This window comes from Manduca sexta, chromosome 26, assembly GCF_014839805.1.
Source record: "Manduca sexta isolate Smith_Timp_Sample1 chromosome 26, JHU_Msex_v1.0, whole genome shotgun sequence".
Taxonomy (NCBI): Eukaryota; Metazoa; Arthropoda; class Insecta; order Lepidoptera; family Sphingidae; genus Manduca; species Manduca sexta.
In genome coordinates this window covers 8,011,220-8,155,398 of record NC_051140.1, presented here as the reverse complement: position 1 = coordinate 8,155,398, position 144,179 = coordinate 8,011,220, and the positions used below count along the sequence as shown (strand labels likewise).

Below are 144,179 nucleotides of genomic sequence, written 5' to 3'. Positions count from 1 at the left end.
GAAAAGTTGGTGGTATAACAGGAATTTATTATAGCGGCGATAGCCTAGTTGGTTTTGGAACGGACTGCCGAGACGAATGTCCGCAGGTTCAAATACCAAGGCCCCGGGCTTTTCTAAAAAATAAATATGTGTGTATTCTTTGTGAATTATCGCTTGCTTTAACGGTGAAGGAAAACATCGTGAGGATACCTGCATACGTGAGACATTTTCTATAGGAATTTTCGAGTGTGTGTGAAGTCTACCAATCCGTACTGGGCCAGCGTGGTTGACTAAGGCCTAATCCCTCTCAGTAGTAGAGAAGGCCCGTGCCCAACAGTGGGACAGTATATCCGGACGGAATACGCACGGCAAAAAGTATATTCACCAGTAGCGCCTCTGCTTACGGATAAAAGGCGTTAGTGTGTGTGTGATTCTTATTGTTAACTAGCTGACCCGACAGACGTTGTCCCGTCTTAACTATGAATTTGCAGCGCGCATTCTGTCAATCGCAGACAGTTATTTTAAACAATTGACAGTTATATAATATCAATACGATCGTTAAGTTTTCTTAAATTATCTAATTTCCCACGCATCATTTTTTTGAATTTTTTGTTTCATAAAAACCTTCCCCTGACAATAACAAACACAAAAAGAAAATAGTGAAATCGACCCAGCCGTTCACGCGTGATCGCGTGACCAAGGGAAATAGGGATTCATTTATATATATATATATATATATATATATATAGACCTAATCTTCCACGCGTAGGCTTGAATCGTAAATAAATATTCGAATTTTAAACTTCAAATCGCATTATTTCAAACGCCGTCACCAATAAGAGTTGAGACCCGTCAACTTTGAAAATCAGTTTAAGGGTTGAGACTTGGATCCGTCAAGTTTATTTCGAACTTGTTTACAAGTGGCTGGGATTTAAGGTGCCTTGACGCGCCCCTTGTTTTGTAAAACTTTCACCTTCTAAGGTAGAAGCGAATGGCGATTTATTCTCTGACATGGCAATGAGGTCAGACTTTATGGTAATTACAACGAAAACATAATTTCAAATGAGAAGTTGTGATTCTCTATGGCTTTATCATTCTCATATTGCATTATTATAATAAGACAATTCAATAAATTTTACAGAAAATATTTACTAATCAATATGCATATAATATGCATGTTTATATATATAAACTTACCGATAGCCTAGCTGAAAGTGGAACGGACTACCACGAATGTCCACAGGTTCGAAACTCAAGGGCACGCATCTTTAACTTTTGTAACGCTATGTGAGTATTTTTCGTAAACCATCGCTTGCTTTAACGATAAAGGAAAATATCATGAGGCAACCTACATACCTCAGAAGTTCTCTATGGGAATTTTGAGGGTTTATGATTCTGCCAATGCGCATTAGGCTAGCGTGGTGGACTAAGGCCTAATCCTACAGCCTGTGCCCAGAAGTGGGACAATATATAACACAGAGCTGACGTTATAACAATATACATTATGTTTTGAAATATTCTTATTCCAGAATAAGTTGCATACGCATAAGCGAACAAAAGACTTGAGCAAATTGATTATTTTTGATAAAATTCAAACCATCTCTGAGTCTTAATTTCTGTTATCCGCATCAGCTTCACGTTAACAAACTTATTTATCCTTCAGCTAAAGTTTAAAGTTGCTTTCATAATTCTCCAACAGATTTTGTTTACGACGTAGCTGTTCGCTTAATGCTTTTAGCTACCATCACCTTCCTATATAAAGGGTTGAATTCCACGAGGGTGCAATTATGGGTACGCAGTATGTACCATTATAAATTGTTTTTTAGTTTTTAGTTATTTTTGAAGGTGGTTTAATTTTTTTTTTTGCTTTTGTGTGTTAGTATAAATCAGTATACGTTGACGACATTATTTTAAGAGTTTTCTGTATATCTCCGAAGTCAAGGGTAAGAATAATAAAATGTCTATGGCACCGCACGGGAAGCGCCAGCTTTCAAATAAAAATAATCATTACAATCGGTTCACCCAGTCACAAGACCCGAGGTAACAAACATGAAAAAAAATACAGTCGAATTAAGAACTTCCTCCTTTTTTTGAAGTCGGTTAAAACTACCCAACGAATTTCGAGGAAATCCAGGATGGGGATAATTTGAGACCTTAGTCATAGAGTACGTTTAATCCCGAGAAAATAAATAACGGGACTTTTATCTTGGAAAGCTCTTTCACTCGGGCGAAGTCGCGAGCAAAAGCCAGTAATTTCATAAAAGGAACCCGTAAAAGCTTAAAGCTACAAAACTCAAATATGTTAGAAGAGCATAAACTACCGTGTATTTAGTTTTGCAGTACATTCAGTACGACCGCAAACAAGCTTTTTTGAACATTCAATTACAGCGGGAGATACAAAATGAATTGGCAAAAAATACAAGTCCTGAGCTTTCAACAACTAGACGTCACACAGGGTAGTGTAGTGATGGATGAAATGAACAAAACATCTCTTTGACATTGTACGTGTTTTTTATCTTTATGTGGAATTAGCGACCCGTACCGGCTTCGTCTGGGTTGCGGAACATCATTATCATTATTATCAGCCACAAGATGGTAAACATAGATCTTCCCCAAAGATTTCCAGTTCAACCTATTGATAACAGAACATATGCTTACATTATTTTGTGTTGGATAAAAATCAGCTTATGTGTTTCCAAGGCCTCAAACTGTCTTCATACCAAATTTAAACGACATCCGTTCGGTAGTTTTGAAATTATCGTGTTCAGATAGACAGACTCAGTGGAAGGCTTAGTTTTGTAATTGTAAGGGATGATAGACACATTTTGCTGTGAGGCATATCTATGGATCTAGGATACGCTTCACTCATTCTTAAGCCAGGTTTAAGTTAGCAAGACAACTTGCAGAAGACGCCACTCCTAAGTAATTTTTACCATGTTATTGAACACGGCAACATGGTTTTTGCAAATGTCTAAGCTTGCAGGACTTGCATATTATGTATAGAACTATTGTAAATGCATCTGAAAATTTAGTCTAAACTTAGTATTTCCATTTGTAAGGTTTTGAAAGAAAATAAAATACAGTTGTTAATAAATTATTATATTCAGTTTATAAGCCCTAACACTCTGATCGTTATTCATATAGATTTATTAATTGAGCTATCAACGTTTAATACTCTGGCTGTACAGCCAACATAAAATATAACGGTCAGAGTGATGTCAGTTACAAGTTGATATTAAAAAAAAAAAGTAAAAAATAAAAAGAATGGCGAGAGGGATTCTGCCGTCTGAACGCGAGAAGGAATGGTCGTTATGTTGAAATAGTTTATCAAGTTCGTTTCTAAGCCAGATTGGCAATTTATGTTAAATATATAAGTACAATATAATTAAACACTGATTAATAGTGCTGGTGTAGTTTCATTATTTGGAACGGTTGAATTGTTTCTTACACATTATGAAACATTATTGGCTTTATTATGATATTACAGTTGAAAATGACGACTTTAAGAAACTTTATTAATGGAGAATTCTTGTGTATATTTAGGTTTCCTCATGACAATCACAAATCATAATATGTCATAAATTTTTTTTATCAAAATAATTATTCATAACTATAATATATATAATAGAGAAAATGGATTTACCCATATTATCTCAACATGTTTAATATTCGCGCCGCGTGGACTAAAACAGTACCAAGAATTACTATTTATCTTAGTCAAAAGTGTTTACTCCGATTTGGGCCGTTTTCATTACATGCTAATGTACTGTTTGTTTATTAAACAGCGGGGGTTAATTAGTTCCACATTTTGTATACCCCTTCCCGTTTATTTGATTTTGTTTCAATTAGGGATGGATGGGGAATAATAAATCAGAATTTCAGATATAGGTGAAGTAAAATCGCCACTAAATAAAGAAAATGTTGTGGATTTTGCTGCTTTAAATTGCCTTGGTATGTTTGGCATTTATTTCTTGGTTTGACAATTTTTTTCTGTTATTAGTACCTAAAACCATAGAGATGTTTAACACATCTCTATGGTTTGTTTTTATTGTTTGGTTCTATGGGTCCATAAAATCCCATTCCTGCCGGCTTTCCTTTATGTAGAATTAATAGAATCAGATTATCATTAAAACGATTTTATGCATATTAGTACCTACATGGTGTGTTCGCCACTACTGTCTTTGTGGGGTTTGGGGATGTCCTGAAAATAAGGGCTATATAGTTTTGTGACGCTTTACAATTGTCGCCATAATGGTCACTAATTCAAAACTCCGTGCTGATATTGAGAAGAAAACCCAATATCACGTTGGCCGACCCGGGATTTGAACTCGAAACTTTAGAGTCGAGCTCAATACAACGCCACTGACGCATTCGTGACATAAAATATACATAATATAAATTCAAAACGTGACCTTTTATATTGTCTTGTATCATTATATATGGTAATATTCCATTTATTTTAAAAATAACAGAAAATACGCACTCAATTGTTGCCGAAATAATTTTACGTACCGCAGAGCGTGATGCCTTCGTAATATAATCATATTCAACGCTCCCAAATATTGCAGAACAAAAAAAGTAAACATTTTAGGCTGTATACACAATATCAAATGTCGAAACAAAATCACACATACTGTGTTGTCATTTATATGACGCAAAATAACCCGGTCTTTACCCAAGATGTGTCTATAGCCTACCACGACCAAAAATGAATAAGAACTAAAAAAAAATTTGCGAATAGTATTGGATATGGCTGAGGCTGGTTACGGGCTATAGCCAGCATTAAGGTTATAGCTTAAGGTCCATTTTTCATACATTTTGTTTCACCTTTAATCTGGGTAACTAAACAAGTATTGACAAGTAAAGAATTTAAATTCACGTCTAGTTAGTGATTAGTTCTCGCAGTTGAAAGAAAAACGTAAAAATAATTAATATGCATGGATATTTCGGCCTTTAAAATTTAATACGACGAAATTTGTGTTTTATAATGCAGTGTTGAGTGTTGACCAGGAGCTTTGTCGCCGCCCTAACTCTGACAGCAGCGAATAACGTGTAGAGCGTTTATTAGTGATTTCCCAAAGGTTCTACTCACACGCGGCTGTCGGTGTTTTATTGTATATAAAGCCTTTTGCGTCCACTATATTGTAAGCAAGTTGCTCCTTGGTAAATTCGTTACTATAAGATTACGTAGTTGCTTATGAATACTGTTGAGATGCGGTGGTTTATAGAACTATTTGGGCGCAGTTATTATTTTTTTCATAAGAATAATACATGTCGCACCCTTAGAACTATGGTGAACTAATTCAAAAAAGACGATTTGTGGGAAACGAATAAAAAGATTTGAAAATAATATAATTGGACGGTCGTCGAAAGTGGGAATTTATGTTTCTATTCTATAATTTTGTGTTTTTCTCGCCGTAGGATTATAGAGCATGCTTTGGATGGTCGTTTTTTGACAAAATCAGAAAATATATGAATATTTAGTTACGTCACTCTAGTTCTAAGGATGCGATATATGAAATATGCCTTCGTTACATATCTGCTTACCCCACTAGTGATAGGTGTGGTGTTTAATTCTTAACTATACAGCCTAATAAAAGCCTTCGCATTCCCTTATCGCCTAACAATTCTGTACACGAAATGAATTAATTCGGCACGAAGAAATTTTGTTAAATTGTCACCTCCGTGGGAATTTTGAGATATTTATATAAAACGTGATCGGAATGCGTTTGTGTTGTGAAACGGAGCGAAACGGCCAATTATTTTAATTAATTATAATAATAAAGGTAAATTATTTGCGCGAATTTATAATATTATAATACATTTATTTATAAACATTTTGATCTTGAATTCTGGTATAATTTGAAATATGAGTACTGGAATATAATTATATGTGGAAATTATTATTGAAGATATTATCGTGATCAAACTTTAAAGTTTGCTGCAAATGTTTTATCATGGAAAATCATATTACAACTCTAACAACTATAATTAATTAATAATCAACGATATGTGATTATTATTCGTAGCGCTAACCTAATACCGTGTAAATAATTATGTAAACTGAGTTACGTTAACAGGTGTACTACGCAGTCGCTAACTAAATCTATGCAATTATTTTTCACACTTTCCAAACTCTAATTAACGCGAAACTCCTCTTTGTGTATACTATGTAAACTATCTAATTATAAGCATTCATAGCTTGCGAGTAGCAGTGAACTGTGAAATACGAAGGCACAATGTGGGCGAGACGCGGAAGTGCTGCCGAGATATCTCACTGGCTCACCTGGCTTGTTGTCGGAGTGGGCCAGAAAGTAAGCGGGTAATGTACATTCTATCTGAAAATTTACAATCGTTAGTATAATTATATCAGCCCTGTATTACTACAGAATAGTTATAATCAGATAATTATAGCAACCCTGTATAATACTGCCCCACTGCTGGGCACGGACTTCCTCTACTACTGAGAGGGATTAGGCCTTAGTCCACCACACTGGCCTAATGCGGATTGTTAGACTTTATACATCCTCAAAATTCCTATATAGAACATTTAATGTATGCAGGTTTCCTCGAGATATATTCATCTACCGTTTAAGCAGACGATTATTCACAAAGAATACACGCATCATATTAGAATATTCAAAGGTGTGCTCCCTTGGGATTTGAACCTGCGGACATTAGTCTTGGTAGTCCGTTCCAAAGCCAACTAGGCTGTCGCTGCTGTAATCAGTAGTATGCAGTAAATACTATAGACCGAACCAACGTTGTATTAAGTCGTTTCTCTCTCCATTATATATGGGCCCTGTAAATCGCATCTGTAAATCTCCATTATATACGGAGCCACGTCTTTTTCATAATTCTACTAATTATGAATAAAGTAGTGTCATTAAATATTATTAATTACGTATCAAATAAAAATTCACATTAGCAAAGTAGGTCAATTACTTATCAAAGAATATTGTTCTATATAATAAAAGAAACCTTATTAATGGAGGCTTCATCATGTGAGATGATATTGAAAGCTAGTCAACAACTTTAAACAATAGAAGACTATTGATTTCTGTTCGATCGTTGTTCTGGACATCTCATGATTGAGCTGAATATATTATTCTTAATTTATCAATTGGGACTGCTTGTGGGCATTAGACACAAAATCATGATGTTTCTTTACGACTAGCTGTTGTTCATATCGTCGTCAGTGTGAACTTAAATTTGTCTCCGCCTATCTCATGACCTTGTCGATACACCTTCCCGTAACACAGACCACGCACGTTACATGTCGCCGGTCTGTACCGTGGGACCATCAGTAATTAGATTTTCAATTACAACTAGCTTAAGCCTGAACGAACATTTTACCTAACACATAAATATTTAAAAAAAAAATAACTTTCCATTATTTGTTTCTATCGACAGTTTTTTGTTTATTTTAAATATATTGTATGTACAGAAACGGAAAATTTAAGATTTTATTGTATTCGTAAAGACTTATAGATATGGATAGATAGCTCCCTTATTCATTAAATATTTCGATTATATTTTTTTTATTATTATTTTTTGGTTTCTTGAATTTATTATTTTATGTTTAAGAGTTACAGTGCAGTGGCATGTGATTTTATTGAGCTTATCGTAGGCCATAATCATAAGCGATCGGTTTGTTCTATTACGAAAAAATTACATAATTTGTACTCGCTAGTTTCATGGCCCTCCACACTCCGCGAAGAGAGCAAGTCATAATATCATTCTATTCATCAGCATCACGTCCGCGCCGCGTTTCTGTGGATTTTATTAATTTAGTTTCCAACCCGCACTGTGTTTGTTGAACCACTTACTCAGATCAACGCTGCAACTCTATCTTTCAATAGCTTATACGGAAACTTTGAACAGAGGCCAATCAATTGATGTTAAGTTTCTGGGTGTTTATTTAGATGGCATTCAATTCGGCATACAATAATGTTGTCAATATAATTCGTCCGTACCATCAACCCGCGACTTGGTATAGGCCTTCTATCTATTCTGCCGCTGCTTATAAGCATTATTTATTCATAATGTATATAATAAATGTAGAAGAGAAAACGTTGTACCCTTTTTTAAGAACATTGCGCTCACGGAGGAGTGTGGATTTGGCATGATTAAATCAATATAGACGAGTCCAATAAAATAAACTTTATATATAATCAATTCCACGGTCGAATTTCTACCGCTGGGCAATTAATAGCGCACTGATCATTTATATATGTATTATAATTAATTCATTGATGATAATTCATTGTGCTTGGACATCTTATGTCATAAATTATCGCTACAATTGAGGCGAAATATAGGTGTACTTGTAGTCATGACTTCTCATAATCTATCTTGTATTATTGCAATAATAGACATTGAACAAAGTAACGTGTGTCCATTTTTGGGATTTAGACACATTCCGTAGGTACAAATATTTATCCAAATCTGACAACCAAATCTTATTATTGTAATGTCTGCCGCCCTATTTTGTCTACGAGGAGGAGGCCGTCTTTTTGCAATTACGGCAGTTTTGATGAAGGACAGCTTTAATAGCCTTACAGGTAAATCGAAGGTTTTTTCATACTATTTTTAATTAGGTAAGAATTACATTAACGCTGTTTATTTGATCTTATGATAAGAAACATAAAAAAGTTTGCGCTTGACAACTTATTTACAATTGTTTGTGAACAGATTCAGAGTTCCACAACATAGATTTGTACTGTAAGACAATCACAAAAGTGGGCCAATTATGTATTATTTAATTAGACATAACAAATTTACATTCGTAATTTCTATTTGCTAAATTTAAATATACTTTTATCACATATATAAGTGATAGAATGGCAAATTATGAACTACTAGCCGATGCTCGTGGTTTCGCATGCGTGAAAAACCTTCCCCGCTACAAAAACCTTGAATATCGTTGTTGTAGGTGGAGAACTAAATAACTCGAATTTTGGCCATTTTGGACTTTCATCACTTTTGTGTTGCTCGAAACATGGCGCATATTTTGGCCTAACAAGCATTTCATTATCTTATCCCGTTTCGAAATTATAGCTTTTTTATGTTAAATGTGGAGAAATAAATATATTCAAATAATATAAGTATATTTTGTTGTAGAAAAAGTAAATAATTAAATAATCAAATTAATAAACTGCGACTTACAATCTGTTTACAACTTTACCATATGGTTTCTAGTGTGGCAAAACTAAATAACTATACGAGTTATTTAGTTTATTTCAGCAAACTTTCAAAACATTGTCGTGGAAGAATTAAATAAGAAGTTTTTATTTTTTTATATATTTTCTTCAGGTCAGAGTTTTTCTTGTTAATGCATAATATAATAGATAATAATACCCAAGATATATAAAAATACCGACATCAAAATTATTTATAGTTTTTTAGTAATGCTTAAAAATAACGAAAAAAATAGTTAATCGCGTTTATCTCGAAACTAGACATTTTCAGTTATTTAGTTCTCCACCTACAGCGACGATATAATATTTAACGACGCTAACGCCATCTGTTTACAAATCAGATAAAAAAATCCTTTATTTCGTATATGAGTGAAGTTAATCCAAGACATGATCTACCCGTTTGTCTCATTTCATTCAAATATGTTGCGTTGTTACGGCGTTTAGTTCTAACAAACATACAAAACATAAGATAATATATAAACACCGCCTAACCACGTGTGGCGTCAAAATTTTGCGGTTCGATGCACCTCAACAAAATTTGGACAACAAAATGTCCAATGTTCATAATACTAGCGGGAATTTCAAACATACATATGATATTTATAACGAGTTAACACGCGACTTTGTCCATTAAAAAATCCCAGTTGGATGTGAAGTTTTAGAATGTACTTTGTAAGTTACTTCCCTTGCGTATTACAAGGGCTGCGGATCGACCTCTGTCTCGGGGGAACACTTCTCTTTTTCTGAATAAAAGAAACCAATATTAGGCAACCCTTGCTCGTTCAGTGAAAGTCAGGTTAGTTTATTAGAACTTGGGCCTTATTCTTACTCTGTAAACGCGTAGGTGCGGCTGTGACATGTTATCATCATGAAATTTCCGTGGAATGGTATTCTGTATGCCCATTTCTATTCTCTTAAACATGACTTAGTGTGTTACGAACTTGTTACGCACTTTCAAAATAACGTGTGGCATAGAGAATAAGGCCCCTTGTTTGGGTTTAGTAACAAGCAAACTGAAAAAATAACAATAATTTAAAAATCACGGACGTCATTCTAGTTAATTATAAATAGTTGTAATTTATATACGAATTATATTTAAATATCAAATACATAATATGACTAAACGATTATCATGCAATAATGATTCAAATATTATTTTATATATATCAGTTACTTACTAAAAACCATAACGTATTCTTATATGGGTCATATTACGATTTCCGATTCTACATGAATTCATTAACATTATAATTACAACTACATTAACATTATTGTTACCTAGTTAATTATTTCGTATAGCTGTAATTGTTTTTACGTGGTATTTAAACCTGTTATCAAATAAAGAATAAGCCCTTAATCAACATTTATAGAAACATCAATTTAAAAAACGAACAAATAGTGTCACACATGTAACTTGTATTTTAAACTAGTTATCAAATAAAAATCAGCCCTTAATCAACATTAGGAACATCAATTTAAAACTCGACAACTAGCAAGTCTCTAATAAATCACAAAAAGTAATAAAATAAACGATCAACCTGGAAATCAATAGCTCAGTAGTTTTCTCTTGCAAAAACACCATACTAAAAGTCGGTTTAATATATCAAAAACAAAAACACCCGACTATGGCGGCTGGTTGGCGTCACCAAGGCCATTTGCGCTCTCGCCATTTTCAATTTTCATATATCATATGGTTGTATAATTCAGGAGTAAATAATGTGATTTTGAGTCAGTTTGCGAGAGCTTTCGCAAAGAGGTTGCTATCGAGGGCTTAGAGCAGGCGGGGAAAGACGGTTGTATTGTCATCGCGCTTATGCGGAACTACGGTTGAGAAACGATATCGGGCTTTGGATTAGATTTACTTTTGTATTGTTTGTTTTGACCATATTAACTTGAATTTCTAAACCTTACTTAATTCGCCATCACCTTTTTATTTAAATGCGTGGATAAATTATCCACGCATTTTGTCCAATATATTTCCGTAAGTGATAATAGATAAGTTTATAGTCATATTTATTTTCTATCAATTACGACTGTAATGTTAAAAGAATTTTATTGACTTGGCATATTTAAAATCTTATGGAACTTTACTCGGTAAGAAAATGTAAAAAAGTGACGATAAAAAACTTAATTACAGGCATTATAATATTATTAAAACTGTAGTTAAATAAGTTAAGAATATTAGACTGGTGTGTAATTGTTAACTCGGATAACAAGAACAAAAACGTACAAAAGACATTCAACTATAGGTTATGTAAGAACTTTGCGCACAAACTACTGCACATGTAATTTATTATTACACATAAAGTTTACTTGTCGAGTATCTAAAGGGAGAGGAAGTTAATTGCTGTTAGGAAGTTAATTACCATTTCGTAGAAGTCTATTGTCAACTATTAAATAAAATAGTTATCTTCTCCTACGTTTGAGAAATAATGAGATCGTGTGAGTAGATGCACTGGCACCCGCCCTGTGGAATGGAGGCGTTTGGAGAATTCCACCACGGTATCCCCTGTCTGTCGTAAGAGGCGACTAATAGGGGCCAAGGCGGGGTCGTTGGCGGGCGACTGGGTGCCGTCCGCCCTTAGTGTACGTTGTGCACATCTCGCACATTGTGATGACCCCCGGGATGGACGGCAGCGTGGAAAGTAGGCTTCATGCTGCCATTGACGCCGAAAGCGTCCTTCGGTTGCGCGGGGGTTTCAAAGAAAATTATTCGAACGATTCTTGTATGATATATTAATCGCATGTTCTTGCATTAGTTCTCGTCTGCGTCTTAAGATTATAGCTTAAGGTCCATTTTTCATACATTTTGTTTCACCTTTAATCTGGGTAACTAAACAAGTATTGACAAGTAAAGAATTTAAATTCACGTCTAGTTAGTGATTAGTTCTCGCAGTTGAAAGAAAAACGTAAAAATAATTAATATGCATGGATATTTCGGTCTTTAAAATTTCGTCGTATTAAATTACTCACATATATAGAATCGTTTGTTATAATAAGCGCGGTGTTTTCAGCGCATCGATGTCAAAGATTTAATATTGAAGCAAGACCTGGCGCGATCTCGCTGCTTCCACTGAATTATTCATTTCACCTGGCTTCTGGGTGATTTTTAAACTATATTTACAATTTGTCTTAGCGCGTTTGCAGTTTGAATAATTTAGTTGGGCAACTTGATCTAGCTAGAAGCTATACGGTATTCGAGATAATGCCGCCGGTTTCATTTTCAATTGATTTAGCTGAGAGCAGAATTTAAATGAAATAAAATTAAGTAGCCTTACTTTAAATAAATGTAATATTATTTCGATCTTTATGTAGAACTAAGTTATATCTTGCTTCAAGGACTATTTAATTAGGTGATTTCGTAATGGTTACGATCACTATCAGAAATCTTAGGTTTCCTAAGATAGGTGAAAACTAAAAGGGACTACAATAATCAGTTTTATTCCCAATACTCATTCATTTTCTTGTAGATAGGCACTACAACCACCAAATCTCAGATTTGACTTATAACTTGTAAATGAACTGCCACGTGATCAATTTATTGGTTTTGCGGGAAAGCTTCTGGAGTTATTTTATTTTTGGCGAAGTATTTTATTCTTGCTGTATTATTTTATCCTCTGATATCATTAAATAGTTTTATGGAATTATATCAGATATTTGTTAAACCTAAGGTAAATCGTCTTATCGTCTTACAAGTTATTTTTTAATTTGTATTGTATGTAACATACCATTCGGAAATACCATTCTAGTCTAGTTTGCAATTGTTTAGTATAAACAGAAATATACATTAAAATGACAGATACAAATAGCTCAAGATCTCGTAAAGTTGTTGGAAGCGTCCGTGTGTCGTGCCAGACGTTTGAAAAATATTCAACTAAAGAAGTTTATGTAAAACACGTGTTGAGATGTGTTGCGTCTCAAGAACACCTTTATTTATATGCAAGTGTGATAGTTCTGCCGGCCTAGCATGCGCATCACGAGATATCTCGAGAACGAGAGTAGACAAATTGTCGATGTCGATAAATATCTCGTTTTCTCTAACATGCGCACCACGATCGACAAATTCCTCGTTGAAGACATAAGTTTACTCGTGAAGACAAACCGATGTTGCCCAATGAAATATATATTCTAAACATTTTATTTTCTAATATAGCTACAATGGTTTTAGTTCATTCAATTATTATAGATCTATGATCCAATTAGGTTTTTTTGACGTTTTATGTGACAGTTTATGTCATAACAAAGAGCATAATGTAAAATAAAAAACGTAAATAAGTAAACAAATTCAAAATTAATAATAATATTGTACAATATAATAAGGATTCTAACACAAAATAACAGCTCCGCCCTATTTTGGAGTACGAAGTAACAAGACACAAATTAAATAAAATCTAATAAGACAATTATTTGTACGAGTATATGGTGCCCAAGCCGGACTTTACCTCGGGTGACTACGCCCCGCCGTGAGAACGATGTACCATAATGCCTAATGGAATCAGTAGTCCAATCGGGAAGGAGATGGCTGTGGGTTTGGGCCTCACAAAATACCCAATTGATGTAAGTATAGTGAAACAATAACCTTATTAGCAAAACACCAATGTTGTAAGTTGAACTTTGCAGCCACAAAGCTCAAGTTTGTTCTTATTCGATGGTAATTGATGTTTTTTAGTATTAGTGTTTATTAAAATATGAAGTAAGTACTTATATATTTTCTTTTTGTTTTAGTTAGTTAGTTAGTTTCTTTTTGTTTAGTAGTCCAATCGGGAAGGAGATGGCTGTGGGTTTGGGCCTCACAAAATACCCAATTGATGTAAGTATAGTGAAACAATAACCTTATTAGCAAAACACCAATGTTGTAAGTTGAACTTTGCAGCCACAAAGCTCAAGTTTGTTCTTATTCGATGGTAATTGATGTTTTTTAGTATTAGTGTTTATTAAAATATGAAGTAAGTACTTATATATTTTCTTTTTGTTTTAGTTCCGTGAATCAAGTGCCTCTACATTCATTGGAATGTCCCCAGCCCAGCAGTCAACACCATGTTGAAGAGCTTACCAAATACTACTCCCAAAAAGTTTTTAGTTGCTCGGTTTGAACTTAATACTTTAATGAAAATATGTATTTTTATAACCAGTTTTTTTTAAGAAAAACTACATTTTTTAAATACTTAATATCATGTATATATATTTCGTTAGGTATCTTTATTTATACACTAGATAAAACATCTGTATGTTAGGAAATTTGGTTCTGTTCTGTTGTGTTCTTGTTCTGTTGGTTTAGGAAATTAATAATATAAGTAAACTGCAGCAATTACTTGAGAGTGCAATTTCTGTTTCTTGTAAGTGTTCATAGTATTTCATTACAGTAATTGTAGGAAATTTGTTGTATAACAAGTTATTATGAAATATTCTATTGTTGCCTAAATTTGTGTAGAAGATTTTGTTGTAATAATGAAAACTATCTTGATATTTAAAATGTGAATATAATAAAATATACATTATTTACATAGGAAAATATCTATTTATTATAATTGAGGTCATCCTGCTTGTGAGACACTTGCAGGTACTGATAATTGTACAGGTTCTTCTCACATATGATGGTCATTTATAATAGTTTCCTCCATTGGAACACTGTAACATAAAATACTGCATTACCTACAGTTACTTAACAATAGTAATATAATGTGAAGTTGTACCAGTGGTAAAATAATATAGTCAAACAACTATTTGAAACAGTGTATAACCATATATCCATTATTGTTAAGTCCATCAGTATACAATCAGTGTAAATGAAGTTTTTAATAAAGAAATAAAGCAAGATATTGTTTGTTCATATTGTTAAGTTGCATAGTAATAGTATCTTCTCCGATACCTGGCATTCACATTAAGAGTTTTGCTGTTTGAATCCATAATGTGACATTTTTGGTAACATATAGGTACTAGTTTTGCAAAACATTATGGTAAAACAAGTTACTCATTTGTATTTGTAGTATTAAAATAAACAAAATTAAAACTGCAATTAATCTGATTAAATAGCTCTTATTACCTCATTAGTTGGCACACTAATTTCATTTTTATGAAAGGTAACACGCTATGTATTAATTGTGAAGATATTTCTCAAAGTACATTCATTTTTATTTCTATTAACTCTAATAATTAATTAATAGTACATTACCAGTTGAACCTTGGTGTCGCAGGCATCCTTCCTCATTTTTTGATGTTGTGCACTTTGTGGCTCATTAGGAGGTAATATTTTTATATGGGTACAATCTAAGAGCCCTAACATACCTTGCACGTAAAATTCACGAGTCTCACCTAAAAAAAATAAATATGATTCCATTATCTATAGATCAAAATACTTCAATTGATATTAAACTCAGCTAATTATGTAATTAAGTATGTAATAAATATATTCAATTACCTTTAAACGGACGGCTATGCCTTTGGCTTGAGACTCCAAATCGGGAGCAAACTTTTCTTTAATATACAATGCCATTCGTTTTGTAGCAAAGGGATATCATAAATCAATTAAGTATAATATGTCTTCTTTCCACTTTACACGCCTCTCGTTTGTTGTATATCGATATTATTTTACTATAGTAAGATACCACCATCGCGTTTTAACGAATAAATTAAATTGATAATTTTCTCGGTTTATCTCTTCGTACAATATCATAGAAGACAAATATCTCGTTTACATGTGTCAAAAAACGATAAAATTATTTGCTCATGTTAGGGTTTGTAGACAAAAATACCACAGATTAATAAAACATTAATTTTTCTCTACTTTTCTCGTGACAAGTCGAGAAAATGAGCGCGCATGTTAGTGTCGGTAGACATATAGCGATAAACGACAAAATCACGAGAAAAAGTGTCGACAAAATTTTGTCGTCGTGTGCATGCTAGGCCGGCTGGTTCTCAAGGAGTCTTTTCTGTTATTAAATGTCTCTTCGGAGTTGTATCGTTATGATGAAGTTTGATAGAATTGAACTGATATCGATAATAATTTGTTTTAAAATGATTTTACTGGAGTAAGGCACAATAATTTATAAAGCTGGGAGATCATTATTTCCGTTACACTAATTAAGTCTAAAATACCCATGTGTTCAGGATTCTAATACGACTATTCGTCGTTAAAGAAGATTTTATTATTATTATATTCTGATTATAATTTAACTGACATAAATTTCACAAATAGACAGCTTTCTAAAGACCAGAGACTTGCATCTTATACTCGAAGGCACGGGAGTTGAGATAGTAGTCTAAATGTTAGTAGTACTTTAAATACTGATCGGTAATGTATTGGAAAATATCTAAAACGCTGACAAGGATTTTCACGTGTCGAATAGTGTGAATAATACATATGTTTAAAACATTGATACACCGTACCTTTAAGATGTAAACTGTTGATGCTTTTGGAAGCCACTACAAAAGGAGCATTATAACCAAGAGAATAGCGACCTTGGTCTATGTTGTGAGAATATTCCATAAATTTTGTATGAAATTGATGGTTAATTCAAGAATTCGTTTTACAGTCTAAAGTTTACGTACTTGCTCAGTTCTGAACCTAGCAAAGTGATATAATGATAAATTTTCAAAAGTTTTACGTTTCTTCAATAACATATGTATTGATCACATAAAGTCCTAAGAAAACCAAGCTAGCAAGCCAACCCATGACCATTCGCTAGTGTAGAAAAGATTGGCTTTATTTAACGACTGACTTCTTCAGGGAGAACTGCATTCGAATTCAATGAATAACTGATAAGTTGCTATACGTAAATAAGTGTACGAGCATGTTGCTATTCAATATTTCTGCAACTGTGGAGTGTATTCTTTACCGGCCATATTGGATGCTGGTTTTATGGTATCGAGATAAAGATATTGCTGGTTTAAATTTTGTAAAATAGGAAGCAATTGGAGATAGGAGACTGGAGAGCTCGAGGAATAAAATTGCAGAGGAAATTCCTTATTTTAACGACTTCAAAAACGAATATATTCTAGATCATTCGGGTATTTGTATCGTCATAAAATCGTCTCATCAATTCGGTGGACAACATATGGATTCTTAACACGTTAGTTTACCAGTAAAAAAAAATGGATAAGTGCTGAAGTGAGTTTGTTGAGGCTGTTTTATATTACATTGTACCCCTTTTCAATATAATCGTAAAAAGAAGAACAAGAAACAAATTGTTAGCTACACTTAAGATCCTAATCTCATTGAAGCAGAGACCTTTTCACCTGTTCACTAAATTATAAATAATTCCAATTTACACCGAATTTATTACGAATGCTACACATCCCACGTGATAAACAGTGAAATCAGAACAGATTGCCGTAAGCGGTTGTGATTTTAATTATGCATAATATTCCTGTCGTGAGATCTCCTTGCGTTGAACAAAGCTCTAACGCTTGAAAATTTAACGGAACTCTAATAAAGAGATTGCGATTGTACACCCAAGAAATCGGCGACAAGTCATAAACGTAAAAAATATTGTTATCGCTCTGTATATACTTGTTAAAGATTAAATTGCAAGATTCTTGGTCTCAATTAATATTTCATTAAAATTTAAATATAGATTTGCAGTTATCGTCTATGGTTTTGAAATGAATGTTTGTCTAAAGCTCATAATAAAACACGTGTTTTAATTACTCGTATTGTAATTGAGACGATTGACTAGTCTTTCTCGATCAGGACAAAATTTACGCTTTATTTTGACCACATATTTTTCTACTAATAACAACCTTATTACAAACGATAAAATACATTAAGGTATTAGCAAAATTCCAGGACGTGTTTAAACAGAAACAAAAGAAGATTTATAGCCCCGAACCCCGCAGTGGCCTTCTCCGGTGCTTACACGACGGCCCCGGGGGATCCTGTGTTACAATAGCTTGCCATGAGAATCGATGTGAAAACAAAACTTAGGCATGTTCCAACAATAAAATAACTGGCGCTGAGATCACAGTTAGATAAGATGTATTAATAATTTTTAAGTCCTTCATACTTTCACTATTCTACATTCTTTTAAGACTAGCGATTCTTCTGATATTTTACGGTATTTAAGAACAAAGTTGACCGCTTACGCGTTTACAATTGTTACTATAACAAATAAAATTTGAATAATCTATTTTAATGACAAATTCTCAAAGGGCTTGACTAGCATGATACTCAAGCATAACGGGTAAACTGTATTCAGTTTTACTTTTCTTCGCGCTTGCCATTGGTCAATGACATAACCAGAACCTAAAATCTCTAATTCATATAACATTAAAGTCATTTTTCGCACGTGATGGTTATTCCGGACACCTAAACTATTCGCATGTCTAATTTCTTGTATAAATTAATGATATTATAAAATTTCAGTATGCTACGACCGTCTAAATAACGCATTTTTCGTGGCGTCAATTGCAAAATGTGCCATAGTAGTTATCTTTGAGTACAGCCCGTCGTCGTGTCGTTAGCATTACTGTTACACTTTTAGTGAAACAAAGCTGTACGAATACCTGTCTCATCATTTCCAATTGTATACATTACAATGAAGATACGATACGATAATTGGGTACATTAAAAGTCTTATTTTGTTCTAAATAAATGTTTGGCTTTCTTTTTGAATCTTTGTACTGAATAACGCGATTTGCAAATCGATTGACTGATGTTAAATGCTACGATTGCTCATTGCTATGTTAGCAATACCATCACTTGTACTATAAGCTCTGAGTGAAATGGAGCTGTGTATGTCGTGTGAAGACGGTAGATGTTAAGTCTCATACTGGACAGAGACACAGTCTACAATGTCTTTATACCGGAACACAATAATGCTTTCCCAAAGCGCTTCGAGGTGGAGATAGACAATGAGAAACTTAGACAGTGTCATACATTACAGAAAATAAATATAGTTATATATTTCGGGAATAAGTGGTGATAGCCTAGTTGGGTATGGAACGGACTGTCGAGACGAATAACCGCAGGTTCAAATCCTATGGGCACACACTTTTGACTTTTCAACAATTATGTTGTATTCTTTGTGAATTAACGCACGCCTCAACGGTTATGGAAAACATCGTGAGGAAATCTGCATATCTGAGAAGTTCTCTATAGGGATTTTGAGGGTGTGTGAAGTCTACCGATTCACACTAGGCCAGCGCGGTGGACTAATACCTAATCCCTCTCAGTAGTAGAGGAGACCCGTGCCCAACAGTGAGTCAATACATAATACAGGTCAGATATTTTTATTATATTATTATTTTATGAATAAGCGATATGGCGCAAAACATTCGCTAATAACAAAAGGTCAATAATGAAATACGATCACGTAGGTGCGGCGTCGCAAACTATTCGCGATGAATCTCGTCCGCGGCTTGTTGGCGCGTGCCGAATGCACAAATAACCGCCTGACGCAAACAACTTTTGCCGTTTAACTTTATAATGGGATGTTCGGACTGGTGCTCTAGGCCTGTTTGATGTATCGGTGCTAATTGAAACGAATGTCGTCTAAATTTCTATTCTCGTGTTAATGGTTTAGATGCGATTCAGGTTTTGTTATTATTTGGGCATTTCGTATTTGTATAAACGAAGTCAGCGTACTTATCGCGCAAGCAACTTGACAACGTCTACGCTACGCTTTAGTTATTTTACAGATTGTTTTAGTATATGTATGTGGATGTGGTTAGAAAAAATATAATATGTATACAAATAAAAAATCTATATTATACTGTATTCTGTCAACGTTTAAATACATTTGTGTATAGGAAATAAACAAAAAAAAAAAACAAATTTAATTAATCACATTTACTTACCACGAAGTATAATAATCCTCAAGAATTTCTATACGAATTATGAATATGTATCTAATATCGTTTTTCATTCTATAATCAAACATATAGCTTTCGTACTGTATTGACAGGTGGACATGACAAGGGTCCCTCTTTACCATTTACCTGAGGATTTATAAATACCGTTCAGGAGTGAAACTGTTGACATGTTCCTATAATATTCTGATTTACCGCCAGTGTTATGTTCCAGTTTGAAAATCGTGGCAGTCAGTGTACTTAGTAGGCATTTTGAGAACATAAATATTTTTATGTTTTTATATCTTCTTTTTGACAGCCTGGATGGCGTAGTTGTATTATGTGCGGTAAAACACCGCTTTGAAGTCCCTGGTTAGAATCCTGGATCGGGCAAAGTGAAATTCAGTTTTTTCAAGTCGATATCAGTCCGGAGTCTGGAATTTATGCCCGTCATGGCGATAAGCTCGCAGTAGACTAAAAGCGGGTGTCCTAGTTGCAACTCTGCCGATCCCTTCGGGCATAAAAGCGTAGGTACTAAGTGTTTGTTTTATTTTATTTTTAGTTAAATTCTGAGAATATTGTACTTTATTCTTTATGTTAAATGAAATAAAGCTCTAAATTCGTTTAAATTATCGATGCAATTAGAATGTTCTACTGAACTCGATTGCCATTCCCTCACTGAAAACGTTCTCTGCATCAATGTACAATCCCCTAATTGTCCGTTAGAAATCAGAAACACGAGGGAGTTGGCAGGACAACGTAAATCAGTGGGAATTTAAACTCTGCTGCTAGTCTGCATCGGTACCTCGGAGGCTGCTCTGAGCAACACAGACTCGAATCGGGACGAGATGTGGAAGTTTACCACCCATTTAAATATTTAAAAAAATAAACGAATAAATATATGGTATGTATCATATATTGTATCGGATTAATATATTTGGATACGATAGAAATTACCATATTGTTCTATTTAGATAATGTTAATGATTAATGGATTTTTAGTTCATACATAAAGCTGAAGTGTTTGCTCTTTTGTTTAAACGCGTTAATCTTAGGAATTACTAAACCGATTTTGAAAAATCACAAATCGGAAGCTACAGTACTCTTGAGTGCTACAGGGTTTTGTTATAGTAACTTTTGTCTCGGAACAACTTATTCACGCGGGTGGAGCCGCGAGCCAAAGCTGTATCATATAAAATGACGCGCAAGATATGGAAGATAAATATAAAGATACCGAACATCAATCTTTGTTTGACCTTGGACGTACCGTAAATACAGCGTGATTTTCACTAGAACCACAGCTAAAACTTTACGCGCAAATTCAATCGCACACGCTGGCTGACTGATGACAACTAATTCATTTTAAGAGCTAGTTGTAGTTCACCAATTTGGTAGCTCAGTGGCTAATTTGCTACAGGTGGCCACTCACTCGATCACGCTGCGAGCTGGTTCACGTGCAATTTACTCCCAGTTAGTCAATAGTCATACCAAAGGCCCGGTTTGAAAAGACTCAATGCGACCGCGTTCTTGCGATGCAATGAAATATTAAGAAATGATTTTTCTGAAATGTGAGGAAAGGATCTTTTTACATATAGAAATTACAAAATAACAGTCTATCAAAATAATTATATTTTCAATGTATCAATATCTTCCTTAAAATTATACATTTTTCACTATATAGGACTTCATAGTTTATATAATTTACGTAATTTAAGTTTTTTTTTAATAAGCATGCTATATTCACTTCTAGAAGAGCAACAACAACTGTGTAATCTATTTTTTTCCTATATTTGAATATAGTTGTTAATTGTTATGTATAGTAAGTAATGAATTAATAAAAAACATATATATATATTGTTAGGATAAAAATATTGTTGTCAGGGTATTTATGATACTTTTTACTATAAAAATACAGTGTTTAATAGAACGAGGCAGTTGGTCATTGATAGTAGTATCGGTCCGTTGGTTTGTGTTATATAGTGATAATATATCGGTATAATTAAATAAGAATCGCTTATGTTTTTAACGATTATATACCTTTAGTTAACCTTTCAATTGTTGATTTTTATAACAGAAATGCTTACAGAAATAATTAATCATCCCACAACCGATACTTTAATGTACTTATTCGATAAATTAATAGATTCCTTCGATGGCAAAGGGTCCATATAATCCGATTCCTGCCGGCTTCCCTTGTGTATTTGATGTTAATTAATCATTAGAACCATTTGCAGTCCCCATTTATGCATATTATTACTACTTATAAGTCGTGTCGGGTTCCTTTTTGGAAAATTTCACCCTTCGTCACAGGATTCCTCAGATATAAAATACGTGTAGCTCTGTAAAACCGGTGCACGTAACAAATTGTACGGCTTCTGTTCCGTCGATGCCATTAGCACGAGTTTCGGCAACTAGTTACCGTCCTACTAACGTGGAAAAAGTTTTAGCGGTTCATGGTATGTGGTCGATCGTACCCTGGCGACCGGGCTTGGAAAATTTCACGAACACTCGCTAACTGTTGAGGACGTTTAATGGTTCACACTTTTATTTTTTGCCGCTTTGTGGCTTTTTGTATCTGTGGGGTTTTTGGGGCTTAGATTTTTACGTTACTTTTAACGCTTATTTATTTTTGAGGTTGAAACCGGTGTAGTTTGTGGTGAGGAAGCTATCTGTTGAATTACTATTCAATTTTTATATGTGCGATGGAAATGTAGTTATGATGTTTTCAGTCTTATTCTAGGAAGTAAGAATGTATTTACATAACTTAGATAGAACAAAAAAAAATTATACATTTTAATTTACCATTTCGTAGTTTCAGCTATACAAAAGTCATTTCATTAATCCATAATGCGTTGTTTAATGCTTAGTACAGCCACGTGCTATCAGCAAGTTTGTCGATCCGGCGCCGGAATCATGCCAAATACCGTCTATTTAAGGACCTCTGGTACGTGTTAAGAATTAGTTGGGCCTGAGGGTAGGAAGAACGCTTGGAACTCGACGCTTCCGGCCAAACAATGGCGGGGGATAACCTCGCGATATTGCGAATTGATAGGTCAATTGTTTATTATGAAAGCCATTTTTTATATATATTTTGACTTTTGCCTTACAGTTGTTTTGAATATGAAGTCGGTTAAAAAGACAATGCTGATGGATCATGAAATAACAATTTAATGAGTAACATATGTGTTGAATGTATATTTTGCTTTTGATTACTTTTTGTGTATTCTCGGTTATGTAATATTAGTTTACGTTATGTTCGAATTTAATTTGCACTGGCGTTAACCTAGCGCAGGACGTTTATTTAAGACTAGATTTTTGCTTTCGGCACCGCCCACGTGAAAAAGTTTTCCGGGATTTTTATTCCGGTAAAGCGGAACTTTTATCCCTTTCTATATTCTCTCGGGATAAAAGATAGTTTATAGCACTCGGGAGTAATCCTATTAGTGATAAAAAGTCCAAATCGGTTCAGTAGTTCTTAAGATTAGTGCGTTCATACAAAAAATAAAGAAATGCTTCAGCTTAATATAGTGGTATAGATTATATTATAGAATATAGTATTTATTTCCACAAATAAGATTTTTTCCGAGGTAAAACTGTTATATTTATCAGGGATAAAAAAGAGGTTATATGCCGGGGTCTCAAACTATTTCTATACCAAATTTTATTGAAATCCTTTGATAGTTTTTAGGAATTTCACGTTCAAACAGACAGACGCGGCGGGGATGGTTTTATTATATATAAGTATATAGACATGAAAAAACTGATATTTTATATGTATAGTGTACACGGGGTCATTGTGAAGTTGCGTTACTAAATGAAAGCACATACCTATCTTCTTGAAAATAACACTTTACAATAATTTACTTGATCCGTAGATGTAAAATAAAAAAGTGTAAGTTTCGAATAAAATAAATATGTATAAAAGCCATTATCATTACAAACACCCTAATGCCACTAACACTATTATATTTTGTCGCAGCAGCTACAGTACACTTTTAGCCAGAAATATACATACACGCCATATTCACTCTAAACTACAAAATGATTTGAAAAACAGAATAACAAAATTGGGAATTTGGTAAAAATATTTGTTATTCATGAATGATTTTTGGTACAATGTTAGCATAAGTAAAGACTAGTATGTGGTTCCATTTAATAACGCAAAGTCAAAGTGACTTTATATAGATGGAATTCAGCAATTCCGCCTTTAAGCTTCAAATAAGTTGACAAAATGATCGAAATGTTACCCTTTCATTCCAAAGAGGTTACTTTAATGGCGATTGGTATTCTTAAACGCGCTCGCAATATTGCCTATGGGTATTTAAGTTCAATAATCCCCGAAGTTAAAGGGATAGTCCACGATTTCGAAGGTAACAAAGAGGTCCACAGTCCGTCAGCCTGCCTCCGCTTTATCAAAACGAGCGGCAGGACCAACTTTCCGCATAATTACTGGAGTTCATTTAAATATTTTCCTACTTTCAACTTGTACAAACGTTAATTCGGTTTGTTTGTACTATAGGTAAATTATATCGAATAGACTTTAAGAGTGATTTACGTTTGGCAGTGTTTTTTATTTTTATGGTTCCTCGGTGCAATATCTTGAATATAAGTCTATCAATGATTATTTTGAGATATTGTTATATCCACGTGGCAGCAGTTCACATCACTAACGTTTAAAGTAGTGTACGAATATCAAAATAGATTGCATAATTTATTTTGAAATAAACGTGAAATTTTCGAACCATAAAAGTGTACTGAAAATCAAACAATGTACCCGTTTTTGCACACGTTTCACCCAAGTTGCAAAATATCAATCCACGTTTGATTTGCAACCATAGCTTTTTATTACTAAGCGTAAGGTATATATAATTTATCTGGTACCATTTTTCGCGTCCCGCACTCATCAATCTCTTAATCGCAGATTTACTAAGTTTTTCCTCAATAATATTTCTCTTTTAATGTTTTCCTCAATTGAATATTTTCAGTATTGTTATTTATGGAATAACGTGTACATTGAAATGTTTTCCAGGAAATGTCTATGGAATTGATCTGGATAGTACCTAGCATGTAGAGATTTTGGCAGGATTTATTTTTGCTTGTGTTCGGGTACGTTTATTCATGGAAAAAATAATTGAAGCTCGTGTTAAAATTTTGCGTCGTTGAATCCAGGCACAATTTAGTAGATAGTTCCATAGAAAGCGATATACAAGTACTAATAAGTATAGCATTAATATGGATAAAGAACGGAGCCCTTGTTAGTTAGTTTCCCTCTAGACCTGCGGCGATTTCAATCAAGAATTTTGAAATATAGTAAAACCTGTTTAAGACGTTTTCAAAGGAACCCAAAAACTGTATCCAGAAAACGTAACGAAAAGAGAAAAAAAGTAATATGTACTCATTTTGTATAGGCATTAAACTATACATGTATGAAATATAATACATGAAAGAAAAACACAATACTACCGAACAATCTATATTCAAAGTAATTGAAAAATCCGTTTTATTACCCACGTCATTGTAGCAATACCCGTCACTAATAATTTGAATAACTTCAACTTTATAATTGTGATTTGTTGCTGCCGTCTTTGGAGCGAATTACTCGCCCTTAACGACTGTTGACGGTTTGATATTATCATTCAGAAATACGAGAAAAGTTTTTCACAAGGACTGTTAATGTCTCTTAAAAGTGTTACGAGTCGCTTAAGTGTTTGGAACTTGTTAGTGCGTTTAATTAATGTTTTAAATCGTGCTGCAAACGATTCATTCTTTTTAAACTGCATTAGAATGTGCGAGATATAAAACCTCTCTTGAGGAACAAGTTATATAAATAATTACATTCATAATACGCTGTTAATTATGTTTTAAAAAAAGTGACGATAGCCTAGTTGGGTGTGGAACGGATTGTCGAGACGAATCTGCAGGTGCAAATCCCAAGGGCAAACATCTCTGATTTTTCTATTGTGTGTATTCTTTGTGAATTATCGCTTGCTTTAACGGCGAAGAAAAACATCGCGAAGAAATCTGCATACGTGAGTTCTTTATAGGAATTTTGAGACTGTGTAAAGTCTACCAATCCGCACTAGGCCAGCGTAGTGGACTAATGTCTAATCCTTCTCAGTAGTAGATGAGGCCCGTGCCCAGCAGTGAAACAGTATTTAATACAGGGCTGATATTATTTTTTCTTATTATGTTATGTTTAATTTTATAATCATATTAAAGAATGAATGAAATTCAATTATTTTATTCTATTCTTTTTTTACATTTAATAATCATTTTTTACATTTAGTAATCGTAACACAAATTCTATACGCTCCACATAATATTTTGGTAGGAACAATTTTAAACTAACCAGCTTGGTTCATAATATTATGCATTAATAAATCATATAGTGAAATTCCGTCACAATGCATTACCTTTAGCGAAAATATACCCCTACCGCCTTAATTTATGCATTCAAAGATATAATTATATAAAATAAGAAATATATTTTAATATTATATAATATAAGATATTAATATATAACATAAAAGTTCGCAGTACGCCAGTATCATCAGGTCTAAGTTCCACTAAGATACAAGATACATTCAACATAGTGTAATAAATTCAACATTTTAAATACTGAGGGCTGTTTCACAACTTCTGAGTATTTACTCGGTAGCTACTCGTCACATAAATGTAGTAGCCGACTAAATATAAAAGCCACTCTCTAATATATGACCCAAATAAATGTCAATAAAATAAGTACTTTCTACAAATATAATAAATTTATATAAACTTTTGAAATATGGCCTGTAACACATAACAAGTATAACTTGAAAAGGAACTAATCTTCATTAAAGATTGTAACATACAAGTTCTACTTTTCAAATACTTTAATCTCATTCGTTTGTACCACCAAATGGTTTCTCAACTTTAGCCGCTAACTCGATATTTATTTTGCGAGGATGTATGAACTTTATTGAGAAATGATAACAAAATAAAATTGTACGTTTTGCAGAACTCGTTGGCGCTTTGGAAAGTCAATAATTTATAAACTTGCACTACGCGTACATGTAAGAAACTACGTAGTTAATCATTAATACTGAGTATACTTGAGTAAACTATATTTAGTTTATCCATGGATATAGTTACTCTCAACAAACGTTCAGGAGAATTAGCATTTCGTTCTGTGAATTTGAAGCCTCATTAAAAATGTATATAGATTGTTCGGAAGAAAAAATCGAACTTAGCATTTCAAACTTTATATCCTTATAGACTTGCCCCCTTATTCATAGACATTTTTTATCTAACGACCGAGTAAGGCTGTGATAACAAGTCTGTTTCTCAGTGCTGACGGCATGGCAGTCTTCGTAGTGCGTAGACGTAGGGCCGTTGTGATTGGTTAATATTGAAATACAACAATAATAAACAATCACAACGGCCCTATGTCTATTTCTCAGTGCCGTTGGGCACTGAGAAACAGACTTGTTATCACAGCTTTACTCCGTCCTTAGATAAAAAACGTTTATGAATAAGGGGGTCAGTATATAAATATAATAGTTTGTAATTGTAAGAACGCATAAAGCACACAAAGGATTTGAATCTTTGGCAATAGTAGATAAACTATGGATGTAGCTTTAACATAATGGGGATTCGGAAAATGTGACCAAAAGCTACCAATGAATGTCAGTTATTGATTGTTATAACTTACACAAACTAACATTAATAAAAGTTATCATAATACCAGTTCAGTATTATATCCTGTCCACTGTTGACGCCGGGCCTCCTATACTGAGAGGGTTTAGGCCTTAGTTCCCTATGCTGACCTAGTGCACGTGGGCTGACTTCACATACCCCCGAAATTATTATGGAGATTTCTCAGATCTGTAGATTTCCTTTCAATGTTTTCCTTCGCCTTTAAAGCAAACGATAAATGATAAACAAGTAACATAGAAAAGTCAGAGCTGTGTGTGTTGGGTTTTGAACATATAGGGACATTGTCTCACCTGATAGATCCTTTCTCAACTAGGGTGTCATGCACTCTAATCTATCTAGGTTCTGGTGTAATACAATTTACATCTACCAACCACAATTATTTTATTAATCGAAAACAAACCTGCACAATGGATAAAGTCAACAAACAATTAGTTCTGTAGTAGCGTGAAGTATTTGTTCTATGATTAGTTTATTTTGGAAGATTGTCTACAATTGAATGCGAAAACAAGGAAGCGATGTTGAAAACTGATTTGATCTCCCCCGGGCTGTTGTCAAACACAATTTCCGGGAATCACCGGTAGTTTGACAAAACTTCCACTAAATGATTACATCCCCGTTTTTATCCTTTTCAGGGGTAGACAATAGACATATATGTTACATACATATTTCGACAGGTACGTCATGTGAGATGTCTTATGTATTAAGTGCGGGCCTATTGCCGTCTACCGGGCATAATCAGGAATTCAGGATTATACGGAAATAAAACAATATATGTCTGATCTGGGGCCACAACCAGAGACTATACGAGTAGTACAGTAGAAGCGACGCATTAAAACTACGTCAGTGTCTCACTAAATGATTTTATAGAACGAATGTGTCGAAGGAAATGAAATTTTAACTTGTTTCATTCGGGTATTGAAGTTTCGATGCAGTTTGGTGAAACTTGGTAAATCAAAAATATTTTAATTGCGAATTATAATGTGTTTTAGTGTGAGTGAAATAATTTGAATTATTAATGCGAAGGTTCTTATTTGATGTATTTAAGACCCCGAGAACAAGTTGTGTGTATAGAGTCGAAAATACCGTATTTCAACTTTAATTTTATTTAGATTTCGGCATTTTTAAGAAACGCTCATTTCCTGAGTCTATGGATAGCAGTGCATCATCTTTGTTTCGTCTTGAGTTATTATAAATGTAGGGGAAAGTGGGAGGAAACCGGATAGGGGGTAAAAGTGGATAGTGGCTATTTTCATAGTAGGCATATTACTGTCGCGTTCGAACCTTCGACCGACACTCATAAACGCTCGCTTAGTGTGGTTACAAATGGTGGCTAGGAAAGACTCTCATCGCGCCCGTTTATACGTCAAAAACGATAATACAGGTAAGTGATCTATTATTTTCTAATGTTTGACATATTTTTATTGGTTTTGGTTATAAGTAAATACAATGTTGTATTTTTTTATAATATCATGGATATTTAGTCCATAAAAACTATATGAAGTGTTTTCCTAAGTAAAAAAAAAAAAGTGTTGGTGAATATTATTTCAATTATGGTACATGTGGGGTGAAGTCGGACGGGGTTGTATCGGATATCCGGTTTCACCCCAGTGATCGAAGTTTCGATTTATGTTTTGAGTATTTAGTTTAATTATATACCTAGTCTTGCCATAAATATTGTAATAAAGAAAAAAGAAAATTGTTAACTGCAAATAACATTTATTACTTTTACAGTGTGTCAGTTTAATACATAAATATAAAACAATTAAAAATATAAAAAGCTTATTCGAAGTGGTCTCCATTGGCTGCAATACAGTCCTTTAAACGATGAGGCCAGTTATCAATAGAAGCACGCACTCTTTCCATGGGAAAATTCTTCACTGCCAATCGTATAGATTGTTTTAGGGACTCCAAATTATCATGGCGTTTAGAGCAAGCTGTACTCTCTAAAACTGACCACAAATCATAATCCAGCGGATTAAGATCGGGACTAGACGACGGCCAGTCTTCAGCTCTGATGAAGTCCGAAACGTTCGATTCCAACCAAGACTGCGTGGACCGAGCTTTATGACCCGGCGCCGAGTCTTGCTGGAAGGACCATACTTGGTTATTGAACATGGTGATGTTAAGGGGCTTAACTACCTTCTCAAGAATGGTATCTTGATACACTTGTGCCGATGTTTTGATACCTTTTTCACAAAAATATGGCTCAGTCACTCCTTCATAGCTAACACCCCACCAAACCATCACTGAAGTCGGATAATGTCCACGTTGCACTCTGTCGACTAATTGGGAAGCTTCCTTAGAGCTTTGAGCATAAATACGGTCATTTTGTTTGTTAAAATGTTGCTCAATTGTAAAAATTTTCTCATCCGTAAACAAAATTTTTCTGTGACCTCCCTTTGCGTACCGCTTCAGTAGTTGTTTCGATTTTACCACCCTATTCTTCTTTAAATTATCAGTTAAGAAATGGCCAGTGCGTCTCTTATAGGCTGCAAGTCCTAAGTCATCTTTTAAAATACGCGACATGGTTCTAGGTGCTATCTTCATTTCCCGAGATAAAATCTTTTGCTTTCGGACAGGATTTCTTCGAATTCTTTCCCTTACTGCTTTGACCACCTTTTTCGTACGAACACTACGTGGACGGCCAGATCTTTTTCTGTCACAAACAGAGGAGGTCTCATTGTACCTATTAATAGCCCGGTACACAAACATTTTACTAATACCAAGTGTATGGAGAGTTTTAAAAATTGCATTTGGCTCCATACCTACTTTGTGTAATGCTATCACAGCGATTCGGTTCTCTTTATCACCCCACACCATTTTAATATCGCAAAATATTTTACAATGTATTGGCGCCAAAATGAGAAAACACAATGAACAATCGTATAAAAATGACAGATTCGAAATTCAAATGTAATATTTTTTTATAATTAAGTGTAACAGTATTTATGGCCAGACTAAGTATTTTTAGTGTTTTGTACCTATTAATCTTTTCACATTTTTTGACAGTTCCTAAATATGTCACGGACCTACGTCAAAAAAGCAAATAGGCTGACATGCTTTTGGCAATGAATTCCGTTTTAGAAGACAGAATGGATATCTTTTGGCAGCGCTTGTTTATTATGTACCCAAAACTTTGAAAATTTTCCAGATTTGATTTTTTTGCGGTCTTGTAATTACAAAACCGCATTAAAAAAATCAAATTAAGAAAATTTATAGACAAAGTATTCCGAAAGTGTCCTAGTAAAAGTTCTGATGTCAAACGTATAAGCTACAAGTTGGTAAAAAAACGCCAAAGAAGAAAAAAAAGGTTGAAAAGAAAGGTAAAGACTAGGGTTATTGGTAAAAAACCAAATAAAGAAAATAGTCAAGAGGATACAAAAATTTTAATTTCTTAGGAAAAATACAGACAAGCCTCGTCCACTGATGTATGGTACCTACGTGGCACGGCATGCCTGAAGTAGAGTGTGGAGTGCCTCATGAAGGTTGTATTGGATCTTCTGCACCAGAGATATTATTTTTATATGCAAATATGGGGAATAATTAATATATTTTGGTATTTTGTAGTATACATATTCACCTCGTTGATAAAATATGCGTATCCGGTATTATCCATAGGTATGGGGTGAATCCGGAAATATGTTTTTTTGTTAAAACCAGTCTTACTTCTTATAATTATAATTGATCGCTGATATTTTTGCGCTCAAGGTATGTATTATGTATGTACTACGATAAGTGATGCTGATTTTTTAAATATATAATGTTTTAACTATCATTTTTTTGTTCTTTTCTTAACTATCCGGTGTCGCCCTACTTTCCCCTATATAGCGGCGTTGATTTATTACCACCAGGTGACCCATCTGAACGTTAGTCCTTTTACATTATCTATAAAAAAATAAATATCTTTAACATCGGTCCATTATTAACTGTTTTTAAAATTATTCTCTCAATAGCTCTTTTAATAACATTTCTGAAAAATAAACTTTGTATGATGCCTACTTAAAATTTTACACTTAACAAGAATAACAAAAAGCCGCTCAGTCCGTTCGTTCGCCGGTTCAATTTGTTTTAATAGCCAATAATCCGGAAACCGCAACTTATCTGATTATTTTAATTTAAACCGGCCCGGGTTAAAATCGGCGATATGAATTTATTATATACTTATTTGGAAATTATTCAGATTAAGTACAATGCTTTCAAACAAAATGTGATGTGTTTTTATAAGCAGTCCTTTGGGAGCTTGAAGATATCCCAAGCCGAATAAGGTTTACGAGGTGAATAGTCTAGTGATCCGTTCCAACAAATCGCATGAGAGTATACGCCATGCTTATAATAATAATAATAATAATATCAGCCCTGTATTATATACTTGCCCACTGCTGAGCACGGGCCTCCTCTACTACTGAGAGGGATTAGGCCTTAGTCCACCACGCTGGCCTAGTGCGGATTGGTAGACTTCACACACCTTCGAAATTTCTATAGAGAACTTCTCAGATGTGCAGGTTTCCTCACAATGTTTTCCTTCACCGTTATAGCGAACGATAAATTCACAAAGAATACACACATGATTTTTTTATAAAAGTCAGAGGTGTGTGCCCTTGGGATTTGAACCTGCGGACATTCGTCTCGTTATTATATAACTATTTTTTTATATTTATGGAATAGTTATTAGTCTGTAAGCCCTCCAACAAGTAATTAAATAAAAAAATAAATACTATAATGTATCCATATATGTCAAATGTGAGTAATAATCTCGGAACATGGCAGTTGTCAGATACGTAACGGTCGATATTGTTTTATTGTGCATCATTCGCGAGTTTGTAACAGCCCTACGTCGGAAATATTACGAATATAATTTACTTTCAGTCCAATGTAATATAAATAAGGACCGGATTACGATGAAATCTGGATTGTACCAGATTTTACATTTGTGTAGATAGAATATGTATTGATTTAACAGGTTACTTTTGAACTCGGAAGAGTAAACAGTGGAGCTTTTATTGTGGGAACTTTTCCACACACAGTCGCTAGCTACGTTAAGTAAATAAATAAAAAAGGAATGACGGAAAACGGCCCACGAATCTCAAAATAATCGGTGCAAATACATAAAAAATACAAACACAAGAATTAAAAACCTTTTTTGGAAAAAGGCTATTAAAACTGATGCCAATAATAAAGCAAACATTTCTATACCCCAACAAGCTACATCGATCACTCTAATTAATTTACGAAGTACTTTCAACTAGCCCAGTTCCCGTGTGCCTAAATATTTGTTCGCAATTAAAATGATTTCATTCAGCGCACGGTTTCCAATATTGTGAAACAGATAAACAGCGCGGCCTTTAATGGTCGACCGTTTATCGTATTAATGTGTTGACATTGTTCCAAAATATGTACACTGTTTTATTGCCGTGTGTTTGCTTAAGGGTGGATATTCAGGTGACTGAGCAGGCTTACACGAGCTGTTACATAGGGCAGATTTTTCAATTTTAATATAAAAGAGCGGCGTTAGTTGGTTGTGGAATGGTCTGCCGACTCGTATGTCCCGTGGTTCAAGACCCATAGGCACACATCTCTAACTCTTTTATAAAATTACATGTGTATTCTTGGTGAATTATTGCTTGCGTTAACGGTGAAGGAAAACATCGTAAGGAATACCTGAGAGAGTGTGTGAAGACGCAGTAGGCCGGCGTAGCGAAGTAAGAGTTAATCCTTCTTAGTAGTAGTGGAGAACTGTGCCCAGCAGTGGGACAGTATATAATACAGAGCTGACATTATTATATAAAAGTGATTATTAGAATAAAGTATAATAAGAACATTTTAAAAATGACTTTTGTGTGAATAAAGTTGTTCAATTGTCTCCTTTATATATTTCTTCGGGTTATCATTTATATGCGAGATTACTTTCATTTGACAATATAATAATGAGTTCTTAAAGAACTTGCTTGATCTAGGATTACTTTTTCTCATATGATAGCTTATAAGACTCCTTTACGTTAAGTGCCGACTAAGCCCTAACGTTCACGTTTGTTTAAAATCTTTGTCTAGCTTTTTTTATTGCTTTGAATGACGAGTCGAGCTTGCCGTTGGCCTGATTGTAAGTGATACGACAACCAATAAACAGTAGAAATACAATCCAACATCTTAAATTACCAAGTATTGTTTGGTATTCCACTGCGCTCGTCATCCTGAGACATGAGATGTTAAGTCTTATTATTTCCAGTACTTACACTGGCTACAATGTTTTTCAGACCAGAACACTACAGTGACTACACACTGCTGCTTGGCGGCGGAAATACACATTGCGGTTGTACCTACCTACGCAGACTCTCACATATGAGAGGCCTATCTCCAATAAACTATCTTCTTAACCCTAAGAATACTGCCACTCGACTTTCACAAAACATTGTCAATCGGGTGATAGTATTCAGTAACATAGTATTTAATTCCTATGCATTACGAACAGATAGTGATACCCTAATTCAAAAACCTTGCGTTGCAATTCGCATGACCCCATTTACTATAACGCCCGACATACAATATTGTAACACGCAAAAAAAATCGCAATTTTAGCCAGACTCGTAACATACGATTATTAAAAAAATATCCCTTGATTAAAGCAATAAAATCCGTTCGCAGCATCAGTGGTGAGCTTTATGATGTAATAATGATATTTATCTGCCATCGGAACGTATTCCCACTTTACAGTGTAAATTACTTTTACGCAAATGACTTTATATTTTAGTTTTATGCGTTACTTTGCGTGTGATTCTAAAATTAAAATCGGATGGATTTGTCATAAAAGTTGGGCATAGTTTATAAATAGTCCTCTTAATACGTACTCGGGAATATCACATGTAAAAAATCTAGTTGGTAAGCTAAACAATGCGCAAGCAAAATGTTTGCAAATCGCGACCCCTTTTATATTGTGATTATTTAAGCTAATTAGAAGACCCATATAACAATTAAAAAAGTACGATTTTGCCTTTAATGCCATTCATATGAAATGTGTTTTACAAAAAATAGATGAAGAACTGAAAGAAAATTAGTGCACCTTCGAAAGAGCTTACTTTTATTCCATCATATGAAATGTTTATTAATTGCATCTACAATTATCATGTTATGACAAAGAGATTGTTTACACATGTTTTTAATAAAACTTTTTCCCTGTAGTTTTATATGGCAAAGGAATATGCCAGGTGAGAAGGGAAGGCAAAGATTAATAGGGTGCTGTCATAATCAGATCCTTGCCTTTTATACCGTTAGCAAAGATGAGTAATGGTTTTTTTCTATTATTTGTTTCTAGAGGTCGGTGAGATGATATCGAAATGAAGTCCTGGATCGCGTAAATTTGAAGTCAGTTTATTCAGATCAAAATTTGTTGTCATACAAAGTATTGATTTAGTTAATAATTCACAAATATTTACATCTTTTTACTCACCAAACCTATGCGGCGATAGCCTAGTTGGGTGTGGAACGGACTGCCAAGATTGCCCGCAGGCTCAAATCCCAAGGGCACACACCTCTGACTTTTCTAAAATCATGTGTGAATTCTTTGTGAATTATCGTTCGCTTTAACGGTGAAGGAAAACATCGTGAGGAAACCTGCACATCTGAGAAGTTCTTTATAAGAATTTCGAAGGTGTGTGAAGTCTACCAATCCGCACTAGGCCAGCGTGGTGGACTAAGACCTAATTCCTCTCATTAGTAGAGGAGGCCCGTGCCCAGCAGTGGGACAGTATATAATACAGGGCTGATATTATTACTCACCAAAAGTAATTTCATTTACAAATAATACTTCGTTAATGTTTTGACTAAAGATTTTAAAGTTCATAAGACTGAAATATTTGGATCATGGATGATATGAGTAACATAAATACTGAAGTTATTCTATAATAGTACGATACAGGCATTAAACTAAGAAAGCTATGGAATATTATGAAATTATACGGGACCCTCAAAATTGTTATCTCTCAGCCCTTACTGCGACAATAATATGTCATGGCATCAATCTTACATTCAGAACGAACCATCAAATTCCCATCAGATGAACATTTTCTACCTCTCTGTCCTTTGCGACATACGACCCATAAAAAGGTGTTACTTTTTAAATATTTAATGTATTAGGGATTTTATTAATGCTTTCCCGAAAATAGTCGTAATTGGGTATTTGACATAGTAAAGAAATAAATAAATTTGGTATTGAACATTATATAATTTATGGTGTTAATTAAGAATATTTGACTTAAATTACAAATAAAAATTATTTAATATTTTATTTTCCTAAATAAAAATAAGAGTTTTTGAATCTGTGCATCATTTACAAGAAACGTCTCAAGCGAGCAAGACTAGAGCACGTGACGTCACGATGTATTATATGTAATGTCTTGTCTATTGGTCTTGTAATTCCGAAAAAGATTTTGGCGCGTTTCGCAGGTTTCATTAATATTTATTTGATTATTTCGTGTCCAAAGTGCACTTCACCGAAAAACAAACATGGAAATTGGTTTTATTCAAGCGGACAGTGCAAATTTGCCAAAAATTGTGTCTTTTATGATCGCAAATTTCTTTGCCTCAAACTCGGACTTTTGTTCTGCAGAATTGAGGAACGTGAAAACTTCATTGTAAGTACAAAACTATCCTTTTCTGATATTTTGTTCAATTCACAATAGATTACAGTTTGATTTATGTACTTAGCCTTATTTTGTTTTGCTATAAAATAACCTTCGTGTCATGTATATGATAGTTACATGTTTACTTTGTAGACTATAAATACAAATAATACATTTATTACGTTACCAATAAAATCATAACTTATAAGAATCTTACTCTGGTTAGGTACCTGTTATTTGTGTAAAATCTTTTCAACGAAAAGTTTCTCGTATTGTGGCTATCTGTGATGCTTTATTTCTATTTTTACAGATCATCAAGACAGTTGTATGATGATGATGCTAATTCATATGCTAACTCAAATCCTAAAACATCAAGCTGATTACAAAGTGCCCGACATTCTTCAGTTCTCAATGCATTATTAGAGCATCAAGCATAAGAAAGGAAGTGACTGTGAAACGTTTTTAGCCAAAATTAATGGTGTTTTTACACAAGAAAATATAAATTTTGTGGAAAGTCTGACTCGAGCACAACACGAAATTCAAGCATGGCATGAGTTAAGGTATTATTTATTTATAGGTATTTGATTGCATTTTAAATGTGATGTTGCCTTTTTAAATGTGATTTGATACTGTAAGTATTGAACTAATAAGATATTTAAAATCAATGTTCTAGAGCAAAATACCCAACTTGGGGTCTGTGGACATATCTAGAGTTGGCTGATTTCAATGTTAAAGCTATATGAAGTTTCAGGTTGTGCTTAAGAGAAGCATTTTATTGTGATTTAAGGTCTGTGGTGATCATCTTTGCTCATTTAGTGGTCCACAGCTAAGAAAGTTTGGAAAATGCTGTCTTAGATCAATATATATTGGAATTATATGTTTCCATGTGAGATGCAATCTCAAAATGTAAATTAGTCTTGTAGCTTTACTAGTCTTTGATGTTTGTGTTCACATTCATATGTGTTGGGCACCCATTCTACAGGGCATCCTAGTGGGGATATAAATGTATATGTGGCCACCAGATAGTCACTAGTTTAACATTTAAAAAAAAATGAATTTTCTTTTCAGGAATAAAAGCATCAAAAGCATTTGATGTTTCACGATGCAAAATAAATGTTGGATCCTTGGTTGCCTTAATAATGGGAGCTAAAGTACCAGATACTCCAACCATGAAAAGAGGAAAATCATTGGAAGAAGTAGTAAGAAAGGAGTTGGAAAAAAATATGACAAGATTGCAGAATGTGGTTTTATTATTAGCCAAAAATTCCCAATGGTAGCTGCATCGCCAGATGGTATTTTAGAGGGTGACACAGTTATTGAAATTAAATGTCCAACAAGCCAAAAAAGTTTTATATACTATATATGTAACAACACAATCACAGAAAAGTTTGCAGTCTAAGTTCTTTTGCAAATGTATGTGAGTAATTTAACAAAAGGTTTATTTTGTGTGGCAGATTGGGAATTTGAAAAAAATAATAAAGTCCATGTAATACCAATAGAGTATGATGAGATCAAAGTAAATGATATTTTATCTAAAGTTGTAAAGTTTTTGAAGAATAATGTTTACAATCTATTGTAATAACTTATTTTTATAACTTAATATAGGAAAATAAAACATTATATTCTAAATTTTGTTTTTATTCATCAAATGTTTTTAATTAAGGAGCCTAGTAAATTAATTAAGGCACGTGCAATAACAATGCAATCGTCCAAAAACTTAATTAAATTTGTATTGACAACTGAATGCGGTTTTAACATTAATAATAATAATAATTTTTTATTGTAAATAACCGAATTTGTTTACAATTTCAAAGATTACAAATTACAAACTTATTATAAAAAACATTGAGAACTCCCTTAGACGTCGGATGACTCTTTCAATGTGTATCAGTAAACTTGCTATCTCCTTAGTTTTTGGAGCTTCAACTTTGGTTTAATTAGACTTAACTGATACACTTGGCGGTCTCACTAAACTGCATCCCTTTTGTAATAACAGTTGCTCAATATGCTTGAATCCTCTATCAGCTAGTATAATCGCACCAGGTTCCCAATGATCTAAAAGTTGCAATTTTCAACCAAACATACATCGCTAATCCTGCCACCATAACCAGGAGAAATGTAGTTAATAATACCATCAGGTGTGCTACTTATAAGGTATTTTATTGTATTGGCCTTTTATAATCTTGAATAATAAACGAATCTCACGTATTGTTTATATTAAGAGTATTACATCATGACGTCACGCCCCTTATTTGTCACGTGACTTAGCGTTTTAGTGGGAAACACAAAATGTAATTATTAAAACTGTCTTTTAGCTATTAAAATGGCTCTAAATATAAAAAAAACAATTGTCAAGCGTATCTTTAGTGACTCTAGAACATTTTAAAGTACTTTACGAAAATTTGTCAAATACCCAATTAACCGCTATAATTTGAAAGTACGGTTTTAACATTTTCTAAAAATTTCTTAAAGAAAAATCTCGATAGGCCTTAAGGTAAAATTACGCCAACAATACATCAAAAACAACATTTTTCGGGTGTTTCCTTGAAATATTCTACGAAAAAGCCATGCCTACAAAAACACAGATTCTCCACGCAAGATAAAAGAGCGATTTTAACAGGAACGCCTGGTTATATTTTAGCGAAATAAAGTCCCACTTAAGCCCAAATATTGCCCCGGGATCGTCGGAGGCTTTCCCGCCAAATTTGTTCGCGGCTTGAGGAGGAAAATTAAGTTTTCTTTAATATTAAAGATAGTGCCACGTAAATAAGCAGGAATATATGTTTAGCATTATCTAATTTAATGATCTATGTACTGAGTGTCTGAGAACTAAACCATAAAGGCATGCTTTCATTTCTATTAAGGAACAATTATTTAGAACTCCTCACACTAACAATGTGGTTTATATTAGTTATATTGTAATAAAAAAAAAATAGAAACACATAAAAGAAGACATAGTGTTATTTCTGTTAGAAAACAAATTTATGATAGAGGTTTTAATATTTGTAATGGCCTCTGTGTTCGGTTACATTTATAAAGGAAAAGTGATCTTGACGCTATCAGTAGAATCGGTATTTTATTGTTCTCTCTGTGGAAATGTAACGAACGTATTGATTTTATTTCACTAATAAAACTCATAGAAATCTTTCTACATATTCATTTATTTGAAACCGTAACTAAATAAGTTCCTCCACCAGGTAGTCAGGATTATTTCACTATACCACATTCTACTGCTGGGTACTGGTCTCATCCTCTACATAGAGGATTTTATAGGGTGGATACCACGTTAGCTTAGTTCGGGTTGACGGACTTACATATCTTCGAAATCCTAGCTCAGAATTTAGAAGTTTTTTTAAAATAGGCAAAGATGATTAAACAATGAACAACAGCAAATGAATCGCGACGGTTACACCCGCATAATTTATAAACAAAGTATTCTCGGAACCGTAAATAAGAAAATAAAAGCGCGTAAGAACAATGAGAGGAAACTGTTTTCTGTTAGAAACAAAGAAACACGAAACGAAGATTAATCCCAATGGACAAAGGGAACAATCACACACGCTATACTTAAATGGCCTTCGAAAAATTTGGATCGGGAATTGTTAGAAGTATTTATCCTTTTACTTTACTAATATACTGTGTTGTCGGAAAAGAGGTTGAATGTTAATATAAAAAACTTATTTGTCGTTTAGAGCAACTTTATAATTGTCTTCTGATAATTATTTAATTTAGAACATCATGGAAATTGATTGCCTAGATTGTTGTGTGACATTATCTGAATGCAGTATGGACTTTTGTTTATTAGTGAAGGAGAACTCATTATCAAACATAGTATATTAAGAATAACCTGGAATATTAGTGAATCTTTGCAAAAATCATATAACCGCCACGGAAAGGATGGAAAACTAAATTTTGTAAGAAGTAATCCGTGCTCTCTAATTGTTTTTAAACTTTAATAATTTAATAAAGCAGTGTGCTATTACTGTCCTCGGTATAAGAATCATATATCCTTTAGCTTAGTGTCTGCATTTAATTCTAAGCTAACGAGTGACATTCGAAAAAATATAGGTTTTATTTGTGAGACATTAAGGTTCAAAATTATTTAGCCGATGTGCAATTGTTAGTTTGTATTTGGTAACCACGAGACAGGACCGGATTTTAAAAAACATTATATTCAATGAAAATCGACGATTTTTAATTTTATTCCGAATACATTTTTAAAAATAATGAATTTTTTCATAAAAATTAGTACCTAAAAACTTATTTCGCCCACCCGAATTTCCATTTCAGGTATAATCATTCTTCGTTTCGCTAATATTACTATTTCGTCATTTAACAAAAATATCATTTATGATTTTAAGATGGGTCCGACCCAAAATACAAAAATTTGTTCATTCGGACCAAAATTCCTGGACTCCTGGATTCATGCCTGAACAGTCCACAGGTCCAGGGAGACTGTGGCGACACGTACAAATTAGGGGACAATGGTCAATTAAGATAGTTCCGCTGGACACGTGGACCTCAATTGTCACGGAATTATCCGCCACCAGCGTACGGCGACTTAACTAGTTTTAAAACAATTACTTGTTCTACGTACCATTGCGCTTAAAGTTAGCGCTTAGTTTTTCTGTAACGTGAGTGGGGTAGAAGTAGAGTTCATTAGGAACGGGATCTTATTTTTGCGTTTTTAAGAGTAGGTAGAGGAAGTAAGCGATCTTCTCGGATACAAAAGCAATGTCATTTTGGGTCCTTATCGACTACAGAAAGTAATAGGAGGTTAATTTTTAGAGTAGGTAAGAAGAAGTAAAAGATCAAGTTCTCGGATGGGTTAGTTGTCAATGTCAATTACAGAAATGATGTCATTTTGGATTCCTTGTCGATTTATAAAAGTAATGGATTTGAGGCGAAGAGTTTCAAGTTTTCGTCAATTCTGATTTTGTTCAATTCCTGATTTACTAAGTTTCGTGATTGTACTGACTAGTAACGATTAAAATGGCATCAGCAGTTTATTTTTAATTTTTTAAGGAAATCTTACAAACTAATAACAAATTAACAAAGAGATTTTCATCAATAAGTTGTTGAAGGCTTTCACCTATAAAAATGTGTGATGAAATGTGACTAAAAGTAAAATGGACTTCTACACGAGCAATGTTGCATGCATTAAGCAAATTAAATAATAAATACAAAAAAAAACCCAGCATTTTTTTACTGTGGTCAAAAAAATCTTATATTGTCAAGACGCCGGCGATAGGGATTCGTCATCATATCATTACTATTTTCACCTATTTTTTTGTCACCATTCTAAGCTCCGCACTAATCTAAAACAGTTTAGCAATTCGTACGAATTAAAGCTTCACTCCGCATCCCATATGCCTGAAACTGCGAGCGTAAATTTCAATTGTCGACATCAATGGTTGAATCAGGCCAGCCGATGAGTGGGACTCCGATTGTGCGATACGTCCTACATTTACTGAGTAGTTTAGTTTACTAGTTGATCGCAAAGCTGATACAGAGAATTGTAATGAATAAGTGAATATGAAATTCATTTAAACTTTAGCTTGAATTGCACTAGTACTGCCTCGGTAGTTGATTTACCGTACGACTGCAGTGCTGAGGTCTCGCGTTCGATCCCCGGCTGGGCAGTGATACTGGATTTTACTATTCAGTATTAACCCCGAGTCTAGAATTTGGGCCCGATATAACGACAGGGTCAAAGTAAAGCTATCGCTACATTGGGCAGGATCATGGGGCGGAATACACACGACGGTGCACTTGTTTCGTGTCTGCTTACTACATTGGGGATGGAAGTATATAATACGAGTACAGTATACAGGGCTGATACTATTATTATTATTACTTAGTAATAGGCGATACCCATTATAAAGCCGCAATTGCTAGAATACACAAAGATTCCAATAACAACGATTGTATTTACCAAATACAGCAATGGTGTTGTAATTGTGTAGCTCCGTGGATACAGCGCCGATCACGCACAATTTACCTACACCCGACCTGCAATTAGCTCGTTACGATGCTGATTGCGGTGGTCACAGATGCGGTTGGGACATCTGTTCCGGCAGGCGTTACTTGTATTATAACTAGCTTTTGGTGGCGGCTTTGTCCGCGTGAAAGAGAATTCCGGGATAAAACGTCCCGATATTTATTTCCCGGGATATTAGCCTATCCTTCCCAGGGTCTCAAATTATCTTCTTACCAAATTTCATCGAAATTCGTTGGGTAGTTTTTGAGTTTATCGCCTTTAGACAGGTAGACAGACGCGGCAGGGGACTTTGTTTTTTAATATTTTTTAGAAATTTTTAACAGCATTAATACCGTTATACATGATTTTAGCGTAACTATAACTGTTAACGCAGCGCACGTAATTGAAGCTGTCAAAAAGAATCCTCATTTTTGCAACATTTTCCATTGCTTTCTTTATTGATCCGCTCTTATTGGTTATTGCGTGACGTTATATAGCTTGTAGCTTTTCTCGATAAATGCACTATCCAACACTAAAAGAAACTGTCAATTCTAACTAGTAGTTCCTGATATTACCGCATTCAAACAAACAAACTCTTCAGCTTTATATAATAGTATAGATAGTAATAGATAGATATCTATATGCGTTTTGTGTCAATTTTACATTATCTTGGGTACTGGACTTGAATAATTATTGTTTTTCGTTAATATGGTAGAACTTTGTTTATGGAACGGTGCATGGTGGTGGAGAGTTTGTAAACCGGAGTTTTACACGGGCGGAGCTGCAGGAAGAAGGCTAGTAGTTTAATATAAACAAAATAATATTAATATGGTGTTTCATGTTACCTATTTGACAAGTCTGCAAAGAAAAGCCAATACCTAGGACTCGTATTATTAGGAACCTTCTCCACAAATGCATTATTCCCTTTGTTATGCGATAGTCTAGGCTTATCTGATCCAACTCATCGAAATTCCAATGCGGAACTGATTTTCGGTGATTTTCTATTGGCAAAACTCGAGAAAAGTCGAAATTCACGGTATATATATATTATTTGGGCCTCTGGAAAACTGGCTCGTGATTTAAAACGTTGTTTTTTTTTAATTGTTATTTTTTTTGGGAGAGTATTGCCATCAGTTGAGCGGATTACAGTTCTCGTCATTCAACTTAAATAAAAAAAAGAACGTCGCGTGGGCTCGTTCTTGCTAAAGAAAATTGTGTCTTATAACGTGATCTAAAATTTAGAATCCATATAATTATTTATAAAAATAACTGATTTAAAAAAAAAATCTTTACTGCATAAATAAAATATGCATACAAAAAATCGTCGCAATTCTGCAATACTCCAATAACTTCTGTAGCAAACTTTTAACAATTGAAAGGATCGGCTTACGCTGCCCAAGATGCTTTGCTATTGATCAAGCAAGTTGACCGAGATGCCACCGGAATATTACATTAATGGCTACAACTGCCCCGAGGACAGTATGGCGAGGCGTGACACTAGCCTAGATCGTTTCAGATACGGTAAAGTTTACTTGAGAAACATTTATTAAAAATATACTTTACTTTTATTAAAATCGATTTACGAAGATTGAATTTAAAACAGAGCTATTTGTCAATACTAATAGCTATATTTTATATTTAATCTTCGTAAAATAAATACTCAAATTAAGAATAATGCATTAGATTTTATTGTGCTAGCATTATAATTTTCGGCTGATGTAGTCAGTAGACAGTGATGTAGAATATACAATTAAATATTATACATAGTATAATTTCTGAAGCTGCTGGTTGAACACTTTACAGGGCAAATATTGGAGAGGTTTGCTAGTGATTATCGGTAACAAAATGCTTAGGTACCTTATTTGATTACGAGTAATCATCGCTCCACTAATTAAGACACAAATAATCCTATCTGTTGCTATGACTACTGCGTAATTGCGAATTTCTACGCAATAAATTATATCTGGGAAGTTTTCCCTATCAATACATTTTCTAGAAAAGATTTAATTGAAGTAATTGTTTAGATTGTTGTTGTTTATGTTAGGTATAGTTCTTATAGCGCTGCTTTTGCAATTTAGGCTACAATACCTTTTTCTCGCGGGAAAAAACGCGTTATCGCTGTCACCACTTTGGGGCTGAGTGGAACGATTATGTTATTTTCACCTGTCTTACGGCCCAATGTCGACATTTGGAAGTATAGTTTCATCTGAGCGAACTAACCTACACCGAAAACAAAAAAATTATAAGTTATAAATATAATATTCTTTAATAGTTTTTATTTACTTTCCACGATGGAGGGCATCTAAGGCCCTTTTCCTGGACTAGAATCTAAATGGACTTATTCGGGAAAACGTAGTGTATAATATTAATTGACCTAAAGACTAGGGTGAACATTTTCATCCAAAAACGGTTCATGAATTTACTTATAAAAAATTAAAGGGTCTTTATAATCTTAATTATAATAAAACGAGGAGCGGGAAGGAATCGTGAAATAGCAATGCAGCATGCGAATCTTCTTTGTTCTTCAGCTGCTACACGGCTAATGAGCTGCTGGATCAATAATATTAAAATATGGTACCATCGTGAAAGCGTCCTGTTCTTATAAAAGAGGCATCATGTAAACCATCGTAGTAATCTTAAAGCAATCAGTGTAAATATATTACTAAAAAATATTGGCTCCACGAATTGAGAGATTATGTTTTTAAATTCGGTACATGAAGCTACAATTTCTCTTAAACACATTATGCAAGGATAACGTTAAGAAGCAGCTTACGAAGCAGACAGCGCCCTCTTAGTGATCTTGCGTCTTAGTGCTTTGCAATTATTGGAGAAAAATTTCCTTTGTACTCGTAGCTTGTGTTAAATATGACAGAATCTGAACACAAAACAAAACACTGAAAAGGCGATTTTTGCTATTCTTTTTTTATTTTTAAACGTAACGTTTTATTTTGTGAATTAAACAATGCATTTCAACCTGCACATACAATTTTTTAATGTCTCCTTAATGTAAACTAGTCTGCACCCGCATTCAACTTAATCATTAACATACAGAGGCTTCGTGGTACTTAGGGGCCACTAGCGGCGCCACTGTTTATTTACTTACGACTTAATAACTTTGTATAGAGCATCAGAAACATCGATGTATTAGATGTAGAGGATATTGTTGCGGATGTAAAATAAAAGTCTAGTTTCTACTGTTTGTTGAAAGTCTTTGGTGGATATTGATTCGTATAATTTGGGTGTAGAAAATTGTGCTAATTAGTTTGTAAATTTTGGATTAAACTAAACGAGATCCAGAATTTAAGTTACCTCTTACCTACTGAACATATAGTAATATTATGAAATTTGGCACTTACCTTTACCAAACAAAAATCCCATGCATACATAAACGTATTGCCCTATCAGTACACCAAAACACCCCATACAAACGTTTATCACATAAAAGACAATCGCTAAAAAAGCATACAGAGCCTATGGCACTTTGAGTAAAAGGTTTCTGCGATAGCGTAATAACAGTTTCTCGGATCCATACATTTTTCAACGGCATTATGCGCGCACACGGCGGCGTCGGTAATGAAGGGGTCGGTTGAGGCGAGTGACGTCACAGCCAGCGCACCGCGCGTGACCAAATGAAGGTGTTACGAATTAGGAAAATGTTCATTTGCTTCCGTTTTTGTTTAGTTTTTTGGTGTACGCTCGATTGGGGCTAATGAGTTTTCTGTTTCTGTTTACTCTAGAAGTTAATAGTTATGACCTAATAATTATTTTTTAGTTACATAGTACCAAGTTTATGTCGTGTGGCACAGGTCTTATTTGCAGGTTTTAGAACTATCTGTGTAAGTATAGATATCTTAAAAAAGAATTAAAATATATTGTGACTAATATAAACAACGAATAGCTTTTATTTAGTAAATTGCACAAAAATCCCAAGTTTGTGGGACAGCGACCCGACGCTGTATACCAAACGTAATAATTAAAATAGATAAGACAGTATGATCGTATTTATCCTGAACACTTCGTGCCAGATAAAAACCCTTAAAAACGTTTTAATTAAAAAAGAAACAAACAAAACAACATAGTTTCAACGAGGATCGAAAGTTAAGCTCGAAATCTTTTTGAAGAACTGAAGGTTCCTTCTCACAGACATTTAATTATTTTGAAATGGTTATTTTTTGTGGTTTTTTAATAAATTCCGTACAGAAAATTTATCTGCAAACAAGTTGTATATCATTTTAATCCTCATAACAAATGCGAAAGTTTGTCAAAATGTTTGGATGATTGTTAGAAGTAAACACAGAAACAATTGAACCGATTTGGATGAAAATCGATCGGCACACATAAACCACGACCTGCATTAACACATAGGCTACTTTACATCCCAGTAACTGGTATGGCAATATATCACTGCAATATCAAGTGATGTATGCTTGTCTGGAACAAATTGTAAAGATTATTTTTATAATCATATTTAACAGTGAAGTAAAACATTGTGAGAATTCTGCCTGAAAATTGCAAAGAAGTCTAAATCGTCTTATTAGTAGACGAGGTCCAACAATGAGATAGTATATAATGGTTGGTGTTATAGTCATATGAGTTCGGGGTTTCACTTATGAACGCGACGGTACCTTTTATTATATGCATGTGTTATTATATGCGCTCGGGGTTTCACTTATCGATGCGACGGTACCTTTTATTATATGCATGTGTTATTATATGAGCTCGGGGTTGTACTTATCGACGCGACGGTACCTTTTATTATATGCATGTGTTATTCTATGAGCTCGGGGTTGTACTTATCGACGCGACGGTACCTTTTATTATATGCATGTGTTATTCTATGAGCTCGGGGTTTCACTTATCGACGCGACGGTACCTTTTATTATATGCATGTGTTATTATATGAGCTCGGGGTTTCACTTATCGACGCGACGGTACCTTTTATTATATGCATGTGTTATTCTATGAGCTCGGGGTTTCACTTATCGACGCGACGGTACCTTTTATTATATGCATGTGTTATTATATGAGCTCGGGGTTTCACTTATCGATGCGACGGTACCTTAAAAAGTTCAGATAAAGGGTGTTTAATTAACGTTTCATCCCGCAAAAAAATCACAATATCTCGTTTCAGATAACGATGCTATTTCTGTTAATGAATATCTCTGTAATTGCCGACGCTCTAACAAGGGTCGTCGTAAATAAATTTCATTGAGCAATACAATACCTGTTATTAAAATATATAAAGTTATTATGGGTGAGTTAGAATATGTTTATGTAAGTGTTATGACGTCACGTGCTTTGTGGGAAGATGTTTTTATATCAACTTCCACCTACAATAAGGTAAAGGATTTTAAATTATTTTGAACGTAATCTTTGAAATTGAAATATACAATTTACGCAAAAATATTGAATATTTAAATAGTTATAATAATATTTTATATTCTGAATGTCACCTACATACACATCTTTAAAATGAGTAGGCAGAGGTGCAACCCCGCACTTATTTCGCCGTGTGTATTCTGCCCCATGACGTGATAGGGACCGAGCCTATCACCATATGGGGAACAAATGCAGGACACCGGGCTAATACTGGCCAGAAAAATCGAATATTACTTTATCCGACCTAGGACTCGAACTCAGGAGCTTAGAGTGGTGTCGTACTACGCACATAATACAACTAAGCCACCGAGACAGTCCAGAGTCCAGACTGTTAAATATTATAATATTTAGCAAATTTAGACAAAGTGATTATTGGAGCAGAATTAATCAAATAATCTACCGTTTTCTGGTTTAACCATTCATTATAAACGGTTATGAAATGCGGTTATTAATATACCTACTTATACTGTACTAAAATATATGGACAGGAGCAAAGTAAATAGTTTATCTGCCAAATGGATAGTTTACATAAAGGAAAAATGTGTTTTTTTATTTCTTACGAATAAGGTTACTTGGTTGCATTCACTTTATTTTATTTGCTCCTGTCGATATTATAAGGCGTACAATAACATACAGCTATCGAGGAATAACATCAAATAACAGACATGATGAGTGTATATAATATGTACTATCTTAATAAGCCTAGGTAACATAGAACACGAGTATAATATTATTAATACCTTAATCTATGTGATCCATGTTACACGTTAGGTCTTGGCAAAAACCTTTGTGTTACTACTACAAAAGAACCTTTTTAGCAAAAAAAGAATATGTCTGACCCATTCTTATGGAATTGATAATGTGGATAAACATATTATTATAACATAATACTGTAGCCTGTTTTTCAGGTTCAATGTTGTAATCTAGGTCGAAAATAAGAAAGTGATTTTTATTCTTAAAGTATAAAATAGATATTTATGTATAGTTTTATGATGAGTAGGTATATCTAACACGAGTTCAATTAGAAAAAATAACTTGCAAATTAAAGAGTTGATCTACCTTTATTGCGAAGACAAATAAATCCAATAATCCATAATGTACTCTAGAGTTCTGATTTGTAATTTATTTGTGGAAGCGATATAAAAATAATAATAATACCAGCCCTGTATTATGTACTGCCCACTGCTGAGCATGGGCCTCGTATATACATGCGAGAGGATTTCGGCCTTAGTCTACCACATAATTCTGATAAATATCCATAAAGCATTAATACAATGCATATAATCTTTGCAATAGGCAATTTTTTCCGAGCTATATTTCTTTCCGCGTGTTTCTTATAATTAAGCAAAAGAGGTGGGAGTGGAAATCCTACCAGCAGGTCAATGTAGGTTTATCGCAACTGCTATATCTAGCCGGCCATACTACCTGCAGAGCACGTGAAACTAGACTCCAAAGTGGAAGATACCAATAAACTCAAGGCAAAAGGGCAAAATACCAATAACATTATACCACATTCAACTGATTGGGTAGTATAAAGTAACGCCCCGAAACTTAGCTAGGGACATTAAAATAAATGCCAGTTGAATTTCTTCTAACTGGACGTAACGGTCAGGGCGCGATAAAGGCCGTTTTATCACGAATCGAGATTAATTTGGAATCAACTGGGGTGGGTACCGGGCCCATTACGTAAACACTGTCGTTTTACGAATAAACCTTCAGTTACACAGATACGAACGAGTAAGCTACTGTTTTTTTTTAAGGCTGATCCTGCAGTCAACACTGAGAGGAACCTGCGAACGGTATACTGCTTCCTCCCGGCTTAACGACTGTAGGGAGCCAAGGGAAGTGAGGAGGGGAAAAGGAGAGAGGACTAGGGAAGGAAAGGAAGGAGCTACTGTTGGTAGGTCTATCATATGTGAGAGTCCGCCTGGGTAGGTACCACCGCAATGTCTATTTCTGCTGTTAAGAAGACTGCTTCTTATATCAGTGTGTAGTCACTGTTGTGTTCCGGTTTGCAGGACATTGTAGTCAGTGTAACTAATGGACATAATGAGACTTAACATCTCATGTCTCAGGATGGCGTGCGCAGTGGATTACCAAACAATACTTTGTAATTCAAGGTGTTGGAGCGTGGTTCTACTGTTTATGGACGGTCATATAGCTTATCATCAGGCGAACGGCAAGTTAATAAGTTTTTAGTTTTGTTGTTAAAGGGCTAATCAATTGTGAAAACTTACTTGAGCCATGTAATTTTCATTATTTTATGTTATTTTCTGTTGTTCATTATTGTTTGTATTAACCTTAAAAACCTTTAAATAAATATATAAATTGCAGAAGAACCTTACAACTTCATATTTTTTCTCATTAAGACATTTTCTTGTCATTTTCTACAAATCTCATTTTACGATGCATTTTATTTTTTCATTCGCTTTCCTTACATTACGGTATAAACGCGGTTGCATAACTCGCGCCGGCAGTCGGATCGCCAAATGCCTGTAAGTGTCGAATTTATTTTATTCCGTTCATTACTTCCGTTTCGGAATTATTGAAATTGCCAAGATTTGGGTTTTAATCGGGTTCGTGTTTGCGATCGGGTACCTACTATTTATTTAACACGGTTAATTTGTTTTTTGACGAGATTATAGGAATACGATATGTAGAAATACGCAGAAGTTTATATTTATCTTTGTGGGATAGGACATTTATAATCTAACAATCGTAAAAGGTTTTTAATATCAGCCTAATTTATTTTCAATATCCTACGCCAAGAAGGTGATTAAAATTGTACGTTATATAGCGGATATTTATTACTATTCTATCACGAGCTCAAGGAATAAATTAAAAAGTAAAACCATACTATTAAAATCCAAAATTTTACTCCCTGACAACCAATATAAGTTTCATTATAAAAATAAATTAAGTTTGATTATTCCACGAAACAGGCGAATATTTCGCAAACATTATTAAAAATAAGTTCATTAGACTCAAAATTAATGAACAAGATTTCCGACAAGCCGTCGTGACTCGTGGCAAGGTCTTTAATAACCGTGAGAGTACTCAAATCCATCATTCCTCGGTTGATATTTATTAAATTTCCCTTTTGATATTATTCCGTACCATCCATTCTTAATTTATCTAGTCATTGTTAAATTAATATTTGTTGGTCCTTTGTATAATTATTGTATTGTTTAAATGTTTATTTACGTAGCTGATAAACATAAAATATGATGAAATATATTATACCGTCGTATTCAAATGTGTCTTATCTGGGATCAGAAACAATTTTTTTTTTCTGCCTACGACGTGCTATTGATTTTTTATAATAGTACTTATTTCAATGGTTTCAAAGCTGATATTCATTTCAATGAAATTATGTTAGAAATAAAACTATTTAACGGATTTTATCGAGGCTATTTGTGTTATTATTTTCTCCCGACGTTTTGAAGACTTTGCAGCCTTCGTGGTCACGGGTCAGATGTTGCTATTGCAACTTATATTTACTTATTAAGAGAAAATACAATGTTTTTAAAGAAATTAAAATAAGTAGCACATTGAAAAGCACTTAATACTCTCGAACTGAAAGTACAATATTAAGGAAACACACGGCAACGTGTTTTTACAGCGAACACGTGTTTAAACAATTAATATATTTTAAGTTATCAAAATAGAACCATAATCAACTGTAGTTCTTTATTGAGCAGATAACAATAACTAAAAAGACGGACAAAATAAACACAACCAAACAAAACCTTAACTAAAAGGAATGAATAGTAATATTACTGTGCTGTAACATATGATGAATATTGAAATAATACACGTACAGATAAAGAGTTGTAACCACAAAATATAAAAAAAGGAATTTTGAATTTGAATTTCGAAGATGTTTGAAGCGCAGAATGTGGATATTGTTCCTAGTTAGTTTCTTAACATTTCTATGCGCAGGTGCTAGTTGTTCGGCACGACATAATATCCAACCGTATTCTCCCTCAACAATACTGCACATTCAATATCGTAAATAGAAATTCCATAGAAATCTTCTCAATAACAACATTTATATATTAAAACCGGGTTTATCCGTCCGTCCAGACGCTCCCATGAGATTATCCGGATACAACCGGCCTGGCTTTTTCATCGGACACGAGGTAAGGTTTTTTGTTGTTTTTGCTTTACTAATGGCTTGTATTTATATCATTAATAGTTAGTTAGATTTCGCTTTACAAGGCGTTAGTTTGCTGAAATTTATCGGCAGGTTTTTTGTTTCGAAGCAACGGGTTCATGCAATAATACTACTGTCATAAAAAGAAGTATTTTTTTTTAAGTTAAAATATAAATATTTGTAACTGGCTTTTTTGCTCGCGGCTTCACACGCGTGAAAAAGTTTTTCTGGGTAAAGTTTTCCGGAATAAAAGTCAGTCAGAGAAACATCTGGCTGCCCTACAATAGAACGCTACATAGATCTAGTGCCTCTACAAAATGAGTAGAAACTCGACTTTATGAGCTATTACTAGGAATATTCAGACACTGTCCACCTCTATCGACGTTATAATATCAATAGTTATAGAAACTAGATAATTATTACTTATACTTGATCTTGATGAGAGGTAATATAAAATACGAGTTTTTTTATTGCTGCTTGAATGACGAGATGATATTGCCATTCGCCTGATGGTAAGTGATTCGACCGCCCATAAACAGTAAAACCAGCATCCAACACCTTGAATTTCAAAATATTGTTTGATAAGTTACTGCGTCGCCATCCTGAGACATGAGATGTTAAGTCTCATTATGTCCGGTTACATATTGTCTACTGAAATAATAGACCGTAATGATATACTCATAAGGGATGTTTTACTGCGTTACAAAATCCTCAATAAACACTTATTACTATGCATTTGGAAAAAATAAGAAATTAGATATTTATTGCGAAGAGAAAACAATAGTCCCCATTCGCAAAGGACTGTTCAGTGAAAATTTATGAGACCAACATAAGCTATCACTGGTTTTTCGGCAAATCTCGGATGAGGGTACGTTTCAATATATACTTAAGTGAATTGAATACGAGGAAGTGCGTTGTAATATAAATATTTTACTCGAAACGTAAGCCGTCGACCGAATTCTTAACATTCTACACGCTAGGCAATGGCTTCTACACGCGGCTTCGTTTGCGTTAGTTTTCCTTGAAATAAAAGTCATAAAAGAAGCCTTTATTTGATCTCAATCCTTCCAACGTTTGTGCTATGTTAATGAACCTCTAAATATTATTTTTTATAGCAAAGGAGGTAGACCTACCTGATCTCTGATCTCTGATGGTGGCTGATCGTGATCACCGCTGTCCATAAACAGGAATAAACGATTTAAGATTCATGTAGTCGGTGGCGCGGTGGTAGGCAGAAAGACGCTCCGAGGTCCTGTGTTCGAATCCTGGGCCGAACACAGTGACATTGAGCTTTTCTGCTCAATATCATTCTGGAGTCTGAAATATGTGCCCAATATGACAATAGCCTCGCCCCGTATTACATCATGAGACGGAACATACACTACGGAAAATGGTTGCGCACGTTGCACCTCTGCCTATCTACTCCTTTCAGGATAAAAACGTCACATATGTTTCATTTGTGTAAGATTCCTTTGATTAGAAAATAATTAAAGTCCAAGAAAACAAAGTTTGAATAACAAACGCTATGCTATCAGTATCAATACATTTCCAGTACGTTATAATACCCTTTTGGGCCGATTCGCAAACGAGCCAGTGACGGTGGGCCGATCGCGCGGGACTCATTTGGGCCGGATTAAGAATTAATTCGCCGGGGGGCCCTGTTGGATGCGCGATTAATTTTCTCCCGAGAGGCGTCGCGGTTTCGCTTCACTAGCTACAGGTGTGGATTTGGTAGGGGTTTAAGCGTGATTTTTAGTGACGATATATTTTTTGGAAAGAAACTGACAGGAATTTGTGTTGATTCGAATTTGTTTTAGGCGTCTGTTGGTTAAAAAAATAGATATCATTATTGAGTACTAATAGTTTTTAAAATGATAAAGAATGTTAAACACCAACCCTTTAACTTAAAATTGTTTTGCAAGTGTGTTTTATACTCATTCAACATTTTTATATCATTGATAAAGGCTGGAAAAAAAAGACTAACTACGTAATCTTTGCAATAAAAACGGTATTTTTTTTAAAATTTTGTTTAATTTTTAATGCAATACGTGGTTACAAACAGAGAGCGTCGTTAAATGAAACATTGTTCTAGAATAAATACCAAAATATGACATACCTGAGATGCGACCAAAAAAAAAGTTTTTATGCAATAGGTGGTAAACAGAGAGCGTCGTTAATCCAAACTTGGTTCTAAGAAAAAGACCACAATATGACACCTGACATGCGACTAAATCAGGCCCAGCACACAGACGTACCGGATTAGGTAGTTCAATTCAATCGAATGGAATTTTAATTAAATTACCACGTACCAAAAGCGAGGTTTAATTTTCTTCTAAAAAGGGACGGAGATAATTTGTGACGGATTTCGGTTTTAAATTACATCCCGATGTATAATCCAGACGAATTAAAACGCAGTGAGCACACGCCATACGGATACGGTAGTAATTGCTTCGAGATTCAACGGTTATTCTGTTTATTTTAATTTCATATTGAAAATAACAGTACTCACAAACTAGAATATAATCTTTATAAATAAATTATTCCGATTTTCAATACATTGCTATACATGATTACAAAGTAATAGGTCAAATTCGAAACACAATGAAAAGTATTTATTTTCACTTAAACATTATAGTATTATAATACTAGCTTTGTAATATAATATAGCATCGAATACTAATAATTTTGCACTCTCTGTTCCTTCACTCGCATAATCTGTGACGTCCTACCGCAATCCGACAAGACCGGAGAGAGATTAGGCGCGGGACCAACGACTTTACGTGCTTTCCGAGACACGAGGGTATCACACCGCCAATTTCCTGATTCCGAAATGCGACTGAGTAATTAAGATGGAAAAACCCATTCACAATTATTATTGAACCTAGGACCTCAGCGCGGTAGTCGTATTCCTGCCGTGAACGCGGTAAAACAACGATAACTAGGCAGACATTTACGTTATATGTTTAAAGCACCTGGGTCCTTATTCTCTACTAGCCGACCCGACAGAGACGTTGTCCTGTCTTAACTATGTATGCACGCGTGTATTCTGTCGATCGCTGACAGTTATGTAAAATTAATATTGCCGTTAAGTTTTCTAATCTTTTGTTTTTTTTTCCTTTCACTAGATCTTTCTCCTGACTATAACAAATACAAAAAAAAAACAGTGAAATCGGTCCAGCCGTCCACGCGTGATGGCGACCAAGGGAAAATGGGGATTCATTTATATATAGGTATATATAGATTTAACACGTTATTTTAACATTTCGTAACAAGCACGTAACGCAGCGTGTCACGTTTAAAACAAAACAAATGGCATACAGAATACTATTCCATGCTAATTATGAAAATAACATAACAAGGCCGTGTTACGCGTTTACAGTGTCATCCAGAATGAGCCCCTAGTAATATTTAAATCATGAATCGTTTTTTACAATTTACCCTTGTACGCAATTGTACGGTAATGAGAAAGTTTGGGTATTAAATCAGTGGCGATGTAGCGTATTATTTAGGTAGGTAGCTCATTAACCAGCGGAGTTTCCCTTTCAGCCCGACCTACCTTTCCTGCTGTAATTATTTGCACCAACTTACGCTTTCCAAGTAAGCCTCTTAGTCTAGTATGGAGTTAGTGGTTCTGGATATGACTATATATATAATAATAATATCAGCCCTGTATTTTATACTTGCCCACTGCTGAGCACGGGTCTCCTCTACTGCTGAGAGGGATTAGGCCTTAGTCTACCACGCTGGCCTAGTGCGGATTGGTAGACTTCACACACCTTCGAAATTCCTATAGAGAACTTCTCAGATGTGCGGGTTTCCTTACGATGTTTTCCTTCACCGTTAATGCGAACGATAAATTCACAAAGAATAAACACATTTTTTTTCGTTCCACAACCAATTAGGCTATCGTCGCTTCTAATTAATGCTATATTATCTATATAGACTAATTCTATATTTGATCATAAAAACTGAAGGATTGATGTGTCTCAGAACACCTTGTTAGCAATAGAATAAGTATCATTTTGTTGTACGGCTTCTATCTCTTTGGTAGTGTATGCAAATATGAAGTCAAAGTATAGCGTTGTAAATATCATAATAAGTATTCAGTCCTACAAAACTGTGCTCATTGCTATTTACGAAAAAACCTCTAAAAACGTTGCCGATTATGTTGAGTTATGAAATCTCGTTTTGAATACTGACCTAAATACAAATAATAGAATAATACGGTAAAATATAGAAGTATTAATTAATTAATTATATGTCAATGTCTGAGATATTGTTTTGATATAAGGTGCGTTCGATTAGTTTCGGACGGTTTTTTCTATGTGTTGCGACGAGTCTCGAAAATATTTTTTTTTCTCATAAAATATTTAGCTGTGCCGGCATTTTATACATGAAACTGGTTATTATCAAGACACCTCTAGTAAATGTATATCCATCCTCCTTCATTTTCGCCGGTAAACAATCTAACTGCGTTAACTCGAAGCTTAAAGTAAATCTTGCTTGACTTATCCTTTTCTGCTGGCTTGATATTATCTTTGGAACGACGCGCAAACATGTCCATAGTTAAATGAGTTACCTGCATTTGACACGGAAACTTCTCAACTATAAAATAACGGCATATTGAAGTTAGAGAAGTATTCTTAGAATATCGTGACTGTGAATGAAGTACTTCGACGGTCCCTACGTAAAGTATGTAATCTGCAAAATTGCATTTTGCAGATTCGATACTATACGTAGGGATCGTCGACTTGTAAATTAGTTAATGACGTTTGATCACTGCGATAAAGTTTGCTGGTAGGATAGGTAGGATATATTTTATATCCGCTCAGATAGCGACCTCCGTACACAAGAAAACTCGCCATAGTGGCCTAGGTAAATGTCGCGTTTCGGGATCAGCCTATCTATGTCTGTGTATGTCCAACAAGCTCGTACAATTGTGTCGACTGCCGAGGGGTAATCATCTCTCGTCAGTCGATATTCTATTGGAACCCATTTCACTTACCATCAGGTGCAGTTTATTTCTTTCTAAGATGTGACGTGTATCGCTGCACTAATTTAACATGTATAACCTTAACCACTTTTATTATGTATTGCATACACCATTTATGACAATAAACCTTTTTTTTTATTTCTTTCTTTTATATGTAAAAACTTTAGGTTAAGAACATGTACAGTCAGTCAAAAGAATAGCTGAACGAATTCGAAATCGCTTTTATACTTTTGTGTATTATAAACAATCGTATCTGCTTTAGTAAAATAAACTTCAAAAGGTTGAATTTATTTTAGATAAAGAAAACAATTATTTCGATTGAAGTCATAATGTAGAAAGAAGCGTTTGGAAGTTTTGAAATTGTGTTTTTGTGGCTGGCTGTACATTAAACATTGATTGAAGAATTCATACTCTTAAGGTAGTGTAATCATAATGTAATGTAAGCAATGACACGAGTATACGTTAAAACGGTATTAAACATAAAACCTCATTGCACTAGATGCGGCGAAGCTGCACTGCATTAGAATATTTAATAGTTATTAAATAAATAGTCATTCGACCGGGAAAAACTGGTTAGATGCAAATCCAACTATAAATTGCGGAGGCGTCGACGGATTTGAGGCATTAATTTGTGGTAAATCGAGTGGAAAATGGAAATTTTGTGCAGCCCGCGGCCTGGCAGACACCAATATAAATTTGCATGCTGAGACCTAACGCCTGCTCGTATATGCAAACATGCACTGTACGCCACCACGATAAAGTTCAAGATTACGTCCTTACTAAGCTGATCTGCAAACAGCCGGTTTTTCGTATGTGAGACGTGTTAAGAATATTTAGGTTGTTTTTAATGAACGTTAATGATTTTATTCCTGTTAATTGGAATGTGTAGCTACGAGAAATTATTTAAGAAAATTGGGTTAGAAGGTTACGAGGTCCTACATGCGCTGACAGCTTTGAGGAAACGGAATTCTGAAATTAGGAGTTATTTGGGCATCGGAACATCGTCACGTGCAGTACAGCCTAAGTTGAGTATTGAACAGTTTGCCGAGACAAATGTCCATACTCCATAGTTTGAAAAGCCAGGACACACATCACTGACTTTTTGAAGTTACGTGTGCATTGTTTATCTTATATCGTTAACATTAACAGTAAAGGAAATCATTGTAAGGAAGCGTAACCTGAGAGATTTTTTGTAATAATTTCGAAAGTAAGTCTCCCAACCTGTAGGTACTAAGACAACGTGGTGGACTAAAGCCAAAACCCTCTTAGTAGTGGGGGAGGCCCGTGATTAGCAATGGTCAGTGTATGATACAGAACATGTATATATTATTAAACCATCTTAACCTCAGTTTTCTGTGAAAACTACTGCTCTGGTCTTGCTGCCTCGATTATGCTGCAAATAGGTCTACAACATAGTTCTACAAGTTTCCATTAAGGAGCTTACTAAGGTTTTAAGCCATAGAAGGGTTTTAAGACTTGTGAGATAATACGGATACATGCGGATAAAGCTGTAGGAAACTATTATCTATCCCTATATGTATGTATCGTCTAAATTTTAATCATCCGTGTCTAATGCTTTATTTTGGTTTATTATCAAACCGTGATCCCCGAGGCGTCGCGAAGGCTACGAAACAACGGAATTACCATACAGTGATTATCGATGATCAAAGTTCACAGTCGGCTTCCCCTAGTGACGTGTTGGTAATAAGTTGCGACAACCAAGGCCGATGGAGGCGCGGGGAGAATTTCATTATTAACTAGAGTTGAGATTATTACAATCGAAACTCTTTAGCGTAGTGTCGAGTTTTTTACCAATAGCAGTAGATGACTAAACCTTCTTAGTCTATTAAAGCGTATATGCACTTTGAACCCGGGATCTTAGATTAAATTTTTAAGTCGGGCGACATTTTGTGTTGAGGGCTAATGTAAAGCGGGCGGCGGTCGGAAATACCCCCAAATTATATTAATGAAATGCGAAAAAAGTATTAACGGTCTGACAATTAAACCACATCAAATACAGATAATTGAAAAGGAACGCAATATGTTTACATTTACTCTTCTATGAATATATTTTAGCAAAACATAATTTTTGTCTTTATGAGTGATTTTCGATTGAATAACTCGGCCACGTCATTTCACATTGCATGCCAATTCCTCATCCACTATCAGTTTGTCATATCCATTAATTACATTAACCCCTTTTTATTATACATGCACTATAAGTGCATTTGCGTGTTTCCACTATTACTCATTCCCTTGATCACGCAACTTCCTCAAATAATTTCCGTATTCGCCTTTATTATTAGGGTGCGTCGAATTTGCATTCCGTGACCGGTAGCAATTTATCGACCTTTCAGGGCGGGATCTGTTAAACTAAGCGGAGAAATTGGCTGTTAAATTGAATCCTAATTTATTTGGGCTTAAGTCGCAATGAAACTCGGAAAATAATTCTTTTTTTTGTATTTACATCGGCTTTTAGGTTTATTACTGCGAGTGGTATTCCTATGTAGCAGTGTGTGTGTTATGCACACGAATTATGTGTATATGTGGAATTGTACTATGAATTTTGTTTCATATTCTTCAAAGGTATATAAGTAAAACGTTTAATAAACCAGAAGGCAATAAGGTCTTATTAAACGTTTACATAATATAAATATTTGTATAGAATTTATATTGTTACCCTTATATCAATAGATTTGTTTCCTTAACATATGGTTTCAGAGCATTATTACTATCGTCCTTGTATATTTGTGTTCAGTATGGGAATTTGTGTCCTCATAAGTCGTTAAAGTCAAATGAAACAAAACCTTCACGCATTATCATTTTATTAAATCGGATGTGATAGCTAGGCTGTCATCTATTTACCCCAATTTAACGTTTAATTGACAATAATAATAAACGTATAAATTATCTTACAAGTAAGGGTACAAAAATAAAATGTGAAAAATTATTATCTACATACAAATTTCGGATACAATATTAATGCTAAACGAAATAACTACTTAATCGGACAATTGTAATATGGTATTTACAAATGAGGGAATGAGAATATTCTCACAAATAATTTATCTAATCTGTTAAAGCAACTTCTGATGTTTGTGCGTAAATCGGAGTTAATATTAAAATCAGTAGCATACGCTCGTAACACTGGTATGATCAATTTGAATCTGACTTTGCACTACTTTAATAAATTGTATTTGGTATTAATTTGGTCAAGAAGATTCACTAAAATCAACTTTAATCTAAAAATTTATGAATTCAGAAAATGTAATGTAGAAGTTCAACTCTATGACCACATTAATAAAGTAATTTATTTTTTATAAATTATTTATATTTTTTAAAAATTAGCTTGTGGATTGCATATTATAGTTCAGATGATGCAGAAAAAATATAAAAGGTAGATATTGTTGGCCGCTTCGTTCGCCAAAGTCTTTCCCACTAAAAGTCCCTAACCACTGCAGTGAATCATACAGCCACATAAATGACGCCTTCTGTTTAAAAAAATACAGTAAGTATATCTCTTGAGAGAAAATAATAAGTATAAAAAGTAACATTAGTGTTAATCCAGGACGTCTTTTATCCATGTGGGTAATTTCATCAAAATTCGTTTAGCTGTTTCTGAGTTTATTTCTAACAAAGATTTAAACATTCTCACAAACTTTGCCGTTTATAATATTAGTAAGACTACGAATTAAGTAAGATAGTAAGAAGTGGAATACGTTGTATGTAAACAAGAATGGTAGGTGCAATTTTAACACAACAAATATTGACTATTGCTGTGAGCAAAATTTTTAAGTTGTTCATAAATTACAAAAATCATATTTATCGATATTTGATTTTTAATTATGTGTAACTAATTATGCATTCATAAACACGACAGTATCGATGATAAGTGTCGCAGGGCTTGCTTTAAAACAAGTAACATTTTCTGAAGAGAGTTCTGGGTTCATTTTTTTCTGATATGAGCCTGGCAAATACATATTTTATACAACTTAACAAATGTCATGTATAAACATATTGTATGTAGGCAGAAATTATTAAGAAGCTGATGCATAAAATATTAATAATTCACGAACTGGCAGGTAAGTTATTGAAAAACCTATTTTTCATTTAACATAGTTTACTGAATGGTTCGTCAAAATTAAAAAAAAATATCTATAAACGTATTGAATAAGTGTTACATTAGAGTATAAACTAATTTTAAACATTGACCACATTCTAATAAGTAATTCTATGGATGTTTCCAGCGTAGGTATGGATGTTAAAAGAAATGAAAATATTTTCACATGTATGCAATTTATTACTAATAATTATTAAATTACCATTTTTTAACCAAATTCACATAAAAATACATTATAAATTCGTATGAATAAGCAATAAAATTTTCCATATTAATGATTTCATTATACTTAATTTTAAGTAAATTTCTAGTATAAAGTTACATTAGAGAATTTCCGTAGATTTTAATATTACAACTACGTATTCTTCTATCTACAACAATGTTGTCTATTTTCTATAGATTAAAAAGTCTGTCCCTAATTTAAAGTAAGCCACACACTTTTAAATGGAGACTGTATTTTACAAAATATGACACTTTTTTAAACAATTTCAACGGAATATAAGTAATGTCTGTGTTATTTAAATTACAACATATAAAAATGTATATTTATTGATTCAAGTTTGATTTCGATTCGTGTTTATGTTTTGCAAGAAACGGTTTATATAAGATATGTAAATAACGTTATATTTATTTAATTATTGTAATGAAGAGATACAAATTATTTTATCGTTTTTTGTCTATACAATAATAATTACACAAGCAGATGTTTAAATAGTTAATAATGTTATAAAATACTAGCTTTTGCTCGCGGCTCCGCCCGCGTTATAAAGTTTTTCAGGCTAAAGTTTTCCGTTATAAAAATAGTAGTTTCCAGGGAGCCTATGTTCTTCCCAGGGTCTCAAACTGTCTCCATACCAAATTTCATCTTAATACGTTAGGTAGTTTTTGAGTTTAACACGTTAAGGCAGACAGATGCAGCGGGGGACTTTTGTTATATTATTTAGAACTTTTTAAGTGAAACAATCCCGTCATACATCATTGTTGCATAACTTTAACCGTTTACGCAGCGCAGGCAACGGAAGCTCTCAAAACTCATAATTTTCCCCGTTTTTGCAACATGTTTCATTACTGCTCCGCTCCTATTGGTCATAGCATGATGATATATAGCCTATATATAGCACTCCAGGAACAAAGGGCTATCCAACGCAAAAAGAATTTTTCAGTTCAAACCGGTAGTTCCTGAGATTAGCCATTACTGCTCCGTTCCTATTGGTCATAGCGTGATGATATATATCTTATAGCGGTCCACAAATAAAGGGCTATCCAACACAAAACGAATTTTTCAGTTCAAACCGGTAGTTCCTGAGATTAGCCATTACTGCTCCGCTCCTATTGGTCATAGCGTGATGATATATAACTTTGAGCACTCCACAAACAAAGGACTATTCAACACAAAAATATTTTTTCAGTTTGAATCAGTAGTTCCTGAGATTAGCCATTACTGCTCCGCTCCTATTGAATATAGCGTGATGATATATAGCCTATAGCTCTCCACGAACAAAGGGCTATCCAACGCAAAAATAATTTTTCAGTTTGGACCCGGTAGTTCCTGAGATTAGCCATTACTGCCCCGCTCCTATTGGGTATAGCGTGATGATATATAGCCTATAGCACTCCACGAACAAAGGGCTATCCAACGCAAAAGAATTTTTCAGTTTGGACCGGTAGTTCCTGAGATTAGCCATTACTGCCCCGCTCCTATTGGGTATAGCGTGATGATATATAGCCTATAGCACTCCACGAATAAAGGGCTATCCAACGCAAAAAGAATTTTTCAGTTTGGACCGGTAGTTCCTGAGATTAGCGCGTTCAAACAAACAAACAAACAAACAAACAAACAAACAAACAAACTCTTCAGCTTTATATAATAGTATAGATTTAAATAACTACTCGAATAATGCGGTAATTTATTAACGTTATTGTTTTTAATTCCTTAAGAAAATGAATCGTAAAAACATTTTGACAGCAGTCAAAAATACAAAATTGATAATTATTAACTGGAAACAAAGCAACGTCACTTATTCTTGTAAGACTAAATCATACATGTTCTCTAGCAAATTCATATCAATAACGTTATTTTACAAGTTTTTCTAATTAACTAGGTATATTTAAACACGCTATCAGTCTGGTTCGAACAACATTAACGTATTACTACACAAACATATCTATTATAGTGTCTATATACATTTTATAGTGTAATATTAATTGTAGATGCGCATGATTGGCGAGAGTTATTTATCGAAATCTTATTTATTTTATAGCTTCAAATTTTCAAATTTTGTTTATGATCACGTAAAAAACGATCCAATATGAATTGTTTAAGAATGTCTTTCAACACGTCTTAAGGCGTGCGATATATCTTATTTCATTAAATATACAGCTACGCATAATATTTTTAGTTTGTTACTGTTTCCTAGCTATGAAATATCGTATTGAATCATACTTGATGCAATCAAGGTACTGTACAATGTTAGTTATATAATGTAGGTAAACATTGATGTCGGAATTGAATAACGAATTCGAACATTATAAACAACTGTATGATTTTATGTACCTATTATTTTGCGGTTAAGAAATCTATTGTTTTCCACATTTTATTCTGTTATTATCTATGCTACATTAGTGAGGCAAAATTACTTTAAGCAATCCTTCGGATTTCTACAATTATTAAGCCAATTGAATAATATTTCTCATAATTTTACGTATACTAAATTCGCTTGCATAATAAAAAAAAAATGTATTTTATAAGATAAAATATTATTTGAACGTCTGATTATTTTGTCAACTAAATAAATTATACATGTCCGGAATTGTAATAAATACCAAAGTATTAGTATTATGTAGGTCAATACCTACCATCAATGTGTGTCGTTAAAAATACCAACAAACAAAGGATTAATAATTGAAATCAGACTGGTTTTCATTTACGGGCAAGTTTTCCGTCAAAGAGTAATGTTGGATGAATTTCAACCTTTTTTTATTGCTTGAAATGACGAGCCGAGCTGGCCGAGCGCCCGATGGTAAGAGATACGACCTCATAAACAGTAGAACCACCATCCAACACCTTGAATTACAAAGTATTGTTTGGTATTCCGCTAACCATCCTGAGACACGAGATGAGGTTAGTTTTCTTTATTTAATAGTTGATTAGTTCTCGCAGTTGAAGAAAACGTAAAATAATTAATAATCATGGATATTTCGGCCTTTAAAATTTAATATGACGAAATTTTAAAGGCAGAAATATCCATGATTATTAATTATTTTTACATTTTTCTTCAACTGCGAGAACTAATCACTAACTAGACGTGAATTTAAATTCTTTACTTGCCAATACTTGTTTAGTTACCCAGATTAAAGCCGAAACAAAATGTATGAAAATGGACCTTGAGCTACCACCTTAAGTCTTATTATGTCTAGTAGTTACACTGGCTACTATTCTGTTAAACAAATCAGTATGTCAATACATACGGATGCTCGTTTATTTATTATACTCTAGTTATTCGACTTTTACATATTTGCCCGATTATAATAATTGGAAAAGTACCTATCTAGAACAATTTGTACTGGGTACGTAGATTGAATACAGAAATACCCACTGTAGCCGATTGTTTTTAAAAACCTCGTAATGTTCATTCACTTTCATTTAATAATAGTAGTTGTTATTTATTGTAAGTGCATAAGGGCTTGTTTCGCAAGTTTCAAGTAAAATTTATTTGGTTATCAAATTACCCAATTAATGTAGATAGTAGTCATTTTGCTAATTATTTGAGAGTACGAATTAGTTTGACATTTGTATTTGTTCGGTTTATACAATTTTTGTGACAAATTTACTCAGAATTTCTTAATTAGGGCACAAGTGTACTACCAATTCCATACTATTGAACTAATCAACTTTAGGATATATTTAATATTCAAATAATTTGTTGAGTTGCATTTGATGGTATTTAACACAAATTTAAATTTTAATTGTGGTCTTATTACTGCGATAATTAATTTTATTCATTGTTTTAAAACGAGATTTACCTATTATGGAAATTGATAATATGCATATATATCTACACTTTGATTTTACGTTTTTAAATAATTAGACATACTTTTTGCACCATACTTTTTTTGAGGATCGTTTAATATGTAAATTCGTGGGCAAAATTCAGTTATTATTTAGAGAATGGATAATCTAAGTATTTTTCTCAATAATAAATATTTTTAAATACTATTTTGATTATAGTAATTATGTTAATTCCGTTCGTTTAATTATTTTATAATTAGTTTCCGTAACGATTAATTAATATTTCATGATAACTTTAAAGTTATGTACACGTGTATGGAGTTAACGTTAACTATTATGATGTAAGTAAAATTACACTACCTGTGCGTTAACCAACATTTAGATATTAAACGAATCCCCACCAATCTTCTAAAAGCCAACAAATTTACAACTTTCATAACAGAACTACTCATAAGTAACTTGTCTAACCTAAATATATACTAATTAAACACTAAGCACTGAGGTCTTTGGTGTGAAATCACTAGAGGCGTGTTATACACTAAATTGTCTTGGTCACTAAGCTACTATCGCTGGGGCTCGAGCTGTCCTCCAGTCTTTGGTTTTTCAGGTCCTGGAACAAAAATAGAACATTTATTACCTGATGGAATATGACCTTTATTATCTCTAACCTTTGGTTTACATAATTACTGAGCACTGACAAATAGTTACCAACACGAGTGTGTAAGCAACATACTCAGGTATTTGTTATGAAATGATTTATTTGAACCCGTAAAATATTATACATTTTTAAGATTCCGTCAATAATAAGTCTAGTCTAGTTTGGAAAGGAGTTCTCACCAGAGAAGAAGGCGCAAGAAACCCTGGTGTTGCTTTGTGGTGTTATTCATAATAATATATTCGTGCTCGAATTATTCGCCGATAGTCTCAATGATGGATTACATGTTAGTTTTCATTTTAATCTTTAATTATTTAATCACCTGAATTATGTGACTATGTAAGGATCCTATGTTCATGTCCTACGTTATACTTATACTAATTATTCTAAAATTACATTCGGGACAATGACAATAATAACATCGCATAAACCAAATGGTTTACGGTACTTTATTCTCAAGACGTTCAAAAGACTATTAACCAACAATGGTTTATTTAAAAAACAAATATAATGTTCTAATTTTAAACGACTCCTCAGCGGTTCACGGAATGCCCTTTGTCTCCGTAAGTACCGTAGTTTTCCCCTCAAGAAAAATATTTACATTTGTTCTTGTAAATTTTCGCGTTTCTACGTAACAAAGCTGAAAAGGGAACGATGCTTAATATAATTTTCTTTGTCAAAAGAAACGAATCAATTTGCAGCGAAGAGAGGACGAGTCAGAAATTTCAAGAGACTCGCACACGAGTATTGGGTTTGGAGACAATTTTACATGCATAATATTTTGAAGTGTTTTGCGCCGTGAACACATCGGTATATTGCTACTTGACATGTTTTTTGCTGTTACGTGAAACTGTTAATAATTTGCCATGTTTCTCTTTATCTTTTAGTTTTATTCATTAAATGTGTTTTAGTATTGTATTTTTGTATTGATTGGTATGGTAGTTAAAATATTTTATTTATTTTTATTATTAAGACCTAGCTTATTAAGACCTAGCAAATTTATTCTTCAATGAGATGATACCTTCTTCAAAAGCAGACCTATTAAAGAGCACTTAAACGTTAAAATAAATTTTAATAAAAAAGTTCTGCTTACCCTAGACGTGACGAGTCTTTGCACCACGATTTCCAGGCGATCGCCAGCTGCAGCGATCAGTGGAACTGTCAGACAGCAGTCGTAGTCCACTGTCCTAGTTCCGTTGACCTATTTAGCAAATAAATTATTGTTAACGAACGCACCTTGTACTGACACTCCTATTACATAAATGCATTCTGTTTTCAATTACGATAATTGAACGTTCTTTGTTAATAGTGCCGCAGTGCGTGGTAGTTTAAAACGTTGTTTTATTTATTGGGTGGTTGGGAGGCTAAGGGTCTATTTCACAAGTCTCAAGTAAATTTTATTTTATAGTTATTAAACTGATAAGGTAGGTAGTACTAATTTTATTACCATTTATAGAGATTGCATGGTGGCTTTTGCATTTGGTCGACCCATTTATGTGACGAATAGCATTTGCTCAGAGGTTGTGAAACAGGCCCTTTAACAATGAACAAATGAATGGTTATGTCTATTAGATTCTTAACATTTAGTATCAGACAAAGTAACTTTTGTCATAACTAGCATGTAATATCATATTTGGCACCTTTTAAAGTAATAAACATGCGCAAATCAATATTATTTTATCGACATGTAATAATTCAAACACGTTATATCTGTGGTACAAAGTGCCATGAGCCTGTTGTAAATAGTCACAGGTAATTGCCTCACATTAACATAACTATTTGAGTCATTCACGTATTTGAAGTTCAGGTACAATCAGACTAAAAGTTCCTCTTATATTGGTATACCCCATCAGTGGCAAAGGGTCTATATAACCAGATTCCTGCCGGCTTCCCTCTCATAACCTATGTGAAATCTAATTTTCATTAGGATTTGTAGACCACATTTATGGATATTAGTATTTATTACCTTTATGTTGTGTCGGGTTCCCTTATGGAAAATGTCACCCTTCGCCACAGCACCACGTAACACTCTTAACAGCGACAGGTTAGCTTAGTGTATGTGATTGTCTTTACAATTCTTACCTGTAAAATTCTATCATAAGGTCTCAATAAACCCACTATGTCGGCCGGTCCGCCCTTCCTAATCCTATTGATGTAGACACCACGTTCGTACAATCCATCTGATACCGAGAAGCCGTAGTCGTCGTAGATCGCGTCTTTGTACAGAATGACATGATGGACCGAGCCTCGGGCTGGAGACATTGTGTCGGTGCTGTACAGACCTATAAAGCAATGTTAATCTTGAAACTGATTTTGACTTACTAGTAGACGCACGGTCTATTATTTAATTTATAGGATAGTTTTGATTTGATAAATAATTAAAAATATAAGTCCAAATTGTAGCAGAAGCTTATGCTTGGATTTTATTTTACGTAAAAAAATAACTCCTTAATGCATATTTTTTTCATCGATCATTTTTATTAAAAAGAAATTTACCAGAAATGTCGTTTTCGTATATGGGACTCGTCGAGAACTGAAAACTAGTACCGGGTACACCAGGCTTGAGCGGCGATTTCTGAGGCGTGGTCACTGTATAAATACCATTATTCAAATAATCACTGTCCCAATTAGGTCTTCTGCTTTTTGGGGAAACAATGCCGTATGGCCCCATCTGGACATAATCGCATTTGCAAGAAGACTTTTCCATGTTATGTAACTGACAGTCCTTCATATTAGTTGTAAGTATTTCAATTTGCTGGACATCATCTTCTCTAGTTATATTCTGTTTATTCTTCAAAGTATTGTCGGGAATGATGCAAGTGTTTTCATAATGGAAAGTTTTGAGCGAATTATTTAATGAATAATTTGGTAATGGCAAATCATTGATATTGTAGGGTGCTGCAGAATTAAAGGACGCCATTAATTTGTCTTCATCGGTTGGCGAATACGGTTGTTTGTCCATCATTCTGGTTTTATCTGGCACAGCATATTCTATCACATCTGAACCTATAAAATAAACTTTATTATTGGTAAATATAATTGAATCTAATATAAATATGACGTTTATGAGACATTTTCTTACCACAGTTAGCGCTTGTCCGAACTGGTGTGTTCTGATCCCAGGATTCCACTGCACTGTCATTAGAGAGTCCAGGACTTGATGTAGAATGACTGGAATCTCTTGCACTGGACTCCGCACTTTCAAGTGATCCTAAATAAATTCGGTTTATTTAAATTTATAATAAAGAAAAAAATAAACTTAACATCGAAGTAAAACAACAAGAACAGTAATTTTTCGGATTTTATCGCGGTTTTATATATTATGATTGTCTCCCGATGTTTAAAGATTGTAGCCTTCTTGGTCGTAGGGTGGACTGAGGTGTAGGTTGTCCGAAAAAACGATGTTACTATATCTACCTAAATTTTACGAATAATAACTGACTGCGGTCGCGCGGCTCTAAGAATACTTTTGACAGCTGCAAAAACATTGTAAAAACCTTAGATAAATTCTCTAAGGTAAAAACTGAATGAAAATATTTACTTTCAATATTTCGCTTTATAATACTGGTAATAGCTAGGAGCTCCATTTTTACGTTAAAAAAGATATTATATTAATTTACGATTCTCATTCCTCGACATAGTTTTAATAATTTTATTTCAATACTCGCAATGCACATTTAATTTAAAAAATTATTTAAATTATAATTTCAAACATACCTGTAACCTTTCTACAAAGTTGTAAATGAACTCTTTGCCCACTCTGTTGGAGTAACTTTATTGCTTCGGATAAGGGTTTGTTTAAAACACTTTCACCATTAATACTTAACAGTTCATCACCAATAGCTAATTTACCACATTTTTCTGCTACTCCACCTATAAGCAAAATTTCGATTAATTAAATTTTTTTTGCGATCGTAAAGAGACATGTCCGAATAATTATTTTCATTATTAATTCTTGTTTTTGATTAGTGTTAAGAATTAAAGTACTTTGTTCTACTATGATAAGAATTATAATATTATTATAGTACTTGTACCTTCCACTAAGCCACTAAGTAGTATAGGTTGATTAACATCCTCGCTGCCTGCAATAGTTAATCCTAACGGACCATTCTCCTGTTTGATCAGTTCAACTGCGAATACAGCAGTGTTTTCATTACTTCCATGACTTCTTTCACTTTCTTTAGCGCTGTTATTTGGACTTTCTGTGTGATGACCTGAATCTTCTCCACTGTGGACCACTGCTTTGGTTTCTATATTACTAAAACTTTGGAGCGTTAATTTGGCATTATGTTTGTGATGACTAGACCAGTCTTCAGTCAGGTCTCGTTTACGGATTTTAAGGGTTATTATGTCTTCTGGGGAGTTTTGTAGAATATTGAATGCTGTGTCCTAAAATAGAAAGGTATTAAAAAGTTGAGAAAAACAGTTTTAGATATTAGTTTTCTAAAATAAAGGCACAATCTATTTTTATCTTACTGCTGAAAGGGTCTTAATCAAGTAAAAGGAAATTTCCTTAGCTCTAAGAATTTCTTGAACTAAAACTTCCTACATTAATTAATTAAAATTAATTATTTCATAAATTAGCAGATTAAAAGATATTTTTCTTGAATCAAATCTAGTAACTTCTACGCCCAAAATAAGTTTTCTCGAAAACTTACCAGCGATAAATTATGAAGCGGTTGTCCATTAATAGCTAATAGTTGATCTCCAGGCGCAAGAGCTCCACTGCGGTGAGCTACAGAACCAGGCTTAATATCTGATATCACCATTGGTTCTTCATTGCTCAACAGCTTCTGCTTGCATCCTAAAGCAAATATTATATTATATTTTTTCGTCTGATTACAATGCCAAAATCTGATATAACGTTTTATAAAAATATCCATATGATGCCTGATTGAGGTTTATTTAAGTAACTATTTTTTAAATCTAATTTTTGCTATATGAACTGCAGGCTGAGCCCAGTGTATTAATGCTTTCACCTTCTTTATTTGAACTAGTTCATTGTAATACTTACCTGTAATAGTTACTCCGAGTCCTGCAGTAGTCTTCGCCAGTTTAACATTAAACACCCCACTTGAAGCTTCGATAGTGTTAGGCATACTGAATTCTACGTTCAAAGTCAGATATTTCGGATTATGTGAATCGTTCCTTCTTTGTAAGATTTCATTAGCGACATCCATAGTTAAATTTTCGTGACCATTAATTGACATCACTCTATCTCGAATTTGTAAGCAGCCGGAGCTATAACAATGTTGTTTTTAGTTAGAATTAATATTGCATCTGGGAGTACCTAAATATTTTAGAGAGCCTTTGGCTTCTATGTATGCATATTGTAATAGAAAGGTGAATCTTTTAAATATTGTTAGACGAGTTCAAAATGGCAGAACTCTCTGGTATTCAGTTCATTAAAGTCTAGTATGCTCAATATTAGTGGCAAATGGAAATGGTATTTAGTTCATTACAGTGTTGCTGGGAAGTAATTACAATGAAATTAACGAGTTTAATAGAACTACGAGTATACAGATAAAGTACGAAGACTGATTTGTTCAATTTGTTACCATCAACATTGCATTAGATAATGAGCACGAACGGGCTGGCGTGACTAACTGTCTTGGAGGAATTTCACGTGAAGCAATAGCCTTGATGGTGCCTTTATTCTTTACAATGATATTATTAAAGACTCAAAAACCACCTAATCGATAAATCAACCATAATTTTACTAGTGCTTTCCTTGCATGTCTTCTAAAATCAATAATATAAATACCGATATGCTGGCGACTGTGCTGCAACATGAGATATCACCAATACAGCATTCTCTTCATGTACAGCCAAACCACTGCTTTGTCCTGGAGGCACTTCCAGCTGGATGTTCAGAGATTCGGTCCGACATACGCCCATGCTCATGTAGTTTTGCTGATTTTCTGTAGGATAACAATATTTAATTTATCTTAATATACTAAAATAATTATTAATGTTATAAGAACATAATACAGTTAAATTTAGAAGCAGATGTAGCCCCTCTGGACTGAAATACTGCGTCAAAATTTTCCGCATTTGTATAATAATCACTCTTCACTAAAGATTTGAATATATCAGGTACTCTCATAGAAACATCTGCATTACATTTGCAAACCTCCTCACATACAGCATTTGCATTTCCCACGCCACGACCTTTGAAAACACCCAATCAACTAGTTCATGTGTTTAACGTAATGTTTTGCACTAACATGTTTGCTTTGATCCCGACTAACGAGCTCAGGGATCCTAAGCAAACACCCTTCGATGTCCGCCTTCGAAGTTTTTTACTACGTGTTAATTACATTGCATACGCTCATCTCTTTGTCTTTGCTGTTCGAATTCGCTTGGTGGCGGGCCTTTGTTTGTGTGTTATTTGGTGAATTTATTATGATTACTTTATTTGATTTCTGATGAATAGTTTTCTTACTGAATTTTCCAAAAATATTTTTAACTATTGTAAGTTGAATACACATTAAGTTAAATATATTATATAATTCAGTTTTTCTTTTAAACATTTTATTTTTGCGCGTGCTAATTTCGGACACGCTGTGACGATGTCGGCCTACATCGCTTCGAGATACATTCGAAAAAGTATTTAAAGATCTTTAACGTTTAAACGGACCTTAATTACACAAGACAGTTTTATTGTACTTTAATTACAAGATTTATTGTACGATTGGCCGAAGTAAAATAAAAGTTTATTTTCGAGTGTCCACAAGAAAGTGTAGCTGAAGTAGCAGTTACGGAACTGGATTGACCTACTTCAAGTTACATTCGTGGCCATATGTACTGAACAAATTTCATTTTAAATTGAACTCAATGCGCAAATATTTTGTATCCCCGTTACCGCAAACATTTTCGTTGTGCTTTTAGTTTTGCATTTTTGCATTAGAATGGACGATATAGATTCTTTATTAAAACCGGTTTTATTCATAAACTATAATTTGATTAATGATTTCTCTAAATCAATAACTATAAAAGATAGATACCACGAAATAGTACAACTCATATATTATGGAAACAACAGTAACGAAAAACTGAAAGCTTAAAAAAATATTATGCTAAGTAACCCGGGGCGTTGTATCTACGCGTGTATAACTTTTTCCAATATCCGATTTTAATGAATAAAAGCCTTTGTGAAAACTACGTTGAGTAATATCTGAGATGTGCGGTAAAAAACAAATAGAAAAACACACAGAAAAAATTGTGTTTTATAATTCTTTTTTAATCTATTCCTTTTTTATTACTTTCCTTTCAATGTACAGATTTTTTTAAACATATTCAAAGACGCTTTTATTGAGATACAACAATATTATCCAATCACAACCGCCCTATGTCTGCATATTCCGAAGGCTGCCATGCCGTTAACACTTAAAAACAGACTTGTAATCACAGCTTTACTCCGTCCTTAGATAAAAAACGTCTATAATAATATCAGTCCTGTATTATATACTTGCCCACTGCTGAGCACGGACCTCCTCTACTGCTGAGAGGGATTAGGCCATAGTCCACCACGCTGGCCTAGTGCGGATTGGTAGACTTCACACATCTTCGAAATTCCTATAGAGAACTTCTTAGATGTGCAGGTTTCCTCACGATGTTTTCCTTCACCGTTGAAGCGAACGATAAATTCACAAAGAATACACATATGATTTTAGAAATTCAGAGGTGTGTGCCCTTGGGATTTGAACCTGCGGACATTCGTATTGGCAGTCCGTTCCACACCCAACTAGGCTATCGCCGCTTTTTTTTTTGTCTAAAACGTCTATGAATAAGGGGTTTGTTTTTAAGTTCCGAAATATCTGAAAGCCAGTGTAGGGCAGGTAGGAGACGTGTAATAGCGAATAAAGCGCCTCCCATGGCATCCCGGTGGCGTAACAATGGCAGTTATTGGATTTATCTCTTACCGTGATCGTCGCATAAGCCAAGTTTGGGCATAGAACTTTGTCTGTAGTTTCTTTGCCGATGTTTCTTCGTGTTCAGTGTCGACATGCCCGATATTGAGTTTTCTGGAACAACAATGCGTGGTTGTCAAATTGTGTAGGCAAAGTACAACAGTGCGTGGTTATCAAATTGTGTAGGCAAACTGATGTAATTAGAATTTCAAACTTCATAAATATTGATTTTTTGTATCGGATTACATATATTGCGATATTTTCAGATATCGTTCATTGTCATCACCTAGACTAGAGAATATTAATATAACTACGATTCGTTAATATTAAAAATAATACATATTATTATATTATAGGTACTCCCTTTCTTAAATTTTTGTCGTGCCCGACAGGGTCCACAATTATGTATCTAACTATATTGTTTAAAAGTAACACCTCATTATTATAACAGTGGAGGGCAACAAATTAAAATATATTGCACATATTGAGTGCAATGTGAATCACTTTCCGAAGTCCGAATTAATAAAAAATAAATTAAATTAAAAAATATATTAATTGATCTCGTTACAATAACAGTTCAAGTATTTATTTATATAAGTAAATAACGTGACTTGCAAACTGTGATAGGCGCTACAAGGGCCATAAACAGAAGTGACAGAACAAATCTACCCACCAACCACACTGCGGGCATTATCCTAAGAAATTAGATTAAGAATTAAGTAATTCCTTAAATACAATATTCGTCAAACTGGAACATAATAGTGCCTGTTTATTGTTTGCCATTAGTTATAGACGATATACTAAATCATAAGTAGGTTTATGATAATTTATGTATAACCCCTTATACCTCTACTCTATCTAAGTCCAAAAGTTCAATAAAGCTAGTTTAATTTCACTCGAGCCAGACGAGAATAACACCCGCGATCAGAACTTAAGCCTTATGAGTTAGATGAGGTAACTTAGGATATTCATATATGTTAGGTCTTATTAAAGTTGGCGCAAGTAATGAGAGATAGGTCGCTCATAAATACTATAAGAACAGTAACATTGACTAGTGACTAGATTTATTTATTTATGCAAGATGGCGATCGCCTAGTTGGTTGTGGAACGGATTGCCGAGACGAATGTCCGCAGGTTCAAATACCAAGGGCACACTACTCTGACTGTTCTAAGATTATGTGTGTATTATTTGTGAATTATCGCTTGCTTTAACGGTGAAGGAAAACATCGTGAGGAAACCATACCTGAGAGATTCTCTATTAGGATATTTCGAGGGTATGTGAAGTCTACCAATCAGCACTAGGCCAGCGTGGTGGACAAAGGCCTAATCCCTCTCAGTAGTAGGGGAGGCCCGTGCCAAATAGTGGAACAGTATATAACACAGGGCTGATTTTATTATATTATTATTATTCAAAGATACAACAATTTAATTATTAGATCAGTTTACGGCGGTCCCTGTACTAGGCGCCAGGCCTGTATCTCAGTAGATCAAGATGCTATTTGGGTAATAAATTTGGGGGCTGTTTTCGTTTCAAGTAAATTTTTATTTGACAGTTATAATGTAGATAATGCTCATTAATGCACACTCTATGCTTCCAAATAAATGTATTTGGAAGCATAGAGTATGCCTTTTGTATTTGGTCGGTTTATGCAGGTATGGGTCGAATACCATTAACTCAGAAGTTGTGTAACAAGCCCTCAACGAAGTAAACCAACATGGTTTATGAATTCAATATTTTGGTAGGTACAATCATTAATTATCTGATATTTATATAACGTCTTAAACGCTGGGTTTCATTAACGTTCATTTCTTGGGTAAAGTAAGTAATTTTAAATTTATTTTTAATCATATTATTAGGTCTATATTGGATTTCTAAGCAATATTGTGTGTAAGTATTGATTATTGTAAAAAAAAAATATGATTGCTGTTGATAAAATTAAATTTATTCTTTCGCTACACATCTATCTAATTCAGAAATAATTATTCAGTCCTGGATTTGTCATTCGCATAGGCTGCGGCCTAGGGGGCGGCATTGATGCAATAGAGTACCAGTTTTTTGCCCCGCAAAATACAGATCTGCACGCTGAACGTGAGAGGCGTTACAAATTGTGTGACCTATACTTAAGAAAGTATAAATATAGTTGTAACGTGAACTAGTGTTAATAGAACATCTCTTGTATATTGCGCCATAACATACACAACTAGTTTACTTTAGGGATATGTTAGTATTCCAAGCAACTCCACCTGGGGCCGTGGAAGGATCGCTTAATTATTATAATCAATGTGTATACATTTATTATAAAGTTTTCTGGTGATAGGATATATTCTATATCCGCCCGAATATCGAACTACATACACAAGATGTTAAAACCTGTCAGCCCCACGTAAGTGTGTCGCGTTACGGGATCAGCTTGTGTATATCTGGTTCCAAAAGGCCGATATAATTATGTCGATTGCCCAGATTAATTATATTGGACCCCACGCCACTTACCATCAAGTGGAGAGGGGTCATTTTAACGTGGCCGTATAATAATAATAATAATATCAGCCCTGTATTATATACTTGCCCACTGCTGAGTACAGGCCTCCTCTACTACTGAGAGGGATAAGGCCTTAGTGCACCACGCTGGCCTAGTGCGGTTTGGTAGACTTCACACACCCTCGAAATTCCTATAGAGAACTTCTTAGGTATGCAGGTTTCGTCACGATGTTTTCCTTCACCGTTAAAGCAAGCGATAATTCATAAAGCATACACACATAATTTATAGAAAAGTTAGAGGTGTGTGCCCTTGGGATTTGAACCTGCGGACATTCGTCTCGGCAGACCGTTCCACAACCAACTAGGCTATCGCCGCTTAAAAATATCCGTATGTCCGTATAAAAAATACATAATGAATTTATTTTTTAGTAATTGTTTAACGTATACAATTACACAGACAAAAAGTGTTGTTTTGTATTTTTTTTTACCATTCGTGTATATTTTTCTATCTTGGACCAGTAACAGCGTATATATGGGTGGTGGATCGAATGGGTTTCGATTCCCTATAAGGTTATATTTTTTATGGATTTTATAAGTTTTTGCAGGACTAGATTCCTCAAAAGGGGTGGGCGTCAGATATGTGATGGGTAGCAAAGGCTGGGCTAAATCTTTTTATACCATACTTGGGAAACAGTGCATTGTCATAAAGGAAGATAGAGCGTAGGAGACTTAATGTATTTTATTATACAAAAAAAAAATATTTAATGTTATTTAATCAAACTTTTGTAATCATGTTCTAATTAGTATGGATCGGAACTTCACTGAAGGATTATTAAATTATATGCACAAATTACAAGACTACAAATTATAATAATGAATGATCAAGAATAATGAAAAGAAATTGAATAATTAATGTTCATAAACCATAAATAACCATAATCCAGACCACCGCATCACGAAATTTTAGAACAAATTAAATTTCTATTAGCTTTTAATTATTTCTTGATCCATTTTCAAGGAAAACAACGTGAATATTTTCGAGAACATTTTGCGAGTGTCTCGCGTCCAGCAATTAATTACAGAACGTAGGCAACTTGCACCAAATTCGCTTGTACTGGCTCACTGTTAGAATTTGTATGGACAGTGGACTTAGTGGGGCATTCATTTGTCCTTTTTATGGTATGGGAGTTTGTTTATTCAATTATGGATTTTAAAGACAAAATACGTGAGTTTGTTTTTAGTTGTCTATGTCATTATGTGAATACTTTGAACTAAAAACAGTCTTCGCAATCATGCCGTCAAAAGTCGACATCTAAATATAATGAAGCAGACATTTATTTCTACAAGCCTTGTCCGCGATGTTTTTAAAAGTAAAACATTTGTGAATTTTGTGCTAAATAACATTGAGGCTGTTATTAGTGGAAAAGTCATATGAGCATATAATAGTAGAATGACTGTTTTTTTGTAATTGCTTTGAACGACGAGACGAGCTTGCCGTTCGCCTGATGGTAAGGGATACGACCGCCCATAAACAGTAGAAACACCATCCTGAGACATGAGATGTTAAGTCTTATTACTTCCAGTGGTTACTCTGGCTACAATGTACTCTTCCCTCTTAACCTACCTCTCGTGTACCTTCCGCCGTGAGCTAGTACATGTCGAGGTGCTATATGAAGTCTGGTGAAGCCACCTTCGCAGTTTTCTAGATAGCACATCACCTCTTCAGCGGTGTAGTTGTTGCCTTCTATCACGTGGTCGTCAAACGCCAGGAGCTGGTCTCCAGGATGCAGGGCACCACATCTTGAAAGTTAACAGTGTTTATTATTAACATAGTTAAAAAAATCAGATTATTCAAGTTTCTTTTATATTGATTTTTTCAAGAAGCTTATATTTACGATTATTTATTCTTATTTCTGGATTAACTAGAAGAACACAAAAATGTTTACCGATTTGGAAATCTAAGCTACTATAATATTCTCTTGGTTCATTGCCGATATATTAGTATACCAGTAATGAAGAAATAATTTCTAAAAAAAAGATCTAGATAATGTAAATTAATATTTTAAATTAATATTTCACAAATATGTAGGTATTGTTAACAAATAAGTAACATACATCCAGGTTATGGTCTTATCTTTGTACAAATCTTATTTATTTAAATTCATATTTACTTCCTTTCTTATTAAAATAAATTAAGATGTTTCTTAATTTATTTTGATATTCCTTATATTAATCTTTATCTTAACCATAATCAAATCAAGCTAATACAAACTCATACTAAAAGTTCATAGTTCCTAACCTAACCTATCATTACCAATCAACTTCACGTAGTTAATGAACCAATGAAAACCAATACAAAATGATCTAGAAAAATAAGACACAACGAGGGAGACATTGAACAAACTTTGTAATGAATAGGCACGGTCTCAAAAAGAAAATGCTCAATTTGTTTTTAATAATAAACTCGAGGGGCCGTTAGTAGTTCTTAAGTACAGAGCAAAGAGAATTAAGCTGCAATCAGGGACGCATTCAGTTGCCGTGGGGGGTATTTTGACCGTGGGGTGTGGTTTGACGGTTGGGATTTGTTTAATTTGAGAAAAGAAAAATATTAAAACCGCGATAAAATCCGAAAAATTGCTTAATTTGTTCGTTACTCAATTACCAATAGGTGAATGAATTTGACGTTTAAGAAATTAGTTGTATGTTTTTGGTTTGCCTTCGTGGCTTGGTTGTTTCGCTTACGTGATACGGGTATGACTAACGCGCTTAGGTCCGGGGTTCGAATCCCGGGTCGGGTCAAAATGATTGCGACTGTGTTTTAACATCTTAAAAATTTGGCGGTGTGATACCCTGTGCCTCTGTAAGCACGTAAAGCCTTTGGTCATTTGCCTGATTTCCCTCTGGTCACGTCTATGTGCCGTCTCATGGAACTTTGAGAGTGACAGAAAGGAGAGTGCACCTGTGTATTGCGTACGCAATTGTGCACTATAATTTCTCCTGCGTCCTTGGCTAATTCTTTGAGCTTGGCTGCCGTTCAGTTCTATCAGTTCCGTCGTATGCTTTGTCGCGTACGGTCGTGTTTAATCACTTACCTGTTATCGGTGTTAAAAGGGAACCAGTGTATCTCAAAGTTTTGTTCCTAAACCAATAATCTTAACTATTTACCTCAAAAAATGGAAACCCATATGTGCGGTGCTTGCAGTGATAAGCTCTCGGATGGAGTTCGGTGCACAGCGTGCAATTGTATTCTGCATTATCACTGTGCTGGCATTACCGAGGCTGGCTATCGGAAGCTGGGCGACAGGAAACTTACATGGCGCTGCATGAAATGCAAACAGATAAACCCCTCTACGTCACCTAAGCCCGAGTCCCACTCTGCCATCTTAAGTGAAATCCGTGCTTTATCAGCAAAATTTGCTCCGTTAGAAGGTTTAAAAGACGAAATTCTAGCGCTGAGAAGTGAGTTCACAGATTTAAAGAACTCCTTTAACAAGCAGTTCAATGATATGGCCAAGGAGTTCAGTGATAAAATTCATGACATCGAGCAACGCATCACGCAGGTGGAGAGAGTCCATATCCAGGTAGATAAACTACAATCTCGACTAGACAAGTTAGAAGAAGAATCTGATATAAAAGATCAGTGGACGCGGATGAACAATGTAGAAGTAAAAGGGTTACCACAAAGAAGTAATGAGAACCTGTTTGACCTTATATCTAAAATTAGTGCAAAAATAAACTATCAAATCTCAAAAAATCAGATTAATTTTATCACAAGAGTGCCTTCACAACAAGCAGGTAATGTAAAACCAGTAATAGTCAGCTTCTGCAACAGATACATAAAGGACGATTTTATAGCTGCAGCAAGGTATGAATCAAAGACTTCTCCACTTACAACTGGACATATTGGATTGTCGGGAAATCAAAAAATATATATAAATGATCATTTAACCGCAAAAACAAAGAGCTTGTTGTCAAAAACCAAGAAAGTGGCCGCTGAAAAGGATTTCCGCTACGTTTGGGTCAAACACGCAAAAATACATGCAAGAAAAATGGACACATCCCCTATTATACTGGTGAAGTCAGAAAAAGATTTATTAAAATTTACTTGATTATGTTAAACTGTCAACTCACATATGTAACATATTCTTTGTTACTCTTTGCTACTTGTTATATTTATTGTATTTCAATCCAACAGATTGAGAACCACACGCGGCTGTGTGAGGCCTTTGTATTCCTATTTATGCTGTGTCTAGTCACAGTGTATTGCCGCATGTATTATAAAAAAAAATGTTATAATATTGCCACATGTCAAATTAATTGCTTCCTTAAATCATACGTATTACTGTCTATATTTCATTGTAGCCGACTTTTGCCTTATCACTAATGGTAGTTGGATTTTTATACTCGGTATCGGTTAACGCCTTTTGTTTCTATTCATAAGTGGCTGTTTCCAAAGTTGTTTCTTGCTGTATACTGTGTTTCGCTGTGTTCACAAGATATTGGTCATTTATTGCCTTCTACCCTCAAAATCATTTTTATTTATTATAATTTGTCACTGCTGTATCTTGTATGTCACAGGTTGATGTTGTTCACGCATTTTAATTTTTTATTGTTTAAGTTACATAGTAATTTGATTATTGCTCCAAATGGCTGCGATTAAATGTTACTACCAAAACGTCCGTGGTTTGCGTACGAAAACGTGTAGTGTATTCCGTAATGTATGTCTCGAAGATTATGATGTAATAGCATTTACTGAAACATGGTTAGATGATAATATATTTAGTAATGAATTATTTGATGAACGTTATCTTGTGTGGAGAAGAGATCGCGATTATTCTCGAACTGCCCAGAAACTGGGTGGTGGTGTTCTCATTGCCGTTAAAAGTACATTCACAGTTATTGAAAGAACTGATTGGCATAGTTCAGCTGAAGATATTTGGGTATCACTCGTCTTAAAGAGGTCCAGACCCCAAGTAAGCTATAATTTACACATATGTGTACTTTATCTCTGTAATGAAAACCTCGGAAATTCTTATATAACTCAATTAAATAATTTTACAAACAAACTGAACCAACTGACTTTAAAATATCCGATGGATAAATTCATATTGATGGGTGACTTTAATTTTGGTAACGACGTTTGCTGGACCCTTAATGTAGATAATGAAAATGGCGAATTAATTCCTCAAATTATCTCACACCAACACATCAGAGAATTCTTTGATACCGCACAAATATCTAATCTTTCCCAGTTTAATGGTGAACGTAACATTAATGGTCGTTTATTGGATCTTGTTTTTTCAAACGATTTGGTCACTGTTTCCGAATGTGCTTACCCCCTGGCAGTACCTGTGGACCTGCACCACAAACCCTTAATTATTCAAGAAACTTTCGTTAAAATTCATAAGCTAAGTGAAAAAAAATTGCAAACTTATATTTACTCACGAGGTGACTATGAAGCTATTAAATCTGAGCTTGACCGAATAAATTGGAATAATTTATGTTTGGTTGGGACGTTAGACGATGCCGTCACTAAATTTTATAACAAACTATATGAGCTTCGAGATAAATATATTCCGTTAAAATCTATGAAACAGTCTTCATACCCTGCGTGGTATAACTCAGCCCTCATTAAAATATTGAAAGAAAAACATAAGTATCATAAAAATTTAAAATATACGGTAATAATGCCGACTACCACTCCTTCTCTATACTACGTAAAAGAGCAGTTAGTATAGAAAAGACTTGTTTTAATAAGTATATGGAAAGAATCGAAAACTCTATAGTAAAAGATCCAAAAAAAATTTTGGTCCTACGTAAAAAGTAAACGAAATTCAAACACTTTTCCTAATGTGATGCATTACGGCGATGTACTTGCGAGCACAGGTTTGGAAATCAGTAATTTGTTCGCCACCTATTTTCACTCCACGTTCCAAAAACCTGACTCTGTAGTTATTGACGTTAACGTGCCGTTAAGTAATGTGTCCAGTTCTACTGAGATAACAAGCATAAACACAATAAACGTTTGTCAGTCGCGGGTATTAAAGCTACTTAAAAGTTTGGACCTCTCAAAGTCTGGTGGGCCCGATTTTATACCTCCTATATTTATAGTTAACTGCGCCGATAGTATTGTAGTGCCTTTATGTATATTATTTCAGCGATCCCTATCGGAAGGTTTACTTCCAAATATCTGGAAATCAGCTTTTGTTACCCCAGTATTCAAAAAAGGTAACAGATCTGATATTACTAACTATCGCCCAATATCGAAGATATGTTTATTTTCGAAAGTACTTGAGCGATTGGTCCACACTGAGTTATATGCTGCACTACAATGTAGCTATGGTGATGAACAACATGGCTTCCTTAAGAAACGCTCTACTACTACTAATCTAATTTTATCACATGATTTCATATCTCTTGGGATGGAAAAATGCCCTCAAATTGACGTTATATACACAGACTATAGCAAATGCTTTGATCTTATAGATCATAAACTGTTATTGGATAAGTTGTTTTTAGCTGGAATACACGGTGACTTATATCGTTGGTTCTCTTCTTATATAGATAATCGAACGCAAGCTGTAGTACTTCACGGGTACACCTCTGATTGGATCCATATCCCCTCAGGAGTACCTCAAGGCTCTATCTTAGGGCCCCTTTTGTTTACATTGTTTATATCCGATGTTAAAAATTGTTTTCAACATTCTTACATTCTACTTTATGCTGACGATATGAAGGTTCATAAAAAGTACAAAATATATTTGATACACTGTATTTACAAGAAGATCTCAACAGATTTGAATTGTATTGTATCAAAAATAAGTTAAAACTAAATATTGATAAATGCTTTCACATAACTTTTACACGTCGGCAGTCCATTATAGGTTCGAGCTACAAACTTAACAATCAAAGCATCGCTAAAGTAAATAGTATTAGGGATCTTGGAATTATACAAGACAGCAAACTTTTGTTCGATCAACATGTAGATAATATAGTTAAAAAGCTTCTAAGTCTCTTGGATTTATCATAAGAACAACGGCATGTTTTCGTTCTCTCAAGCCAATTAAAATTTTATACTGTTCGTTCGTGCGCAGCCACTTGGAGTATGCATCTCAAGTTTGGAACCCTCAATACGAGATATATAAGTCTCGTATTGAGAGCGTCCAGATGAAATTCTTACGCTACTTAGATTTTAAGGCTAAGCAATGGTCTGATGATTACAACCATCGTTGCAAAAGGTACCATTTTTTGCCGTTGGACCAAAGACGCTGCATTAATGACATTTGCTTATTAATGAACATCGCAAATGGTTCGATTGACTGTCCCGAACTTTTATCAAAATTAACAATGAGAACTAATCAGATTGGATTTCGACAGCGTCCGCTATTGCACGTACCCTTTACAACAACTAATTACAGGCGTAATTCTTTTCTTTTGCGCAGCGCATTAAATTTTAATATGCTTTCACGTGTATCAGACATTGACCTGTTCTGTTCTAAAACCAGCACAGTAAGGCGGCTTCTAGCCAAATTATATTTTGATACTTAATGATTCTTATTAAAATTATATTAATATCTGTAATACCTGTAATACTTCTTATGACTATATCAGTAATACTGTTATTTTTATTATTCTTTTTTTTTTTTTTGGTTCTTTTTGATATCGATATTTGTATACTCATATGTGGAGGCTAGTTATTAGCAACTTAATTATACATTGGTGTGACTTAATTTAATGTTATTAGTCTGTAAGCCTTCCTAAAAAATAAATAAATAAATAAAATAAATAAATACTCATTTCATTATATTATATGCCAAAAAATGCTTAGTGGGTTTTTTATGGAAAATAACTTATACGATCAACTTGAGACGGCCAGAGCCGCAAGACAATGTTACTTTATCCATCTAATAATATGATTTGAAATCCTTTGTATTTTTACTCACATTGATTTTCAATAACGAATTGTATTCTTAGATTCTTTAACAGCATATTTTATGAAAAGTTGCAGCATATTTTTTCAATGCTACATTAGTAATAATTTTGCAAGTCTGCCATTTGGCTTTTATTTTTTGAAACAATGTTTATCGTTTCTTTATCACATTTAAAAACAACCACTTAAGAAATGTAAGTTGAATTGCAGACTACTTGCGCTGACACAAATATTTTGCTTTTTGAATTTCAAACAATTCATGCAAAATTTTATTTCAAACTGAAATGCTGCAACATAATATTATGCGTTGACTGTTTACTGTTGTATATCAAAATATTTACTTCACAAAATATTTGGAGTGCAGTAAATTTTCACTAGTATACTATCTATTTTGTTTTGCTATTATTTAGCAAATAAATAATTTACTAAGCCTAACAGTGCACGGGCTGGTTTTTCGCAGTGCGGGAAAATAACCGATGCACAGGCCCAACTCACGGCAAATTATAATAAGTTATTGTCGTATAATACATTGATACATAAAATTTTTCCGTAGCAAAACAGCTCTTGCACGCTTTGAACAATAAATCCTACTAATATTATAAATGCAAAAGTTTGTCAGGATAAGTTTATGTATGTACGTATGTATGTATGTCTGTTCCTCTTTCACGAAAAAACTACTGAACGGATTTTGATGAAATTTTACGGTATTTTTGGTTATAAAGCAGAATAACACATAGGCTACAATTTATAATGATTTTGTGTATTTTGGTCATAATATAACGATACATATCAAGTAAGTGGGAAAAAACATTATCCCGGAAAACTCCTTTACGCAGGTGAACCCGCGAACAAAAGCTAGTCAATGATAAATTGCATAAAAACTTACCTGTCACTTATACTAGCCGGCAATATGCTATCAATGAAAATAGCATTGCAGCCACCGACGCGTTGGTAAGTATCGGATCCTGAACTGTACACGTCATCAGGTATCCTCTGATTAGAGAGGAAGAGGCCAAGGTCCTCGTTGCATGGCCTCTCGATCTCAATGAGCAGAGGCCCCGTGGCCAGTTTCACGGATTCCATGATGGAGACATCGTATTCTATCGTCAGGCTGGTTACTTGAGGACAGTTCTGGAGTATTTGATGCACTTCTGATAGAGTCTTGTTTGTGAGAGATATCTGTAACAAAAAAACCTTATATAAATCGGTTTATTTAATGATTATAACAATAAGCAGACACTGTAAAGTAGTTACTTTATAGTTCAGAGTTACGGTGAGATTATGTTTTTTAAATAATATTACTTACAAAATATAAAAAAAAGAAATATTATTAATAAAGGTACTCTTAGAAGCTAATAACTACATTTTGTAACTTGCATTTATTTTATTTGATAACAAACATTAGCAAATTAAGCGTTCCCCCTAATATAATATTATTATGAGCAAAGAAATGAGATACGCCCAAAGTGGTACACCAAGCTACACAGTAAAGAGTAAATACATCACCCTTATAGCTAACTATAAGCTCATGCCTCATAGTGAAGTAGGACGAACAAAAAAAAAACTGATACCTTTGAATTTTTTCATTCATTAAATATCTTTAATCGTGACATTCTTCTTCATCTATCATTGCAGTTCTTATTTAAATTAACATAAGATCGAATACAACCAGAAATATTTACTCACATGATCAACCTTCAGAAGTCTATCGCCAGGTTTGATCCTAGAAGTATTGTAGGCCGCACCGCCAGGTCTGACATGCGTTACTACTAAAGGCTGGGCGTCGAGGGAGCGGCTGTTCAGCACCAAGTCAGCACTTGGTGCGGAATTCTCCGGCAACCCACCTCTGATAGTCACGCCTAAGGACCCATTGATCTTCTCCACTGGAACTTCCGCTAGCTTGGTTGTGATGTAGAGGGAGTTCTGAGAGGCTGAAAAATAAAAAAAATAAGGTATTTAAGGTCGCATTAAACAAAATTGACAGAAGCAAGACTGATAAGTACTATAAATATTAAATTTGTTGCCGTGGCTTAAAGCTTAGGTAAAGATGTCGTATTGTTTTGTTTTATAATATTTTTTTTAGTAACTATGTAAGTGTATCTAAGTGTAGTGTAATCAATGAATTACAAATCTCCTGCTTTCATCCAATAATAGAAATGCATCTTACGTAACGGAATACATTAAATTATACCCTACAGTTATGGATCTAATTGTGAGATATTTAAGAAATCATACCATAATTAGGCATATAGTACTCCACTTCCAAAGAAGCCCGTTCCTCCACATTGTCCAGCAGTCGAAGCACCTCATCGTTGGTGAGCCTCGCCGTGGAGATCCCGTTGACGCTGCAGATCCTGTCTCCAGGAGCCAGCCGATCAGACTCATGGGCTACAGAGTCTTTTGTGAAGCCCACTATTGATGGTACGATTCCAGGTTCCGATCGACCTGCAGACAAATAATAAACGTAAGATTCGAATTCTATTTTTATTTACTAAAAATCAGACTTACAGGAATCGTTTTAAATACTAAAATTATCAGGGGTTCCTAAACTAGGCCTTTATGTTGGGAAACTGACAAAAGAGTTTCATAATACTAAGAAAACTTTATTAGACTAATTAAGATTATAAATAAGCATTAACTGAGTAAAATATAAATACTACAAACTGAAGGTAGACTCAAGTACACTCAGTATCACCAGTAATTAAACAAACAACAAATGAACAAAAAAAATATTACAATACCAAATAGTATGTTTTTACAGACGACGGAGATAACTTTGAGTCAGATGGCGCACTCGCTTAATTGCCAAAATGGAAGGTTTGAATGGTTTTAAAAATAAAAAGTAATCATGCCATAATAGGCAAAGGTAATGAGCATAGTGCAAATATGGAAGTGTCTTCTTATTATAGTACTAGTTATCGTATTCGAATGTTGATTACGTACAATTCACAGAGGAAATCACACTGAAATCGTATCAATCAATTGAGTAATTCTACCAAATTTAACGGTCGAACAAATGAGGTCGCATTCGAACCACGGACACGTTTAGCAGTTACCCATGAACAGCGCAGCGTCGAACATGACGGCCAAACGAATTGTTAGACAAAATGTATTTCTAAATCAGAGTTCACACGACACGTTCTTACGTCCGCAATAGTTGGAAATACATGGAGTATCACTTTAATATAATTCTATATGATTTTCAAACACGTCTAAGTTTCTTATCCTACTAATATTATAAATGCGAAAGTTTGTGAGGATGGATGAATGTTTGTTCCTCTTTCACGAAAAAGCTATTGTACGAATTTGGATAAAACTTTACAATAATAATGGTTATACATCATAATAACACATAGGATTCAATTTATAATAAATTTGTGTAATTTGTTTATAATATAACAAAACATATTAAGTAAGTCGGAAAAAAATATTCCGGAAAACACTGTCACGCGGGCGAAATCGCGAGCAAAAGCTAGTGTCCTATAATTTAAAACTGATAGCCAATTTACTATCTCGTATTTGGATTGTTAAACCGCGATCCCTCAATCTTGTTCATGTGATGATGATTGATGGGTCCTTGTTGTTCACCCTCGCGTCATTTAGAAGCCAGCAAGGCACACCATGGATGCGTTACGTTGTTATGAGTTAAGGCATAGATACGTAGAAATAATATCAGCCATGTATTATATACTGTTCCACTGTTGGGCACGGGCCTCCTGTACTACTGAGAGGGATTAGGCCTTAGTCCACCCCGCTGACCTAGTGGGGATTGGTAGACTTCACACACCCTCGAAATTCCTATAGAGAACTTTTCAGGTATGCAGGTTTCCTCACGATGTTTTCCTTCACCGTTAATGAAAGCGATAGATCACAAAGAATACACATTTATTTTTTAGAAAAATCAGAGGTGTGTGCCCTAGGAATTTGAACCTGCGGACATTCGTCTCGGCAGTCCAGAAATTTTATACGTAGAAATAATAGGGATTAAAATTCCACGCAACCATTTTCCATCAATAATAGTGACGACTAAGTTTCGCAATTTCAAAATATACGGGACGAAGGCGCTAACAATGCCATAAAGCGTGAGTCGTTCATAAAAGTATCAGAATGGATCGTTAATACAAAATGGCACTTCCTTTGAGCGGTCATTCATGACAGTATAAAGTGTTTGTGAACGTATAAATTGTTTTCCCTACCGCCATCTTTTGTTATTTAAAACAATGAAGTCAACCGTGATTTCGTTTGTTTTCATAGTATCGAGAAAACTGAAAGGAAAAAATATTAATGCCGCATATACATCATTAATTATGTGGGGTTTATATTAGGGACTAATTAGGGGCGAATTAAGACAGAAGAAGGTCATAATAATAAATTATCGCTTGGTGATTCGAATTTCGCTTCTAACGCTGTCAGTAAATTTGATCTAATCTCAAATATTGAATATGAATTTAATTAATAAACGGGACGAATTCTAAGAGCATATTACATTGTAGCAATTTATATTACAAAAAAAAAATGAATCTGTTAAACGAATTGTTACACTGTAAACCTGCTTAAAAAATGCGTAAGTCGTGTCATAAAAAACCGCCAGTAATATTATGAAAAGCCATTTAGGTTGTAACGGCCATTACTGGCAAATCATGAAATCAACAATGTTACAGAATTGATGGTCTAGTTAAACCCTTTAGAGCATCTAAAATCTCCTATATCGGAAATTAATGTCTTATCTATCAAACTTAACATCGTAACTGAAATGAACAGTATGGGATCGTTAGAAAATCATTTTATAATTGCATTAGTAAATGATATTAGTGGTCTAATACGCGGCAAACATCTAGGTATGACTACAAAAAAAAAAATTGTCGGAAGTTGGCCTGGGGACAGAATCCAGGACCTCCCTCTCCATAATCTAATCACACTGCTACTCAATCAAGGGGTATACAATATACAATAAATACAATAATAAAAATATAAATATTTTCGCGGCATAAAAAGAAGCCTATAGCACTCAGTAATAATATAACTTTCTATTAGTACCAAAATTTTTAACCTTTTCAAAATCGGTTTAGTAGTTTTCGAGATCAGTGCGATCAAGCAAAGAAATTCTTAAGCTTTATATATCGATATAGATATATATTAAACAAGATGTTATTGGGATCTGGTAAAGAATAACATGGAAAAGCAATGTAAAGAATGGAGGATAATTATTGTTTACTCATCCTCTTCCGTTTTAGTTGTAATAATAAGTAATTAATATACTTATATATAAAGTGAACAGTAAAGCAAGGTTCATGTCTCGCCGAGATACATTACTAGCACGTTATGAACAATCACAAGATAAACTATAAACCAATAGATAAAGTTTAAACCCCGTCATCGTAACGTGGAAATTATTAACCGGGATATCTCCGGCAGTTAACGTCGTGACGCGATAAACTTTATGCATGAATAAGTCTTGCTTGAGGTTTGGCCTACATAACCCAGTATCGTATTTAGCTGAAGGTCGATACTTAAATACATGTATTTTTCTTGATGATTGTGGTGATTAAAATGATTATAGGAACACGCGAAATATACTGATGCGTGTTCTATACTGCTTTACTGTTGGACACGGGCCTCCTTTACTATTGAGAGGGATTAGGCCTTAGTCCACCACGCTGGCCTAGTGCGGATTGGTAGACTTAACCCTCAAACTTCCTATAGAGAATTTCTAAAGTATGCGGGTTTCCTCAAGATGTTTTCCTTCAGCGTAAAAGCAAACGATAATTGATGAACAATACACACATACCTTCGAAAAGTCAGAGGTGTGTGCCTTGGGTTTTGAACCTGAAGACATTAAAGATACAAATATTCATTAATCGGATAGGCAAAACTCTCATCGTACTGGAGGCTAGTTACTAATCATGTTTTACAATTTTAAAAACAATCACAAAGAACTTCACTCTCACACTAAAATCATCATATATATATAACTATCTTTATTTGTGCACAAGTCACAACGACAACAAACACCGGTCGTTTATTTGTATTTATTTTCCGGCAGGGTTTCAAAAATATGCGCTTTAATAAAAGCCAGAGAGTCGCACTCTGAGTGGGAATAAAACATGCAATGGCCATTTTTTGATAGTTCCCACTCTAGTGACAGTCTAAAGTGGACTACTTGGTACTCAAGCTCGAAAAAGAACGCGAGAAATTTACGAATGTTGTCTTTTTAGTCTTTCTGTTACTGTGCGAAATTGTTGACACTAAAATGTCATTTATATGAAAGTATCCGTTGTTGATTGCCTGTATTCGTAATTTAGTTTTTTTTTTATATGGTAAGATTTGAATTCGGAATACTTTATTTTTTACGTGTTCTACCTTTAATGGCCAGTATTACTTTTGTTAGAAATCGAGTTTATTTGATTTCGTTTTATAAGTCGAAATGAAACCTTATTTATCAAACATTAACATTTATTTGACATACAGATATCAAATAACTAAACTTTCCACCGATTACAGATATGGAAAACATTTCTCAGAAACATTTCATTTAATTTAAACAGTTTGTCAAAGGCTCACAGTCATGATTCAGATAAATATTATTTAAACGCAGTTCAGTAGAAATAATAATTTACGTTTAATGTTAGTATTCGCGTTCGGTTTGTTTTAGTCGCGGTATTTATATGCTATTCGGTAGTCTGCAATAAATTTCTCACGTAAATTTTGTAATACAAAGTAATAGATAAGCCGATGATTTGTGAGCGCGCGTGTACAATGCGATGTGGGTAATTCCTAAATACGTGTATGGTAATGTAGATCAAATAGCTAGGTTTAACTCTTTGACTGCAGGTGATTATAACAGAAATTAATTTATTAATGTGTTGAGAATTTGAAGTTCTTTTGAATAACAAGCTCATTTAATTTTATTTAATGCAAAATGTACAATGAGCTTAGAATAACGAACGTCACAAAGGATTTTTGCATTTCACAAATTATACATTATTTACTGGCGATGTTTACTCAAGTATTTATGAACAATTCGCAAGCACTTAATCCTCAAAATTATCATCGTAATCTGAGTATAAATTTTCACCATTCAAAACTTTAGAAAATGCTCTCATTCAGCGAGTCTAAGCATCGTAAAGTGTCAAGAAAATTCAAGAATTTGAATAGAAGGATAATCTATTATCGGGGGAGTATAGGGTAATGTTGGGTAACATTAAACTGAAATATTACTGTTAAATTTGATATCGGGGGGAGTCGAAAGTCCCTTGATGAGGGTGTGACGGCATGCGTATTTACAAACTTCAATTTATTAAATATTCATGCTATTTGTGTAAGAAACGTTAATCATATTTTATTGGTCTTGGAATAATAAAAGGGTGAGGGCGTTTTGTTAAGGATTTGGGGTTAGCAAGTTGGCAATTACTATTTAACTTCGACGGAAGAAATATAATGAGGTGTTTATCCTCATTAAGTTTTTTAGTTCGTAAACTGCTTTGGCCGCGTATTTGTAATGCGTGCGCGGTACTACACTGTTTTGAAGTCCCGGGTTCGAATCTCGGGTCGGGCATACTGGGTTTTCTGCTTAGGATATGACTTTTTTATTAAAAGCTCACGTTATGACGATAAATGGGTGCCTTGCTTGCACCTATCCCTACCCATTTGGGGATAAAGGTGATACGTGTAGTTTTCAGTTCATGAAGAAACAGGTTGCTTCGAGTATTATCTTAAAAGGTAATAAATATTTTGATTTGTTTGTACAGTTTGTCATCGAGAAAAAATATATAATCAGTCATTGAGAATAAAAATATATTGATAACGCATACGCGCTAGATGTTATTAAGTAATGGTAATAAAACATGCAAGAATTTGTTTAAAAAGGCATGTTCTATTTACAAACTGCTTTAATAGTATGACTACTAACATTTATTTGCAAGCAGCTAAGCATGAAGCATTGAAGAACGCTATTTTAATTCCACTAGAAGAAGTAAAAAAAAAAACTTGACGTTCATTCTTATAGATAAGAAAGGTTTAAATCTGTAGAACCACGTTCTAGGATTTTCTTGTAAGAAAACTCTTCAAATCAAAGATTGTAGTGGGATTTTTTTTTAAACGGATTTGCTTACTTTTTTTTATTTGAGATATATAGTTGCACTTCCATAATAAAAAAAAAAGTTTAACCATTTATTTGTCATATTGAAATATCTTGAAATCTCATATCTCAGGATGGCAAGCGCAGTGGAATACCAAACAATACTATGTAATCCATGGTGTTGGATGGTGTTTCTATTGTTTATGGGGGGTTGTATCGCTTACCATCAGGCGAACGGCAAGCTCGTCTCATCATTCAAAGTAATAAAAAAAAATCTAGTATTGAGTGTGTACATTATAAAGATAATGATTACAGGTGATTGACAATATTAAGGGAATCATTATACCTTGTATCGCGAACTGTCAGCAAATACCTTTACCCTATAGTAAGAGAAACAAACAGTAAAACCACCCTAGTCGAAATTATCTTGCTGGTGGTAGGATATATTTTATGTCCAACTGGATAGCGACCACTGTAAACAATGTGTTAAAACCCTCCACAGTGGTCCACCTAAGTGTTACGCGTTCCAAAATCAGCCTGTATATCCGGTTCCAACAGGCCGGCATAATTATTGCGACTGTCAAGGGGTAATTATCTCTGGTCAGTCGACATTCTATTGGAACCCAATCTATTTACCATCAGGTAAAGTGAAGTCACTGCCATGCCCGTTTAAAAAAATATCTTCAGCACGGGTTTACCATTTAGCCACTAATTAAATATTTTATCTCAAAATAATAAGGTTGATTATTGCCAATGTCTTTTCTAATAAAATATCAGTACTTAATATAAATCAATAAGTTTATGAATTCACCTACACGATAAAAGCCATAAGATAACGCAAGATAAACAAAACTGAGCGCCAAGAAAATTTGAATTATAGTACATATTTGGCGCAACCGCCAAAACTAAGATTATTAGTTTTATAATAATTACTTACATGCTATAGGGCCTGTTTCAATTCTGTGTAAATAGTCACATAAAAGTATAAGCTGATGAAATATAAAAGTCACCCTCTAATCTATGCTCCTGAATAAATGGCAATAAAATAAGTATTATCCACATTGGCTGTTTAATATGTTAACTGTCAAATTAAATTCACTTGAGACTTGTGAAGCAGGCCCTTAGAAATTGATGTTGAAATTCTAGGTAACCTATGAAGTTATAAGTTTCTTTTGTGGCTGTAAATTTAAAATAACGTTATATTCTTACTAAATATATTACACACTACTTGGAAATTACGATAAATAATACCACAAAAAAAAAACTACTACTTAGTTACTTATTTGAAATTTCACGAATGATGAATTGATTTTGTAAAAACTTTCACTTCATATTCAGTTTTGCCTCTCATTTTACTTTAGATATTAATTAGACATTCTTTATATGTCATTAATTTACCGTTTTTACACGTAAAATTTAAATTGGCATCGTCTTACACAAGAAAATGGAACACTAACCTTAAATAAATCTTGTAGTACAATGCGCTCAATTCCACTAAATTCGAATGCAACATAACAAATACCATTCGCATAAAGTGCTGAACGGTTGGAGTCGTTTCAAACAGCGGTCGATCGGTCCGGGGACCGCAAACTGCATGTTCCACTGTGAAACGAGCTGGCATGCTGATGTCGTATCCGGCAGTTAGCTCTGTATCAACGTTAAATATGCTAAACCTGGCTTAGTTTACATATTTATGGTGGGTTTAGTAGACGGGTTGACGGTGACGGTGAGTTCGTTTTGGATAGGGTTATATTTTTGTGCCAATCTGCGCAGTGGGTTCAGACTGCTAGATTCCGGGAATTAATTACATTTATTATTTACATAAAGATATTATAAAAAGTAATATTATGTATGTTTTCTTGTCTAATTATGTGCATACCCAGGTAGTTGAATTACCTATCATTAATTTGTGTCTATATTCAGTATTTCTCAACAACCGTCATAAAAATCATTATAAAATGCATGGAAGCATTTTCATTGTATTGTAATGTTTTTATAGAAACTAATATATACATTTCTTGACACATTTATGTAATTTCTGCATGTAATTTTAGTATTCCTTATACTTAGTTTATGATACATAACATATATTGAAATTTAAATTGCTATAATATTACTTCAATCTTCATACAATACGTACCTACAATCAATAAAATTGTAACAGGACGATGACTCTACATTATAGACATTGAAGAAAATCTCATATAGAGGTATCCATAAGACCAACAGGAGCCAAAACAATAGTTACTAGAATTATTGTCTGTCTTTATAAGCATCACGCAAAAACTGCTGCATGGAATGAATGCAGTTTTCATCGGTGTATTGATAGAGGTCCAATTGAAAGTATAGGCTACATTTTATGCCGGGAAAATATAATGTGGGACTTTTATCCTCCAAAACCTATTCACGCAGGCAAAGCCGGTAGCAAAAGTACCAACTAAGTAGTACTAAATAATAATATGGTTAAAATTATTGGAAGTAATGAAGTGAATGCGTTAATTATAACACATTAGTTGGTGTTATAGGTCATTTAAATTATTTAACCTTAAATCATGCAACATTTCCTATGTTATTAATTCAACTAATAATAATTTAGGCGTTCATTTTCCTAAATCATCAAGAATAAAGCAGTATATTAGCGGTAATTTTATGTTTTCATAATTAATATACTCCACGTTCGTATAGTAAACCATAATCCAAAATAATCTCTTCGTACCATCGCTTAAACCAGACAAATTGATGTTACTTTTCGTTACAAAACTTAATTAACGATTATCAAAATTCAATTTGTTCGCATTAGAAATGAATTTATCTTTTGATAGAGTGGATATATTGAAATATTTTACTAGTATATTTAAATTATTTATTATACTTATCTAATATATCGTAGACAATCTCTACATTACACAAAGGTTGATTTGTTGAAAATGCTTTGGGCATTAAGACTGCCTTTACACATAGATACATAAAAAGGGTATAAATAAATAAATTATATCCGGACAGAGTATCAATTGACAAGAAATGATCATCGCTCGGCAGTCGATACAATTATGCCGGGCTAGCCGAATTGTTAAATTCAATTTTAACGACACCGTAGAAATGAAAGCACTCTGTATATAGAATCCATGCAACGCATTTTTTACGCATGCAGTATCTATTTGGCTTTTTACGACCAACCGCCATTAGTCTGATAATAAAACGTACCAATATTGAAAAACCTGCACAAAATGCTGCCTAAACTGAAAGTGGAACCTAGGATCTTTCAATCCATAGCCTATTTATCCCTAGTGAAATAACAAAAGACGACAATGCACAAAGAAATATCTCCCCCTACCACGTCACGAATCACGTTGAAGAATGAAGATATTAAACAGCGGGCGTAATAAAGCTGCAACAAGGCACAAACGGACAGACAGCGCTCACAACTATGATTACAGCACATGAGTGCCGTTTCACATGCAAATGGGGTGCAACAGATATTTGAATATTCCGCTTGGGTACGTACATATTATGCCACAGGGCCCTTAATTATACTTATTGATAAATCCGCACGGTGACAATTATTGTGTCGATCAGTGCACCGCAATCGGATGGTTTGAGTGTTGTTCTCTGAATGGTGAGTTGGATTACGACCGATATTTGATTTTATGATGCGAGAATGGCGTATATTAATCATTCAAAATTAATGTGATGTTATTATGTTATAATAATAATATTCAATTGTTGGATAGCTGGGCATGAAGTAGTTAAATAAAATGTGATTTTATTTATTTGGTAAACGTAAAATTTCTATATATCTACTTCTTCTTCGACTTTTGCCTCCTGTCGTTTATCAGGTGCATATAAAAGAGAAAAAATGGTTTATAATAGAGACTGACCTTTTGATAAAAATTTCAGCCATTATTAAAGGATTTTGTCTTTTGAAACCTTAAGTTGACGTTTGACTTCGACTGCAATACATGAATAGTAAAAATTCGTATTCCGATCGGTTCGAAACAAACTACGTTTCCAACCCCAAGTATAAAAGTTAAAATATCATGTCCACAAATAAATTCAACTTCTACCTTGGACATGTAAGTTGCAGACAAAGGCATTCTGCATGCTGTATAGTCGTGGAAAAGGCTAAAGAATTTTACTTACTCTTTGAGAATATCTTTACAACTGCCCTTAAAGTTGTCCGATGTTGTACTCGTCTTGTGCACAATGGAATGGAATATTTGTTATTTTGGTTTTGCTACTCTTGACGTGACCAGCTGTATTATTGTTACTGCGTCAACTAGGTCTTTTGAACCTATCTACTAAAGCATGTCAATTTATCTATGTTAATTAACAGAGTTACAAGAATATGTAGCGTGATTTTATTAACAAAAATTTCTTAACACATTTCTGTTATTTCTGTATTTTTTTTGTATTAAATTATTATATAATACTTAAATTATTAAATATTATGCAGATTGAAATTTGAATCCATATATTGGTTTTTGTTGCTCTAATAAATACCCCCATATTAGTTTTTTCAATATCTATAATGTACAGTCATCTCCCTGTTACAATTTGTACTGACCGCCTTCACCTATAGGTGACCTATGGACCACCTTTCACATTAAACTCTGAAGTATATGTAACTACGGATATGCTCCAAACACAATTATAATATACATGGAAATACTCAATAAGATTTAGATTTCAACATAATTCAACGTCATCTAAACATAAAAAATTCTATTATATTCCAACTTTCCTTCATAAAGGTATCAATTTGTACAATCCAGCGCGTTATCATTAAATTCATTTTTAGCGCTTTAAAATTTAACACATTCAAACCGCTTGAAAGAGCAACATCAAAGAGTTTTTAAACTCCACTTCACAATGTGAACCGATCACTTAGGCGTAGGATAAAGAGCGACCTCTTCGAGATCTCCTTTTGAATTAAAGATATGGCTCCCCCGCTCTTAGCGATCGTCACTCAATGGGGATTCTTTTGCATTTCTCGCTTTGTTTACCACAGTTTGTGTGTCTGTTGGGATATTGCGGGTTTAATGATTTTTGTGTTATTTATCCTCATTAAGATTCTAATCATTAATTCGTTTTATTGCTGAGGTTTTTAAGAAGTTATTTAGGGCTTTATCATTCTCATGAAGGTTCATAATGCCAAAGAAATATTAATGACCGCATATACCTAATTTAATGTACTAGATAAGTAAGTATATTACTTCATTTTTAAGATACAGCACATTTACCTTAATGTATCACAGGTTTCCATTTCATTCCGTCTTCGTAAGGCGGGGACATGAGGAATAATCCTAAAGAGTATCTCAGTCGGTCGCCGAGTGAGTCAAGTCGGTGCACTGAATCATTTCAACAGTCAGTCGGTTGGACTACGTATGCTATCTTTAATTCAGAAGCTCAACCAGTAAGCCCATTTGAAGATGGTAGAGCAAGAAGGAAGCGGTGAGCGAGTGGATTTATTAAAATTCTTGGGGGCACTGGAATTGTTAAACTACTTTGATACTTCCTTTGGGCAGTTTCGTGGGTATTGCTATGCTAATAGCCGATATTAAATTGATTGTTGGTAATTTTAAAATTATTTAATGAATCGACGAATAACTTTTATTTTCATTCGAAGTCGGCAGCACCAGAATTTTTCTGGCATTGTTAATAGACGGTAAAAAGAAACAATTAGTGTCTGCTAATCCATTAGCTCGTTAGCCAGCCTTGTATTAAAAAGTAAAATTTGACATCGTCATTTGCATCGCTCTCGCTCATAACTCGACACCTATTGATAGATCTATTTTAGTCCGCCAACCTCTACTGCATTTCAATATTTTTCACACGAAACGAATTCGGATAAGTGGAGCTGGGGCTAGAATCACAATTCTCTTTTTGCCAAGAAAGTTTTTTTCCATTGTCATTTAAGACAATTTTCAAAAGAACTCACTGAATAATTCACGTTAAAAATGGCTTACCTTTTGCGCTCCACGTCTGTTTTCACCCGACTACGATACAAAAGAAAGGATAATATGATATTCACTGGCTAGTTATGCGATAGTTTGTTACTTTGGATAAGATGACTTGTTCTACTGATTTTTATGAATAATGTCAATTTTTTTTTTAATTTAAACGCAAATAACCTATCACATACTGCACCTTTAAATATATTACTTTGTAAACTATTATCTTTGGTATGCTATGATGATCCAAGAAGTATAAATGAAGTAATAAAATATTATTCGAATCTGAGTTCTCTATAAGAATTTTAAGGGTGTGTGAAGTCTTCCAATCCGCATTAGGTCAACGTGGTTGACTAAGGCCTAAACCCTCAGAGTGGCAGAGGAGGCCCGTGACCGAAAGGGGGGCAGTATGTAATACAGGGCTGATATTATTATTATATTTATATACATAACAATGACTTTACCTTTAATGTGATAATTGGAACGTATTTTTGTTACGCGCTTTTAGGTTGGTTCTGTGATTAGGTATTATTGTGTAACTTTTATTGAAGACATTGTATACTTAGCTTTGTTAAATACCTGTTTATTAATTTTTTCGCATAAGAAATCATCGAAATTATTGCAACTTCCGATACGTTTGATAAAAGAAATGTCTATCACACGGTGTCATCATTCCTCTGCAACGTGTGATAAAATGGTCGATCTCTAGTGAACCTTCGCTTTCTATTGAACCGTTCCTTTTTCGTTCATTCGGAGCGCAAGTGAATGATGTCAAATGCCGAAATACACATGGTTAATTAGATTGTTAAATAATTAAATCGTTTTTTGTTTCATTTTGTGTTTGGAAGTTTCATTTCGAGAGACAGATCTGCGTCGGAGAAATGTACATAAAATTAAACGTCTAACCTCGCCTTGATTTAATATGCTTTATTGCATTTTTAAAAGTACATAACATTATACTAGTTACGTATAATACCATTAAAAAAATACAAAGCATACCTACATCTCATAGATGTAAACCTAAAGAATAATTAAGTAAAGATATCGCTGACGGTGTTATATCTCCCCAGGGAAGAGCTACAATAAACGTTCGCTTGCAATAAGAATCTATAATACCCCGTATTGCGGAACTATAGAGCATTGATTAAAGCAACCGGTATAGCGTCGGTTCGAGAGACACCGGTAATCCTTTGCCATTTGCAAATTTCGACTTTTTAATCAATGCGCCTCGTATTTTTCGAATAAAGTCGGAGTTTCTAGCTCAAGAACAGTTGGATTTCTTTTATCTTTATTTGTAGATGAAAAAGGAAAATGTGACCACATTTGCTGCTTTTGATTATTGTATAGAACATTTATTGATTACGTTTTATTATAATGCGAAATTTGTGTGGAAAATAGTCAACATAAGATAGTGTTATACTCAAGCTAGTTGTAGAAATTGATGACACATTAGTAAAAGAATAAACTGAATATTTAATTACATTTTAAGTATAACAGTATATGTAAATTTCGCCTTCCCAACTAAGACAAACTTAAATAGGTGGTATGCCTATGCATACCAGGCTTATGCCTGTTTTAATAAATCAATCTCACTGTTGGTTTCAAGTGCAATATCAGCTGAGACGCTGTTGGCATCTAAGATCGTCGCTATTCGACGATATCAACACCTCAAATGATACCTTAAGACTTAAGGCTTAAGTCATATCATACGACGAATTTTGTTTATCTTTACGCCGACTCAGCTAGAACAAGCCCTTAAATGACAACTTAAGCTTCTTAAATAGTTCAATATTGTCTACTTAAGACGTTTTCAAAGATAAGATTGATTTATTAATACCATTTTTAATTAAAATTGATAATTAAAAATAACTTCTGACATCAAAATATCTTCAGACCTTTTCGTATTCATTAGCGCCGGTTAAAACTCTCGTCGCATCTATAAAGAATAAAATACTTAACACTTTGACGAACAGAGTTGCACTTTGATACGTCAATATAATAAATAATTCATTATTTCTAAATACTAAATCACTTATATAACTACAAACATTTTAAATTAGGAATAAAAGTATAAGAAAATCTATGAATTGACACAACGCTGAAAAATATAATAATGACTAATAGCTTCCGTGTGCACGTCACGCGACGAAGATGTTCGTAACATTCGCGTGGCTGAGTCACCTGCTGTCTGCGGGCGTAATTGTAAATGAGCCAACAAGCCGCGCCCCTGTCCACACTCGGTCTGCCCGCTTCCATTAACATGATTGCTGATGAATCAGAACTTCAAAGTGTAGACTTTCCTAGCCTTCCATAAGCTGGAGTGGTTAGATCAAGTACATTGACGTGTGAACATTTTAACGTAATCCGTTTGCTTTGTTTTAGTCCGAAACTACTTTCATTAAGCCGTGGTATGCTGGCACTAGTACCTTACCTAATATTGAATTGCTTAAATGGAATTTGAAGAAGTAATTAGCTTGTGACGACTAGGCAATATTTCTCGGTGGGGGAGTATTTTATCCGCACTATATTTATGAGATTATTGTTTACTGGTGGTAGGTCTCTCATATGTGAGAGTCCGCCTGGGTAGGTACCACCGCAATGTATTTCTGCCGCCAAGCAGCAGTGTGTAGTCAATGTTGTGTTCAGGTTTGAAGGACATTGTAGCCAGTGTAACTGGACATAATGAGACTTAACATCTCATATCTCGGCATGGCGAGCGCGGTGGAATACCAAACAATACTTTGTAATTTAAGGTGTTGGATGATGTTTCTACGTTTATGGGTAACCATCCACCCATACAACCGTATCGTACTATTTCCATCAGGCGAACGGCAAGCTCGTCTCGTCATTCAAAGTAATAAAAAAAATGAGATTCAGTATGTCAGTGTCGAGATAAAAATAATATTAAAATATAATATTAATAACGTCACGTCGCTCAAATATAGGTTTCAATATCAACATAGCGCCATTAAGCGTCGCTAGCTTGATCTAGTTTTGCTCAGAATAAAACTCGCTCAGCTAGGGATTTTTATAGCATAAATTTAATTTAAATTGTATGATATCCGCCGTAGGTTTGCGGGAGTAGAGATGGCTTTAAAACTTGAAGCCGGTTCGATTTTTATATTAAGATCATCACAAAATCTTTTCGAATCTGGTTTTATAAATTCTTCGCTAAACCACGACATGTTTCTTGCGATAAAAAATTACATATTATTTTATTTGGCATGTGGACTATATAACTCTTGTGTGTAATTATTATGCATTTGCAAATATATTTAGCAATATCAGAAACAATATTGCAGATCAAATGTAGGTTACACTAGTATACAAAAGAGTTTAGATCAATTGGGAAGTCACGTTTCGTTTAATTCATGTGTACCCTAATTTGATTTACAATGTGCTGATTTCAGATTGTTTGGGCAATTACAAGTGAAATATTGATGTATGCACAGGCAAGGAAATAGTTTACATTGTAACAATATTAACAATTACCTTTGTTACTAAGTATTGCATTGTATTTAACACAAACTCTTGGAATTACTTCGCTTCATTCGCATAAATTGTAATATTTAACGTAAAGATTATTAACATGAGCGACTTTAGAAAAGCATATAATTTTTTTGCAAACGTATTATGAATTTAATGATGGCACACTTATTTATTTATACAATTATTCATGCCTAAAAATAAACATTACTTTTGAGTTTGAATTAGGTAGTCCACGTAAGGAAAAAAAGTCTAGCAATTAATCATTGCTAGACTTTTTTTCCTTACGTGGACTACTTAATATAATTAATTATAGATATTTTTATATAAACTGCAAGAGTTTAATTTCATTTCGTCGATGGTCATCACAATTATGCCGGCGTTAATTTTTCTACCAACTAAAGCTGCAACGAGTCAAGCAGGGGCAAAACATATTTCCTTCCATATGCAATTTTCTAAAATTGCATGAATATTCGCTTTCTTTCCATTCTATGTATGTATTTAATAGAATTTATATCCTATATACGGCACAAGTGGCTATAGCCTAGTTAGTGTGGAACGAACTGTCGAGAGGAATATCCGCAGCTTCCTACCTCTGACTTTTCTTAAGAAATTATGTGTGTATTCTTTGTGAATTATTGCTTGTTTTAACTGTGAAGGGAAACATCGTGAAGAAACTTGCATACCTGATATATTCACTATGCGAATTTTAGGGTGTGTGAAGTCTACCAATCCGCAATAGGCCAGCGTGGTGGACTAAGGAATAATCCCTCTCAGTAAGAGAGGAGGCCCGTGCTCAGCAGTGGGACAGTATTATAATACAGGACGGATATTATTATTATACGACACAAGTTCTTGAATGGGCTAAATAATTACACGTGCTATTAAGCGAACTGACAATGCATTTGACAGCGCCTGCCAGTACAAAGTGAAATCAAATTGGTCTCGGTTGATTGTAATTAGGCAGTACAATCCATTGGTATTGATATTCGGGTACTATACGCTTTGTGTATTAGGAAGTTAATTACCTACAATAGGGTAGTTGACGACTGTTTTTTAAATACATTTATCAAAAATGTATTTTATCCAAAATCTATCAGAAAAAGAATTTTCAAAATCGACGTAATAATAAATAAGTTATAATGTTTTGAAATTTGGTGGGAAGGGAAGCTATCAAATTACAGTAATAGTGAAATGTGACGTCACTCAGTGCCATCGGCCATAACGCTGCATAAGTGAGAAAAGGACAGCGCGATATCCCCACCACGCCCCCACTTTTGCTCTCAACAATATTTCAAATAAGAATAACTGCTTTAATTTTCAACCAATTTTGATGCTGATATCACAGAAGAATTCCTTTTTCATATTATTTTCTCTTACATATAAAATAATAAACTAAATCAAACATAGGAAACTACCCTATTGCATTTTGGAGAACTAAAATATTGAAGGATTAGGTTATTCATAATCGAGCCTATCGATTTACGACAAGTATAACAAATAAATGCATATTTTAACTTATAAAACTGAAAGTTTGTTTGTTTTAACGCTAATCTTAGGAACTACACCGATTTTGATTTTGTAAGTAAGCCTAAGCGGAGTGTGGTAAAGATAGTGTCGATTGACGATAGATGGTTACTCCTCGCCGGTTGACACAATTATGTTGGCCTGTTTGAGTCCGGATATACACAGATTGATCCCGGAACACAATAATTACGTGGGCCATTATGACAGGTTTTACATCTCATGTGCAATGGTCGTCCCAGGCGAATAAATAAACATCTGCAAATTTCTATTAAAATGAAACATTTCTAAAAAATGCTATAAATCTTCCCCAACATCAGCCATCCGTAAATGCTATTTTAATGGCACCGGTACACAAATCTTTTACATCATATTCAAAGGAATGAATAAATCGGCCATCATCTCTTTGTGGACATTAGCCGGTATAATGTTTTATTTCGCAGATAGTAAATAGTTTACGATCATCCATTCGGTCGACGAATGGTTCTCGTAAATACGTTCAATGACCGATTTATTGCTTTGTTACGATTTTCTTGTGTTTCTTACAATGGCTGGCGGATGAGTTGATGGTGAATGGTTTGTGTGGGACGGTTTTGTATTAAGTAAGCATCCTGCTTTATACTCGAGGTAGTTTCAGGCATAGACAAGATACTGATCCTGTTTTAAACGAGAAAGAAAGGATTCTATGAATCTATCAATGTCCAGCATAGTTGCAAAAATAAAGCTCAGTGTCAAATCTATTTTTTCAAGCAAGAAATTAATCGATTGTTTTTTAAATCAATTTATGCAAGAAATAGCTCAATAGTGGCCGAATCTAATAGAGCTCTCATTGATCCGTTTAATCGATTTTTAAATCGTACCTTAACTATACTTAACGCGAGCCGCGTCTCAGATCGATTTTTTTTATAAAATCTCGAATATTCGCATAATAAGTAGATTACTATCTACGATGGCTCGTAATCGGCTTATCTATTGTGTTCACTGTGTCCTATATCTGTTGGTTATTGACAGCCGTGAGTCACACAAAAAAAAGAACATTCCTCTTTAGCGAACATTAATAATTGCAATAGCAGCGGATCTAAATCATTAGATATGTGTAACATTATAATTCAATACAATTGTAGATATTTGAACAATTAATGAACTGTTGTATTAAGAATCGGCGCCAATCTTGTCCCGCGGACAATACAAACAAATTAAAACATCATAATACCACGAAAATTGCGCTCTTCTGCGTCTAAATCATGAGCTCTCGGCGACACGCAGTAGTAAATATTTTTTGTATTAAGAATTGACATCAATATGTCCCCCCGAATAGATTAGAACATCATGATACCACGAAAGTTATGCTTTATTCTGTATATAAATCATGAGCTATCGGCGACAAACAGCAGTAAATATTTTCTACACAAGTCACAATTTTAGTTACAGTCAAAGTGGTGCAAACGGTACGTTTGCACAGCATGGAGGTTATATATATGATATTATTATTATATAGTATCTAAAAAATACAAGTTTAAAAAAGTTGCGAATCGAATGACGTCGCAATAAAACCCAAGTAAAAAGACCAAATAAGAATCAACATTATTTTCTGACACATTGATTAGGTTAGACCATTTTCCCGTAAAAGGGTTATAAGTTCTAGAAGCATCTTCTAAATGTCTTTGTCTCGATCGCTTATAGAATAGCGCCAGAAGTAATTAGCGAAAAATATTCGCCACCTCTCGTAATTTTTGCCGACAAGATTGGCGACAGTAAATTCGGCGAAGTTGTCGGCATTCGGACACCGGACAGGGCATTGCCGACACAGCTGGCTGCCTCCACAGCCACAAATAAATACGTCTAAATAGAAAACGTTAAGGCGAAGCTGTACATTCCTGGAAGTAGACAATATCCTTGTACGTTAGAGTTTCTAATAAGTGTTTATGGAACGGACCTAGTTAACAATCAGGAAAACATGTTCATTTAAAAAAATATTCCATCTAAAAATACACTCGGTAAAGTTAATTTCTAGAAATTGTTTTGTTTATAGATGACTATTTTTTCCGTAGGACACAAATAATAGTTTCACCACGATGCTAAGCGAAGGCTACAACGAACCTTTTGGCTTAGTTGTTATTTCGTATTGTAGGAGTATCCAAAAATATACAATTTTAATAAAACAGATATTTTTGAAATAAATAACTTGCCAACCTAAGATCGACTTAAATATGTCATTCACAAATTTGATGCACGTAAATCCACAGGCAGAAGCTAGTGAAAAAATAAATCCATGACCCCTGATGTAAATTGATAAAGTTATCCGCGTAGCTGATGTATTTATTACAAATTGATTTTTGCCACTTTGATGTTCGGGCCATAAATATTCCACTTCCGAAATTTAATTTCAATAATATATACGAGGAGTGTCGTATTTCATATAGATAGCTCATATTAATTATTATGATATTTTATCAGATGATTTATGATTTTATTTTTTTTAGAATATGAAGCGGCTTGGGAAGCCTCAGATAGTCAATTAAATAATGACGTAAAAGGCTGGTAGCTGCACATTGTATGGTGCTAAGTTATATGGTGACCATGGAACAAAATATACAATTAATGCTAAAACTAAATGTTACCAAACTATAAATGAAAACTGTGTAGGAATTATTTATTTAACTGTATCAGACAATGTTTAATTATTATTGGCATTTGACAAAGTAAACCTGATAGTATCTGCTTTGGAATATTGCAACATTCATGTTTATTTGAATGATAAGAGGCAAATTGTAGTGTTAATAATTTCTATAACGATGTATAATTTTGCACTTTGAAAATTAATCATAACATCAATCATTCGATGTTATCGATACTCATTCAGATTAATTGTACGGATTCCGGGAATTTTACAAATTAATTTTCGAATCGTTTATTTCGTGTTACATTTATTTATAGTGGGTATTTTAGCTTTTTCTTCCAATTAGTCGATATGGAAATTTTTTGGGGAAGCCTTTGTTCAGCAGTGGATATTTTGCGGCTGATGATGATGATGATGATTTTTTTTGAGCAATCGATTGGAGCATATACGGTGCATACATACATGCATATACGATTGGCTTAAATAACTTTTTGGTAAAAATATTATATTTTTGATCCCGTTTTATATACTCCTATAATAATGATATACATACGTAATTATTATCTTGTATGATTAAAGAATAATTATGTCTTATAATAGTACTTCTATGTATACAAGTTTTATGTGTTGGTTAATTATGAATTACAATAATTCTATACAAGTTTGATATATGTGTTAATTAGTAGTATTGATTTAATATGTTTGCCTTCAGGACTTGATTAAGTATTGTCTTAATAATCTATTAAGCAACGTGATAACCAGCCGCGGGTCGTCATCCTCTGAATACTAACCACGTTCATTCCTTCACCTTGAAAGGTCACGAGATATCTACAGTTACAAAATAATTTGATATTCGATAGCTCTTAAATTAAACATACATAAATAAAATAGATAAACATATATTTTTATAATTTTTTTTATACACATACACAAGCAATATCACGCTTTTATCCCTGAAAGGGTATGCAGAGGTGCAATAGGGCACCCACTTTTCGCCGAATGTGTTCCGTCCCATGAATTGAGGCGCGCCACAAATTCCAGACTCCCGACTGACACTGAGCAGAAAAACCCAAATATCACTATGCTCGACCCGGCATTCGAACGCAGGACCTCAGACTGCTGTCGTACAACGCATGCAGTACAACTACGCGACGGAGGTAGAACTAATTTTAAATAACTCGGTATTGGAATCATAAAGAACAATCAAACCTATAAATATCACACCTTCGAAACTAAACTATGCCATAAGATTCACAACTTAACATTTATAATCAAAACCAGACAAGTAAATAGCAATTTATTAACGGTACCCAAATAGTTGTACAAATTTGATTCCCTTCCCCCAATAATCTTGCCCTTAAATTACAAGCCTTAACAATGAATTCGCCGAGTGTCAACCTTCACGACATTGGGCTCCATAAATATTTCCATTTGCGGTCCAAAAGGTGCGGCTTAGTCTTCGTGATGAGGGTACCACTGGATATAATAGGCCCCGAGGTGAAAGGAGGTCAGCGGGTTAGAAATTCGTGATTAAAATTCGGTAACGCACGTTCAGGGGTGCGTATGCAAAATAGTGCGGTATTTATTGACTAAAAACAATAAAATGCTTGGAAAGCATAATTTAAATTTCACGACATAGCAAAAAGAATATCGATATATGTAGGTTTAAAATGTCAAACTTGAATGTCGTAATTTAATTTTAATTTGAATATGCGCTTTGCATAATGTAATTGACTAAAAAATTCTTGGATTGAGTTAAAATTCCTTGTTATGGAAAAGTGAAGTGCATTTTAATACTTAATTGCGTCGCACCTTCTTGGAAAGTACCTATTTGCATACAATTAAAATATGAGATAAAAATTGGAAGTAGTGCTGTAACGTAATGATTTTTATTTATTGCTTTGAATGACGAGACGAGTTTGCCGATCGCCTGATGGTAAGCGATACGACCGCCTATAAACAGCAGAAGCACCATCCAACACCTTGAATCACAAAGTATTGTTTGATATTCTACTGTGCTCGCCAACCTGGGACATGAGATGTTAAGTTTCATTATGTCCAGTAGTTACATTGGCTACAATGTCCTTCAAAACGGAACATAACAGCTACACACTGCTGCTTACACGAGTGCTAATCCAGGCGGATTCTCACATATAAGATACCTACAACCAATAATTTTATTTAATTCTATCGATTAGTTGCTGATAGCTATCATGGCGTCAGAGGGGTAGTGCAATGCAAGTATTTTTAAGGAGAAAAGAAATCTCACGCCAAATTTTTTTATTTGCAGAGCATTGTCCAGTTACAACTTAAAAAAACAACGTCGTACTTTGTCATTGAAATGTGCATCCTATTAATTTTAATTTAAAATGAAAAGTTGCTGGAAAGAATGGAGCAAGACAAGAAAAACCCGACTACGAAAAGAAATGATCTGGAAAATAAGAAACGACATTTATATTTGTATCTAAATATAGTACGGTGATGTCGAGACTATAGCCAGTAAATCTGTTCCGTTCATCTAATTTAACAAACTATTTTCCATATAAAACACATACAAAGCTATAGAAATTCACATTACTTCTAAAAAAATATTTGGTAGTCAAAATTAAACAAAATATTAGTACAGTGTGAAATAAAGAGAGGTTTAGACTATAACAGCATTTCGAGCGGCACGCGGCCGCGGCACAGTCAACGACGAAACTCAATTATGTTTTATTTAATTTATTCAACGCTTGACTTGTCTGCGTTGAATGAACTTGGGAAAGCCGTCTTGACAAAAACGAATACATTATAGATGATAATATATCGGCAAAAATTCTGCAAAAGGTTGAAAATAATGAATTGAAGAGTAAGCTTTCATCTACGTAATAATATTAACGTCATTCCATATCTTTTTAGGTATGCGCAGTGTTAGATTTTATTATTTTATGTTTACATTTAGTAATAAAAAACATTTTCATTGCCTCGCATGGCATAGCGTTCATCCTAAAATGTATCTTAGTAAGGTCTCATAAAGTCCAGTTTATATTCTCTACAATATACTTTTATTAGGACTTTTTGGCAGAATACAAAATCTAATTCAATATATCTAACAAGGTTAAGCCTGTACACGACGCGTTGTGAGGTTCGCCACTTATCACTCTCGTAACAACAATAGGATGAAAAATGGGTGATCTCAATCAGAATTGTCCGGGATCAGGCGTCTAGATCAGACATTATTGTTACATTAGTATGAAGTAAGTGCTGAGTATGAAACGTGACAAATAAAGATGGCAACGTAGACGTTCTATTAAGATGATTTGGGCTAGTGTGAGAAAAGTAGGTAAAGCGACTGTCATTTTATCGGCAACGAGTTGACATCGTCATTCGTCTGCATGACGCCTTAGAATCTGCCATTCGAGAAACCATCCTTCAATATATATTTCGCTGAAATTCTTATATGTGCAAAAATTCCTTCAAAAATTTCCTTAATAACGAAGACTAAAGGGTCAAAGAACACCCTTGAACTTATAGTAGCAATAAATAACAGCAAGTAACTCTCAAGATACTAATTATAATGATAATTATCATTACAATTACGAAACTAGTTCTTAATTACGGAACGTATAATATCAAATATTATACTAATTTACCAAGTGTTTGATGAAGATTCACAATTATAAATCATAATTATAGCTTAAGTTTTAATAGTTGTTCTTGTGTTTCATTGCTCGTAAGGAGTAAAGTGTTTTGGTAGTTCACGCTGAGAATAATTGGATTAGTGGTATTTTTGTAAGGATAAAATTATTAAGTGAAACTCTAAACATACAATGCCAATGGAAGGCTTATTTTCGGTACCCATGGGAGCTATTCTTCTTTGAGAACCACAAAGGATTTTAGTCCGAGAATAGTTTTCTGCCTTAATATTTTGGGAAAACTGATTGAGGTGTGATAAGCGGATCAAAACTTATTATCATTTTGCCTTTGCACCACTCAATTGTGGGGTTTAGTGTTGGTGTAATATAAGTTTCTACACGTATTTAAAAAAAATTGAATTTGTTTTACGATCGGTAACCTACTTGATATCAATACGTTTTACGGAAATCAATTCAGGACAAAGCACCATGTTAGACTCAAACAACTGTTATTCAACTCAATACCTCCAAGTTAATAGACTAATTCAACCACTAGACTGAGGAGATCTCGAAAAAAAAACAAACATTCCAAAATACAATTATAAAGAATTAATATAAAAATAACTTTTATATTTTAAGTCTGTTAAAAATTAGCCCCTGTCACGCTCGACAAATCTCAAAAACCTAATCACAGAAACGATTGGAAATAACTTGATTATTCAAGTGGTGTCAAGTCGTTTTGTAAAAGTCAATGGACGAATCGAGTGCACGTGGTACAGTCGCGACGATTAATTGTGCTAAAATCCAACGTAGACTGTGACAGGTGACATGCCGCGGCCCCACTTGTCAATTACCCTGTGACGGGCCAGGCTGATTGTGATTGAATTTTAGAGTTATTCGCTGCACGAAATCTGGTACAGGTTTTGGAGACAAAGTTCGTTAACGCCTTTGTTCATTTTGTAACCTTTATACGTAATTTAAAGAGGTCACTCGAGTATTTAGAAGTGACATCAAAATAGTAAAGTAATAATATTAAAAATGGCTCGCAAAGCAAATCTGCTGCGATTGGAAGGCGACGGATATACTTTAGTAAGTGTTTCGAAATCATATTCTGCAAAGGATTTTGTACTTTAATCATACATTTTTTAAATTAAATCCGTGTCAATTTTCTTTATACGTTTGTCTGTGCTTTGTTATACAGCTTAGAAGTAAATGGTTAATCCAAATAATAAAAATAGCGATGCCTAAAAAAATTCTTTATTTCACACTTATCCAATAACGGTGTAATTAAACCATGCTGTCTATTCGAAAAATATATTTACAGTACATAACAAAAATATTTATACTTTTCACTCAGATAGATCATTAATTAGAGCTCTCACTAAAGCTAATGTTTTGAATGTGCGAGTATTTGGGAAATTTATTTGACAGAGCGAAGCGTAAGTAAACACTGAAAGCAATGGAAACTGCTGGACTTGTGTTTGATTATAAACTCGAAATGAATTTAGTTTAAAATAAACAAGGGGAATTGAAAACTTTGTGATTTTGATCAGAAAAAAAAAATCGGACGAGATCAGCTATCCGCTTGCTTGAAAGGTGCATATTGCTTAAAACAGTACTAATAGGAACAACAATTAAATTAGAAAGTACTGCATGGTATCTTTCAACTTATTATTATTGATGAGAATATTACAATGATGAGCTATTTCTTACTATTTACACTGGCACCGAAATTATGTCATCTATGAATGGGTAAGAATGAAATTTATTTCATAGGTTTTATATTGAAAAAATGCTCAAATCACTAGTCATGTATAACTAACTCTATACCTTACTGACGCGTAACTTTATGATAATAAAATTATGTAATATGTCGAGAAACACAGATAACCTGTTTTACATCTGCGTTGCAGATAAAACGAGAAATTTAATTTCGCAAAATTCAAAATTGAATTCCTTTACGGCTGTTCCTATAATCAAATGAATAATGCATTTACAGTTGCCTCCGCGCTGGCTGCGATTCGAGTGTAAAGATAAGCTTATATCTTTATGCTGCATATAATATTCTGTAAATTCTAAAATATATTATGCTTTAACACTTTACGATAGTTCTTGACAGTTATAATACTTATCAATCCATACATATTATAAATACGAAAAAATCTCTGTCAGTCTGTTTGATACATTGTCACGGCTGAACCAATGCAGTGATTTCGATGGAATTTGGAATGAGATAGTTTGGGACCTTGAGAAGGACATAGACTATTTTTTAAATCAGAAGGAAATGTATAATGTCGAGGGAGGAGCCACGAGAAAAAGCTAGTAATTTTATAATTGTTTTATAAAATCAGCTTGTTTTAATATTTTCATGTAGGTATTTAACGTAAAAGCAGTAGTAACTTAGCTAGCATAAAATTTATCTTCAAAATATTTACGGACTTTTGGTGTTGATTATACAAGTTGATAAGCTTTTATTTAGTTTTCTTTTAATGTTATTACTTGCAATGAGGCAGAATAAAAGAAAAAAGATAAAAATAAATATTACTGATATGGCCTACATTACGAAGCCGATATCAATCAGCATTAAGTAACAATTAACTACATTGATTGAATATGGCATTGGTCCAACAATTCCGATCCTCTGACCTTAACATTGCAATTATTTACTTTTTAAATATATTACTTCAAAATCTGATTCTCAACCATTTTCTGGTTGTATTTTGATTTGTTAAGAAACAACGAGGGCTTTTCAACGGTAATACAAAGAACAAATAATTAGGTGTTTACTGTACAATTTGATTACATATTAGTTATTACAATAATTTAGGGGCTTCTAACAGGTCGATATGGAAATATTTGGCAGATGATGGTAATATTACAATCAACACACATCTACTTGTGTAAAACAATTATAATTAGGTTTCAGGAACCCAGTCAATATAACTTCACCATGGAAATGATTCCATGGTGAAGTTATAGGTAAGTATGAACTTACTACAATCATTATTATAATCCAAAAAATATTTTTTTCTATTCCGAAAGACGAACAACCTCCAGCAATCTATTGAATTAGTTAATTACTGTCTAGACGTAGCTATAACACGTGACTCGAACAATTACTTATTTTACATAACCAAATTTCTATCTAGTTCAACGAAGTACAATCTTCATAACAAAGCCTATCCTCGAAGCCTTAAGTTATGACAACAAAATCTTCTAGATAATGAAGCATCTAATACCCATGCTCCAAATAATGGGCTTCAGAGGCGTCAGTGTAAAATGTTCTTTGGTCAACCAATTTAGTTTCTTGCGAAGTTTACAATACTGAACGGTACCGTTGCAACTGAAGTTTACGGTTCGTGTGATTGATTACTAGTTGTTTTATGCCACTTGAAAGGAACACGTTGGTTCTAAACAAACACATATAAACATCACGCCTTTTCTATTTCAGGGGTAGGCACAGACATTTCGCGAACTAGGACTCGAGTCCCATGTAATAGGGGCCTATAGATATTCATTAGTCGCAAATATAGATACCAGGCTGATACTAAGTAAATAAAAAAACATATTGTCCGACTTGGAGCCGTAGCGAAGATGTTTCTTTACAATCGCATTACAAAAATATGGAACCAATTGCCCCTAGCAGCATTTCCGGATAAATACGACCTTAAAAAAAAGAGCGTATTCCTACCTAAAAGGCAGCTCTGTCAAGGTAGCAGTAGTAACTTAGCAGAATTAAACCAAATACATTTTAGAATTTGTTGCTAATTTGTTGCTAATTAGTTACCACTATTTCGATTTTGTTGCTCCAGCCGTTTAGAAAAAAAACCGGTCACTGCTATCATGATATCAAGCTAGCATGGACCATAACGAAACTTAAACTTATTTGATCAAACGTAATGCAGGAATTTGTTGCTAATTTGTTGCTAATTAGTTACCACTATTTCGATTTTTTTTGCTCCAGCCGTTTAGAAAAAAAAACCGGTCACTGCTATCATGATATCAAGCTAGCATGGACCCTAACGAAACTTAAACTTATTTGATCAAACGTAATGCAGGAATTTGTTGCTAATTTGTTGCTAATTAGTTACCACTATTTAGTTTTTTTTTGCTCCAGCCGTTTAGAAAAAAAAACCGGTCACTGCTATCATGATATCAAGCTAGCATGGACCCTAACGAAACTTAAACTTATTTGATCAAACGTAATGCAGGAATTTGTTGCTAATTTGTTGCTAATTAGTTACCACTATTTCGATTTTTTTGCTCCAGCCGTTTAGAAAAAAATGCTATCACTGCCATCTTGATATCAAGGTAGCATGGATACTGGTGAAACTTTTACTTATGTGATCACGCGTGATGTAGGAATTTGTTGCTAATTAGTTACCACAATAAGGATTTTGTTGCTCGAGCTGTTTAGAAAATAAAAATAATTAAAAAAATTAAACTGCCTTCAAAAACCACTCAAAACCAAAAAAATATTTCACATAACAGGTATATACTGGATACGAATTTTGGAGTCAGCGCCTAATTAAAATTGCTAGTTAAACTAGATAGACCTAGACTATAAAAATATACTGTCTCGATGGCATAGTTGTGTTTCGCTTACAATACGACTATCGAGCTGTCCGTTATGAAAGTAGTAGTTTCCCGGGACCCTATGTTCTTCCCGGGGTCTCAAACTGTCTCCATACCAAATTTCATCTTAATACGTTGGGTAGTTTTTGAGTTCAACACATTCAGGCAGACAGATGCAGCGGGGGACTTTTGTTTTATAATATATTTTTTAGAACTTTTTAAGAGGAACAATCCCCACAATAAATCATTGTTGCATAACTTTAACCGTTTACGCAGCGCACGCAACGGAAGCTCTCAAAACTAATAAATTGTCCTCGTTTTTGCAAAATGTTTCATTACTGCTCCGCTCCTATTGGTCATAGCGTGATGATATATAACTAAGAGCACTCCACGAACAAAGGGCTATCCAACGCAAAAATAATTTTTCAGTTTGGACCGGTAGTTCCTGAGATTAGCCATTACTGCCCCGCTCCTATTAGGTATAGCGTGATGATATATAGCCTATAGCACTCCACAGACAAAGGGCTATCCAACGCAAAAATATTTTTTCAGTTTGGACCGGTAGTTCCTGAGATTAGCCCTTACTGCTCCGCTCCTATTAGGTATAGCGTGATGATATATAGCTTATAGCACTCCACGAACAAGGACTATCCAACGCAAAAAGAATTTTTCAGTTTGGACCGGTAGTTTCTGAGATCAGCCATTACTGCTCCGCACCTATTGGGTATAGCGTGATGATATATAGCCTATAACACTCCACGAACAAAGGACTATCCAACGCAAAAAGAATTTTTCAGTTCGGATCGGTAGTTCCTGAGATCAGCCATTACTGCTCCGCTCCTATTGGGTATAGCGTGATGATATATAGCCTATTTGATTGTTAAAATTATTTTTATCATCAGAAGAATTATTATAATTCGTCAGTCTATCACGCAAATTTACTACGGAACGCGAGACAGTCGACACGCACCCGCATCACAGCGATGATCGTGATGACAACTGAACCTGTCGCCACAGAAACACCTTCCAGTAATTATTCACTGGTCTCTGCGATACAGGCCTAGAACCTCGTGCAGAGATCGTCGATCCGCCCTGTGAATTGGGGGCGTTTGGAGAATTTTACCACGGTATCCCCTGCCTGTCTTAAAAGGCGACTGATAGGGGCCATCGGGGGGTCGTCGGCGGGCGGCAAGATGACCGTCCGGTGACCCCCGGGATGGACGGTAGCTTGGGAGGTAGGCTTTATGCTGCCGTTGACGCTGAGAGCGCCCTTCGCTTGTCCGGGGATTTCTGCCCCCCCATAAGAGACGGGCCGTACCAGGCGGCATCGCGCAGGGGCAGCTGCGAACAACGACTTAGACACTTTCGTCAGAGGAAGCCCGTAGCCGCCTCTAATGCGCCGAAAGGGGCCACCGCAGAGTTTTAGTTGGTTTTCCGTGCGTATATAGGTTAGCGACTCGGCCTGGCGGGCCTGAAGGTCATCACCAAATCGGGGCTGCTCAACGTCGAGTCGTAAGGCACGGTGACCCCAACATAACCGCCCAGTCGTCCCCCACGAAGACTGGTCGGTAGTCATAATCACTTTCTCCGCGAAACCAAAAAAAGAGATAGCTCTGTCAAGATAGCAGTAATAACTTAGCAGAATTAAACCAAACGAAACGTTATAGCATACTTTAATTAAAATTAAATTTCTAATTTTAATTTTAACGTTGACAAAATTTTGAAAACAATCTTGGGACTTTATTCTTTATTGATTGTGATAAATAATGTCCATCAAAACATTATGTTAAAATCATATGAATTATTAATCATTTTAGAAAAAACGGAACCCTTATAAGATCACTTTGTTGTCCGCCGATTCTTGCGTCCGTCCGTCTGTCAAGACCTTTTCTCTCAGGAACGCGTAGAGGTATTAAGCTGAAAATTGTATCAAATACTCGGGTCTACTGTCCCTTAGAGCTGTGAAAAATCAAACTTCTGAACCAACCCAATCAAAAGATACGGCCGTTTATGCCGAAAATTTTCTAAAGTAAACTATTTTCACAATTACAGAAATGTATGTGGAAAAGATAAAATTTACCCATGCGCCTCCGATCAGCTGTTTTTGCGTGCAATGGCCTCGCTGCGCCAGGCCATGGGCCCAAAGGGTATTTTATTATTTTTACTAAAGTAAACTTTCTTTTAATTTTTTTTTTTATTTTACATTAAAACAGTATTTACTATGCTTATCAGTTGTAGGAGTTTAAAAAAGTATATTTTGTTAGCTAGTTGCTGAGTGTGAAGTAATATTACAATTTTCCAAAACATTTACAAAATGTGATCAAAGAGTATATAAAACTTGGGTGCACTAAGCAATAAAACTTTTCATTTGTGACGAAACAGAATCTTATTTACTAAACGTCCAAACATGAATCCAGCAAATTATTCGTTAGTACGTACTTCACGACGCAAACAAATTTAATGACAATGAACGATCTAAATGTTATAGGTCTAGGTAATTTCATTGAGCGACGCGTGCCCCTCGCAAGTACCTACTTTTGGCCGCTGACGGGTGACCTGTGTGAAGTTGGCAAGTGAGTTTAAAATATCATTTTTTTTTATATTGCCATAGGATTTTACTACGTTAGTACCGGATTGTTCCGTTTTTTTATTTGGTTTGTACCTTATAGGGACAAGAGATATGGTGTTACTGAAAGTTTTGTCAATCAACGCCTTAAGTGTAGTAACATAAACTCGCGACATTTTCAAACCAACCATCATTTTAATGATTTTATAGCTGAATATGATGGGGGAATAAGTTCCTCAGTGGTACAATCCCTCTCTAACATAATACACTCCGAAACGAGGGAGTAAGTACAAATGATGAAAATCCACGAAATTCTTAGAAAATTATTATTTTTCAATAAGGTACAGCCATTTTCAAATGAATAATCATTGTGAATTTTCTACGAATTTCGTGATTTCCGTCGTTTGTACTGCCTCATTTCGGATTGTATTCTGTTAGAGAGGGATTGTGCCTCTGAGGGACGTATTCCGATATCACATTCAGCTATAAAATCATCACAATGATTATTCATTTGAAAATGGCTGTACCTTTTTGAAAAATAATAATATTCTAAGAATTTCGTGGATTTCCATCGTTTGTATTCCGTCGTTTCGGATTATTCTATGCTAGAGAACGATTGTACCTCCGAGGAATGTATTCGTCCATCATATTCAGTTATAAAATTATCACAATGATGATTTTTCTAAAATGGCCGTACTTGGAAAAAAATAATAATTTTCTACGAATTTCGTGCATTTCTTTCCGTCGTTTGTTCTCCCTCATTTCGGATTGTTCTATGTTAAAAGGGATTATACCTCTGAGAGACGTATTCTTCCATCATATTCAGCTATAAAATCATCACAATGATAATTCATTTGGAAATGGCCGTACTTTATTGAAAAATAATAATTTTCTAGGAATTTCGTACATTTCCGTCGTTTGTACTCCCTCATTTCGAATTGTACTATGTTCGAGAGGGATTGTATCTCTGGCCATATTCTCCCATCAATTTCAGCTATAAAATCATTAAAATGATGTTTTTTTTGGAAATGTCCCGAGTTTATGTTAGTACACTCAAGGCGTTGATTGACCAAAGTTTTAGTACACCATATCTCTTGGCCCCATGAGGTACAAACAAAATAAAATACGGTACAATCTGTTACTAATGTAGTACAATCCTATGGCAATATTAAAAAAATTATATTTAAAACTCACTTGCCAACTTCACACGGGTATGTCAGAATAGCTCGAATCCCTTAATTTTAGGTACATACATATATTAATTATATTAAGCGCTGATTTGCTAAGCCTAAGCTCACGTTAAGCCGAGAAAATATGTTTTGCTACTTTAATATTGACATTTTGTTCCTTATTTTTAAGTTAATATCATATTCTGGAACGGTCTGCCGAGACGAATGTCCGCAGGTTCAAATTCCAAGGGCACACACCTCTGACTTTTCTAAAAAATCATGTGTGTATTCTTTGTGAATTTATCGTTCGCTTTAACGGTGAAGGAAAACATCGTGAGGAAACCTGCACATCTGAGAAGTTCTCTATAGGAATTTCGAAGGAGTGTGAAGTCTACCAATCCGCACTAGGCCAGCGTGGTGGACTAAGGCCTAATCCCTCTCAGTAGTAGAGGAGGCCCGTGCTCAGCAGTGGGCAAGTATATAATACGGGGCTGATATTATTATTATTATTATTATTTTAAATTTTAACTAGTTTCTACCATTTAATGGCGAAATTACATCATTCCGCGGGCTTTTGACCAAAACGGAAATGACGGGTGGATGAGAGTACTAATGTTATTATGAGTTTATTGATAAAAATTTCCGGACGAGCCTGCAAGTATTAAGTATGACAGCTTTCTGAATGAGGATGTATGTAAGTGGATGAATTTGTAACGTCTTGAGACTAGTGTGTATGGATTTGGGGACAACTCCTGTAGATGAAATAATAATGGGTATTGTACGGACGGTGTCCACTCGCCACTGCGTTTTAAGTTCGATAGCCAAGTCAGTGTACTTGGCTAGTTTTTCTGTGTATGTAGTTTGCAAATTATGGGTGTTTGGTATGGCGATGTCTATAAGGTATACTGAACTGTTCTTTTTATCATGAAAAGTGATGTCCGGTCTGTTAAAGTGAACTGTTTTGTCTGTCATAATAGTCCTGTCCCAGTACATTCTGTAATCATCTGAATCTAGTATGGTTTGAGGGGAGTATTTGTAATATGCAGTTTTTTCTTTAATTAATTTGTATTTGTAACTAAATACTGATGGATAATTGATGCTACCTGGTCATGCCTGTGTTTATACTCCGACTGTGTAATAGATTTACAAGCTCCAGTAATATGCTGTATTGTCTCAGAACTACTATGACAGTGTCGGCATGCATCGTTTTGTGCAGCAGGGTCACGAATTATATATTTTCGGTAATTTTTTGTATCTATGGTCTGGTCCTGGATGGCGATCATAAACCCCTCCGTTTCAGGAAATAGCTCTCCTCTTTTTAACCACTCGTTTGACGCTACTTTGTCAACGTTGGGGTTAGTTAAGTCGAGAAGATGCCGTCCGTGGAGAGACTTTTGAGCCCAGGCATCCAGTTTCTGTGTGTGAGATGTGTGATTTAATTGTATAGATGGATTGGTCAGAATGAGTGGTGTGTGTTTGTTATCTGCTCGGACTGTTGCTTGATGGAGATTTGAATGCTGTGCTTTTTGAGGTGGAAGAATGCACGTAGTGTCTGAATCTGTTTATTATTATTATCATATTCTGGTAGCTTGTCACTATAACATCAAAATTAATATAAAATATAATATCTATCTTACGTCTAATATAATCTTCTGTAACTTATGTATAAAAAGAAAAGAAATACACAAATAAGTATATACTGTAAATAAGTAAGTTAAGTATTTCTCTTGACTGAAAATTATGCTTGTAAATGTCGGCGAATGCACTCTGTACGCCGTTATTAAATTATGAATTTGCGTGTTCTCTTTTATTTTCTATCTTGAAATTTATTTTATGCCGGTCCAGGTTTAATGGATTGGATTTCATCTTATCCCATTTTAACGGTGATGTGCGTGCATGAGCTTATATAACTATTGTGACTATGTACTAGAAATACTTGGAAATAAAATACAAAAGATGTAATCAACAACTGATGACAAAAAACATGCCCGGAGTTTCTTCCCGCCTTTCTTATTCGGGTAATCATCACTTAGGTAGTGAAAGGCTGGTAGGTTAGCTAGGTTAGGGCTTATGTCCTCACCGGTGAGGATCGCGACGCGTTATCCTTTTATTCCCCCCTACTTGCCAGCTCGAGCTGGTTACTTCGGTTTGTACCTTGTTTTTACTATAAATTTTATCCCTAATTTAAAATGTCCATAATTATATAAGTCATTTAAATTATTATTTAGGAATAATAATAAATATTCTCAATCATTATTTTAACGTGTAATAAGTGCAACATTGTTCGTTTACGTGATAAATATAGTATTTTATTTTTGTTTTATATGTGCCTATTGTTATTTATGATTTTATATACCTTAAGAAGTAAGTTTTTTTCCTCCTCCTCGCACATTATTATTCCAGTGGTTTAAATTGAAAATTACGAATTATAACATTATTTGGGGGCAAGGTAGTGTCTCGCTAAGACGAGCCATGCGGACCGCAGGGATCCTACTAAAATTTTCTTGAACGTCTTTTTTTTGAACCCTCATAAATTGGGTTTGGAATATAGGTACTATATAAACAAAATTCTCGGGATATGATGTCAATAAGATATGGGTAAAGCTCTTATAGAGCTGCTCTTTAGATTTCATTGATATCTAAAAACACCCCGATTTACGAAATTAGGGGATGGAAGTATGTATGGGTTTTCCCACACAAACTTAATTTCATGCTATAGAACTGAAAATTATACAAGTACACATACAGTTTATTAAAAATAAAAAAAATACGTAAGTTTCTTTTCTTTCTTTCTTTCTTCTTTCTATTTTAGGTTTCAAAAAACATAACGAGCAACTTACATACATATAAAAGTGAAATCCTACCAAAAATATTTTCATATAAAATATTGTTAAGGCGAGATCATTTTTAACCGACTTCATTTAAAGGAGGAGGTTATCAATTCGACGTCAATGTTTTTTTTTTCTTAATGTTTGTTACCTCAGAACTCGCTCATTTATGGACCGATTTGGAAAAATCTTTTCTTATTCGAAAGAATATACCTCCAGATTGGTTTCATAAAAGTTTTTTCAAAATCGCTTCAGTAGTTTGGTTTTAAAACTAAAAAAACTACACTAATTATGTCGTCCAAGAAAACGAAATCGCGAAGTTTGCTTTCTTGTGACGTTTTTAGTTATGTTTTTGCATTGAGTATGTACTTCTTACATACTTATACATACAGCATAACACCTTATTCCCTTTTTCAGTGGTAGGCAGATGCGTAACATTTCAGCGCGATAGTCGTACTGCGTGTGAAACTTATAAGTTGTGTTTTTGTGTTGGGTTTAGTTGACTCTACTTCTTACATACATTCATTTATATATAGCATCACACCTTTTCCGCTTTTTAGAGGTAGGCAGAGGTGTAACACCACAGCGCGATAGCTGTACTGTGATCGAAATATATCAGTTGTGTTTTTGCTTTAGGTTTGCTTAAATCTACTTCTTACATACATATATATCTATACTATTATATAAAGCTGAAGAGTTTGTTTGTTTGTTTGTTTGAACGCGCTAATCTCAGGAACTACCGGTCCAAACTGAAAAATTCTTTTTGCGTTGGATAGCCCTTTATTCGTGAAGTGTTATAGGCTATATATCATCACGCTATACCCAATAGGAGCGGAGCAGTAATGGCTGATCTCAGGAACTACCGATCCAAACTGAAAAATTCTTTTTGCGTTGGATAGCCCTTTATTCGTGAAGTGTTATAGGCTATATATCATCACGCTATACCCAATAGGAGCGGAGCAGTAATGGCTGATCTCAGGAACTACCGATCCAAACTGAAAAAATCTTTTTGCGTTGGATAGTCCTTTGTTCGTGGAGTGCTATAGGCTATATATCATCACGCTATACCCAATAGATGCGGAGCAGTAATGGCTGATCTCAGAAACTACCGGTCCAAACTGAAAAATTCTTTTTGCGTTGGATAGCCCTTTGTTCGTGGAGTGCTCTTAGTTATATATCATCACGCTATGACCAATAGGAGCGGAGCAGTAATGAAACATTTGCAAAAACGAGGACAATTTATTAGTTTTGAGAGCTTCCGTTGCGTGCGCTGCGTAAACGGTTAAAGTTATGCAACAATGATTTATTGTGGGGATTGTTCCTCTTAAAAAGTTCTAAAAAATATATTATAAAACAAAAGTCCCCCGCTGCATCTGTCTGCCTGAATGTGTTGAACTCAAAAACTACCCAACGTATTAAGATGAAATTTGGTATGGAGACAGTTTGAGACCCCGGGAAGAACATAGGGTCCCGGGAAACTACTACTTTCATAACGGACAGCTCGATAGTCGTATTGTAAGCGAAACACAACTATGCCATCGAGACAGTATATTTTTATAGTCTAGGTCTATCTAGTTTAACTAGCAATTTTAATTAGGCGCCGACTCCAAAATTCGTATCCAGTATATACCTGTTATGTGAAATATTTTTTGGTTTTGAGTGGTTTTGAAGGCAGTTTAATTTTTTTAATTATTTTTATTTTCTAAACAGCTCGAGCAACAAAATCCTTATTGTGGTAACTAATTAGCAACAAATTCCTACATCACGCGTGATCACATAAGTAAAAGTTTCACCAGTATCCATGCTAGCTTGATATCATGATAGCAGTGACCGGTTTTTTTTCTAAACGGCTGGAGCAAAAAAATCGAAATAGTGGTAACTAATTAGCAACAAATTAGCAACAAATGCCTGCATTACGTTTGATCAAATAAGTTTAAGTTTCGTTAGGGTCCATGCTAGCTTGATATCATGATAGCAGTGACCGGTTTTTTTTCTAAACGGCTGGAGCAGAAAAATCTAAATAGTGGTAACTAATTAGCAACAAATTAGCAACAAATTCCTGCATTACGTTTGATCAAATAAGTTTAAGTTTCGTTAGGGTCCATGCTAGCTTGATATCATGATAGCAGTGACCGGTTTTTTTTTCTAAACGGCTGGAGCAAAAAATCGAAATAGTGGTAACTAATTAGCAACAAATTAGCAACAAATTCCTGCATTACGTTTGATCAAATAAGTTTAAGTTTCGTTAGGGTCCATGCTAGCTTGATATCATGATAGCAGTGACCGGTTTTTTTTTCTAAACGGCTGGAGCAAAAAATCGAAATAGTGGTAACTAATTAGCAACAAATTAGCAACAAATTCCTGCATTACGTTTGATCAAATAAGTTTAAGTTTCGTTCGGGTCCATGCTAGCTTGATATCATGATAGCAGTGACCGGTTTTTTTTTCTAAACGACTGGAGCAAAAAAATCGAAATAGTGGTAACTAATTAGCAACAAATTAGCAACAAATTCCTGCATTACGTTTGATCAAATAAGTTTAAGTTTCGTTAGGGTCCATGCTAGCTTGATATCATGATAGCAGTGACCGGTTTTTTTTTCTAAACGGCTGGAGCAAAAAAATCGAAATAGTGGTAACTAATTAGCAACAAATTAGCAACAAATTCCTGCATTACGTTTGATCAAATAAGTTTAAGTTTCGTTAGGGTCCATGCTAGCTTGATATCATGATAGCAGTGACCGGTTTTTTTTCTAAACGACTGGAGCAAAAAAATCGAAATAGTGGTAACTAATTAGCAACAAATTAGCAACAAATTCCTGCATTACGTTTGATCAAATAAGTTTAAGTTTCGTTAGGGTCCATGCTAGCTTGATATCATGATAGCAGTGACCGGTTTTTTTTTCTAAACGACTGGAGCAAAAAATCGAAATAGTGGTAACTAATTAGCAACAAATTAGCAACAAATTCCTGCATTACGTTTGATCAAATAAGTTTAAGTTTCGTTAGGGTCCATGCTAGCTTGATATCATGATAGCAGTGACCGGTTTTTTTTCTAAACGACTGGAGCAAAAAAATCGAAATAGTGGTAACTAATTAGCAACAAATTAGCAACAAATTCCTGCATTACGTTTGATCAAATAAGTTTAAGTTTCGTTATGGTCCATGCTAGCTTGATATCATGATAGTAGTGACCGGTTTTTTTTCTAAACGGCTGGAGCAACAAAATCGAAATAGTGGTAACTAATTAGCAACAAATTCTAAAATGTATTTGGTTTAATTCTGCTAAGTTACTACTGCTACCTTGACAGAGCTCTAAAAGGCCGGCAACGCATCTCTATACCCCCTGGTATTGCAGATGTTCGTGGGCGACGGTGATCACTTACCGTTTGCTCGTTTGCCCCCTATAACATAAAAAAAACAATCGCTAACGCTAATAAAAAATAGAAAAATTATGAGAGAACCACATTTTTTTGCCTTAGTAGACAAACGAGCGAGCGGTCCGCCTGATGTTAAGCAGCATTTGACGCCTATGGACTAAAGCAATGCCAGAGGCACAGCCAAGCCGTTGCCAACCGGGATATATCGATAAGGCTGTTGCTAGGAGATGTCATTCTCATACATAACTATAGCGTTAACGATAATAGTAAGACATCTTGTCTACAGGACCTGAGGCTCGTTACGAGAATACGGTAGTCGTAAAGCGTACGCGATACACGCCACCGAGCTAGTCACGTTGGGTTTTAAGGTATATTTTATCAGTATCAAAACAAGTTAGTTTGTTTAAAATGTTTTAGATTCTGTTTACCATTGTTAGTACTATATTTATTTGATTTGAATTACGATTTACGATTACGATTAGGATAGCTGAGTTCAGAACTGGACGGATTGTGAATTGGGTAGGACTGCGTTCCTATCGCTTCGGTCAAGAGGGTGTACACATTCTTCAAATACTATACAAACTAAATCGGGTCTCGGACACTTGGCATTTGTAGATATTTCAGCAATTCAACAGCTATTTGAAAATATTTTGTTGTAATGTGAAATGGATATTATTTTATAAATGTAAAGTTTTTAGTTGGATTTTAATAAAATTAATAATGTTTAACAAAGTTCATGGTCATTTTATTTTATTCAAACTTCGTATCTTCTTCCACACTTAAACTCATCTATGTGATGAGGTACATATATGGTTGGTATACGCAGGAGTTCGGAGTTAGATTTTCAGGGTAGGTAACAATTTGTGTGAGTTTATAAATAAAATATTGATATTTTTTTATAATGATTTATTGTGTTTACGCGAATGTTAGACATTAAAATTAAACTATTTTTCGGCTTTTATCGCGGTTTTAAAAATTTTAGTTTTCTCCCGACGTTTCGAAGACTTTATATATTTTCTTTTCTATTGCTATTTAGTATAGTAATATTGTGTAGAGTACGTAGTATCTATTATTTAGATTTTGCTCTATGCGGGCTTTGCATTAGTCAAATTACCATTATAAAAGATAATTATGTGATAAACGTTATTAAAGTAACTTAGGAAATTAAATTTGAAATATCTACTGAGTGCATTGAAAGCCATGCAATAGTTATTGCCGCTGTTATAATTTGAATATAATATGATTATTACGATATAAAATATGTTAATGGTTATTATTCAAAGTCTAGCTCATTTTAATTTGTTATTTACGATTTAATTAATGAGTATTTACAAAATGATATAAATACATTATTATATACAACTTTTAGGTTATTCTCAAAGGAATAATTCAAATGATCGCCTCAAGAATACACACACCTCGCTGTTAGTAGGATATATTATATATCCGCCCGAATAGCGACTATCATACACAAGGTAGTAGAACCTGTCATAGTGGCTCACGTAAGTGTGTTGCGTTCCGGGATCAGCCTGTGTATACCCTTTTCCAACAGGCCGGCATAATAGTGCCGACTGTCGAGGAGTAATCATCTCTCGTCAGTCAACATTCTATTGGACCCCACCTAACTTATCATCAGGTGTACTGAACACCTTAACGTCCCCTTGTAAAATAAACTCTTCAAAAATAGATTTTTTAAACACGGCATGTTATGTAATAAGAACAGCACAGAATTCTTTACGAACACACAATCAAGGATAGTACCAAATGGTTTAAAAGGTCACTGTACCGTCTCCATTTGTCGTACTAGGCTATAAATCTTTCTAAAAATATACCTTAAAAGCGGTTGAGTTTACACAAGAATGTGCAGAGTTTAAAAATATGGCGTGAAAATGGATTTTCTTTGTATACTTCTTAATAAATGTATAAAAAATTAATATTATTAAGCGAATACCAATTGTAGTAATATTCGATGCAGCAATAATAGCTACACCGACCACCACTATATGTATTAGTACGATCTTAAAATCTACTTAAAATGCTCTTGACCCGAGTTCATAGTGGAAGATATGAGAGTAAATGAAAGATTAGAAGCTCGGAGACTGGCATCAAATCGGACAAATACTATAGAAGATTAGGTATAGAGGTCGATTTGGTATATAATGCTATTTAATAACTTCAGTCTACCTTATACCCTCAGTTCTTTCCGCGTAAAAGTCTATTCCGAGGATAAATAACACACAGATATGTACGGAGCTAGTTCCATTTCTCGTTAGTTAATTGATAAACGAATCAATAATATTTAGTGATTATCTCCTACATCTAAAGGTAAAAACTTTATTATATATAAGTATAAAGACAAACGTTTAATCTCGTGCTTAACATATCAAATGTTATATACCCGAACTTTGATAATCAACCCTGACGCAACAGCCGTCCTACATAAAACACAAGATGGGTCAAAAGCACCAACTTTAATTCTCGGAAAGATCTAGTTCTTGTTAAAAGTCAACGACCGTATGAATTACTGAGAGCATTCGCAATGTTAAGTAATTGGGATTATGGTAATGGGGGATGCAACCCCGGTCTGAATGTCCTCGGGTCATTTTTTACAAGCTCGGCTAAGATGAATTATTGCGTCCTTAGTTGGAAACTACTCAGTGTAATTAAATTATGTGACGTATTCTGTGTGCGACATGAGCATCATTACGTTTGAGGTTTGAGACTTATATACTTTGTATAATAAAATTTTCTTCACCATTCGCAAATGTATCCTTGTTTATCTTTGCACCATCTTAAGGTCGACTGGTAGAAAATGCCTTTGGCATTATGTCCGCTCATATACTTCTCTGTATATAAAATGTAAAAATAAATAAATAATATATTATCATATTAAATAATTTTTACTGTGTTCTAAGTATTGTGTGTATGAAACATTACAGGTATTAAATCATCGAAATATAAACAGCAATGTGTCGAAGTGAAACTATTTACTTGATTATTTTTTTACATGACCGGTAAAGTATCATCTGTCTATATTTATTTGTTCAGTCAGTTATTCAATTATTATTGAAACATTTCTTTACTTCACTAACAATTTACTGCATAGTAACACTAGCGGAATACATAATGTGCTCGGTTCGAGCGTCGAAACAAGACTGTTGAAGTCTTCTACAAGACTCATACAAGACTGAGCTCTCGTCGTTCGACCGGTCCTTATATTGACAGCAGTCAACCTTCCTCCTTTTCTAATACTTCCTCGACTTAATGATTGATGATGATTGATGAGATGGCGCCAATATCGCTCCGGAAATTCACCAATTCAACGAATAACGAGGTGCTGCGGCGACAAATGTAAAAAATAGAAAATGTTTAAGGGGTGTGAATCTGTTCTTCTGCAAAATTTGCTTTTATATACTATATACGTAACTTTAAAGGATAGCTAAAAGTTCTCGTACACCCAGGAACCACCAGTACCTATAATAAATACCAAGTACCAGCTAAAATAACCGTAGAATACTCAGCGGAACGGAAAGATCCGAAGCATAGTTAATGGTCTCACCTACCGGCTGGCAAAGAATCCACTTTCCATATCACTCGGCCAACCGTGAAAATGTGAATTAAAAACACGCGCAAACAGCAGCCCCCGGAAAATGGCCATCTGTTGTCACTGAGAGGTGACGATCCGAAGAAACGGCCGTCTCGCGCGGAATTGGTTACAATTTTAAGGTCCGTTCAGATGTTGCATTAAAAAACTACTCATAATACTAATGAAAGATATCTTAAATGTCATAATAGTAATACAAAATTCAACGAAGTTAAATATTTCGGTAAACACTATGACTATCGTGACACATACTCACGTAATAAATATTGTCCTTCGCAGAGTAAGAATGACAATATGTGAACTCAAAAGGGTTTAATGTTAATATATTATGTGGAATGACACAGTTAAGCAAAAAGTTTATAATATTAATCAGATTGGTAATTCCAGTCATCTGTTTTATTAATCGTATTGCATATACTTACACTGATATTTTCACTTCCACTATTATCACAGGTCATAATTGTATTCTTTATGATTATTAAGTCGTCGATTAGACTCGACAGTCTGAACAGACCTAAAAGATGATTCGGGTTTCAGAGCACGCGGGCGAATCGGAAGTTAGTGCCGGGTCACCGGAACGGACTGAAACTGGAATTTTGGACCCGGCCGTGGTCTTTCACGGGTTGATGCTTCTGTTAAGGAACGCTGTTTAAATGTATGTCTAGTATGCCGTTCTTATAATAGTTTAACTGATTCTATTAAGTTTTGTTTGAAATATTTATCAAATTTGTAAATCGATGATATAACATTAATAATACATTTTAGTTTATTCCAAGTATTTACATGAGACTATATGAAAAACAGTTTTCATTGCCCTAATTTAAACCACCTTATTGTTAGAACATGGAGAACTTTTACGATTATTTACTTAAAAGCGTTTACAAAAGAACACGGTCTTTTATTGACATGAAATTTCGCCAAAAATCAGCCTTCCTCGAGCCCTTACTAAACCTAAATAAACGTAGAAGTCTGTACCCTAAGCCTGACTTGTCACTTAACTACTTGAAGACAAGACCGTATGACGGCGCAAAACAGTCAATAACAAAAGTCTGCTAAGAAAAGCGTCCAGCCATTCGGGGCTTCCTGCCGTTTACTCCGGGCCCAATGGGAGCGTAATTAGGGGCAAGCTATTTTACGCAACGTCCTAAATATATCGTGGCCCTCTCAATGGGAGGAAAGTTTGGGCGACGTAATGCACGTGCCTTGCAAGGTTTCGCTTTGAAATTTTTCTATTGTTATTTTACGTCGTGTTTTACTGTTTGAACCGTGGCTTGGAGAGCTAAGATTTATTTTCTGGTAAAATAGAGTCTACATTTTCTGTAATTCAACAAAATCTCTCGTGGATTAAACAAATGTTAATAAAATTAGGTTTGAATTGAATTTTTGTATATCCCCAAATGATTTGCTTCAGTAATTAATAAATATCAGAATGAAAAAAATACTATCAATCCGTAACATTGCGGTTAAAATTGTTTATAATGTGGATCTTGTTTCATTAATTTCACAATGAAAATATCACTAAAGTTGTTGATCCCGTCTCTTCTTCTAATAAAGAATATTTTAGTTGTTTAAAATTTTCAAAGAAACTAAAAATTTTGGTTTTTAAGAAATATTTGTATATTTTTGTATATCCCATTCGTGACTATCCGTCGTAAACGTATGGAATGAATGCTCAAGGCCGTATGCTCGATGAGGGACCTTAACATGTCAATATACTACTAATATTTTGAATGTTAATAAATAATATATTTCATATTATAATCGATGAAAATATATCTTTTTGTTTCATTTTACGCAGAAAGACGAGATGAACAGGTTAATAACTAGATAGTTACTGTCACAACACATAAACAGTACATACTTTATCCAGAATTAAGGATGGATCAGATACAGACTTGGCTAATTAGCCGACTATTAGTTGACATTCAAATGACCGATTTTTCATCAATGCCGATTACGGGCGTCACTGGCGATGGGAAAGCTTCTTATTCCCCGTAAAAATAATTACAATTTATGTTTGTTTTGTTTTATTTAGAAGAATCGTTTTTGAAATTGACATAAAAGTATTTTCCAGATTTTATCGTGGTTTTTTATTTTATTATTTTCGTCATTCTGCCCTGTGACCACGAAAGCTGCAAAGTCTTACAAACGTCGGGAGAAAATAACATAAAAAAACTACTATAAAATCCAGAAAATAATTTTATCTCAATGTCTACGATTTGCGTAAACATAAGAAATGATCAGGAACATTTTTTTATCCTAAAAAAAAATACTGCTACTGACTAAATAACAATTTATAGATACGTTCTATTTTTGTTATATCATTGGATTCTCATCTCTTGTTATAATGGTTGATTTCCTTTAAAATAATTGTGCAGGATTTGGCATTTATTCGCCTAATCATCGAATTGATTCACTACAAATACTACAGTGCTTGCAATTACGTTTTCTGTAAACAGATAGTGGCTAATTATAATACTTCTAATCAAGATTTATATTTGGTAAGAATAATATTTATACCGGGTTCTCTGCGTCATAAAATTAAAACTAAAAATATCTTATACTATCTTTTCATACACCACGAGATAAACTAAAAACTATTGGAAGTTTAAAAGTGCGCGGTGCCCTAATAAACGGTAAATGTTTATAAATCATGGCTAAATTTAACTGCTAACCAGAAAATGGTTCAAAGACGACTGCTGTAACTGAGTGTTTAACTTTTTGGCTGTTATTTATGAACTTTCTCGGGAATTGTCTGTGGGGTGCAGTTAGCTTTGTTGGACACTAGATGGCGTGTACAAACATTCGTGTAATAGTTTTTGCCGCGCCCTTTATCGCTTATTGTATGCGTTAGTAAAGACATTGAAATGGCATATAGCAAACTTATTTAGACAAATTGCAAATACATATTACAATATAAATTAAAGGTTGATTTTTGAGTCATAATATAGGGTTTAGTTATTTATAAAATGAAATTACTCAAACAAATTAAGTCTAATTTTTTATCTTTAATGTTTAAAACACAATATCTTTTATAAAAAACGAATACCCAATGATTCAATAATTAATTCTAAGATAAACCGTCAAAAATTTTAATAATCGATGTCCCTACTCGAGCGATGTTAAGTTATCATAAACAGTTAATACTTTGAATATAACATAATAATTTAATATTAATTAATGTAGCCCAGATTTAGAGACACAGATTCTCTCTAATTATCATTTAGAAATATCGTCTGTATGTTTACGAGCGCATTATTTTTAACATTTTATACTACCTTAATATTTTAAGACTAATTAACAATAAAATCCCAACACCCCAGCAACTTAAAACGAAACTGAAGGCAGTGTCAAATAAATAAAAAATAAGTGCATAATGAGATTTTATTACAAAAAGGGAGAGTTTCAAAAATATTGTTTGAATAATAAAAGATAACGGCAAGCTATCTGCGGCAGATGTCGAATTTTGGAACTTGGCACGTGATTTTAATATCATTACGCCTCGTCACGCTGTGGGCGGCAGAGTTTCAAACTTCCGGGTTGTGATTCATTAAAGATGTTGTTTCCTGATCTTGTGTGTTTTGTACATCAATCAAAATATGCGATAAATGATTCAGATATTGTAGAATGACTGACTGACAGCTGTTATACAGTCTGAGAATTTTCGGCTCTACTAAAGGCTTGTACCTTTAATATCAAGCAGGTGCACTCGGATGACATTGGTTTGTCTTCAATTGTATGGTCGACACAACTTCAGACTTACAACTTAATATATCAACTGTAACTTGCTTGTGTGGTTTTAATTAAAAAACTTATTTTTAAGGTATTGACAAATTCATGTTTTATTCAACCTGGTTTAATATTTTGTGAATATTGTGACAGAAACCTAAGGTTTTTTTATTTGTTGGTCATAAATGTGCATTTTATGATCAAACATTCAGTATTGTTACCCTTTTAATTAAATTTTAGCTGTTTTTACATGTTAAAAAATGGTTGATTGGCAATATAAGTAATAAAGTGGGCTTTTAACTTAAGTATGCAGAAGAAATAATCGATACTCCACCAACACCTACAAAAAATATACTATCATCTTGAACCCGCGCATCTGTCTTAAAAAAGTAAGTTCTATCACAAATTTCACAGATCATTAAACATAAACGAGCATGAATAACTTTATATTTCTTAGGTAATGAATCTTTGAATGAACGACGTACCTATATATCTATAAAATGCGGAGTTCTTGTAAACATTTCATTCTTGTGTTAATTGTAACATACTCAAACTATTATATCACGACTTCTAAACTTTACGAGACGCGACGTGACCGATAAAACTAAGTTTAATCAAAGCTTAAAAACCGTTTCTTGTTGACATATTTACTTGATTATTCAGGCGAACGTCTCTCTTGCATACACGTGCAAATTAGGATGCGGTTCGAGTAGGGACGTACTCCCTAGTCCGCTTCCAAAGCTTCCCGATACCCTAATAGTCGAAACATTTAATTCCGTTTGCAATAAGCAAGAACACTTCGTTAAGCTGTGTTTATTTTCGCATACACAAATATAAAACTTACGTCTTTGATGTCGCTTCACCCGGTTGAGAGTCGGAGTTTTGGGCGGTTTGGTCTTTACGCTCCTGTAGCAGTATAACGGCTCATCCTTCGCCCCTTTAGGCTTCAACACCGGCAGTTTGAAATTTGAAAACATTTCACACACACTCACGTCCTATATCCCATTTTATTGATCGGTTCTATCGATCGAAACACACGGCCGTGCAGCGCGTGCGCGCGCGCCTCGATTTCTAAATATTATGAGTTGTTGTGAACGGAGTGTAGTTACAAATATAGAACGTGCTTCTGTTCTGTGCGTCCGTTTCTTATTTATATATATTTTTTATTAAAACACGATACAAATGTTGCCCGAGATAAACGTATAAATAGGGTTGCCATGTTTTATCTCGCTTTAATGGATCATTCCAAGTGCGTTTGCGGCTTACTAATAAGTGAAATTAATCAGGCACGTGCCGTTAGAGGAGTTTGTTTGAACCAAGTATAAAGTAATTTTAGATCGGTGCGCTGTGGTAGAGACCACTACGAAGAAAATAGTTGAATTTGTACGAGTTTATTTATAAGTAATTAATAAGCTAAATTGAAATAAAAAATAATTTAGTTGAAATTTAAAAACGTGGAGATCTAGTGATTGCACACTTTCTTTTTGTTACCATTATGTGTTTTTATTAAAATATATATTTGATCAATTTCAGATCATTTCCAATAAATTTTAGGTTGAATCTATGGAAATTGCTACTTCGTCGCCTGCTAAAATAATCTATTTTTTTTTTGTTATGTTTCATAATTTTTATAATCGCAATACATTTAATATTAAACTTACATTTACACGGAAGCCATTACTCGTACGCGAAACGAGCAAGTTTAATCATTCGTGTTCATTGTCGCCGGGATGTTTCACGGACGCTTTTTCTTTACTTAATGACACTTTTATGTCTTCACCGAGAGCTATAACGGCTTGATAAAAAGTATTTCCATTCTTGAAAGGTGGGGTTGGAATTATTTCTTTGCTTGGATAAGTTCAGTTGACATTCATAATGGTTTTAACTTTCCAGTTTGTGAGCGTCCTTTAGATGGCTTTGGTGTTACTAAATAAAAACTCTCTGGAAAGTTCACGTTTTGTTATTTTTTTACCTGACACGGCAAAGTAAATTCATTGTACCTAATATTAAATGCAGTTTGGAATGGCAGGACATCGTTTATAAATTCATTAGTTTAAATTATTTGAAAACATCTATTTCACTACAACTAAAGAGTTGTTCAAATTTTATCTCTTATCTCTTTTGTAAGGAGTGTATCGTGATAGGAATTTTCAATATCGATATTCAGAATCGATATTAAAATGCCTAACTTTGGATTAGACGCCGTTTCTTTATGTTAATACCAAACATATCAGACTTCTGCTTTGTAGAAAATGAGAGACATTAATGTATCCAAAAAATATTCGAGGTTACTGGGTCTAACCAAACGATTATAATGATGACTATATATACACAAATATAATATCACGCCTCCATCCCACAGGGGTAGGTAGAGACTGTATGTACATGCTACTTTGCATGATTCTGGCATACTTCTCTCGCTTCCTTCACCTTCATAAATCTTTTCATGCATTCCCGCCGGTTCCGGGTACTTTTGACCTGGCCTTTACTAAGAATGTTAGATAGCTGACATTTGAAGGTGCGGTGCGGTCGACTCCTACCGGCTCTTCTATCTATGTTGACCTTATATATATATAATTTTTTTTCTGACTGGCTCGGTGGCGTAGTTGTAATTGTACACAGTACAAGTACGACTGCCGCGCTGAGGTCCTGGATTCCAATCCTTGGTCGGGCCAAAATGAGTTGAATGAGTGACTGAGTTTTTCCATCTTAAAAAATTTCTCAGTCACAGCTTGGAGTCAGGAAGTTGGCGATGTAATACCCCCGTGCCTCGTAAAGCACGTAAAGTCGCTGGTCATGCGCCTGGTCTCTCTCCGGTCATGTCGGATTACCGTCTCACCGATCTATGAGAGTGAAGGAACAGGGAGTGCACCTGTGTATTGTGCACACTCTTGTGCACTGTAATACATCCTGCGTATCAGGGTGATCTCCGTTGAAATTGGCCGCCGTGGCCGAAATTCGGCTAGGAAGGATTCATATCCTTTTTCTCAGTCTTCTGTCATCTATCCTCTCCAAATGCCCAAACCAACTTAGCTAAATATGATGAACATAGATAGGTAGAGATGACTATGAGACTATGATATTGTAGAAATTAGTGTGTTGTTATTTCCACAGTTCCACCCTAACGTTACATTACGGGAAAACGTTAAGGAATAAATCTTCTTCGGTGTGATTAAGTTTATACGAAATTAAGGGCTTGTTTCACAACTCTCAAATAAATGTACCTAATTTGACAGCTATCGTATTAAACAGCTAATGTAGATAGTACTTACTCATTTTAATACCATTTATTTGGGAGCATAAATTAGAGCTTGCTTTATATATTTGGTCAATTTATACAATAACTACCTGACCTGACAGTCCCTGACCAGCCGATGGCGTGACCAAGGAAAATAGGGATTCATTTATAACTCTTTACATCTATATATATATATATATATATATATATATATATATATATATTTATAGATGTAAAGAGTTGTGTCTGTGACGCGAAAGTTGTAAAAAAGGCCCTTGGTTGCTTCATGTAATATTATTATTCCCAATGGATTTTAACAACTTCGTATCGCTAACCTAATCTGGAATAAATATTTGCCTATACAAATGTTACAAATATCGAATCTCGCAATATGAAGTTTGGGACATCCCGAGGTCAAAATGAGAGAATGTAAAACCTAGTGATAACCGAATAAAATTTTGGCCATACTAAAATTTCGGTTAGCCTGAAAACCAGACCACTTCAAGTCACAGATATTTATAAAAATATTGTCATTAGGATGTCCGTCTGTCCATCTATATTTACAAAATGTACAATTTCTCTCTATACATCTATTATATTACGGCATTTATCAAATGACCGCAATCTTCGTGAACTTTACAGAATTAACCGCTTTTGTATGAAACCATTTACTTACATACATACATACATAACATCACGCATTTTATCCCCGAAGGGGTATGCAGAGGCGCAACTAGGGCACCCACTTTTCGCCAAGTATGTTCCGTCCCATGATGTGATAGGGGCGGGCCTATCGCCATATCGGGCACAAATTCCAGACTCCAGGCTGATACTGAGCAGAAAAACCCAAATATCACTTTGCCCGACCCGGGATTCGAACCCAGGACCTCAGAGCGCCATTGTACCGGACGTGCAATACAACCGCCACCGAGGCAGTCCATTTACCTAACCTTTTTATATGTTAATTCTACTCGTCCTGAAAAAAATAACCACACGTTGTTTGAAGTAACAATAATAAGAAGGAAAATTTTACATTTAAGACATTTTTCCTTTTCGTATGATACTGAATTGTTAAAAATAAGTAACAAGAACTAATATAAACGTGTTGTAAATATTAAGCTTATAATGTGTAGTTTGCAGTCGTCAATTTATGACACTATTAAGTAGAGATCTATTTTAGGTCAAATCTATACAATTAATAATTATACTGCACGTTATTTTGCTCATCTCGACTTTATGAGAAAGTAAATACACAAATTCTAAAACAAAATCAGATTTTTCCCTTTAAGGGTAACATAGAGGTGTAACACAAGCATTTTGGTAGTTTTTTTAGGAGACCTACGTTATGGAACACAGGGCGAGCTTTATACCATTTACTGGGCATACCTTCGCAATCTAGCCTGATATAGACCAGAGAAACGCGATATCCCTTTACTCGAGTCCGAAATCGAAATCGAATCCGAATCGAATCGCAATTTCCTCCACACGGCAAGACCGCGTTCACAATATAATTACACCACCGATTCATTTGCGTTTAAACCAATAACACCTATTTAATTACACAGAAAACACAATATGATCAATTACAAAACCCTTCAAACGTAAGCCAAAGATCACAAACGCACGCCAAGTCCCGATGGAGGGGGGGAAGTGGAAAAACAAACTGAAAATAATCTCTTGATTCGCACCGGAAACCACATCTCTTGAAATAGACGGGCGATGGGACTGTCTTGTTTTTTTACGACGACTGTTCTACGGATAATACTTGGACAATGTAGATGAATTGTGCAATTTGAAAAATTGCAACCATTCCGTTGTTTGTGATTGTTGCTCTTTTGTGGGTGATTGTAAATGCTTTTTTTCACTATGTCTATGAGTATGAGTATGTTTTATAGATAATGGTAAAATAAGTAACACTAATGTAAAATATGCGAGTATATGTATAGCTATACAGCTATCTGTTTAACTTTTATTCTGGAGTACAGAGTAATATTTTTTAATTTTTTGTGGCCAAGGTCTCTCAATCAGGCACAGTCGTAAACCACAACCAGCCAACCATGAGCTGTGTACAGAATCATTATTTATGATAAAAATAATAATTGTTCTTTTCCATTAAATAATAGCAATATATCTTTTATGCGCTTTATAAAATTATAGATTTAAAATTGAAGTTTTAAAATTTATTCATTACATAAAACCTTCATGGACAAAAAATACAGCAACAAAATCCGCTACATTAACAAAAACCCTTTAGTAATTAATTTAAAAATGTTTTACGGTTTCGGACAGAAAGCATTAGCTAACCACCTGCCCAACCCTATTACCCTGTTGTTTCAAAAAGCACGCTCATCTGTCAACGCCATACAGAAGTTTGGGCGAGACAACGTGGCTGCGTTACCTTCGACTTATAACAAGAGTACATTAAGCCCCAGTTAAGTACGTAATTAAAACCTAGCGGGCAACGTTAAGGCCAAGTCCATTCTTTGGGCCGAAGGGAAACGTTAAATGCTTTCACTGGTCAAGGTGGAATATACGGGATTATACTTTGTATATAACTGCGGAGTTATTAATTTAATATTCATTGTTTTCCTTGATTGTGAAACTGACACAAAATTGTGACGATTTTCTGATAAGTAAACATGTGCGAAAACTGTACTATAATATGAAACTTCATCAATGTTTTGTAATAAAAACAACAGACTTTAAAACAACAGATTTCGTATTTACCTAAACGTTTGACCTAAAAGAGCTCAATATATCGGATAAAAAATTCAAATTATAGAGTAGATTTGTATAAAAAAATACTTATTTCTATTATATATTATATATTAAGTAAATATACAAAGATTTCCAATAATTTATTGCTATTGTCTTCACAGCCACTGACCGATAAGTTAAAACGCAAGTACTTTGTTCGAGTGAACGATCCAACGACAACAGTACAGAGGTTTGCAATTTGTTTCATTGTTTTAGAGCCAGAAAAGAGGCTAAACTAACGTTGGAGATTCGATTGTATCGTATTCTTTGCTTGTTCCCTTTAATCAAGTTAAGCCATGTTGCCAGCAGTAAGTATGGTGGACGATTTATTTAATTCAATGTTAAGACACTGACAATGAAAGGTTATTCATTAGATGCTCAGTTGTTCTTTAGTTCTAAGAAATAGTTTGTTTAAATTAATTACTTATTAATAAGACATTTTTCGACGTATCACATTCTAATCATACAATTAATATAAATTGTGAGTCATTATATGATGTATGTAGTTTGTTTTCTTTATGTTAAGTTATATCATTATGATCTATGATGTATTTATAAATATTACTACGTATACTATCTTCAGTAAGGAAACGTAAAATCAGAATTTCTATTTATTAAAAAGAAATATTTTACCTTCAAACTACCCACATTCTATCACAGTAATTCTATTTATAAAAATACCTTAATATGCAGCAAAATTTTAAATTATGATTTTATATATTTGTATATTAGAATAGTCTCCGATATCCGAAATAAAAGTATATCCATAACCGTATCCGTTACAAAAGTTTCGGATAAGTTACGGATAATATGTTATGAGAGGTTTTGTTTTACCGTTCGCGCGCTACGTGAATCTTTCATAGTTTTTTTTTTGTTATATTTAGTCAAAACATAATCTCATTCGTAAATAGTCAATTTTCTATTTTATGAGTAGATACTTAATTTATGAAGTGAAGTAAAAGTGTTGTGTTACGTACTAAATTGATTTATAATTAGGTCGATATACGTCCAAAGTCGAGGTTAATTTGACATTTTTTGATCAAGTTAATGTAAATTTTGCAAAATATAAACAGTGTGAAAAAAGTTTCATGGAGAAGAGGTGGCACTACTTCACTGAAACTTCATCTCAAATCAAAACACAGTGGTTTTCCGAACACCCATGTCCTTCAATTAGTTCATTGATAATTATTATTACTCGATGATGGGGACAAACGATAGTTAGTAATTGACGCTCTACTGTATTACATACAATGTTTATTTTACTTTAATCTAATATCCGCAACCGAAACTATCCGAAACTTACGGATAATCCGAAATAATTACATATCCGAAACCGATATAATTTAATTCCTATATCCATATCCGTATCCAAATCCGAAATTTCATATCCATAACATCCCTAGTCTCTACATTCTGCAATCGCTCAGTATAACCGCGTCGCTTTCTCACGTGATATCAACCCGTATATTTCCTTGGTCACGTACCTGGCACTACCGACATAACGTTAGTTCGACCACATCATTATACTGTGTTCGTAACGGATAATGAAACACCAGTATGGCAGTATTGTAGCCATATAAATGGTGATCAAACATGTAGTGTCAAATTTGAAACGTTAACCTACTGTAACACCTTTACTTTTTATGTTATATCCGCCTAATCATAATTACTTGTTTTAATTACTGCTTTATACTAGATTTTTTAAGTTTTAAGTGTAATATGTGCGTTGTGTGGTCCCTGTCTGGTACATTTAAATCACGAAATTTTTAAAACTAACTATATAGTATATAAATCACATACGAATAATCGCAGATCAAAGGACAGAAGCACGACTAGAAGGTACCCAGTCGTAGTTTGAGTTAAATATGCCAGTCCAGTTTCTACAGATGCAATGGCTGAAATTGGCTAGTAAGCCATCATCAGAAGGAAAATCTAAATTACAATTTAATGAGACATTATTCAATGTTAATATTAGTCCTTTATAAAATAAAATAAAATGCTTTATTCATCACGTAGGCGAACATAGTTACACTTATGATAAGTCAAGGTACATGAGAATATTTAATTATAACTTAATCAAATTAGCTTATATAAACAAAGACAATTTATATTGATAATAAAACTAAATAAAAAAATATAGTAAACAAAGAAGGCAGCTCGGTCTGCCGGGAAGAAAGAAATAAAATGATGTATACATGTAATTTTAAATAAACAATAAGGGAGAAACGCGTCACAATGGGTGTTTCTTGTCCTCACCGGTGAGGACAAGAAACACCCATAATATATCCGTAAACTGGTATCAAAATATCAATAACACGAGCCTTGTATAATGCTATCCCAACCTACATGTGCGGATCTACACAATTGTCCAAAAACATAAACAACTATATTCTGGGGTTAAGATGAAGACGTTCAAGGTCGATGATGCCGCATTGAGCTAATAACTTTCTAAGACTTAATTAAACTCGTCCTCGCAGGCGCAGGAGTGATTTAACGCGCCCAAAGGATGCTCTTGAGGAATAAATTTAACTAGTTTAGATTGATCACACAATTGGCGGAAGAGACTTCTGTTTCCCAATTTTCAAGATCTGTCTGAATATCTCGAAATGGTCAGAGGAACTATAAGGGTAGAATTCTATTCATGGTGAAGTATATTTTAACCCAGGGACTTGTCTAATTTAGAGCGAAAGAGATCGATGAAAAATTATGATTAAATTCGATTTCATTGGTAGATATTTACCTCTAAACAAATCGAGTATAAAGTTCTAGTTTTTGCCGTATTATAAATAATAATACATTTAATACTTACTTCTTAATATTGCTTCTAGTCTCGTTTGAATTTTGCTTGAAATTTTAAAGTTTCAAGCAAAATAACGGCAACCTATGATTTTTAGTGAAAACTGAAATGATTTTAACAAAACCAGAAATATAAAACCGAAAATGAAAAATATTTTTATTCTCGTAACAATTTACAAGCTCTCATGAATAATCACGGTTCCACAGACCGCATTCGGGACCATATTTCCAACAAAAAACAATGTATTTTTAATATTTGACTTTATAAACAAAAACAGTGAAAATGAAATAAAACACAGACAACAACTCAAAAACACGGAGAAGTGGGAAAAAAATTATGTTTTCGGCGGCGACAGGTCATTCGGGCGTATATGATAAAATCAGCTTACAACAAAGCCATTTCACTTATATAAGAGCTTAATGTCTCAGCTTTAAAGATTCTTTTCCCTCATTTCCCGGTGAAGTTAATTTTGCCGCTCGCGTAGTAACATTCTGCACCAGTTCGACTTTATGGCAAAACTAATATGAAAAGATCAACTTTTTTCGTGGCATTTTCGATTTAATGACATGTTGTTTACGTTGACAGGGTTTTTGTATTGAATATATTTTTTATTGAAGCGCCAGTAGTATTGTATTGAATTTTACTCGCACTTGTCCAATACATTTAATGTTGCCTATAGTGCTATAAAACTGACAGGTATTGAGTTTAATTATGCGAGTTATAATATAATAATAATATCAGCCCCATATTATATACTGTCCCACTGGTGGGCATGGGCGTTCTCTACTACTGAGAGGAATTAAGCCTTATTCCACCACGCTGGTCTAGTGCGGATTGGCAGACTTCACATAACCTCAAAATTCTTATGGAAACTTCTCGGGTATGCAGATTCCCTCACGATGATTTCCTTCACCGTTAACACAAGCGATAATTCACACTGAATACACACATAACTTTTAGAAGAAGTCAGAGTTGCATACCCTTGGGCTTTGAACCTGCTGACATTAGTCTCGGCAGTCCGTTCGACTCTCAGCTAGGCAATCGCCGCTATACAGCCTAACTTAGCCGAAAATAAGTCCCACTACGTTTTTATTTGACTTGTGAGTTAGACTATCTTCTAGCAATCTCTCTTAATGACAGACACACTGTTTTCACCTCAAATTTATTTGGTATAGATAAAATACCACTAATATAGATGGGGGTGTATTGGGGATAATACGAGATCAAGGGATATTCTCGTCATTCGACAACGTTTCGAAATCCGGACAAAACAGTTTTATTTACAATTTAAAGCAGTTATCTTGAAGCACCGGCATAACCCTGCGATCCGGTAGTACCCCACAGCCTACTACTTAGACGACAGTTAGTAGTTTAGTCAATATACAAGAAGAGATGTCAAAAACCTTTCCTACCTTAGGATACACTAAACACCCATTCTCGGAACACATTACCGTATTTTTTTCCACTTACTCCCACTATCCGACATAAAGTTACACACATAATTACACAGAGCGAAACGGTGCAATATTTCAGATGCCAAATGTATGTAAATGGGAGCCACATTGGACGGGCAAAACTTGGCTTGTTCTAGTGCGTATTATAACCCATAAATCAGTCTTATATAAACGGTTGGTGGGGGAAAAAATGGGCGAACAAGGAATAAGTCAGAATGTGTTTGCGTCGTATAAAAACATTTTTAGTAGTTGTAGTTAGTTGTTTATTTTTGTTGTGGGCATGTCGACAAGGCTTTCTGATTCGTTTTGCTTATTTACCGTTTTTTTTCTAACTTCATAGTTATAAGGTATGAGTATTCGATTATAAATAAATGTCAGTTTCTGCTTTAAATATAATGCAGTATATACTTAACTACTTAATATACTAAAAACAAACAGGAAAATGAGGACTGTTAACAGCATTGTGATGTAAATTTCAACTATATGGACGTATCGCAGAAAAAAGAATGGAAAATTATATTTAACTGTACGGCATAGCATGTAATGTTACTTTTAACAGGTTTAAAAACAATGAATACAAAATTAAGCCATCGGTATCCGCGTCGCTCTCACTTATAGTGCACTGTTACAAAATAAGTTTAAAAACCTAAGATAATATCTTTTCGAATCCTAAAACAAACACGATAAGATCATAAATATCGTTTATTATTTTTACGAACCAAAAACCCTTAATTCCAAAGGAAAATTCCTCGTCATATCTTGTCAATAAACCATTTGCAATACCGAGAATATTATCACGCAAAGTGGCAGTAAATTCGGTTAAACTTCCAGCGTATATAAAATGGGGGATGGAAAAAACAGCCCTATATCATTATCAAAAAGTTATTAAAGACGGTCGACGCCGCGTTCCGTTGAAATATTCCGCTGAGCAGTGAAAACGCTTGAAGACTTCCCGGCGCGTGACTTTGATGTTGTAAGGAATATAACGGTTATTACTAACAATACAAGCTGACTTTATGCTGTTCCACTGCTGGGCCTTCTATACTATTAAGACTGTTCAGGCCTTAGTGCATTGACACTAACATATATTCAAAATTCTTAAAAAGAAGACATTCTTAGGTTGTATATCTTTCCTATTTTTTAAAATTTTTATTTCCCTTTTCCTGCCAGGCCGAATTGGCTGGCTAGCAGTTTTGTTTACCTTATATCATTTATATTATGTCCAATATAAAATGTCTTAAGTTATATAAGCGACTTAATTGAAGTAATAATTAAATATTCTCATGTATCGACTTATCATACGTGCAACTATGTTCGCCTACGTGGTAAATAAATCACTTTATTTTTTTATTTATTTTTATTACTGGTATACTAATATAAATAATTTTAGAATTCTCTAGAAGATAATATTGTCTCCCAAATAACCGTAGACTAATAATGATCGAAAGTCTAATCTTCTCATCGTAACCGATTAGCGATATAAACATGTCAAATAAACCTGATATAATTGTTATTTAAGAAGCAATTAAAGAAGTTAGCGCGATATCACATTATTATATTTAATATACTCGTTTTCTTACTGCAAATAATTAACCAAATGTTATACCGTACGCCCATATATGGACCCATTTAATTACCCACAAACTTTCTTTATCTATTTTATTTATATTATAAAAACGCTATGAGAACCGCGTCAACTAAAAAAGCCTTAGGGTAAAAATAAAAAATAAACTACAATGATTCATACGAAACAATACATGGGTAACAGCAGGCCGAGGGCGCCGTGCAGCCGCCTAATGACTCAGTGCGACACGCAAAAAATCAACTGTTTCTGTACAGTCATACAAAATTTTAATCCATGCAATCACGCACCGCGATGTACGTATTGCGATGATCTATCCAATAAGGGTGTAGAACTACAATAATTGGCAGTAAATAACACAGATCAAGTTGTACAAAGCTGCTGTTTGTAGGATATATTTGATATCTTCCCGATAGCGACCGCCGTACATAAGATGTTAAAACCCGCCGTAAGTGTTGCGTTCCGGGATCAGCCTGTGTATATATGGTTCCAACATGCCAGCATAATTGTGGCGACTGCCGAGGGTAATAATCTTTCGTCAGTTGATATTCTATTGGACCTCACTCTTCCACTTACCATCAGGTGCAGAGGGGTCAAATTGCCGTGCATAAAAAAATAAAATAAAACTAAAAAAAAGAGACAATACTCGGTAGTGAATGCAACACATTAGTTTTACTAATGGATAACTCGTTAGCATCGGCTTTGCAAAACTCCATTTATCACTCGCCTGTGTCATGTTTTGTCACTAACTAGCTGATTCACTTTTCATAGCCCATATTTTTTATATAGGCAAATCAATTAACCTCACTTAAACTGATGGTAAGTAGAGGCTGGGTCCAGATATTGTCGAATGACGAGAGAAGATTATCACTCGTCAGTCAACACGATAAGCCGGCATGTTTAAAACCGGCTATACAAGCTGATCTCGACGCTGCATCAATATTTACAGGCAATAATTCAATACGAGGAATGATAACCTATCTCTTGGGCATCAAAATTACGGAATGAAATTGGACTGGGGCCGAAAGCGACAATTATTTGAAACAGATGTCCAGTCACTCAGGTAAAAGTAACTGCGCCATCGGGAATTGATAACAATGTTTCATATTTACCTTGTAAAGGTGGGTAGCTCATTGAGTTTGGTATTAAATAAATTGTCAGCCATGATAATGTGGTAAATGACTTACTTAAGTAGGAAACAAAATTATTCGTTAGCTTCGTGATGTACTTCGTTGCTAACAAAATTTGTGGAAATGTGCGATAAGGAATAAAGAATTTAATATACTAATACATAATAATTTTATTAACACAATCGCATTTAATTTCTACTTAACATATTTGTACC

The 144,179-nt window shown here is 34.3% G+C and overlaps 1 protein-coding gene across 2 annotated transcripts; it reads right to left on the bottom strand.

The window, feature by feature from the left end:
* Positions 1–64,284: 64,284 nt before the first annotated feature.
* Positions 64,285–132,117, bottom strand: LOC115451410 (glutamate receptor-interacting protein 2). 2 transcript variants are annotated; one of them, XM_037443500.1, is made up of 16 exons: positions 131,851–132,117; positions 86,122–86,331; positions 85,573–85,817; positions 84,773–85,065; positions 77,581–77,756; positions 73,489–73,590; positions 71,328–71,484; positions 70,578–70,804; positions 70,222–70,367; positions 69,598–69,952; positions 69,281–69,436; positions 68,646–68,774; positions 68,060–68,581; positions 67,646–67,845; positions 66,657–66,764; positions 64,285–65,518 (listed from the first exon to the last, which is right to left on the bottom strand). In XM_037443500.1, the coding sequence occupies exons 1-16, from the start codon at positions 131,981–131,983 to the stop codon at positions 65,447–65,449; spliced, it is 3,231 nt and encodes a 1,076-aa protein (XP_037299397.1). In that variant the 5' UTR covers positions 131,984–132,117; the 3' UTR covers positions 64,285–65,446. The 2 variants fall into 2 exon arrangements, with proteins under 2 accessions (XP_037299397.1, XP_037299398.1); XM_037443501.1 differs by having other exon boundaries at positions 68,060–68,569.
* Positions 132,118–144,179: the final 12,062 nt, after the last annotated feature.

Coding starts and splice junctions, on each gene's coding strand:
- LOC115451410 (XM_037443500.1), bottom strand. CDS start 131,983: ATGTTTTCAAATTTCAAACTGCCGGTGTTGAAGCCTAAAGGGGCGAAG. Junction 73,591..77,580: donor CGGCGGAAGGTACACGAGAG/GTAGGTTAAGAG, acceptor TTGTTGTTCCAG/AAAACTCAATATCGGGCATG. Junction 67,846..68,059: donor ATACGAAAACGACATTTCTG/GTAAATTTCTTT, acceptor ATTGCTTTATAG/GTCTGTACAGCACCGACACA.